The sequence below is a fragment of the Macaca mulatta genome, chromosome 1 (assembly GCF_049350105.2).
Source record: "Macaca mulatta isolate MMU2019108-1 chromosome 1, T2T-MMU8v2.0, whole genome shotgun sequence".
NCBI classification, from domain to species: domain Eukaryota; kingdom Metazoa; phylum Chordata; class Mammalia; order Primates; family Cercopithecidae; genus Macaca; species Macaca mulatta.
The window spans coordinates 123,048,447-123,172,083 of NC_133406.1; the positions used below are offsets into that span (position 1 = coordinate 123,048,447).

Below are 123,637 nucleotides of genomic sequence, written 5' to 3' on the forward strand. Positions count from 1 at the left end.
CTGGTGTGTGTCTGATGCAGGATGCTAGAAACTTGCACAGACCTGTCCACAGGGCACCCACAACACCTGCTAAAGGAGTTTACACAGTTTTCAGTACGTAATTTTACACCTGAAAATAAGTAGGTGCTTAATACATTGTCACTGAAGAGTGAATATCTCCCATCTTCAATTGTCCCTCCTTTAACTCCACATCCCTTCCAGCTACCATCCCATTTATCTGCACCCTTTTATGGCAAAATCCACAAGATCATTGTTTATATACTCACTGTCTTCTCCTCCTGTCCTCTTAGTCTCTCTTGCTCTCACTTGATTGGACTTTTGTCTTTACTCCTCTACTGAAACTACTCTTTTGAGATCACCAGTGACTTCCATTTTACCAAATCCAGTTCTTAGACCTCTTCTGACTTGACCTTTCAAGCACCATTTGATGAGTGAGTCGCCTCTTCTTCCCTTTTCCTCATTGGCCCCTTCTTCTCAGTTGAATTTACTGCTTCCTACTCAGCTCTCCAATCTTTTCATGTTGGGATCTCCCAGCTTCTGCCCCCAGACAGCTCGTTTCTATCACCCTCTCCATCTTAGTGTCCTGTCTAAGTGCTGGTGACTCTCAAGTGTACGTCCAGGCCCTGAATGCAAGACTCATGTATTCAACATCTCCTCTTGGATTTTGAATAGACGTTTCTCTCTTTTAAATTTCAGGCACATAGAATCATAATCTGTGGTTGAGGACACACTTGTTTTTGTCAGTGCTTGGCCCTCTTTCTAAATTTTGTTTATTTATTGTTTTAAATAATTCAATAAATACCTGTGAACCCACATCCCAATACAGAAAATAGAACATTGACACAAGGCCCACAAGGCCCTACATGATCTAACTCTCTGAGTCCTCATCTGCTACCATTCTCCTTGCTGTTGTTCCTTTGGCATAGTCTTTGAAGTTGCTATTTCAACTGTCTAGAACACTCTTTTTTTTTTTTCTTTTTCTTTTTTTTTTTTTTTTTGAGACGGAGTCTCGCTCTGTCACCCAGGCTGGAGTGCAGTGGCCGGATCTCAGCTCACTGCAAGCTCTGCCTCCCGGGTTTACGCCATTCTCCTGCCTCAGCCTCCCGAGTAGCTGGGACTACAGGCGCCTGCCACCTCGCCCGGCTAATTTTTTGTATTTTTTAGTAGAGACGGGGTTTCACCGTGTTAGCCAGGATGGTCTCGATCTCCTGACCTCGTGATCCGCCCGTCTCGGCCTCCCAAAGTGCTGGGATTACAGGCTTGAGCCACCGCGCCCGGCTTTTTCTTTTTCTTTTTTGAGGCAGAGTCTCACTTTGTCACCCAGGCTGGAGTGCAGTGGCCTGATCTCGGCTCACTGCAAGCTCCGCCTCCCGAGTTCATGCCATTCTCCTGCCTCAGCCTCCCGAGTAGCTGGGACTACAGGCACCCGCCACCACACCCGGCTAATTTTTTGTATTTTTAGTAGAGATGAGGTTTCACCGTGTTAGCCAGGATAGTCTCGATCTCCTGACCTCGTGATCCACCCACCTCGGCCTCCCAAAGTGCTGGGATTACAGGCTTCAGCCACTGCGCCTGGCTAGGATACTCTTTGCCAAGATATCTTCATGTCTTTCTCCCTCATTTTATTTGTGTTGTTATTTATCAGTGAAGCCTCCTTAGCATCCTCATTAAAAATAACATTCTTGCTTGGCTCCTGGTATAGTTTGGCTGTGTCCACACCCAAATGTCATCTTGAATTGCAGTTCCCATAATTCCCAAACTGCCCGTGTGTCGTGGGAGGGACCTGGTGGGAGGTAATTGAATGATGGGGGTGGTTACCCTCATGCTATTCTCATGTTAGTGAGTGAATTCTTATGAGATCTGATGTTTTGTTTGAGATGGAGTTTCACTCTTGTTGCCCAGGCTGGAGTGCAATGGCATGATCTTGGCTCACTTCAACCTCTGCCTCCCAGGTTCAAGTGATTCTCCTGTCTCAGCCTCCTGAGTAGCTGGGATTACAGGCGTCTGCCACCATGCCCAGCTAATATTTTGTATTTTTAGTAGAGATGGGGTTTCACCATGTTGGCCAGGCTGCTCTCGAACTCCTGCCCTCACGCGATCCACCCACCTCAGCTTCCCAAAGTGCTGGGATTATAGGCATGAGCCACTGCGCCCGGCTGAGATCTGACAGTTTTGTAAGGGGCTTTTTCCCCTTTTGCTCGGCACTTCTTCTTGCCACCACCATGTGAAGAAGGACATGTTTGTATTCCATTCTGCCATGATTGTAAGTTTCCTGAGGCCTCCCAAGCCATGCTGAACTGAGTTAATTAAGTCTCTTTCATTTATAAATTACCCACTCTCAGATATATCCTTATTAGCAGCATCAGAACTTACTAATACAGCTCCTAAGTCACTTTCCAATTTGCTTATTCTGATCATCACCTCCTTTAACTTATTATGTGTGTGTTTGTTTATTGTCTGTCTTCTCCCAGTAGATTGTATGCTCTGTGAGGGCAGAGACTTGTTCCTGTTCACTACGCCACAAGCTAGACTAGTACCTGGTACTTGGTAGCCACTTGTTGCAGGTTGGTTCTCTGGGAAGCAGACTCTGCAATAGTTTGATGTGCATGACTTCTGTTAGAGAGTGCTCTTAGGATCAACAGCTATAAAAGGAGAAGAAGGAAACAGGATGGGGCAGAGGAAGAAGTTGAGCTGTGATGCAGTCTGACGACAGCTCCAGCCAATCTCATAGGAGGCTCTGAAGTTGTTCCAAATTGGTGTATGGGGCCTGAACCTTTATAAACCCACATAGACCAGTTATTCATGCAGGTTGTCCTAGGAAGGGGGCATGACGTTGGAGGAGGGGCTCTTTTTAGCTAGGCAATTGTATTGTGTGATAAGGGCTGAGGGCTTGCTGTCAGCAGCACCCCCAGGAGCTGTGTAGCACATCATAGTGCCCATAAGAGCCCCATAAGGTGGTTGGTTGAACAAATGGACTCAGTGAGATCTAAAAACAGAGCAGATGCAGTGAGGGTTCATGACATGCAAGACAGAAAGACAAGGAGAACCAGGTCAGTGAATTCTCCTGCCCAAAGTCCTCCATTTTCTTGTTTATCCATTTTCCTATTATAGGCAAAGCCGTGTCTGGGTACTATAAGGGATCTAACATCACAGACAATGTCCCTGACCTCAAGGAAGAGAATGAAACATAGGCACAAATATCCATGGTACAAAGCAATGTGATATAATTTACATGTATAGCACAAATGGGTGCTTATAGAGGGGAAAGAGGAGGGAGACTGCTTTCAGCAAGGGGAAGGAGGAAGAAGGCCCAGGGAAGGCAACATGGAGGAGGCTTTTGAAGCCTTGAAAGAGAGCTAAGATTTTGTTGCACAAAGGAGGACAGAAGGCAGCCAGCAGGCAAAGAGGTAGTAGATCAAGGGCTCAGTTGTAGAAAATCCCAAGCCTTGGGGTCAACAGTCCTCTCTCCTCCTATGCTCTGATGCTTAAAGGTTGGAGGCTTGACCACATATGAATCCCTCAAATGCATACAACCTGTGTGTTCAGGTCAAATCCTGAGAGAGGAAAGTGCTGCCTCTTTGCCTGCCAACACAATCAGCCTCAGGGGGTAAATTTGTACTTCTATGTGACTTGTTCTATTTTTAAAACTGTAATGAGCCAGTAAATCCAATCACCCAAACTATGAAACACACCATTGTATTTGGGAAATGGAATGCAATCTGCATGGAAAAGACCACACCTTTCTGAAGAGAAACCAATGGGGTGTTAGCTGGGTCCCTAGTTTTAAAAGTTTAGACTCAAGTACGTGGTATAAAGCTCATCACTAGGGTAATCTTACAGGTGAAGAAACTGAGGCACAGAAAGGTGAAGGGACTTCCTCAAAGTCACGCAGCAGATCAGTGTTTGAGGTAAAATCCAACCGTAAACACAGTCCCTGCGTTCCTTGAACAGCCCTCTAAGGTTTTTGATCAGGACTCCTTGTATGACATCTGCTTTCCTCCTTCTTTAATTAACAACAACAAGAGCCACTGGCCAGCCAATCCAGTTGCAGGTCAAGTGGCCCTTCTCGTCTAATCGTAAACACTGCAAAGGGGCCTGAGAGCAATGGAGTCAGCTTGGAGTGTGTTTTCTTGTAGCTCATGGATGGCAAACCCAGAAGTAAACTATGGGCTTTATTGTTGGAGAAAGAGAATGATATACAAGGCCCTGGCAGGTCATCGGCCTTGGCTCTGATGGATAGAAGGAAATAATCCGGGGCTGCAATTTCAGGGAGTGACAAATAGTCACTTGAAACCATGGTTTCAGCTTGAGGTTCCAACTTGGCTTTGTGTTTTCCTGCCAGTTAACTAATTTCTGTTTGCCTAACATAATCAAACTGAGTAACAACTTCCTGATGTGCTTCTAAAACAGTCTCTTCCCCCACTCCCCATACTAGAAAGGCACCCAGCATTTTTTTTAAGGAACTAGACTCCTTTGACTATGGCATAGTGATCTCAGACTTCAGCTTGGAATGTGTTGAATATCTTGTGATCAGACCAGGGACCAAGGTGAACACCGGGTGCCAATAGCAGTTACTGCAGGGTTTGACCTTCCTGGAATCAGAACTCAGATGGGAAATGACGCTGTTAGAAATTAGGCCTGCCGGGCGCGGTGGCTCAAGCCTGTAATCCCAGCACTTTGGGAGGCCGAGACGGGCGGATCACGAGATCAGGAGATCGAGACCATCCTGGCTAACACGGTGAAACCCCGTCTCTACTAAAAATACAAAAAAATTAGCCCGGCGAGGTGGCGGGCGCCTGTAGTCCCAGCTACTCGGGAGGCTGAGGCAGGAGAATGGCATAAACCTGGGAGACGGAGCTTGCAGTGAGCTGAGATCCGGCCACTGTACTCCAACCTGGGTGACAGAGCGAGACTCTGTCTCAAAAAAAAAAAAAAAAAAAAAAAAAGAAAGAAAGAAATTAGGCATGAAAGATACAAAGAGCCCACATACAAAATTATTCAAAGTGTGTTGTTAGACCTCAAGAAATACAGAAGCAGGCAAATGTTTATTATTTATTCCAAATGTGATGGCTTTTAACTAGTGAAGAGGCACACCCAGTTTTCTTAGTAGCAAGCCACATGACCACAGATACCTGGGTGTGGACCACATGAATCCCTTATTCATGATTATGGGAATTCAAATGGTCCATGCTTGCCCTACAAGTTCTGGGAAGGACCAAGTACATACAGATGCTTAGATGATACCAATTATTCTATTTGTCAGGATCCCCCACATGCCCAGTTTCAACATGAAACTTGGGTAGGATGAAACGTTATAGAATTACACTCAGGCTCAAATATCATCATTAATGTATAAAAGCCAGCTAGTGTTAGACCAGGCAGAACAGTGTGTTAGGCCATTCTTGCATTGCTAGAAAGAAATACCTGAGACTGGGTAATCAATAAGAAAAGAGGTTTAATTGGCTTACGGTTCTCCAGAGTGTACAGGAAGCATGGCTCTGACATCTGCTTGCCTTCTAGGGAGGCCTCAGGGAGCTTTTACTCACAGTGAACGACAAAGAGGGGGCAGACACATTCCATGGAAAAGCAAGAGCAAGCAAGAGAGAACGAGGGGAGGTGCCACAGACTTTTAAGTGACCAGATCTCCCTGGAACTCTCTATCACAAGGACAGCACCAAGCCATGAGGGATCCTCCCCCATGATCCAAACGCCTCCACCAGACCCCACCTCCAGCACTGGGGATTATAATTCAACATGAGATTTGGGTGGGGACAAATACCCAAACCATAGCAAGCAGTTACACAGCTGTTGTGCTTGTGTGATGAAGCTTATTAGATACTAGTGGCCCACCAGCTCAAGGGTTAGACAATTAGTAAACATGTTTTTGCGTTTCTAAAAATCTTAGACCAGCCACTCTTTATGGATCACAGTTTGGAGACTACAGTTCAACATGTCACTTGTTAGTGCCTCAAGTTTCCATTCTCTCTGTCATTCACTTCTCTGTGCCAGACTTTTGTCCAATTGTCTTGTTCAAAGATGGATTAACCATGCCATTAACTTGACCCTTTCACATCTACTAGGTACCTGATTCTATCATTCTTCACATGGCTGCAAAACTGCTCAACTTAATCATTTCTTACTATTCAGATTCTACCATGATGGCCTGGTGGTGGTGATGGTATGTGTGTCTGTGTGTGACATATGTCATCTTGTTTCATTCTAAAAGCCGCCATGCTTATTCCCATTTTACAGATGACAAGATGAGAGGATGCAGTGATGACATGGTAACAGGGACCAGATCTTCTAGGCCAGGACAGTTTAGCTTGAGTGGGAAACCACTGGAGGGTTGTTAGGAAGTACATGATGTGATCTGCTTTATGAATTTGGTCACTGTGGCTGCCACTGTGTGAATAACAGACTTGGTGATAAGAGTATCGAGGAGCCTGCAAGGTACTTCAGGAGAGAGTTCATAGTTTCTGTTGCCCAGTGCTAATCCTTTATCTTCACTCCTCCAGTAGGCTTTAAGCAAGTGAGGGAAGCTTTGGTGCTGCCTAGGATAGCAAGATGCTGGTTCTTCTCCCATATCCCCTCCACCCATTGCTGCTCAAGTGCCCCTTGGGTGGAGTGGTTGGAAGCAGACTCAACAGGACTGACTGCTGTCAAACCCTCTTCCCTTTCAGACCCAGTGACACTGATGGCTCCACCTCAGGAAAGCCATGAGCCAAGAATATCCCATGAGGCTGAGAGGCTTGATAGCCTGCTTTGGTTTTGTTTTGATTCTGGTAAGAAGGGAGTTATGGGGTGTGGGGGGATATGGGAAACGAGGTATGATGATGAAAGACAAACCGAAGTAAAAGCTGGCTGTGATGACCAGTGAAAGAGAGGAAAGGAGAAGAAAGGAAGTCACAGAAAGTGCCCACATGTACCAAAGATTCTTATGATGCCACCAATCCAGGGACTATGGAAGCAGTAAAAAGAGGGTTTGGGGCTTCATCCCACTTTTGTATCCCTCATAAATGTTTGGGGTGGCATGCCTAATGACCATTCCAACCCCTTTCCTCCCTTTATATCTCCCTTTATTTTTTTTTCTCTCTCTCCCTCCCTTCCTTCCAACCCGAGAGGCTTTTGATCTGCCATGTAGCTGATTTCACGATAGTCATTTTCTTTTTACGTGTATAAATCACTTTCCTACTAAATTGAAGTTTCCTAAGAACAGCAATTGAATCTTATAGTTGTACCTCCTGAGGTGCTTGATACATGCTACATAGATGATTGATGGATCCTGGCATGATTGATGCCAAGGTCTGTCATCTATGAGACAGGGATAAGCATTCCGATTTTGTGGCTTGTTGGAAAGATCAAATTAGACAGCATATATGAGCATCTCTGACACACAGTAAATCTTCTTCAATAAGTCTATAAATCTGAATTCTTTGGGGTCTTTCCACAGTCATTGGGCCACACCCATCATCGGTTATTTGGATTGGGTGTATGTGGCCTCAGTCATCTGTGTCTAAGACCGCCCTTTGGGAGATGGATACAGCTCTCATTATGGGAGGCCACAGTAGAGTGGGGTAACATGATTTTCTGATAGGGCCACAAGTTCTGGAAGTGATTATATTGGGCCAGCATTTCTGAATTCATAATTGTCAGTTTCTTACCTGGATGTCTGCCTCCCCAAGCTAAGTTTTCCCTCTCTGATGTGTGTCCCATGGTCACTGAAGACAACTATGCTTTTAATAAGCAATCACTTGTGGAGCAGCTACCAAGGACAAGGCATTATGTTAAGGGCGGTGAGGGAGACCCACAGAACCACCATGTGTTGAGTATTGTTTTCTGTGTACCAAACTCTGGGTTAGGCCTTCTATATGCCTTATTTCATTTACAAAGATGAATAAAGTTTCTCACCATAAGGAGGTAAATATTATTTAAGGAAATAAGCATATACATACAAAAGGATAATGAAGAAGGAAGAAGTCACTGCTAAGGGTGTGGTCATGAAAGTCTGCAAATGAAAAGTTGAGTTTGATATGGGCTTGCAAGGATGGTCAACATTTGAGAAGGGAGAGAAAAGAAAAGAAGGCCACGCTGGACGCGGTGGCTCACGCCTGTAATCCCAGCACTTTGGGAGGCCGAGGCGGGCGGATCACCTGAGGTGAGGAGTTCAAGACCAGCCTGGCCAACATGGTGAAAGCCTGTCTCTACTAAAAATACAAAAATTAGCCGGGCGTGGTGGTGGGCACCTGTAATCCCAGCTACTTGGGAGGCTGAGGCAGGAGAATCACTTGAACCTGGGAGATGGAAGTTGCAGAAATTGAGATTGTGCCACTGCACTCCAGCCTGGGTGACACAGCAAGACTCCCTCTCAAAAAAATAAAAAAGAAAAGAAAAGAAAAGGAGGCCATCCACTGGAAGCATTGCATGAGTAAGTCTACAAAGGGGGATGAATTTAGGTTATTGCCAATCTTTTGCTATTATAAACAATACTGCATTGCATAACCTTGTGCATATGTCACTTTGTATATGAGTATACTGTAGGATAAGTTCCTAGAAATACAGTTACTAGATGAAACAATGTGTGCATTTGTAATTTTCATAGCTGTTGCCAAATTGTCCTCTATCAGGTTTTACTCCCACCCACAGTGTATGAGAGTGCCTGTTTCCTCATGTCTTTACCAGCTCAGCATGTTACCAAACCCTTGTATTTTTGCCAATCTGACAGGTAAAAATTCTATCCTGAAGGAGTTTTAATCTGAATTTGTCTTACTATGAATGAGTTTGAGCGTGTGTCCATATATTTAAACAACTATTTGTATTTTCTTCACCGTGAACTGTATGTTCATAATCTTTGCCCATTTTTCTTTTCTTTCTTTCTTTTTTTTTTTTGAGACGGAGTCTCGCTCTGTCGCCCAGGCTAGAGTGCAGTGGCCGGATCTCAGCTCACTGCAAGCTCCGCCTTTCGGGTTCACGCCATTCTCCTGCCTCAGCCTCCCGAGTAGCTGGGACTACAGGCGCCCGCCACCTCGCCCGGCTAGTTTTTTGTATTTTTTAGTAGAGACAGGGTTTCACCAGGTTAGACAGGATGGTCTCGATCTCCTGACCTTGTGATCCGTCCATCTCGGCCTCCCAAAGTGCTGGGATTACAGGCTTGAGCCACCGCGCCCAGCCTCTTTTTTTTTTTAAGGTTTTACATTTAAGTTTTATTTATTTATTTATTTATTTATTTATTTATTTATTTATTATACTTTAAGTTCTAGGGTACATGTGCACAACTTGCAGGTTTGTTACATATGTATACATGTGCCATGTTGGTGTGCTGCACCCATTAACTCGTCATTTACATTAAGTATATCTCCTAAGGCTATCCCTCCCCGCTCCCCCCACCCCACGACTTTGCCCATTTTTCTACTGAGTTGTTGGGCTTTTAAATTTTATAAGAAGGAAATTTACATAGCGAAAAATGTGTATTAGAAACATAAGCCCTTTGTTTGTGGTATGAGTTGCAAATAATTTTTTCATTTTGATTTTGCTCCTTACATTAGTTACTTTTTTCTGTGTATAAACCATCCCAAAATTGTTTGGCTCAAAGCAACAGTCACTTGTTTGCTCAAGATTCTACGGTTTGAATTCTGTTGAGACAGTTCATCTTTATTTGTATGTTGGTCACAGGTTCCAGGAAACAGCAAGAGAGCAAGCACCAACGCCCACGTGCTTTAAGACCCTGCTTGCATCACATTTGTTATTGTCCCTGTGGCTAAAGCAAGTAACGTGGTAAAGCTAGAGTTAGGATGGGAAGGGAATACCTAAGAGTGTGAATAAAAGGAAGGAATTTTGTGGCTATTTTTGCAAACAATCTACCACACTTATAAGATTTGTTTGCTTGGTTTTTATTTCTTTTCTTGGTGATAGTGGTGTTAGTTTATTTTTCTATCAAGTATGAAATTTTTAGGTAAGGCAGTTTGTAATGCAATCTTTTCCTTCAAGGGTTCTGAGTTTTGAATAATAGTTAGAAAGCCCTTCCCCACTCTCAGGTTATAAAGGTAATTCTTATTTTCTTCTAGTACTTTTATGGTTTCATTCATCACATATAAAGTTTGATCCATTTAGAATTCACCTTTGTGCTCACTCCACCAATATATTCTTAGCTAAAGCCCAGTTCTCCTCTATTTGGGAAGGTTGTTTTTTCATTCGGGATTGGCAAAGTTATGACCAGTAACAAGCAACTTTTAAGTCTCAGTGGCTTTTAACAGTATGGTTTATTTCTGGCTCATCCTACGTGCCCATCACAGTTTGGTATAAGCTCGGTTCCATATGAACCTTCCTCCAGGCCCCAGACCAGTGGACCACTTCCATCTAGGACATTACCAATCTTGCCCAAAGGGAGAGAAAGCACAACCAAGCACACACTGCGTCTTGCAGCCTCCCCTTGGAAATAGCCCATGTCCCTCCCATTCATATTTCATTGGCCAAAGCAAGTTACATGACCAATCCTGCTGTCAACAGGGTAGCGAAGTACAATCTTCCCCTAAGAAGGGACAGCAAATATTTGGGAACATTTCATCCTCCATCATTGTCCTTTCTGTTGATGTGCAGCTTTGAAAAAGCACACACCTGGAGTCAGAAGCAGGCTGGGGAGCCCATCTCACCGGGTAGGCCAGCACATCATCCCTGGCCTGTGATAATGTGTCTCAGAGTCAAATTAACCTCACACCCAACCTTTCTCTCCAAGTTCTTGCATCTTGCTCAGAGCAGACAGCGTGTGTGTAGTCAGGAGCAGCAGAGTGGAGAAAGGAAGGAAAGTGGGCCTCCTCCAGGGAACATTAGGATCGAATTGTGTCCCACTATCTTAATCCATTTGGGCTGCTCTAACAGAATACCGTGAACTGGGTAGTTTAAACAACAAACATGTATTTCTTACAATTCTGAGGCTGAAAGTTCAAGATCAGGGTGCCAACATGGTCAGGTTGTGGTGAGGGCTCTCTTCCGGGATGCAGACTGCTGAGCTTTCGTTTTTCCTCACATGGAAGAGAGAAGGTGAGAGAGCTCTCGGGGGTCTCCCAGCTTTTGTTGTTGTTGTTGTTGTTGTTGCTATAGAGTTTTGCTCTGCTGCCCAGGCTGGAGTGCAATGGCGCAATCTCAGCTCACTGCAACCTCCGCCCCCTAGGTTCAAATGATTCTCCTGCCTCAGCCTCCAGTGTAGCTGGGCTGATAGGCACCCACCACCACACCCGGCTAATTTTTGTATTTTTTTAGTAGAGACCGGGTTTCCCCATGTTGGCCAGGGTGGTCTCAAACTCCTGACCTCAGGTAATCCGCCCACCTCAGCCTCTCAAAGTGTTGGGATTACAGGCGTGAGCCGCTGTGTCCGGCCAGGGGTCCCTTTCATAAAGGCACTCAATCTTATTCATGAGGGCTCCTCCATCATGATCTAATCACCTCCCAGAGGTCCCGTCTCCCAGTGCCATCACATCAGGGGTTAGGATTTCAACATATGCATTTTGGAAGGACATATTCAGTCCATTGCACCTCCCAAAAAGATATACTAGAGTCCTAACCATCCCCCTTTAGTACCTCAGAATGGGACTTCATTTGGAGTTAGAATTTTTTTTTTTTTTTTTTTTTGAGAAAAAGTCTTGCTCTGTCACCCAGGCTGGAGTGCAATGGCATGATGTTGGCTCACTACAACCTCTGCCTCCTGGGTTCAAGTGATTCTCCTGCCTCAGCCTCCCCAGTAGCTAGGATTACAGGTATGCACCACTACGAATGGCTAATTTTTGTATTTTTAGTAGAGATGGGGTTTCACCATGTTGGCCACCCTGGTCTTGAACTCCTGACCTCATGATCCGCCCACCTCGGCCTTCCAAAGTGCTGGAATTACAGGTGTGAGCCACCGCGCCCGGCCTGGAGTTAGGATCTTTAGAGGTATTCAAGTTACAATGAGGTCATTAGGGTGGGTCTAAATCCAGTATGAACAGTGTCCTTATAAAAAGAAAAAGTTTGGACACAGAGGCAGATGCATAGAGTAAAGATGATATGAAGAGACATAAAGAGAAGATGGCCATCTACAAGCCAAGGAGAGAGGCGTGGAACGGATCCTTCCTCACAGGCTCATGCCTATAATCCAAGCACTTTGGGAAGCCAAGGTGGGCAGATTACTTGAGGCCGGGAGTTCGAGACCAACCTGGCCAAAACCTGTGAAACATGTTGAAAACCTATCTCTACTAAAAATATGAAAATTAGCTGGGTGTGGTCGTGCACACCTGTAGTCCCAGCTGCTAAGGAGACTGAGATGGGAGGATCACCTGATCCCAGAAGGTGGAGGTTGCAGTGAGCTGAGATCACGCCACTGCACTGCAGCTTGGGCAACAGAGTCAGACCCTGTGTCAAATAAATAAATCAATTGGGGTATGCTGACCAGAGATTCCACTCAGGCCCCAGGACATTCTGACTTAGTGATAACAGTAGGGGTCACACAAATTTGTGAACTGGTAAACCAATAGGCAGGGCTGCCAGGAATTGATGTCTGAAGGCTTCTGGCTGAAGGATGAGGAAGGAGGAATGGAGAAGAAGCATAGCATCTGCCTCAGATACTGGTCCTCAGCCTGGCCAGTGATGAAGCAATCAGCCCTTCCCTTATATGGAGGTGCTAGTAACTAGCAGAAGAAAGTCAAGGTCTCAGATAAAGTGATAGCTCCTTAATATTTTACCAGATGTCAGCATCCCCTTCAATTAACCTTTTTGAAGTTTGCTATATTAAGACTACAAGGTCTGCTCTTCCCAGCTCTGCAGAATATTATAAGATCTCTTCTCCTTTAGCAGGATTCCAAATTCCTGCTATTGACAAGGTGTTTCTCAGAATTGAAACTGCCTTTACAAAAATTATAAGTGAGAAAATTATGGCAGTTGGGGAGATCTGATCTAGCCAACTCACTTCTGACCTTTAGCCTTCAAGCTACACTTATTACTGGGCTTGGGCCAAGCTAATTTTGGGAGACATTTAGTTTATAGTTTAAGTGAGAATAGCTCTTCCCCCAAACTTAACTGCCTTTGTAAAACCAATAACAGACCACCAGGCTAGGAGGATAAGGGAGCCTGAATTCTGCTAAGGTGTAGACAAACAATTGCCAGCCATTACTCCAGAGGTCACAATGACACAGGATTTTTCTTGATCACTCTGCCAGTCGGAGAGCTCCTGTCAGCAATGCCCCTGCCCAGGCCTTGTTCAGGCCCAACCCTTCAATTGTCAGCATGACCTCATTCTTCTTGGACATGGGACAAGAACTTAGGACCCATCAAATGAGGGGACACAGAAAGCTGTAACACTGTGGCCCCCTGCCCTCCACCGGTGAAGGGCAGCTGCCCCATGCGACGGAAAGCAGTGGTGGTGCCAAGTTAGCCCCAGAGCTGCTGGCCAGAGTGGGGCGAGGAACTCACAGAGCTGTTAACATGCCACTGTCCACTAGGCAGCAGAAACTGGGACTATAAGAACTAATTAGCATGCTGTAACACCCCCTCTGGGGCTTTGGGGTCATGGACACCCCTGCCTAGGTGCCACTGCATTCCCCTTGTCTGGATGCCAGAGACCACCAGGGGAGTGGCTTGCAACATGCCTAGTCCAGTCACAAGCACAGCACAGAGCCCGCTTCTGTGCCAACACTTGGAACAACTGGCTAGACCCACACTTACTCACAGGCAGGTGCTCTTCCTATCAGAGCCAGAATGTGCTGTGATTCCAAGGAAATGTAAGCCTTATACACACGAAAATGTGCAGATACACAAAGAGAAAATAGAACTCCAGGTGACTGGATGATTTAAATAATTTTTTAAAAAAATTCATAAGACATTTTGATTCCAGATACATTAAGCAGTCTCTGTCTCTTTCCCCAAGATCAACAAGGAGAGAATAGATTTTGTGCTTATCTCCTACATCTGCCTTACCTTTGTCTTAATCATCAATTGTTCCTCTATCTCAAATGCGACTTGTTCTCTGCTGCCTCTAATAGTGTCAATCCAGCTCACAAGACATCTCCTCCAGAAAATGTTTGATTGATCACACCCCAGGTTGATCCCTGCTCACTCATCCATCAAATGTTACTGAGTGCTTTTTATGCCTGGCACGGTGCTAGGACCTGATAACAAAAAAAGATGAATGAGGCCTAGTTTTTACCCTCCAGGAGCTCACAGACTAGCAACGAGATAGATGCATAAATGGAAAATAGTACCATTACTGTGTGCTGTGAAAGAAAAATGTGCATTTATCCAACAAACATTTAATGATTGCTTACTCTGTGCATGCATGCCTTATGCTGGTGTGAAATACAAAAATGAGTAAGACACCTTTCTATTTCTAAGGTGTGTCTAGTGAAGGAGACAGACAATTCAATGGTCCCAATTTAGGAACATAGTAAGTGGCACCAGGTTCACATGGGAGCCCAGAGCATGGCACCTGCCAGATGGTAGTTGTTTGGAATGTTTCCCATAACTTTTATATAAAACAAGAAAAAGGCAGGGATGGATTCCAAGTAGAAAGAGCAACGTATGTAAAGGCAGGATGGCTTGGGAGAACATGCTGGCAGGCATTTTAGAGCAACCTGAAGCAGCGCAGTAGAGCTGGTCCACAGAATGAGAAGAGGGGACGTGAGGGAAAAATCTGGACAGGTAGGCAGACGCCAGACCACAGGTTCTGGAGAGGCATTGGTCATTTCAAGCAGGCAAGTGCCTCATCAGATTTGCATTTGAGAAAGATCACTCGGCCGGGCGCGGTGGCTCAAGCCTGTAATCCCAGCACTTTGGGAGGCCGAGGCGGGCGGATCACAAGGTCAGGAGATCAAGACCACAGTGAAACCCCGTCTCTACTAAAAATACAAAAAATTAGCCGGGCGCGGTGGCGGGCGCCTGTAGTCCCAGCTACTCAGGAGGCTGAGGCAGGAGAATGGCGGGAACCCGGGAGGCGGAGCTTGCAGTGAGCCGAGATCGTGCCACTGCACTCCAGCCTGGGCAACAGCGTGAGACTCCGTCTCAAAAAAAAAAAAAAAGAGAAAGATCACTCTAGTGGAAGTGGGTGGATCAGCACAGGGAGAGGCAGACTAGGAGAAGGACACTATTTAATAATGTAATTCAAATTGGAAATGATGAGGGAGGAAATCTGGGCAATAGTATTGGGGCTAGAGAGAAGGGATGGATTTAGGAGGCATAGAGGAGTTTTACGGGCTGAATTATGTCTCTCCCCAGATTTCATAAACTCCTAACCCCCTGTATTTGGTGATAAGGCCTCCAAAGAAGCAATTAAGTTAAAATGAGATCATTAGGGTGGGCCCTAATCCAATATGACTGGTGTTCTTATAAGAAGAGGAGATTAGGGCTAGCACTATAATCCCAGCTCTTAGGGAGGCCGAGGCGGGTGGATCGCCTGAGGTCAGGAATTCGAGACCAGCCTGTCCAATGTGGTGAAACCCTATCTCTACTAAAAATACAAAAAATTAGCTGGGCATGGTGGCGGGTGCCTGTAATCCCAGCTACCTGGGAGGCTGAGGCAGGATAATTGCTTGAACCTGGGAGGTGGAGGTTGCAGTAAGCCGAGATCACGCCATTGCACTCCAGCCTGGGCGACAAGAGTGAAACTCTGTCTCAAAAAAAAAAAAAAAGAAGAAGAAGAAGAGATCAGGACAGACACACACAGAGGGAAGGCCATGTGAAGACACAGGGAGAAGACACTATCTACAAGCCAAGGAGAGAGGCCTCAGGAGAAACCAACTCCACTGACATCTTGATCTCAGCTGTGCAGCCTCCAGAATTATGAGAAAATACATTTCTATTGTTTCAACCACCAGTCTATGGTACTTTTTTATGGCAGCCTCAGTAGACTAACACAAGGAGGAGGAATCAGGGATGTAGGGAGATGGGCAGGCGGAATAAAGGGTGGCTTTGAGGTTTCTGACTGTGCAGCCTAGTGTGGGATGCTGTTGTGTTCCAAAAAGTGTGACCTAGGGGGAGTAGCCGGGTTAGAGATGGGGGATGGTGCCTTCTAAACAGCCGAGTAGAGATGTCCACTAAGCAGCTGGGTGTGTGGGGTTGGGGTTTGGTCAAGGGAAGGGAGGTGAGGATGCAGATATTGTGATCTCCAGAGAGAGGAGCAGTTGAAGCAGAGCAGTGGACGAGGTCACCCAGGACACATACATGCTATGAGAAGAAAAGGCAGAGGACAGGACCACAGGGACCCCTATCACTTATGGGAGAGGTGAAGGAAAAGGGCCTGGGCACAAGGCAGTAAGGGGCATTAGTGAGAGTCTCAGAAAACAGTGTCAGGGGAACCAAGAGAGGCTTTCAAATGCTGGAGAGTTCCATGTTTCCAAGATTCTTTCTTTACACATGCACGCACGTGCACACGTGCACACACACACGTTTGGGCTGTAGATTTGCAATGATTTCCCTCATTATTTTGTGTGTGATACTCTTCAGGTTTTGGAGTCAGAACCAGAGTACTGTCCATTTGCTTCTCCAGAGGCAGCAGAATGCTTTTCAGCTCCACATCCCTGCCAGGTAATGCCTGCCCTCTAACAGGCGGGCCGCTTCAGCGGCATTTTCCCTCTTACTTGGAGGTGTCTCTGCTGGGTTCTTGATTTTCCCTCCAGGGTCATCCTTAGCTGTTCCTGTAGTGATGATGCATGGCTAGAAGAGAGAAACTCCATGACTCTGCCCCAGGATGTTTGAGGTGGGGCTGCTTTTTTTGTTTTTTATTTTATTTTATTTTTTGAGATAGTGTCTTGCTGTGTTGCCCAGCATGGAGTGCAGTAGCATGATCATGGCTCTCTGTAGCTTCAACCTCCCACTCAAGTGATCCTCCCACCCAGTCTCCTGAGCAGCTGGGACTATATGCCCAGCTAATTTTTTGTTTGTCTGCCTCCTACAAGAAGGATTCTGTTTTTTTTTTTTTTTTTTAATTTTGCAGAGACGAAGTCTCACTATACTGCTCAGGCTAGTTTCGAACTGCTAGGCTCAAGAATTCCTCCTACCGGCCAGGCGCAGTGGCTCATGCCTGTAATCCCATTACTTTGGGAGGTCGAGGTGGGTGGATAACTTGAGGTCGGGAGTTTGAGGCCAGCTTCGCCAATATGGAGAAACCCCGTCTCTACTAAAAATACAAAAATTAGCTGGGTGTGGTGGCGCATCTGTAACCCCATCTACTTGGGATGCTGAGGCAGGAGAATCACTTGAACCTGGGAGGCAGAGGTCACAGTGAGCCAAGATTGCGCCATTGCACTCCAACCTAGATGACAAAGCGAGACTCAGTCTTAAAAAAAAAAAAATTCCTCCTACCTTGGCCCTCCAAAATATTGGGATTATAAGCTTGAGCCGCAGTGCCCAGCTGAGGCTGCTCTTCTTAAGGCTCATTGAGGGGCAGGGCAGAATCCCTGTGCCTTTGATTGGAATTACAGAAACCACTGCTCCCACTGCCCTCAGCTTCCCCAGACCCGGGAAGGACCCACTCAGCACCGGTGCTGCATAGATTCCAGGGCATCGCCCTTTACTTACTCTGGGGAAGGGAAGGCACATAGACCCCCTCTCATTTATTCCTCACTCCAGCCCAGTGAGACACGCCTTGAAGTAAAGTGATGTTCTCAAAGCCACATGATGAATTAGGAATCCAGGAATTGAACCTAGCTGTGTGACTCTGAAGGTCTTTCCACTGTGACCTTGCCCTCTCCTGTTGCCTTCTTTTCATCACTCAGTTCTCCCTTCCTGCACCATCTTTACTCAATGGTTGCTCCACCTGCCCATACGCCAACCCTAGGAGGATGCTGCTGAAGGCCTGGAGCACCTTCACTGCAAACATAGTCAGTCAGCAGCAGCAGTAAACTGGGCAACCAGTCATGAAACTTTCCCGTCCAAGGTTCTCCTGGGGGCTGGAGGAAACAATAAGGAGAGAGAAAGAGAGAGAGAGAGAGACAGAAAGCAAGGCTTAGGCTTTAACGAGAATCTTGCCTAGTTGGCAATCTGCTGGATGAAATGTCAGAGATTTTTGCTAACCCACTCACCTTTGACAGCAATGCTTCTGGGTCTTGGGATCTCCAGAGAGAGGGCCAGTTGAAGCAGAGCATGTTCAGTGTCTTTTTGGAGTGTCAAAAAAATTGCAAGGTGGGAAGTGCTGGCCCTCTCCCGCTCCCACTGAAATGAAACTGGAAGAGAATTGCACACCCAGCTGGGCATCTCAGGAGACAGTCTTGAGTTACAAACTCAGTGGTCTTGTCACTTCAGCTCATGGCCTTCCTGAGGTCCCCCAGCATGAGTCTCCTCCATGAGAGACCTGACCAGTGGTGACCCAGCCTGTGAGCATCATCTATCAGCAGAGATGGGGACTCCTGGCCCCCAGGCTCCTAGCATAGCCTGACACTTTGAGTTATTCCAGTCCTTTCTTATTTTGAGATTAAATCTCCCTCCCTACAGCTCCCTTCCACAGTCAGGAGGAAAGTCCTGCTGAATACAAGCCCTGAAGCAAGGGCCTGGGAAGCTTTTCCCCGTCACCCTCTCCCAAAGTCAAGGCTTGGAAAGGCAGCTCTGAGCCCCTGGCTTGGCTGGCTGGAGCAGGCAGCCACTGTGCCTGCAGGGAATTCTGCACAGCCAGTTTCCTCATACCTGAGCTGTCTACAGGTGCATGCACCACTCCCGTCCTGAACACACTATTTAAGGCCAGCACACAGGAGCTGGTTGTGAGTCACCAAGGAGGGCAGCAGCAGCTCCACTCAGCCAGTACCCAGATACGCTGGGAACCTTCCCCAGCCATGGCTTCCCTGGGGCAGATCCTCTTCTGGAGGTAGTATATACACTTCTGTCTATCCTTATGGGTGAAGGGAACAGCAGTGAGGTTTTTTGGGGGTGCTGAGCACTGCTGGGCTGTCCCATAGGACCCCACCTATAATTTTATCTGGTCCAGCGGGAGCCTGGCCAGACAAAAGCCTAACTGGACTTTACTTAACATCCCACCTCAGCTGCTCAGGGTTAGGGAGGTTTTTGGTTGGTGGCCTGCCATGGAGGGCTGGCCCTTGCTGGGCAGCTTGGACTGAGGGGAGTGTGTGCCAGGCTGGGCATTCCCCTGAGATGTCAAGGCTGTGAGCACCGTTTTGGGGACACCGAGCAGGCTGGTGTGGGCTGCATTGCGGGATGGCAGGGAATCCATGACTGCGACGGTGGAGGGGATGCAGGAGGACCCTTTATGCAGCGCCCAGGGGGAAGGAGGAGAATGTACTTTCATTTCTCTGTGGGTGTGATTTCTTGCTACTCCTGAGCAATTCTCACCAACACCCTTCCCCAGCCCCCCACCCAGCTCAAAGGTGGGGTCCCTAGTTTTCCTAGGAGCTCCTTGGAGAGGAGAACTTGCTGCTGCTGCTGCTGCTGCTGCTGAACTCTCCAGAGAGGAAGAAGGAAGCAAGTCCTCTCCCCTACATTTTGCTTCTCCCCTGAGCTACATTCTAGTTGCCTCTTTTTCCCTCAGAACAGCATTTACCGTCCTGGAGAGAAAGAGATGGAAAGTGCAGGGTTTTCTTGAAATGATTGATCCAATGTCAGTCACAACTCAGGACAGTGTTTAGGGAGACTGATACTTGGTGGTTCTAGAGGTTGTTTGAAGGATTCGTCCTCCAATTTCTGTTTCTTTTTCCCACAAAAGGAAGAAAAGAAGAGAGGGAAGGAGAGAGGAAAGGAATCCTCAGGTCAACTGTGAAAAGTTTGTGAAGAGACTAAGAGAGTAATGTTACTTCCCAGAGGCAGCCTAGAAAATTCTTTTCCTTGAAACAAAATATCAGCTCCCACCGACTTGATTCACATTTATCTGAAATCACTTGCCTGGTAGCAGGGGTGGGGAGCTCTTCAGGGCTGGCGGGGGTGGCTGCGGCAGCACTTTTCCCCTCCCTTGTGCCTGGCTAGAGCACTGTGCTCCAGGAGAAGCAGTGGGTGGCGGGGGCTTTCCTCTAGACCCTTCTGCCCTGAGAGGATGTCCCTAAGAAGCACCTATGTCAGAAGAGCCAGCATTTTGTGAGCGCCTCTTTCCCTGCCCTGCACCAGGTGGCTTAGAGCAGTGTGTCCACCACTGCCTTGTGAGGGCTCGTTATCACCTCAGAGAAGTTAAGGCCGGGTGACTGTGAAACTGTGCATGCGGGGATCTTGCTCTGAAATCCCAAGCTCTTTCCCCCTGCCACCCTTGCCCCTGCTCCTGCCAGTCCCAGCTCCCCATGCCCCCCATTCCTCCAGCCTTGATCCCAAGGACATGAAACGCTCCTCCTATGACAAGTGGCTCCGTTGTTCGGAGGTCAGATGGGATGTGTGGGCTCTCTCATAATGCTTTGCATCCAGTCTAACTGGTTTTGCTGGAGGATTAGCAGGAGGTGGGTGTTCAAAATTCGGATCCCCCACCCTTCAGAAACCCATTGGAATCAACAGAGACTCCTCTTGTTGGCCCCTGCGTGCCTTGTTAGCTATTCACGCTCTGCAGTTTCAGAAGCAGTGACTGTCCATGAGGGTGGCAGATCCTTTGTGCAAGGGGCCTCCAGGAGGAGGGCCAATGAGCTTCAGTGGGGAGCAGGATCATGAAAGCTCGTCTTAGGGATGCAGGTGGAGCCTGCCTGGGGGAACTCTTGACCCTAACAACCCTCTCCCTTTGTCATAATGGCCTTCATTCATAAAAATACCTCTTCTGGAGGTGATCATAACAGTGGTGATGTGGGAACGCTCATGAAAGGGCCTGCCATCCTCTGCAGACCTGGTGAGTTATTCTCCTAAGTATTCATAATTACCAGAGAGCCTAATTCCTTCAGATCTCACTCCCAGCATGCACGCTGCTCAGGGATCGAATGCTGATGTGCAGTTTTTACCATGCCTGGCCTCCGTGCACATTTAGGAGCTGTGTGACTAGAACCCTCTTCCCCTCTCCCCATCACGGCTGTCGACAGCAGCAGCGTTCACTTATGGAACATTTGCAGAGTGCCTGCTCGGAGGACAGGGGTAGAAAACCCTTGCTCTGAGGGGATTAAGTTCCAGTGAACAATATTAATTGAGCACTTACTATGTCCTGAATATTGCACTAGACAATGGGGCAAAGGTGACTAAGATGCAAGATGCTGTTAAGGTCATAACCTAATGGAGGAGAAAGACTCCCACATAACAACTCTAATGTGCCACCCTTAAGTCCTGAGACAATAAGCACAGGCTGCAACGGGAGCACTTCCGTCACCCAAGGCTTTTGGGGAGGGTTTCTGAGCCAGAGGATCGGTGGGCTGTGTCTTGGACAATGAGTTCGTATGACCCAGGTGAAGAAGGGTGGAAAAGGCTGTCTAAGTAGAGGAAACAGAATTAAATCAAATGCAGTAACACTCACGAATGAGTATGGTATGTTGGAAAGCTGCACACTACTCTGTATTATCATCACAACATGAAGATGAGGCAGGGAATGCTGGGAGATGAGGCTGAGTGATCACACCAGGCCACAGTGGGCCTTCTTCACTAGACTCAGAACTGGGATTTGTGGTGACGAGGAGCCATTACAGGCACAGGCCATATTGGTGTCCAACTTTCAATATCCCTAAGCCTATAAAATCTGAGCCTTCAGAGCCTTCAGAAGGGGGTCAAGGTGGTTTTCATCAGATGGGCAGTAAGCCTGGAGGCCAGAAGGAAGAGTTGGGAAACAGTTGTGGTCAGAGTATACAGAATGACAGGGACTGGCATAGATGAGAGTGACAGTAAAGAACTCCAGGAGGAAAATGGATTCAGGAAACACTGGACTTAAAACTGGTGATATTTGATCAATGATTGGAGGGGCAGGTAGGATGCTGCAGAATAAGAGTAGATGAGGCAAAGGGCAGATCCTGGAATGACTTCCATGTTTCTGGATTGGGTGCAGTGAGTTGGGGACAAGGAAGAGAGAGGAGATCTAGTTAATGTGTTGAGCTTGAGATTCCCCTGGGACCTTCAGACAGGGATGCTCCCTGGGCAGCAGAAGGCATGAGGCTAAAACTAGGAGAAGTCAGGGCTGGGGATAGACATCTGAGTGTCAATAGCTCAAGGGCAAGGAATAGTCATAGTGGGTGGCTTCTAAGGAGAGCACATGGAGGGAGAGAAGCAAGGGGCTGGGATGGAGAGCTGAAGAACACCAACATTCAAGGGTGGGCAGAGGAAGAGGGGGGGTCAAGGAATGAGCTGAGAATAAATGGCAAGAAAGGTAGCAAGAGGTCAGGATAGAGATTAATGAATGTCAACAGAGCGGAGTCTCATGGAACACGCAAGGCTGGTGATCCATAAACATTTGCCCTGTTTCATCTGAAATCACTGGTGACAATGGGATTGATAAAAACATCACAGGAAGGAAGCTACTGAGTAGAGAAGGAGCAGGGATCTTTCTACCAGAGGAAGGTGGATGAAGTAGAGAACGAGGGAGCCTGGAACAAGGAGGCTCAGGGAGTTTGCTTTGGAATTTTGGTTTCCCATTTCTCCTAAGTTTGCCAGCTGGTGCCTGGCTCAGACATCTCAGACCCTGATGGTCGGGGAAAACAGTGCCGAGCAACACCATGGAAGCTTGTCTGGTAAGAAAATCTTGCTTGAGCCTGGGCTGAGGAGATCTCAGCACAGGCCATATTGGTGTCCAACTTTCAGCTTCCCTGAGCCTATAAAATCTGAGCCTTCAGAACCTTCTGAGTCCATCCTGTGAACAGGACAGGAATCTGCAAAATAAGATAAATTGTACATTGGAAGAAAGACTTAAATAGGTGGCACCTGTGTTCCTGCCCCCATCGGGGGTAGATGATTTTCTGAGTGTTACGCTTTTCCCCCGTCTCCACCTGTTGCAATGCTACTCATTTCTTTCCATGTTCAGCTCAAATGCCACCTCCACTTCGAAGTCTTACAGGATTTTTCTAGTTGCCATCAGTTGCCCATCTTATGTTCACAGTCAGCCATGTTTATGAATATCTGTTCCTGGTGCCTGTTTCCCTCACCAGCGTTCACTCCTTGAGGGTTGGGACTCTGTCTTGCTCATTGTGGTAGGGAGGCAATGCAGCACTATGGCTATGCATCTGGATTCAAATCCTTGTTCCACCATGAACATTCACCCTCCAAGAGCTTCAATTGCCCTATCTATGAAATGGGGCAGATAATAGTACCTAACTCCTAGGGCTGTATGAATGACATGTGATAATTATGTACCTGGCACATCCTAAGAACTCCATAAATGTTAGCTATTGCTATACTCATTACTTGCAACTCCCTCTACAATCCATGGTACTCGGTTGGCTCTCCATAAAAATTTGTTAAGCTCAATTTCACGACTCCACTGGCACTTCTGACCCTGAAATAGATGTCGCAGTGAGGGTATACTTTGGATTAATTGCCCCAGGGATCTCTTAAATTCAGTTAGCTCTAAAAGAACTCTGGAGTTCTCTAGATTCTTATTCTACAAAATAATAATAATAATAATAGAGTCCACCACACCTTTTGTTGTCATGAGAATACTCGTAGAGTTCTGTAGATTCTTATTCTACAAAAAGAAAAGAAAAGAAAAGAAAAAAAGATAATAATAAAGTCCACCACACCTTTTGTTGCCATGAGTCTGAGACACACTCCTTCTCTAAACCTGAGGATGCTAGGATTTAGACTTATTAAATGTCTGACTCTTTTAATTCCAGTATAGAGCATTAAAAGCTGGTGGCGAAGAGCTTCAGGGTGGGTGAGGTGCATCTGGGAGGTCCTAGTGTGTACAAGCTCAGCGTCTAGATCTCTGCCGAGGCACTGCTGACACCAAGAACAACAACCTCAGGGGCCAGTTGGAGCGATGTGACTATGACCAAGCACGTGGTAATGCTTAATTAGCTCAACTGTCTCATAGTCCTAATTATCTCCATTTCATAGATGCAAATGTTGAGGCAAGTTACCTTGCTCAATGTCTCCTAGGCAGCCAGTGGCAGGAACCAACCTGTTACTACCTAGTCCTCTATACTGACTTTTATTGAAAAATTACCTTTCTAATCAGCTGTGCTTATTCTCTTGCTACTTAAGCAGAACCCTTCATCAGTGGCAAAAAACGCGCCTCCTCAGTGACTGTCATGGCAGAAGAATTCTTAGCTGGCCAAGGGCAGAGCTCTTCCCAGAATTGGCTGGAAACTGTGGATTGTTGGTCTGTGTTGCTTCAGGCAGCTGCTCTAGATGAATGAGTGCAGGAGTAAGGAGTGACTGAAACTCAGTGAGAATTATATGCCGGCCAGGCACCGTGGCTCATACCCGTAATCTCAGCAATTTGGGAGGCCGAAGCAGGTGGATCACTTGAGCCCAGGAGTTCAGGAGTTTGAGGCAAGCCTGGGCAACATGGTGAAACCCCATCTCTACAAAAAATACAAAAATCAACAAGATGTGGTGGTATATACCTGTAGTCCCAGCTACTCGGGACTGAGGTGGGAGAACTGCTTGAGCCTGTGAGGTTAAGGCTGCAGTGAGCCTTGGTGTTACCGTACTCCAGCCTGGGTAATGGAGCAAGACCTCTCTCTCTCTCTCTCTATATATATATATACACACACACACACACACACACACATATATATAAAATATACAAAAAATATATTATATATTTATATATATATATATTTAAACTCCTTAACTTAAAAATTCAGAAAGTCAGAACACCTTATTTTGTCAATGGGATAATCAGAATAAAGTATGCAGCTTGTCCAAGGGCCATGCATTTAAAGAATGGTAGAACAGGGTTTCTTTTTTTTTTTTTTTTTTTGAGATGGAGTCTCACTCTGTTGCCCAGGCTGAGTGCAGAGGCACAATCTCGGCTCACTGCAACCTCTGCCTCCCAGGTTCAAGTGATTCTCCTGCCTCAGCCTCCCAAGTAGCTGGAACTACAGGCGCCCGCCACCACGCCTGGCTAATTTTTTGTATTTTTAGTAGAGACGGGGTTTCACCGTAGTAGCCAGGATGGTCTCGATCCTCTGACCTCGTGATCCGCCCACCTCGGCCTCCCAAAGTGCTGGGATTACAGGCGTGAGCCACTGTGCCCGGCCAAAACAGGGTTTTTCAATGATCTTACATTGCCCAGGGACCCTAGCTAAGAACTGTGTTGAGTGGCCGGGCGCCATTTAATCCTGGCTAACACGGTGAAACCCCGTCTCTACTAAAAAAAAAAAAAAAATACAAAAAATTAGCTGGGCGTGGTGGCGGGCGCCTGTAGTCCCAGCTATACGGGAGGCTGAGGCAGGAGAATGGCGTGAACCCGGGAGGCGGAGCTTGCAGTGAGCCGAGATCGCGCCACTGCACTCCAGCCTGGGCGACAGAGTGAGACTCCCTCTCAAAAAAAAAAAAAGAAAAAAGAAAAAAGAACTGTGTTGGACCCTAGCAGACCACATTTTACCCAAGCACCAAGAATCCACAAATCTGAGAGACCCAGACTTCATACATACTTACTTTTGCCATATGAAAGTGTGGAAATAACGTGGATACTGGAGTTAGTCTGATCTGTGGATGTATTCCAGCTCTCCGCTTCCTAGCTGGGTGACCTCAAGGAAGTTACTTAACCTCTCTGTGTCTTCATTACCTTATCAGTAAATTGGGCATTAATAATAGTAGCACCTAGGTCACAGGGCTGTTATAAAGACTAAGTGAGTTAATGCAAGTAAAGAGCTCAGAGCAGCGTCTTGTAAATAGCACTTTATGTGTTAATTACTCTCAAATTATTCCCTCCAATGTTTTTGCAGAAAACAGAGACTTGGAGGGAGGGAGAGGAATAACAAGTCCAACAATAGCAGCTGGACTTAAGGACATTTTCTGTCTGGAATCTTTTGAGATTTCAATGGATTCAGATATCCTCTTTCTAATCCTTGTGCTGTGAGGTGTGGGAAATCCTCTGCCACCTGAGGTGGTGAACTAGATGAACCCTAAGGCCTTCCCCATCCAAACTCAATGTTCAAAGTATGGTCTTCCAACCAGCAGCATCCACACCACCTGGGAATTATTAGAAATGCAAATTTTCATTCCCCCCATCCTGCAAAGAATCAGAAATTCTGGGGGCAGGGCCTGGTAATCTGTGGTGTAACAAGACCTCCAGGTGATTGTCTGTATTAGCAGCCTCCCTGTGCTCCCTGATTCCTCCAGAAAAGCACAAGGATTTAATGCAGACAGATATAAATTTCACCTGGGATCATTTATCATTGCACATTCTTCTTTAAGAGGTCTGCTACAGAGCCGCAGATGGGTCTCGATGAAAACAAAGGAAAAGCCATGAAGTTTCTACAGGTAAGAAACCCAGGCTACATTTCTCTCTGTATGCGCTTTTCACAATCCCAAACCATCCGCCTGCAATGCTTCTGATTTCCTATCACATCACTTCAGATGTGTTCCCGCTGCTGCCAGCACAGGGATCATGGGAGAGAGGGCAGGCAGGTTTCCTCCTTCTTTTTCTGCAATTTAAAATGAAAAATGTCATAGATAAAAACCATGAAAGATTTGAGAGACAGAGAGTGCATCCATAAAATGTAGGAATTGTCTCTTGTAGCTCCCCGCCTTGCCTCCTCATTGTGTTTTCTTGGCACCTCCACCCCCAGAATGGCCATTTCATACCTCTCTTCCCTCTTCAATCCACTTACAATCCACATCCCTTCTCCCCAGCCCAGCCTCAGATGATTATCTTGCTCTACCCCTCACTGAGAAAAGAGAAACCAGCAGACAGGTACTCCTTCATCTTTTCACATCTGAAACTACCTGCTACACTCACTGGGTGCCCTTTTTCTCTGCCTCCCCTCCTGGTACCACAGGATTTGCTCAGCTCCTATCAAAGGTCAGCCCCTCTGTGCTCTGGATCCATCTCATCTCCCAGCTCACAAACACCTCCTCCAGCCGACATCATCAGTCTCTCCTCTGCACCTCTATTATCCCCATCAGCGTGCAACCCGTGTATCAGGATTTTCTGTCTTTAAAGAAAAACCTGTCTCGGTCCCACAACCTCTCCAGCTACCCACCCCATCTCTCTTTTTTTCCTTTTCAGCACTTGTTGCTAGTGTTGCCTGGAGTGAGTGTGCATCCTGGTTTTGTGGCATTGCAAAAGGAGAGTGAGGTAGAGGTTTCAAGCACAGTTTGGAGGCCGGTTGTCTGGGTCCATCCAACTCTGCAGTGAGCCGAGTCACACTTTCTAACTGTGTGACCTTGAGCAATTTAATTATCTTCTCTGTGCCTGGATTCCTCATCTGTAAAATGGGGATATATTAGAATCTACATCGTAAGATTGTAATAGGAATTAGATGAGCTAAGACATAAAGCGCTTAGCAACATATTCTTATTTCCTTTTCAACTTACTCTAGATGGATTTTGTCCCCACTATACCTAGATACTGTTCCTGTCAATGCCTCTCATCACCTCCACATGGCCGAGTCTAATGTTTACACCTCTGTTCTTATCTTGTCTTCACTTCAGCATTCAACACAGATGTCCCCACCACCTCCCTGAAGCTCTTTCTTTTGGTTTCCATGACACTACACTCCCCTGATCTGCTGCTCTCCCCCTCACTCCTGACATCGGCTGGTCTCTCAGCCTCCGTTTCTCTATATGTAGTTGCTGGTGGCAGCTTTTCTCCTCTGCTGCCCCCACGACTCAAAGCCACCAAGCTCTGCAGTCAGGTACAAGGACATACCCTTTCATCCGTTTCCTATATTTGGTGATTGACCCTACCTTTTGCCAAAAGACCTAAGTGTTCAGGAACAGAATATAACAGTATGGGAACAATTATCCTTTAAAGTGGTTGGCAGAAGCTTCATAAAGTCTTATGAGGCATGATAGGGTAAGTCATGTCATAGCAAGTACTGTGTGGGAGGGAATTTCTTTTCGCATCCAGAGGAGCCCCAGGCATAAGCCCTTAAAGCTTGAGATAAGTTTTCCAGACAGGTCCTGGTGGAAAGCCCTGAGGCAGGAGAGATTTGGACGAGGGAGGCAAGAAGCTGAGATTTGATTTCACTTCTGCTCATGCAAGGGAACTGCCTTCTAGCCTCTTCCTTCTTTCTTCCATTTGTTGAAGAGAGAACAAATATTTTTTTTTTTTTTTTTTTTTTTTGAGACGGAGTCTCGCTCTGTCGCCCAGGCTGGAGTGCAGTGGCCGCATCTCAGCTCACTGCAAGCTCCGCCTCCCGGGTCTACGCCATTCTCCTGCCTCAGCCTCCCGAGTAGCTGGGACTACAGGCGCCCGCCACCGCGCCCGGCTAATTTTTTGTATTTTTAGTAGAGACGGGGTTTCACTGTGGTCTCGATCTCCTGACCTTGTGATCCACCCGCCTCGGCCTCCCAGAGTGCTGGGATTACAGGCTTGAGCCACCGCGCCCGGCCGAGAGAACAAATATTAATGATTTTCTGCAGCCAAGAGAGAAGCAGCCAGATTTGATGGGAAAGTCATGGTGTCATTTTATTGGCCTTAGGCCAGGTGATCTTTGTCTAATGACCTTAATATGGGGTCATGGCAATTTAGCAAAACAAGCCAAGTTTTTAAGGCCCACCCCCGCCCCCCACAGTGGTCACCTTCACCTTGGGACCAGCTCTGTGGGTGCTTCCCCATAGAGGGGCTATATATCTCTTGGGTACTTACTCATGTCAGGTCCTTCAGAAGGACAGTATGCAAGGAATATTAGGGGCAGGCTTGCAAATTGCTGCTGGCTCAGAACCTAGGAACAAGACTGCATTTGTGAGTGGGATGTGTGCAGGGAAAGGGGGAGATCAGGATTCCAGAATTTCCCCTACACGGAGGGATTCCCCCACAGAGCCCTGGGGAGAAAGCCATAATCCTGAGTTACTGTGCCTTTCTGGTCAGCAGCTCTGTGGTGCTGCTGCACTGGGAGTCCCTCCCGCAGGCCAGGCTTTGTCTAAAGGTCTGGGCAGAGGAATTCTCTTGGGCAATGACAGTCTCACTCTCCACCAAGAGGCTGCTGAGGGGTTTTTGGGACAGTGATGTAAGCAAGCCCAGGAAGACATTTTCCCATGGACACAGCTTTGTAAGTTGGAGCTAGTTCCCTAAGTTACCCTCAAGAGTGCATTCTATACTATAGTTTTGCATTTATGATAGGATTATTTTCTACTATTTTCCTTTCCCATTATAAATGTACAGAATTGTCTGGGCAGGGTGGTTTATACCTATAATCCAAACACTTTGGGAGGCCAAGGCAGGAAGATCACTTCAGCCCAGAAATTCGAGACCAGACTAGGCAACATGGAGAAACCTTGTCTCTACCTCCTGCACCCCACCAAACAAAAAACAAACCAAAAACATTAGCCTGGCATAGTAGCGGGGATTACGCCTATAGTCCCAGCTATTCAGGAGGCTGACATGGGAGGATTGCTTGACCCCGGGAGACGGAGGTTGCAGTGAGCTGAGATCACACCACTGCACTCCAGCCTGGGTGACAAAGTGAGATCTTGCCTCAAAATAAATAAATGTGCAGAACATCTAAAACATTAGAATCCAACAGACGTCTGGGGCCTTGCTGGAAAAGTTAACCATCATCTGTAAATAGTGTTGTTGTAGGATCCTGTACAGAACTTCAAATAACCAACTTAAATGCAAACTTTGGAAAAGAGCCATTGGGTGATGGGAATACCTGAAGACTTCAGGTATTCCTGAAGAAGATCTATGTAGGCAGGCTTCATCTGGGTAAGGAGACAGAGAAGCTGTTCAAAGAGTAATGCTTTACCTGTCTCTTAGGTCTTGGAGTCCACCTAGCTCAGTGAGGAGGCCAGAGGAACATAATACTGAAGTCCTGGCTGGAGGTCATCTTCTCCTTGACACTACTCTCCGAACTTGGAAAGAATGGGGAGGGGGTACACTGGGATTTTTCTCAGAATTCTGTTTCCCAGGCTGGGTGGCAGCAGTGAGATCAGGGTTCATTGTAGCCTCGACCTCCCAGGCTCCAGCAACCTCCCAACTCAGCCTCCCAGGTAGCTGGGATTATAGGTACTCACCACCATGCCCGGCTACTTTATTTATTATACACAGTGTCTCCCTATCTTGTCCAGGTTGGTCTCAAAAACTCCTGGGCTCAAGCAATCCTCCCACTTCAGCCTCCCAAAGAACTGGAATTACAGGCATGAGCCACCATGACTGGCCCATAGTTCTATCCTTATAAATGACTCTTTCTGTTTGTTTGTTTTTGCCATTTTAAAGTCCAACTGTGAATAGTTTTTACATAGTTATTAATACAATGTGTGTGCTTTTGTGCTCTGCTTTCTCCATGAAAACTTTTTGTGTTAAAACAAAATTTTAAAGCAATTTTACAGTTAAAAGAATCCTTGTGGGCCGGGCACAGTGGCTCAAGCCTGTAATCCCAGGACTTTGGGAGGCCAAGGTGGGCGGATCACAAGAGATGGAGACCATCCTGGCCAACATGGTGAAACCCCATCTCTACTAAAAATACAAAAATTAGCCAGGCGTGGTGGCACATGCCTGTAGTCCCAGCTACTGGGGAGGCTGAGGCAGGAGAATCACTTGAACCCGGAAGACAGTGGTTGCAGTGAGCCGAGATCACACCACTGCACTTCAGCCTGGGCGACAGGGCGAGACACCTTCTCAAAAAAAAAAAAAAAAAAAGAACCTGCGGCTGGGCGCAGTGGCTCATACCTGTAATTCCAGCACTTTGGGAGGCCAAGGTGGGTGGATCGCTTGAGGTCAGGAGTTCAAGACCAGCCTGGATAACATGGCGAAACCCCGTCTCTACTAAAAATATAAAAATTAGCTGGGCATGGTGGTGGGCGCCTGTAACCCCAGCTACTCAGGAGGCTGAGGCAGGAGAATTACTTGAGCCTGGGAGGCAGAGTTGGCAGTGAGCAGAGAACATGCCATCGCACTCCAGCCTGGGAGACAGAGTGAGACTCAGTCTCAAAAAAAAAAAGAAAAAGAAAAAGAAAAATGGTAATTTCAAAGGATTTGACCTAATATATATTCTTCTAGGGCATTCATTGTGCATATTAGCATATTAAAGGCTTTAAAAAATCCTATAGACTTAAAGAAATCTGTTTAATTGTGATTCACCCAATATTATGAAAATGTAATGCCTTTAAAAATAATACTTGTTAATATACATTAGGACACCTTCAAGAAACTAGGCACTGGGGTAATTACAAAAGAATAGAAGCCACGACGAGACAAAAGTATGTGAATGTGGGAGCCCAGGAGCAGCGTTTGGGGCCTTCTCACACCTTCCAAACTGGATGCAGATGCTGGCTGAGCAGATGCCCAGGAACCAAAGGACAGGCTGGTGTTTTTACTTCCCAGGAATGCCCTCCCATATCTGATATCCAAAGTCATCATATTTTTCAGGCCTTCCCCTTCTACAACAATGCTTTCTTGATTAACCTTGCCCCACATTGGCTTTTTTTGTAACTGACCTACGCTCTTTCCTCTCTCATAAAAGTATAGAGAGGATTCAGGAGGTGATAGGAATGGGCCACCCCATAGTTCTCAAATGACAGATATTAAATAAGCATGGGTATTGTTTTGACTGCCATCTCATTGTTATAATTTTAATTACTTTACCTTTCAGGGTGTTATTCTCATCTTAGTTTATAGATGTTCATTTCATTTGCTGATGACTACCAGGTGGGTGATGCCAGTGTGGATGTAGGAGGCGATGCAGCCCTAGGTTACCTATGCCTCTACAGAGACCACGGATGCTGAAGGCACAAGTAACCAGAATTTGAATTAATTTTTCTGCAGCCACTGGAGCCAAATGTCTAAGACAGGGAATGGAAATGTCGGATGGGGGTAGAATCAGAGTACAGTGAAACAATGGCTGGCCAGGACTAAATCCTTAGTACTTCTACTTTTTTTTTTCTTTTTTTACTCCACTGTCCCACTATCTGGAATCTTTCCCATGAGAGATCCTTTAACAGGCTTGTCTGTCATTCACATATAACACACAAGCCTTTATAAGGGCTGTCTGTCATTCACATGTTGTTAGTATGACCAATTCTCTAGAGAGTGAGGAGGCATTTTGACATCACTGTGCCAATCTGATCTGGTTACCTAGCAGTTGTTAGACGTGAATAGAAATAATCGTGATACTTCAGGGAAGTGGAAGATGAGAGTTGAAAGGTAGGGTGGGGGCGTCCCTAGGATAGCAACATTAATGTAATTAAAGTGGTTAACTGTAGCTGGGTAAGGTTGAAGTGACATTAAATGGGGCCCTGACAGTTTTGTGCTCCTGCAGTAGAAAGCAGTGCCCAGAGTGAGTATACCTACAGGAGAAATTCTTGGACTCTCAAGGGCATTGCTACAAACACCCAGTTACCAGGAGGCATAAGAACAAACCTTTTGCTTTCTCATGATGTAAATGGAAGTACAGCCCTTGATTTAGACTCACCGAAAAAGCAAACACTGGCAAACCTTGAACAAGCCATGCCATCTTCCAGATCCTTACCTCTCATTTTGTTACTGGTGGAGGGTGTCCAGGTTCTCAGCGTCTTGAACAAAGAATTGGACAAAACACACAAACAAAGCAAGGAAAGAATGAAGCAACAAAAGCAGAGAGTTATTGAAGATGAAAGTATGCTCCACACGGTGGGAGCAGGCCAAGCATAGGGGCACACGAGCCCTGTTACAAAATTTTCAGGGGCTTAAATACCCTCTAGAGGTTTCCATTGGTTACTTGGTGTACGCCCTATGTAAATGAAGAGGATGAAGTAAAGTTTCAAAGTCATTTACTCAGTGTACTCCCTAAGTAAATGGAGAGGATATTTCCTGCTATAGCTGAAGCGTTTCCATTTGACTTAGTTCTAGGAAGTCAGCATGAATGGGCCATATGCTCCCTGTCTCCAGACCCTATTCTCCTGCCTCAAATTTGTCTTCTATAAAAGTCAAAAAAATCCTAATAATATATCCTGGGTTCTCTGAGAGCAATGAGAAGGGGGAGGGGTGTGACCATTGCTACTTCTCTTTAAGTACATGATAAATCTGTTTTCTTGTATTTCTACATTGATATTTTCTAGTAGACAAATTACTAGGTCAATGAAATGCTTGACTTTTATGGGCTTAGCAAATAAGTACTTATAGTTTCACTAATACTGACCCCAACATATTGTACTTATCTTAATAAACATGTTGCGTGAAAGTAAATGATGATTTTCCGAGGCAGAAAGTATGTGAACTGCAAGAGAATCTTTTTAATATGGGTAGAGGCTCCTGCTAGCATCACAATTTTCTATCTTTAAGGCAAATAAAGTTGTAAAGAAGTGAGTTGCAAGATGGTGGCTTTCATTAGCATTCCCCAAAGGTGTCAAACTGTGAAGGAAGTATTCTGTTTATTCGAAAATTCTAGGGGCTCCAGGTGCTGCTTGCTTGGGCTCTCTGGAACTGAGGCTGCTCTCTAACCATTGCCTGGGGTAGCTTGTGAGCCATGTATCAACTTATGAAGAACATGCTTGCTCACTTAAATGAAGAAAAACAAGCTATCTATAATTTATAGCACATATTCACTTGGGTACTAGCTCTTTCTGTGAGAGTTCTTCTGAAAATGCAAACCACTAACCCAGGAAAGTATTTAAGTTACCAGCTTTATGAGAGCATTAAAGGGAGAGATGCCTGTTTGCCCAACATCTAAAAGAGTTAGATTGTACTCTTAAAAAAAAAAGGCAGGGTTTTCTTTTTTAGAATATGTTTTCCTTGTTTGTTTTATAAGAATAATATTGGATTAGTGTGGAAAATTTGGAAAATACAAAAAAGCACAAAGGAAAAAAATCTCTATCAGTCCTAACCTAGAGATAACCACTACTTATATGTCCTTCCAGTCTGTTTTTTCCTCTCTCTCTCTCTCTATATATATATGTATTTAATACATAGTAAAATACTGTACATATTATTTTGGAAACTACTTTCTACTTATTGGTCTTATAAGTATTTCTCAAATAAATCTTCTATAATATGATTTTTTAACAAATGCATAGTATTGTCACTAATGATGAACCTTAATTCACTCATTAAGTTCCCTGTTGTTGGACATTTAATTGCCTTCAATTATTTGCCACAAATATTACATTTTTTTTATTTTATTATTATCATCAAGACACAGTCTCACTTTGTTGCCTCACCTAGAGCGCAGTGGTACCATCATGGCTCACTGCAGTCTCAACTTCCCAGGATCAAGTGATCCTCCCACGTCAGACTTCCGAGTAGCTGGGACTACAGGTGCATGTCAACATGCCTGACTAAATTTTTTAAATTTTTATTGAGGCAAGGCCTTCCTATGTTGCCCAAGCTGGTCTCAAACCCCTGGGCTCAGGCAATCCTCCCTACTCATCCTCCCAAAGGGTTAGGATTACAGGTGTGAGCCACTGCACCCAATCCTATTACATTAATTTTAATCAACACTATAGAAAACCTTGGAAATGCATCCTGTTGGTTCTATAGAATGAATTTCTAGAAATAGAATTACTGGATCAAAGTGGGCTGTGCATATCATAAGCCTTCTGATATATGTGGCCAAATTTTTCCCCTCTCCCCACACTAAAATTGGTACCAACTTATGCTCCTACCAACCATTTAGATGCCTTTAAGTATTAATTTTCACTAAAGCCTTTTTCCAGAACCAGCACTAACCCTGCCAACATATTGAAAAAGAAAATGACAAAATTTTAATTTAACATTTCCATCTTCTTCAATATTTGAGATTTTCTTTCTTGTTTCTTAGCCTCCTTTCTCTTTTTTCCCCACAGCTTAATTGAGGTATAATTGACAAAAATTCTATGTATTTAAGGAATACAATGTGATGATTTGATGTATATATACATTGTGAAATGATTACCACAATCAAGTCAGTTAACACATATACCACCTCAGTTATTTGTGTGTGTGTGTGCAGTGAAAACACTTAAGATCTGCTGTTAGCAAATTTCAAGTATACAATAAAATATTATTTTATTATTATTATTATTATTATTATTATTATTATTATTTTGAGATGGAGTCTTGCTCTCTCTCCTAGGCTGGAGTGCAGTGGTGTGATCTCTGCTCACTGCAACCTCCTCCTCCCAGGTTCAAACAATTCTCCTGTCTCAGCCTCCCAAGTAGCTGGTACTACAGGCGCCCGCCACCATGCCTGGCTAATTTTTGTATTTTTACTAGAGATAGGGTTTCACTATATTAGTCAGGCTGGTCTCGAACTCCTGACCTCAGGTGATCCACCCACCTCAGACTCCCAAAGTGCTGGGATTACAGGCATGAGCCACTGTGCCTGGCCTACAAAACAATATTTTTAACTACAGGCCCCATGTTGTATATTAGATCCTCAGGACTTATTACTCTTATACATGAAATTTTGTACCCTTTGACTAACACCTTTCCATTTTCCCTAACCCCCATCCCCTGGCAACCACCATTCATCTCTCTGCTTCAATGAGTATAACTTTTTAAGATTCTATATATAAATGAGATGATATAGTATTTGTCTTTTTGTGTCTGATTTATTTCACTTAGCATAATGACCTCCAGGTTCATCTATGTTACCACAAACGGCAGGATTTCCTGCCTCTCATATGCTGAATAATATTTCATTGTAAATATGAGACACAATTTCTTTGTCAACTCATGTATTGATGGACACAGGTTGTTTCCATATGATGGCTCTTATGAATAATGCTGCAATGAATGTGGGGGTGCAGATATGCCTTCTAGACATTGATTACATTTCCTTTGGATAGACACCCAGCAGTGAGATTGACGGATCAAATGGTAGTTCCATTTTTAATTTTTTGAAGAAACGTTGTACTGTTTTCCATAATAACTATACCAATTTACATTCCCAGCAGTAGTATACAAATGTTCCTTTTTCTCTGCATCATCACCAACCTTTTTTTTTTTTTTTTTTTTTTTTTTGAGACGGAGTCTTGCTCTGTCACCCAGGCTGGAGTGCAGTGGCGTGATCTCAGCTCACTGCAAGCTCCACCTCCTGGGTTCACTCCATTCTCCTGCCTCAGCCTCCCGAGTAGCTAGGACTACAGGTGCCCACCACTGTGCCCGACTAATTTTTGTTTTTGTAGTAGAGACAGGGTTTCACCATGTTGGCCAGGACAGTCTCAATCTCCTGACCTTGCCTCACCAACATTTTTATCACTTGTCTTTTTGGTAAGGGCTATCCTAACAGGTGTGAGGTAATATCTCACTGTGGTTTTGATTTATAGTTCCCTAATGATTAGTGATGTTGACCACCTTTTCATTTGCCTGTTGGCCATTTATGTATCTTCTTTGAAAAAGATGTATATTCAAGTCTTTGCCCATTTTTAAAACTTGGGTTATTTAGTTTCTTGCTATTGAGTAATATGAATTCCTTATATATTTTGACATTAACTCTTACCAGATATGTGGTTTGCAAATATTTTCTTCTATTCTTTATGTTGCCTGTTCATTTTGTTGATTGTTTTCTTTGCAGAAGATTTCTAGTTTGAAGTATTCCATTTATTTATTTTTGCTTTTTTGCTTGTGTTTTTGGTGTCATATCCAAAAAGTCATTGCCAAATCCAGCATCAAAGGGAGCTTTTTTCCTGGTAGTTTGAATTTTGAGTCTTATATTTAGTCTTCAATGCATTTTGAGTTAATGTTTGTGTATGGTATAAGATAAAGATCCAATTTTATTCTTTTGCATGTGGATCTCTGGTTTTCCCAATACCATTTATTGCTGCTGCTATTGGCTGGAATGTTCTGTCTATGTCTATTAGGTCCATTTGGTCTGTAGAATTATTCAGGCCTACCGTTTCTTTATGGATTTTCTGTCTAAATGATCTATCCATCATTGAAAGTGGGATATTAAAGTCCCCTACTATTTTGGTTTTGCTGCCTTTTCTCCCTTCAGTTCTGTTAATATTTGCTTTATATATTTAGATGCTCCAAGGTTGGATGCATAGATATATTTAAAATTGTTATATCCTCTTGATGATTAACCCCTTTGTCATTATCTTTGTCTTTCCCAACAAATTTTGACTGAAAGTCTACTTTGTCTGATATAAGCATAGCCATTGTTCTTCTCTTTTGGTTACCATTTGCATGGAATCTCTTTCCATTTCTTCACTTTCGTTCTGTATCCTAAGGGTAAAATGAATTTCTTGTAGACAGCATATTGTAGGATCTTTTAAAAAAATCCATTCAATCATTCTGTCTTTTGATTGAAAAATGTAATCCATTTACATTTAAAGTAATTATTGATAGGCAAGTACAATCATCCCTAAGTATCTGTGGGGAATTGGTTCCAGGAACCACCCCCAACCCCAAAATGCCTGATACTAAAATCCACAGATGCTCAAGTTCCTTATATAAAATGGTGTAGTATTTGCATATAATTTATGCACATCCCCCATATACTTTAAATCATCTCTAGATTACTTAAAATACCTAATACAATGTAAATGCTGTGTAAATAGTTGTTATGGTGTATTGTTATTCTTATTTCCATTGTTATTGCTGTGTTATTGTTATTGTTTTCTTCCTAACATATCAATATTTGATGCACAGTTGGTTGAATCCACAGATGTAGAATCCATGAATACTAATGACTAACTGTACTTATTATTATTTCATTTTGTTGATTGTTTTCTGAGTGGTTTGTAGTTTCTTTCTTTCTGTTTTTCTGTCTTCCTTTGTGATTTGATTACTTTTTTGTAGTGTTATTCTTTGATTCATTTCTCTTTATCTTTTGTCTACTAGAATTTTTTTTGGGTTATCCTGAGGTTTACATAAAACACCTTATACGTCTATTTTAAGCTAACAACTTAACTTCAATTGCACATGAAACTCTACAATCTTACCCTCAACACATACCTCTTATGATATTAATGTCACACTTTATATTTTTAAAAGTATATACCCTTTAAAAAATGATAGCTATAGTTGCTGGATGTGGTGGCTCACGCCTGTAATTCCAGCACTTTGGGAGGCCAAGGTGGGTGGATCACGAGGTCAGGAGTTCAGGACCAGCCTGGCCAAAATGGTGAAACCTCGTTTCTACTAAAAATACAAAAATTAGCCGCGCCTGCTGGAAGACACCTGTAATCCCAGCTACTTGGGAGGCTGAGGCAGAGAATTGCTTGAACCTGGGGAACGGAGGTTGCAGTGAGCCAAAATCGTGCCACTGCACTCCAGCCTGGGCAACAGAGCAAGACTCCATTGCAAAAATAAATAAATAAATAAATAAATAAATAAATAAATAAATAATAGCTATAGTTATATTTAATACTGTTGTCTTTTAACTTTTACACTACAATATAATGTGATTCCTGTACCACAGTTATAGAATTTGAGTATTCTCAATTTGACTGTATATTTACTTTTTCCAGTGAATTTTATACTTTTATATGCTTTCATATTGTTACTTGGCATCCTTTAATTTCAACTTGGGAAACCTTCTTTAGCATTTCTCATAAGGCAGGTCCGTAGTAATGAAATCCTTTGGCTTTTGTTTATCTGCGAATATCTTCATCTGTTCTTCATTTCTGAAGGACAGTTTTGTTAGGTTTAGTATTTTGGGTTGACAGTTGTTTTCTTCCAGCATTTTGAATATATCATCCCATTTCTTCCTGGCCTGTAAGGCTTCTGCTGAAAAATCCACCAGTAGCTTCATAAAGTTTCCCTTATATGTGACAAGCCTCTTTTTTCTTGCTGCTTTCAAAATTCTGTCTTTATCTTTGAGTTTGGATTTTATTTTGTTATAATGTGTCTTGGAGTAATATTCTTTGGGGACCCTGCTTAAAATCTTTTGAGCTCTGTAAATTTGGATGTCAATATATATATATCCTAAGATTTGGGACATTTTCAACTACTATATTCCCCCCCCCCCCTCCACCCCGAACAGCATCTTGCTTAGTTGCCCAGGCTGGAGTACAGGAGTGTAGTGACATGATCATAGTTCACTACAGCCTCAAACTCCTAGGCTCAAGACATCCTTCCACCTTAGCCTCTCAAGTAGCTAGGACTACAGGTGTTTGTCCCCATGCCCAGCTTATTTTTTATTTTATTTTATTTATTTATTTATTTATTGAGATGGAGTTTTGCTCTTGTGGCCCAACCAAGGTAAAGTGCAATGGTGTGATCTCGGCTCACCGCACCCTCTGCCACCTGGGTTCAAGCAGTTCTCCTGCCTCAGCCTCCCGAGTAGCTGGGATTACAGGCATGGTCCACCACACCCGGCTAATTTTGTAATTTTAGTAGAGACAGGGTTTCTCCATGCTGGTCAGGTGGGTCTCAAACTCCTGACCTCAGGTGATCTGCCCACCTTGGCCTCCCAGCATCCAGCCTGTTTTTTATTTTTTATAGAAATGTAGTCTGGCTGGCTATGTTGCCCAGGCTGGTCTCAAACTCCTGGCTGCAGGCAATCCTCCCACCTTGGCCTCCCAAAGTGCTGAGATTACAGACATGAGCCACCACGCCTGGCCTATTACATCTTTAAATAGTATATTTTCCTCTTTCTCTCTTGCTTCTCCTTCTAAGACTCCCATAATGGATATATTTGATCACTTGATAGTGGCCCAAAGGTCTTATGTGCTTTCTTTACTATTTTTCATTGTTTTTCTTTTTGTTCCTCTAAATGGCTGATTGCAAATGACCTGTCTTTACGTTCGTTGATTTTTTTTTTTCTTGCGTGATCAAGTCTGCTGCTGAAGCTCTCTCTCTATCGAATGTTCTGTCACTACATTCTTCAGCTCCAAGATTTCTGTTCAGTTCTTCTTTATGGTTTTTGTTTCTTTATTAAACTCTTCTTTTTTATGTATTGTTTTCTGATTTTTGTTTAATTGTCTGTGTTCTTTTGCATCTCATTGAGCTTAAGATTATTATTTTAAATTTTTGTCAGGCAATTAATAGATGTTCATATTTTGGGTTGGTTGCTGAAATTTTACAAGTTTCTTTGGTGGTGTCACGTTTGCCTGATTCTTCTTAATCTGCATAGACTTGCATTAGTGTTTATGTATTGTAAGGACCAAACATCTGTTTTAGACTGTATAGATTGGTTTTGGCAGGTTAAGGACATTTGCCTGTTGGTTCCCTGGGCTGATGGTATTGCCTCCAGGATTGTAGTTAAGCAGGGTTGGAGTCGGGTTACATAGCTGCTCCTGGGTCTGCAGCAGAGTCCACTGCTGGTGGACCCATTACCAATGGCTTGGGCAGGTATGGGTCCTGTCTGGAGGAGTCCTAGATTTTGGTCAGTAGGGCTGATACTGAGACAAAGGTCTGCCTCAGGGTCTACGGGTCTGTGGACAGTGGTCTTGTTATCAGGTGTGTGTATGGCTATGGCTCCTGCCAAGTCTCTGGGAGAATCCCTGCTGAGTTAGTGAGCAGGCAGCATTGGCTCTGGTCTGTGGCTAAGAGGGGCTGAAACCAAGTCACAGAGTTCCTTCAGGATCCACAGTTGAGACCAAGGTTTTCAGGCCTACCTCTGCAGACATGGATGGGCATGGCTCCTGCCAGGTTCTTGGGTGGTTAGGACTACCGAGGCCATAGCCTGAGAAGTGCTGAAGGTAGGTCATAGGGCTGCTTCAGAATCCTCAGCTGGACTGAGATTGGCAGGTCTGTCTCCATGGGCACGGACAGTTACGTCTCCCATCAAGTCCCGAGTGAACAGGACTGCTTCACGGGCACAGTGGAGAGGGACTAGCACTGGGTCACAGGCTGATTTGCAGCCCACAGATGGGAACAAGATCAATGGGCCTGTTACCTGCGGCACTTATGTGTGGTGTGTGACTCCTCCTGGGCTCCTTGGCTGATGTTGCTGGTGGCAGGACCAAGACCAAATGGGGTTGTAGATGAATCCACAGAGGATGAAGCTGTTTCTGGATCTTGTGGTGAGTGAGTCTGCCACCAAGGCATGAGCCTACCTCCTTGGTCTTGGGCTTCACTGGGGTTTTGCAACCTCCTACTTGGATTCCAAAGCTCCCACAAAGGTACCTGGATCCACCAGTGGTTGCCAAATTAACATTGCTATGGGGGAATATGAGTGGGGATCTCCTATCCCACCATTTTACTGATGTCCCTCTTCTTAGCTGCCTTCCTTTTAATTTACCACCCAACTCTACTCCCAGTAAGGTAACTGATACACTCATTTACCCAGCTCTCAATAACTAATGAGTGAAACATCATACTAAATATTTTAATCAGGAACAAAAACAAAGAAATAACTTCCTTGTTCTAAAGTTTCACTTTATTATCAGGCTAAAGATGAGAGTTATTTTGAGGTGAAGAAAGTCCACCTCTGCAGGGCTTCAGAGCAAGTAAAGCAGGTCATCTGTTCCTGTTGTTCCCGATGCTGACTTTTGCCAAGTCTCCCTTTCATGGAACGACAAGGAAAAACAATTAAGTACTCACAGAATTTTCTTTTTATACCCAACTTCTCGTGAAAATCTTGGTACTTTTTGCTAAATCTCCACATTCCCCAACTCACAATTATGAGTTCAATGGAGTAAATCATGCAGAGAAGACTGAAAAGGAAATGACAGAAAGGACAGAGGATAGTGGACCTGCAGGTGCAAAACAAGAAAATAGGCAGCAGGGTGGGCACAGAGGGAGAAGAGACGAGGAAGTGAACTTCAGAGAGAGTTTTGAGGAAATTCTAGGAAGGGAAAAGTTTGGGGGAACTAGTAAGAAGGGTGGAAGTTGGTAAAGAGGATCCTTTCAAGAGGAAGTTTTGCCTTGTGTTATCCATGTAATGCATTTGATATTTTTCTAAATATTCATTGGTTTCACCTAAACTTTTCTGCTTGGCTGATACTTTGTTTACTGTGACACTGCCAAAACCTAGACCACAGACATCAGGACTTTATATGGATTATAATAACATTGTATCTCTGGAGTTAGAAAACTGTTTTTTACTTATATATAATAATTAGCAGATTCCTTTTTCTTTTCTTTTTTTCTTTTTTTTTTTTTTTTTTTTTTTTTTGAGATGGAGTGTCGCTCTGTCACCCAGGCTGGAACGCAGTGGCACGATCTCGGCTCACTGCAAGCTCTGCCTCCCGGGTTCATGCCATTCTCCTGTCTCAGCTTTCCGAGTAGCTGGAACTACAGGCGCCCACCACCATGCCCCACTAATTTTTTTTTTTTTTTTTTTTTAGTAGAGGTTGGGTTTCACCATGTTAGTCAGGATAGTCTTGATCTCCTGACCCTCGTGATCCTCCCGCCTCGGCCTCCCAAAGTGCTGAGATTACAGGTGTGAGCCACTGTGCCTGGCCAATTAGCTGATTTCTAAATATGTATTTATATTTAGTTAATTGTAATTGTTCACATAAAACTACCTAAAATTGTTCACATAAAACCTACCCAAAAGTATAATTTAAGGAGTCGTTACCCTGAAATGAAAATATGAACTGCTTTCAATGGCCTGAAGGATCTTGGGGAAAAAAAATGGGCTGCCATTCAGTTGGGCTGTGTCATGGACATATTTTGGTATAGTAATAGAACATGTCCCAAAATCAGGTGAGCTCAGTTTAGCATTTATCAAATGCCTAGGATGAATCAGGCATGATGTCTGACACTTAGGGAAATAAATGTGATTGATGAATTGATTCAACATGACCAGTAGTTATAATCAAAGGAATAATTTCTTTTTATCTTCGACCTTTTAAAGTGTATGTATAGAAATACATGATGAAACTTCTAAAGCCTCTAATGAAAACCTGGTTTTATCTTCAACTGCCTGATGTTGCCCCAGTCCCTTATTCCCCAAAAGTCTACTTCACACATGACTCAGTTCCCTCTCCCAGTTATTCCTACTGGTGAGGACTCCACATGGTTCTAGGACATCTGTCCTGCTGGAAGGATGTACATTCCTTGCCTCATAGAAGAGTGTCTCGCAGCTCTCTGTGTTCCCTCTCTCTGTCTCTGTCTGTCTGTCTCTCTCCTCTCTCTCTGATCTGTTCTAGATCATATTGAATTTCTTAAGTATGATTTAAATTCTAATCCTTGGTGTCCCCCACCTTACCCCATCAAGAACACATTACAAGCTCTTCAAGTTAAGCTTTGTATTCGTGTGTTAGAGGCGGGGAGGAGGATGTTCACATAGCACAGGAAAAAAAAAAATCCCCAAAGAAATATCTTCCCAAATCTTTTCCTACCCTGGTCCTTTTCATATCCTTCATCTGAGTGAAGCAGCTAAGCATTATGGAAATAATTGTCTCAGTGAGTGAGGTGGGTAAGAATTGTGGAAATGATTGTCAAATACCCCCTTTTTATTTAGTTTTTTTTCTTTTCTTTTTTTCATTTTATCATTTAGTTTTTGTTTTTGGTTTTTTTCTTTGAAGATTCCCTTTTTAAGCTCTGCATAGTGATGTGGCTCCTCACTTTGGTAGGCAGCATCTATTGTATCTTGGAACCTCAGCTGAAACTTTAAATGTAACATCCTGTTATACAAAAATGAAAAGACATGGTCCCTGTTCTTGAGAAACTTAGAGGAGACTAAAGGAGACACAAATGTGTGACCAGATAATTTCAATACAATGTAACACATTTGTGTTAGAGGACTGTATCTGCTATAATGAGGACACAGAAACAGTTTCTGATGTATATGGTCACCAGTTTCCCTAAAAAATTTTCTGGAGGTAAGCTATACACTAAAGAAGGAGTCGTCTGTGTAGCTCACAAGTGCGCTGACAGGATCCTGTATGTCATTGGGGACTTCGTGCTATTGCTTTGTCCCCTAGTTCCTCAAGTGCCAGAAGGAACAATAATGAAATTAGAGGTTCTTGGTAATACTGTTAAATGGGTAGGGAAAAGCTTCTTTTTTTTTTTTTTTTTTTTGAGACAAGGTCTTGCTCTGTCATCCAGGCTAGAGTGCAGTGGCTCACTGCAACCTCTGCCTCCTGGGCTCAAGCAGTCCTCACACCTCAGCCTCCCAAGTAGCTGAGACTACAGGTGCACACCACCACACCTAACTGATTTTTGTATTTTTTGTAGAGGTACAGTTTCACCGTGTTGCCCAGGCTGGTCTTGAACTCCTGGGCTCAAGCGATCCATCCGCCTTGGCCTCCTAAAGTGTTGGGATTACAGGCATGAGCCACTGCTCCCAGCCAAAAAGCTCTTTTTTTAAAGGTTTGAAAAAGGGCCCAGAAATCTTAGCAGCCATATATAAAAATGGTAAGCCCCTCTGAATCTGCCCTAAGGAATTCAAGAACAGGGTCAGTTCTGGAGCCTGAATAACACTGTTTAATTTGTTTTATGGGGACGAGGTATGTTGCCCAGGCTGGTCTCGAACTCCTGGCCTCAAGCAATCCTCCTGCCCCAGCCTCCCAAGGTGCTGGGATTCCAGATGTGAGCAACCACTGACCTGGATAATTCAGATGTGTCTTCCTACAGTGCCCATGGCTTCACGGACATCAATGAATGTACAGAGAATATCTAGACTTGAAGTGGAGAGGGAAAATAAGGGGCCCCATCCAATATACCTACCCTCTCATTCCCTGCATTGTATCTCTTATCCAATTATTTCCTTTCCTTTGCAATAACTAGTTCATTTCACTTTCCAAGCCCCAGTCCCAACATAAAACATGACATTATAAAATCACAAAATACTCAAAAGGCCTAAGAATGAACTTGCTCCTCTAATACTGCTGAGGCAGGGAAGCAGGAAGCTGTAACCAGTTAAGGGCCTTGCCTGGTTTATGCTTCTGAGCCCCAGCATCTTGAAGACGTTTCATTTGGCTGTCCTAGCAGGTATAATCCACTTTACGCACTGAGAGAAAATGCCTCCTTGGGAGTCCAACCACACCGATAGCTGCATGCCTCAGTTTTAACATGATTGTTCTTATTTCAGCTATATTACCTATTGTCTCTCCAACCATTGGCATATTCCAGAAATTCAAATAGCTATGAAGCCAAACTATACCTTTCAGATCTCTCATGCCTGGCAGTAACACTCATGACTATGGTTGAACGACATTTCCAGTTTCTGGAAAAGATAGCTTCTATAGCTAGGGACCACATTTCAGAACAGTGAAGCAGAATTTCATGCAAGGAATGTGTGAACCCAAAAGTATCTGAGACAGGTCTTAATCAATTAAGAAAGTTTATTTTGCCAAAGTTAAGGATGTGCCCATGACACAGCCTCCAGAGGTCCTGATGATATGTGCCCAAGGTGGTTAGGGCACAGCTTGCTTTGATACATTTTAGGAAGACATAAGACATCAATCAATACATGTAAGCTTTACATTGGTTCAACCTAGAAGGGTGGGACAACCTGAAGTGGGGGTTGGGGGGCTTCAAAGTCACAGGTAGGTTTAAAAATTTTCTGACTCGCAAATGGTTGAAAGAATTATTATCAATAGAAAGGAATTTCTAGGTTATGATAAGAGGTTGTGGAGACCAAGATTTTATCATGCAGATGAAGCCTCCAAGTAGCAGGCTTCAGAGAGAATAATACATTGTAAATGTTTCTTATCGGATAAAACCTGTGTTGATTGTAATGCTGGTGGGCTTTTCTTGAATTCCAAAAGAGAGAAGGGTATAATGGGATATGTCTGTGCTTCCCATCACAGCCTGAACTAGTTTTGCAGGTTAACTTTGGAATGCCCTTGGCCAAGAGGAGGGGTCCATTCAGCTAGTTGAGGGGTCTCAGAATTTTATTTTTGGTTTACAAATGCCACTTTTGCACTGATCAGGACATCCCCAGCCTAGCTATATTTTGATTCTGATGGCAGCCCATGGAAACTTTTTTCTAGTGGAATGTGGTTTGTTTCCATTAAGTAGTAGAAAAATTGTCTGGATGGAAAAGGACCAAGACCCTAGTCATTCCTGCCTCTTTTCCCATAAGGCCCTGGTTTCTGCTGCCATAACTTGGTCTTTCCTGGGTTTCTCAGGAAGAAACCTGAGACTTGCGTGACCACTGGGAACTGTTGTATTTGACTAAAATATGAAAAAAATGTTTCTGCCCTAGGTTTGGGTAAGATATGCCTAAAAGATGGGAGAAACTAAGAAACATTATAAATATAAAACTAACAGAGCTAGTTATTTATCCTGACTTCTCAAGTCTAAGTCAAGATCTGATTTCGCTGTGGCAGCATTAGAGGTACCAGCATTGGTTCCTTTTCTTGTCTCTGGGTTAGCAAGAAGCAAAGCTAATTAGTTTCTAGATCAAGGGAAAACTGGCTAGGCATTGCTTCTAGGCCTAGTAGGATTCTCAGTCCTTAACAGAATCTACCTCTAAGTGTCTCTGGATGAAACCTTCTCCTAACTCTATCCTTCACCCCTTTGGCCTTGAAACACAACACACTTGGTATCCACAGTCACCCTGGCTCTTGCTGTGGTCCTTAACCTCTGAGTAGCAGGAAAGAGCCAACATCTTTAGTGCCTTTGCTCCATGCCAGGCACTATCCTCCCAACGCTACATACACACATCATGAAGAAGGGCACCAAGTGAAGAAAGGAGCTCCGTCCCTGGACTGTAAATATTCTTCCCTCAAGCTCAGAAAAATGCTGTAAGTATTAAAAAGATGGTAGTACTGCCCACTGACATCCCTACCAGCCAGCATAGAATTCAAAGTATAAAGAATACGGAACTATAAAAATACATACAAGGTAAAAAAAAAATGTTTAAAATCACTTCTTTCTAGTTTTCCTGATTATAAATTTCTAGATAAGTTCATTGAATCTTAACTTTTCCATCTGGTCCCTTTTTGTGGGTGTGTTGCTCAGGGATGGGAGAGATAGGCTGCTGCTCCTGCTTGGCTAATGCTGGAAGGACAAGCTCAGTCAGCCTTGCAGATAGCCCAGTGTTGCCCAGACTTCAGGTGACACCAGACTGGCCTAATAAATACCTTCCATATCTTAAGGTTCTTGATAACTTGGACTGCCGGACAGCAAAGCTGGGGCACGGGGAGTATGAGAAGGCAACAACCTCACTTGGTCTTGGTGCTAGGTAAAGAAAAAATATATATATATATTCCCTGAAATTGTGTATATATAAGCCAGTCATCATGCAGATTTGAGGCCTGAATTCATAACACCTCCATTTCCCAAAACCCCTGAAACCAAGATTTCATTTTAAAGGGCTCCTTCTTGGCAGTGAGTCCCCAGCTTGAATGGCCCCTTAGCTCTGTCTCTGGTATTTGGCATGGAAGACAGAAGCTTTTGGTCCCTGGAATGCATAGCCAGTGTGCCCAGAACTCTCTTACTGATCTGGATGCATGTGTTGGTTTCATTTTTAGCCTCTGCAAATCTCCCTCATTTTTCTTGCTGGCAAAAATGAAGTACTCAAAAATGTGTGTGTGGTTTTGTCTTGTTTTTTATTGTTGTTGTTGTTTTGTTTTCTTTTCTTTTTATTCAGCATTTTAAGTATTTTTAGCAAGGATTTTTTAAAAGGCTATTTAGTATGCACTATTCTGGAAATTTAACTCTTCATTCCCTACAAAGTCATTTCTCTTTTAGAGAAACACTTCTATTTTGTAACTTATTTGTGGAGAGAAATGGCCAAGAGGACTCAAGATTAACAATTATTCAAGCACAGCTATTATGAATCTCTAGGTTCCCTTCTTAACCACAGCCAACCAGGTCTTCCGTGTACAACCCTCCAAGGCATTTTGTTACAATTTATAGCATCAGCAAGATTTCCCATACCACAATTTTTCAAAAGACTGTTTAAAGAGAAAGATAAATGACAATTTCTCCCATAAATGGTTTCTCAAAAGTTAAGAATGTGTTAGTTTCTCTTAATAGCACAGCATAGATATTTATTTGTTCATTAATTCAACATATTTTAAAGACTATGTGCTAGACGCTCTGAGGGAAACAGTCTGTAAGGTGGGGCATTTATTCAACAAGCATTTGGTAAGTTCCTCGCATGTTCCAAGAACTTGAAAAATAATAGGAACAAAGGCATGGAGGCAAAAAGCAACCTGGCGTAGTCAGGGACCCAGAGTGGTTTAGAATGGATGGAGTGTGGAGCTGATGGGAGATGGGAGAAAGTAGTCACAGGTTTATGTAAATTCTTCTTGAGCTTATATTTTTATTCAAACTTTCAGGTTTAGTATGCTTTCTTCGCTTTCCATGCTTAAATCAATACTTTATATTTTAATCTTATTCTTTTTCTCTAAGAAATGGTATCAGAATGTATAGAAGGCTTAGAAAATAAAACAGACTTCTTGTGATTCATAAGCGCCCCATAACCCATCTCCAGGTCAGTGTCCGGCCCGGGGCTTCAGTGGGTCAGAATGGCAACCGGAGGTGGGGTAGGTACAGGACGTAGCACATAGCATCAGGTTGGGAGTCTCTACCGGGGAAATGCTGAAATCTATAGGAGAAAGCTAAGATTGGTGCCCAGGAAGTCAGGCTGGACCAGAGAGAAAAGACCAAGTAACAGAATCTGAAATCACAAGGCAGGCCCTGGGTTGAAGGCAGCTCCAAGGAGTAAGAAAACTACAGATTCCAGGCTGGAAGGCCTGGGAAGCTTCCTCTGTGTCTGCTACAGATGGTCAGGACCACAGAAGGGTTCTACTTAAGGATGCCTCCACCCTAGGACAGGGAGCATCTCCCCTGCCTTGGGTTTCAGAATGCCCCTTGATGTAGGCAGGCAAGGGTTGTTATAGTACAGAGCGGCCCCAGGGGCTGCAGCCGGGGAATTGCTCAGGCAAGCCAGGCCCTCAAGGGGTGGATCTGGCAGCCTGATTTTCATACCTGAATTCTCACAAGCTCTACATGGCTACACCTGCAGAACTGGGCCCCAGTATAAACTAAGAGAATGTGGGTCCCAGCAGGCGAGGATTTGCACTGGAACTCATGGTAGATCTTTTGGAAGACTGAATAATACATCCCCTACTTACTTCTAGGATACAGTGGTCTGCTTTTCACTGGGAAAACTATAATTCTGGCATTATAAAATAAAGACAGTGGATGACAGAAGCCTTGGAGTGTACAACTATGACCTAGTACATAGGAGAACTCACAGACTGCCTGAGACAGGTGTATAGGCTTTCGTAGAGAAAAGCTCTGAGGGTAATAGATGTACTTGTTTCCAGCTTTATTAATGAATAAACAGTGAACTGATCCCAGGGCGAGGCTTTCTGAGAAGCAGCCAGCCCAAGTGCTTCTCTGAATCTCTTCAGTGACAGGCACAGATTTCCTGAAGGCAAGTAAAGGAATGAAATTCAAAACAGTCGCGGTGGCTTTAGGGTGTTGCAAAGGTAATCTAGATTACAGCTCACTCTCCCTGTCAGGCCATCCATCTGCCTGAGGCCCAGATCATGGTGACTGATGACCAGGGTGACTGATGACCAGGGTGACAGATGAGCATGCTGACTGATGACCACGCTGACTGATGACCTCGCTGACTGATGGGGAGGACAGGCTAAATAGAAATGCAAGTCCCTCACAGGGAGCCTGCCCTGTCCTTCCCGTCAGCCCTTTCGGGGCCTAGTTCCCCCTCCCAGCTCCCGTCTCAAACCCTAGTGCCACTCAAGCCCTTCCTCCTCTTCTTCTCACACAGGTTCAGCCTCCTGAGGTTCACCTGCCTTCCCACTCCCTTATATCCATTTAAAAAAGAGAAGGGAGGGCACATTCCAGGCTGGCCCTCAGGAAGGAGCCTGAGGCAGGTCAGAGCTGAGCTGGGCTCTGGATGGGCCTGCTTCTGATTACCTGGGAAGAGGTGGAAGCGTGTTCTAAGCAGAGAGCAACAGGGCAGTGAACAGTCTGATGAGAACACAGGGCTTCCTAAAGGGAGAAGGGTTAGAAAAATAGCTCGGGGCATTTAAAGGTGGTCTTAAATTCTAGGATCAGTTTCAATTTTCTTTTTTCTTTTCCATGACCACCAGGCAAGAACAGTTTGAACTTTGATAAGCAATCAGGAGTTATTTAAATTTGGGAATAGTGAAAAGTAAAAATAAGAATTTACTTTTTTTTTTTTTTTTTTTTGTAAAGGCAGGGTCTCACTATGTTGCCCAGGCTGGTTTCCAACTCTTGGCCTCAAGCAGCTCTCCCGCCTCGGCCTCTCAAAGTGTTCGGACTACAGGCGTGAGCCACCATGCCTAGACAAGAATTAACGTTTATGGTTTTAAAATAACGGCTAATATTTACGTTTTGTAAGGAATAGTTTGTTTCTTTGGACCCTCACAATAGCCCTGTGGAAAAAGTCGTGTTGAATCTGGAGGCAGGTACAGGATGAATTGCAGTGTTGTCCAGCTGTTCATGTCTCCTGCTCCCGTGGAGCCCCCGTTAGGAAATGCTGGGTTCTCCATGGAGTGGATAAAGGGAGGAGTAGCAGCGGCTTCTTTTTGTTTCATCCATTCCAGAAATGATCAGGCTGTCCCTGAGCGGTGCTCCTGCCCTTGTCTATGGCTGGGCTGGAAGAGGAGAGGTGAACAGAAGTGGAGAGAGGTGGGGCGAGCAAGGGGATGCCAAGATTATGGTGGGGGGAGTTGGTGAATGGGAGAGCAGCCAGGACAATAGCCAACCATGAAAAGAAGTGTTCATTATCAGCCAGACCTCCCCCAGGTGCTGTGAGCACCCCTGCAATCTCTCTTAACCTCCACTTCAGAAGACACACAATTAGGCTGTTTTTGTTTACACCACAGAGACTGCTTATGGGATACTCAGGCTTTTCTAACAGTACAGGCCCTTTGTGGGAGGGTCATGAAAGGTTTGGAGTGGGTTTGTTATTCAACACAATAGGATCAGTTATGCTGCTGAAGGAATCTTGTGGAAATGTTTTTTTTCTCTGCAGTGAGAATAAGGAGGAACAGGAAATACAGGTATGATTACGAAAAGGACTGGTAATCAACCTTGCATTGCCTTTTGTCTCGCTCCGCTTGTGCCAGTGACAAATAGTGTGCTCAAGGATGATGATGAAATGCTAATGTGTGCTTACGGCAATCAGGGTGATGTTATATATAGGACAGGCTGAAGAATAAAATAGAATGGCTTTGCTGAAAACTCAAATGTGGTTTAAGGAAAGGTGTCTACTGTTAACATTGTGAGATTTTCCACCTGATACTCACGCCCCTTCCAGTTTTCCTTCCAGAGTCCGAGATGAAAGACACTTCCTGTGGGGGAGAGAAATGTTTTTCAATCTATGTAAGGTTTGTGTACTGTCCTTCCATCAGTTACAACTGTACAAACACAAGCCTAGCCCCTGATTCAAATCCCAAGATTTACAAATCTTTTAATTAATATAAAATACGGTATAATGATGATGAAGACTAATGATGATGGCATCTGAGACCTGAGTCTAATCCTGCTCTCTCTAATTTCCCAGGACTGAGTCCTCAGGGGAATTACTTAGCATTAGGCCTCAGCTTCCTCATCTATACAACAAAGATAATAGTATCTATCTCCATAGGTCGTCCTACGGATTATATTAGATAGATGAGGCAATGTACTCAAATAAATATTAGCAATCATTCTTATATTATTAACAAAGGTTTTAGGAGGCATGTGCAGGCAAAGCCAAGGCCGCAGCAAATCCCAGGGAATATCAAATTACAGAATCATATAACAAATTATTTGAAAAGGACTTTCAAAATTCTTTGAAGCTTTAGCTGGTACTAGAAACTTTTCCCGCCCACTGTGTGTTTACCCAGCCCCTGCTTGCACATGAAATTGCAGGCCAGTCTCCGCGAACTCTGTTGGAAAGTTTCTCCGTATTTTGAGTCTAAATCTAATCTCCTAGAATTTTCACTCAGTGCCTCTGTTTCTTCCTCCAGAGTGATGGAGAACAGGCCAAACACTACCTTTCTTTTTTTTTTTTTTTTTTTTTTTTGCTTTTTAAAATTATTATTATACTTTAAGTTCTAGGGTACATGTGCACAACGTGCAGGTTTATTACATATGTATACGTGTGCCATGTTGGTGTGCTGCACCCATTAACTCATCATTTACATTAGGTATATCTCCTAATGCTATCCCTCACCCCTCCCCCTACCACACAACAGGCCCCGGTGTGTGATATTCCCCTTCCTGCAAACACCACCTTTCAAATACTGAAATGACATCACTATATTTAGTCTTCTTTAAATTGAACCACCCTAGTTCCTTCAACTATTTTTCAAAAAACATGATTTCTAGTCATATCACCGCCCTGATTTCACTTCTTCTAAATCAATGGTTCTCAGCTGGGGTGACATGTCTGGAAACATTTTTGGTCGTCACAACAAGGGTAGTGGTGGTACTGGTATCTGGAAGGCACAGGCCAGGAATGCTGCTAAACATGCTACAGTGCAGAGGATGACCCCCAATAACAAAGAATTATCTAGCACAAATAGTTCGTAGTGCGGAGTTTGAGAAAATGCGGAGTTTGAGAAACCCTGTTCTAAGTATGCATGTTAATCAGTGTTCTCCTTAAAGTGTGAGCCAAAAATGTGCATGGAGGAGTGTCAGCTAACATTGCTATTGTACTGCCATTACATTGCTATTAAATTAGCCTGAGATTCCCCTGGTTTTGTAGCTAGCAGTGACTTAAAGTCTCTTTTCATGTGTTTCTGCTAACCCAGGGATGGAATACATGGGGCCCACATGCTCACTTAGAAAACATTTACAAGGCTAGGTGTGGTGGCTCACGCCTGTAATCCTAATACTTTAGAGGCCAAGGTGGGAGGATTGCTTGAGGCCAGGAGTTTGAGACCAGCTTGGGCCACATAGTGAGACCCTGTCTCTACATGAAATAAAGAAAATTAGCTGAGCATTGTGGCACATGTCTGCAGTCCCAGCTATTCAGGAGGCTAAAGCGAGAGGATTGCTTGAGCCCAGGAGTTCAAGGCTACATTGAGATATGATTGTGTAACTGCACTGCAGCCAGGGGAACAGCTGGCCCTGTCTCTAAAAAAAAAAAAAGAAAAGAAAACACTGTAGGCTGGGTGCCGTGGCTCATACCTGTAATCCCAACACTTTGGGAGGCCAAGGCGGGCGGATCACTTGAGGTCAGGATTTCGAGACCAGACTGGCCAACATGATGAAATCCCATCTCTACTAAAAACACAAAAAATTAGCCAGGTGTGGTGGCACATGCCTGTAATCCCAGCTACTCAGGAGGCTAAGGCAGGAGAATTGCTTCAACCCAGGAGGTGGCGGTTGCAGTGAGCCGAGATCATGACACTGTACTCCAGCCTGGGTCACAGAGAGAGACTCCATCTCGAAAAGAAAAGAAGGAAGGAAGGAAGGAAGGAAGGAAGGAAGGAAGGAAGGAAGGAAGGAAGGAAGGAAGGAAGGAAGGAAGGAGGGAGGGAAGGAAGGAAGGAGGGAAGGAGGGAAGGAGGGAAGGAGGGAAGGAGGGAAGGGAGGGAAGGGAGGGAAGGGAAGGAAATAAAAGAAGGGAAGAGAGAGAGAGAGAAAGAAAGACAACACGCAGTCAGGTGTGCCTGTAATCCCCACACTTTGGGAGACCAAGATGGGAGAATCACGTGAGGCTAGGAGTTTGGGTAACATAGTGAGACCTTGTCTCTACAAATTTTTTTTTTTTTTTAATTAGCTGGGGAGTGTGCACCTGTGGTGGTGTACACCTCTAGTCCCAGCTACTTGCAGGGAGGTGTGGTGGAAGGATTGCTTGAGTGTGGGAGGTCAAGGCTGCAGTGACCCATCATCGCACCACTGCACTCCAGCATGGGCAACATGCTGTCGCCCACCCCACCCACCCCGCCAAAAAAAAAAAAGAAAGAAAGAAAGAAAAGAAAACACTCATTAGTGGTGGCACTCTTCCCTGTGAACACAGAGGCAATCTTGCAGTCTTTTCAACACAGTATTCTAAGCCACAACTGCCAGTCATTCAAATGATTGTTGGCATACAAGATGAAATCTTTCTGCCAGCCATGTTACCCTAGTTTTACAGTGTTGGGACCCAGGTCATGATTTATTCTGGGGCCTGTGCTTTGGAGGAATCCACTAAACTGTGCTATGATTATTGGGGGTATCTAGAAAGAAAAGAGGATGCCTCAACCTGATACTCAACAGCAGCCAAGTCTCTTGTACGCAATTCCCCAAAATTCCTTTCCCAAATACAAAGCCTGGCCATTCACTGCCATATTGATGGAGCAGAGGCTGCCCTGAAAGGAAGTCCTCTCTCTTCCACACACACCCCTCAAGTCTCATGTAATGACTCCTCCTCATTGCCAAGTTCTCCTCAAGCCTATACTCACCATTCCTGATGCTTCTGCTCTTGGTTTCCTGGACCAAAGCAGGCCTTGACTTTACCAGTATAAAGAGATACAGGGAGAGGAGTAGAGGCCAGGAAACATACTCTACACCTTTTTTTTTTCTTTTTTTTTGAGACGGAGTCTCGCTCTGTCGCCCAGGCTGGAGTGCAGTGGCGCGATCTCGGCTCACTGCAAGCTCCGCCTCCCGGGTTCACGCCATTCTCCTGCCTCAGCCTCCTGAGTAGCTGGGACTACAGGCGCCACCACCGCGCCCGGCTAATTTTTTGTATTTTTAGTAGAGACGGGGTTTCACCATGGTCTCGATCTCCTGACGTTGTGATCCGCCCGCCTCGGCCTCCCAAAGTGCTGGGATTACAGGCGTGAGCCACTGCGCCCGGCCGAAACATACTCTACACCTTGAATTCTTCAGCAAAACAAAAATTGGAGTAGACAACAATCTAAGCTGCTCAGAAACCTGAAACCTATGCTAATCAATATCTGGAAAATATTTAGTTTTACCTTGAAGCCCAGTGCTTTATTCCACATAGCATTGAAAATAATTCCTTTTCCCCTTTATAGGAAATACTTTTTCCCCATAAATAAATTTCCTTTTCTGCTTTTACTCTCCTTTTTGCTTTTTGATTTTTTGATTTTTTTGAAATGGAGTCTTGCTCTGTTGCCCAGGCGGGAGTGCAATGGCACGATCTCAGATCACTGCAGCCGCCGCCTTCTGGGTTCAAACGATTCTCCTGCCTCAGCCTCCCAAGTAGCTGGGACTATGCATGCACACCACTGGGCTCAGCTAATTTTTGCATTTTTAGTAGAGACGGGCTTTCACCATGTTGGCCAGGCTGGTCTCAAATTCCTGACCTCAAGTGCTCTGCCCGCCTCGGCCTCCCAAAGTGCTGGGATTACAGGCGTGAGCCACCGCGCCCCGCCTTAATCTCCTCTTTGGATAGGCTGAAGTAAATGTCTTTAATTTCAGCATTCTTTATAAACCGAGTCACTTCGTTGGTTTGTGAACAATGTAATATGTTTGCTGCAACTTGATTTACTCAAATATCCTGCTTGGTATATTCAAATAAATCACAGATTTGCAAAACTAATCTAGTTTTCAGTTTTAAACATTTAGCAATCACATGAGTGGAGCTGAACTATGATCTATAAGGAATGTGGTATCTCCCAGTTCTGTTAGTATTTGAGAAGGAAACAGAAACTCGAGAACATAGAAGCCATTCATGTTTGAATAAAACAAAAAGCATTTTATGTTTTCCAGACTGAGGGCTCTATACACTGTGTAGCAGATGCAGAAAGCTCTTGTTTTTAGAAAAGGAACTTGAGGAGGTGACAGGAGCCTTCCAAACATGAGGCCTCCTGCCACTTTTTCTAGAAGTATAGCATGTAGTTAAGACCTCAAGTCTGTAAGTCATACTCCCTCAAATCGAAACCTGACATTCCCACCTTCCAGCTATGACAGCTTCATCTGTTACTTAAGCTAAGCCTCAGTTTCCCCACATGTAAAAAGGTAATAAGGGTAGTACTTATCTCATGGGGTTGCTGTAGGGTTGAACGAGATACCGTATAATGAAGAATTACCACATATGCCTGTTAAGCATCAGCTACTGTTATGCCATTCCATGGACCTCTGATAAATGAAGGGTTGTCCTTAAGAGATAGGTGTCTCCGGCCAGCTGCGGTGGCTCACACCTGTAATCCCAGCACTTTGGGAGGCTGAGGCAGGCGGATCACGTGAGGTCAGGAGTTCAAGACCAGCCTGGCCAACATGGTGAAACCCCATCTCTACTAAAAATAAAAAATTAGCTGGGCGTGGTGGCACGCGCCTGTAATCCCAGCTACTTGGGAAGCTGAGGCAGGAGAATAGCTTGAACCTGGGAGGCGGAGGTTGCAGTGAACTGAGATCATGCTACTGCACTCCAGCCTAGGCAACAGAGTGAAACTCCGTCTCGAAAAAAAAAAAGAGAGAGAGAGAGGGAGAGATAGTTGTCTCTATTCTGGTTTATTTTTTGGTGTGTGGTACAGTAAGACAGCCTGTGTGCTGCAGTATATGTTTCTATAGCATCAATGAGCTCATGTATGGTTTAAAAACGGGAATGATGGCAGGACAACATGGAAGTTGTGTTGGTTCACATGCCTTTTTTTTTTTTCCCAAAGCAAGGAGAGTTGAAATAGCAGAATAGAATGAGAACTTCAGTGGGAAAGGCTTAGCATGGCTTTCAGTTCTATTTTTATTTTATTAAAAAGAATTTTTTTGAATGAACATCTGCACACGGGCTCCCTCACCAGGGAAGTACATCCTACCCTTGCGAGTTCTAGGCTGCACATCTGCCGCACCCACCTTCACAGCAACCACGCCGGCTCACAGCACCCAGCAGCCGGAGTATTTATTTCATTATATCTGTGCATTTTTTATATTCATTTTTATATTTATATATTCCTCTAAAGTAGTTTCCGGCCCTACTGAGCTGCCTGCCTTGTCTGTCCAAGTTATCTCCCGAGGTACTAGTTATTGTTTCTGTTAGTAGAGTAATGACAAAGCCACATAGGTTTCAAGCGGTCTGCCTTTAACCCTATTTTTCCCCATAAAGCCTGTTACTTTTATTGTGTAATTTCGCAGAATGTGAGGCTTTTCAGGAATGTGCATATCGTGTTTTAACAAAGGCCCAGTTTCTTCCACGTGCTGCAGAAGGCAGCGGCAGCTGAAGCAGGCATGTGAGGGAACCGAACCAGGCCCTCCTCAGGAAGGGGGACAGAATTCCAGGCTGTAAAGCTGCTCCTTCACCTGGAAGGCTCTGGGTTCTGCAGCCTCTGAAAGCACCTTCCCAGCCCACAGCCCAGAGCACTAAAGTGCAATGCTTAGATCCTGACCCCCTGCACCCCCAGTGCAGCAGAAATAATACCTTTTTGTGTGTGTTTCTGCCTTGGACAGAGAGTATGTAGCAGCATGGATCAGCTCAATACATTTCTGAATAAAGCCTTTCTCTTCACTTTCTTTGAAATTTGTTCATGGAAATGCACTTTGATTATCTCTGTTTCCCCTGGGTTTAAATTTTTTCTACCTCCCTAAGTCTTGGCTCACTGCAACCTCCACCTCCCGGGCTCAAGCAATTCTCCTGTCCCAGCCTCCCAAGTAGCTGGGATTATACGTGTGTACCACCATGCCCAGCTAAATTTTGTATTTTTAGTAAAGACAGGGTTTCACCATGTTGGTCAGGCTGGTCTTGAACTCCTGACCTCAGGTAATCTGCCTGCCTCGGCTTCCCAAAGTGCTGGGACTACAGGTGTGAGTCACCGCGCCTGGTCTGTTTGTTTCTTTACTAAAGCCCTGATCACATTCTGCCTCAGATTATTACAAAGGTTTGTGTGTATGTCACCTCAGTTTAACTATAAGCTTCTTGAGGGCAGGGACTTTGTTTACATCATCTCTCCGTTTCCTTCATATTGACTAGCACTATGTCTTTCACATAGTAAGTACTTAATAAATGTTTACTAAATGAGCAAGCCCTCCAAAAGCATTGATTGTTGTTTGGGCCCTTTTGTAATGAGTGGGTACCAAAAGTACACTGTGAATCCCAATGCAGTGGTTAGAAGACATAGTTTTGCATTAAACATTTCCTGTAGCATAGTTATTGGAAATCATTGAGGGGAAAGCAAAGATCAGAAAGCAATGTAAGAACCCCTACAGTGAAATATTTTTTTCATCTTTCTAAATAATTAATAAGCAACAGACAGGAATTAATTTGGCTGCTCTGATAGTTCCTGCTTCTCTTTCCAAGGCTCTGGAAGTTGAACTGTTTCCCAAGGGAATACTAGTTCAGAACAAACCTCAAGGTGATTCCTGCTCCGATAGGGAATTTGGTGACAGATGGCAGGCTTCTGTTTTCACAGTGAGGGAAACGTGGGCCTGGTGTGATGGAGGGGCTAGGAGCTTTGGCTGAAATACACAACTTCCATTGTCCCCCTCTTCTTGGTGAGTGCCCACGTATCTGTTCAGTGTCGCTGCTCAGGTCCCCTCCCCTAAAAGTCGCAGCTTTTAATAATAAACGTACAGCAATAGCTTATATATAAAATGTATTTATAGTAAAAGTGTGTATGAATAGCCCCTTCTGAATAATGCCACATTCATCATCTAATTTGATCCTGAAATGACCTTTTTGTATTAGTTTGCTAGTGCTGTTGTAACAAAGTACCAAAAACCAGGTGGCTGAGAAATGGAAATGTGTTCTCTCACAGCTCTGGAGGCTACAGGCCGGGATGGACATATCTGCAGGATTTGTTACTTGTGAGAGTGGTGAGAGAGAATCCGTTGCATGTCTCTCCTAGCTTCTGGAGGTTTGCTGGCAACCTTTGGTGTTCCTTGAGTTGTAGATCTCTGCTTTCATCTTTACATGGTGTTGCATGCGTGTGTGTGTGGGTATGTGTGTTCATGTGCGTTCAAATTTCCCCTCTTTATAAAGACACCAGCCATACTGGATTAGGAATTCACCACTACCCTACTCTAGTATGACCTTAACTAATTACATCTGCAGTTGTGTCCAGAATTTATTCCTTCTGGTGGGTTCTTGGTCTTGCTGACTTCAAGAATGAAGCCACTGACCTCGCAGTGAGTGTTACAGCTCTTAAAGGTGGTGTGTCCGTAGTTGTTTGTTCCTCCCAGTGGGTTCGGGGTCTCTCTGACTTCAGAAATGAAGCCATGGACCTTCATGGTGAGTGTTACGGCTCTTAAAGTTGGTGCAGACCCAAAGAGGGAGCAGCAGCAAGATTTATTGTGAAGAGCGAAAGAACAAACCTTCCACAGTGTGCACAGGAACCCGGGCAGTTTGCCCCTACTGGCTGGGGTGACCAGCTTTTAGTCTCCTATTTGGCCCCACCCACATCCTGCTGATTGGTCCATTTTACAGAGTGCTGATTGGTGTGTTTACAATCCTTTAACTAGACACAGAGCACTGATTGGTGGATTTTTATAGAGTACTTCTTGGTGCATTTACAATCCTTTAGCTAGACAGAAAAGTTTTCCAAGTCCCCACTTGACCAGAAAGTCCAGCTGGCTTCACCTCTCACAGTGACCCTATTAATAAGTAAAGGCACACTCAGAGGTACTTGGGGTTAGGACTTCAACATGAATGTTGGCAGGGGGGCGGACACACGCAACCTTTATAATAGGTAAAGCAGGAATTACTTTATTTCCCATTTTACAAAAAAAGAAAATGAGCCTCAGAGAGATGAAGTAATTTACCCAAAGTGAATGAAAACCCTAGGTCACACACAAGTCAGCTGCCTGTCTCAGTAGTCAAAGACAGCCGGAGGATGGTGCCTCTTGCTATAATTTTATCTAGCTGTTCTCACTCTCTTGGACCAGTAAGAACTGAGGCTGCACTGAGGTGTGGAAAAAGAGGAGCAGTGGCCAAATGTGGTCTCCCCTTGGAATCATTTTAGCAGATGCCCTATTATTTAAAGCATCGCTTGCTGCCCTGAGGCTGCACCTCATGAGGGCTTGGCCTGCAGGGTACTCTTGTTTCTGTCTGGTGGGTCCATTCCTGAGCCATAGGAGGCTGGGTACAATGAGCCTATTCAGGGCAGAAAGTGCAATGCCCCGTGCTTCATTTTCCTCTCTATAGCATCGTTCTTTGCCTCCCTGTGCCTTTCTTTTGTCCTGCCTATTGAGTAACATCAGCGTGGGTGTTGGGAGCGTGTGAACTGGCAGCCCTGTGAGAGGGCTGCTGAGGACGTCTGACTGATGATGTATGCGCCAGGACAGGCAGCAACGGGCGAGCTTCCCAGGAACCACTTTGACCTGTGCCTTCTGCTCTGCCTGAGTCACTCTCACGAGCTAAAGCAGGTGACCCCTCAAGGAGTGCATGTTCCCCTTGGCAAAGGAAAGGGACACGCCCCATCCGTGAGCTCCTACCCTTGGTACACTTGGAGGGAGTTGAGTACAGATTTAAGAGACAAATTCTAAATTCTAATCTCTGCTCTGCCACTTGCCAACTGTGTGACTTTAGGGAAGATGCTTTATCTCCCTGTGTCACTTCCCCATCTATAAAATGGAGACAATAAAATTTGCTCTCCTCCTGAGATTACTAAATGGATAATTGATATAAGTTATAAATGCTGCTTGGAACAACATGTCTGCCATATAATTCTAGCACTTAGTACATGTAAGCAATACTTCCTTATTTATTTATTTAGTTTCCCAGGTGTCATTTGTTAATCTGTTCATTAAAAATTGGTGAGGATCCACCAGTTAGAATGGTGATTATTAAAAAGTCAGGAAACAACAGATGCTGGCAAGGCTGTGGAGAAATAGGAATGCTTTTACACTGTTGGTGGGAGTGTAAATTAGTTCAACCATTGTGAAAAATGGTGTGGCAATTCCTCAAGGATCTAGAACCAGAAGTACCATTTGACCCAGCAATCCCATTACTGGGTATACACACCCAAAGGATTATAAATCATTCTACCATAGAGATACATGCACACGTGTGTTTATTGCAGCACTATTTACAATAGCAAAGACTTGGAACCAACCCAAATGCCCATCAATGATAGACTGGATAAAGAAAATGTGGCACATATACACCATGGAATACTATGCAGCCATAAAAACGAATGAGTTCATGTCCTTTGCAGGAACATGGATGAAACTGGAAACCATCATTCTCAGCAAAGTAACACAGGAACGGAAAACCAAACACCACATGTTCTCACTCATAAATGGGAGTTGAACAGTGAGAACACATGGATACAGGGAGGGGAACATCACACACTGAGGCCTGTCGGGGGCTAGGGGGCAGGGGGAGGGAGAGCATTAGGACAAATACCTAATGCATGCGGGGCTTAAAACCTAGATGACGGGTTGATAGGTGCAGCGAACCACCATGACACATGTGTACGTATGTAACAAACCTGCACGTTCTACACATGTATCCCAGAACTTAAAATAAAAAATAATTGGTGAAGATCATATCAAAACACAGTGGTTGTGTTTAGATGATGGGATTACAAGTGATTTATTTGTCTCATTTTTGCTTCTTTTTTTTTTTTTTTTTTTTTTTTTTTGAGATGGAGTCTCGCTCTGTCGCCCAGGCTGGAGTGCAGTGGCCGGATCTCAGCTCACTGCAAGCTCCGCCTCCAGGGTTTACGCCATTCTCCTGCCTCAGCCTCCCGAGTAGCTGGGACCACAGGCGCCCGCCACCTCGCCCGGCTAGTTTTTTTGTATTTTTAGTAGAGACAGGGTTTCACCATGTTAGCCAGGATGGTCTCGATCTCCTGACCTCGTGATCCGCCCGTCTCGGCCTCCCAAAGTGCTGGGATTACAGGCTTGAGCCACCGCGCCCGGCCTCATTTTTGCTTCTTTATGTTTTCTAAACTTTCTGTAGTAAATATGTTTTTGTTTTTGTTTTTTTAATAAGAGAAAACAGACTCCCACTGAGGACGTATGGAGTGCAGTAGATGAGGCATGAGTGGGTACAAAGTGAAGAAGACGTGGCCATTGTCCTTAATGGAGTTGAAAGTCTATGGAAGGAGACAAGACAGGAAGACAAATGACACAAGAGGGAGGGCAGTGATGCTCAGGGCAGGCTGGGAAAGGGACCAGTCCTTCTCACGTGGCACCCGGCATTGGAGAGGTGTTTTCAGCATTCTTGCCCCAATAGCCTTCATATATGGTCTTCCCTGATCTGGAAATAGGACAGTAAATGGCACAGTCAGAGGCAAGGGTCACTCTTTTCATTGATCACAGAGCCCCAGGGGGATGGGGATGGAATTGCTGAAATTCCTTTCTAAGGTACCCATTTCTAGGAAGAAGCTTCCGTGGAAGGAAAAGTTGAGATACTTTATGTAACTCATCTTATCCACAACAGATTCGTACCCTGGTTGCAAAGCAGCACATCAAGAGGAACGGAGAAGTAATTTTCTGTTTCTCTCTCTCTTCCCGTAGCATAATTAGCATCATCTTTATTCTGGCTGGAGCAATTGCACTCATCATTGGCTTTGGTATTTCAGGTATGTGATTTCTTGCATTACTGCAATCTATTCACCCCTCACCATTAAACTCCTAATCACTCAGTGTGGTAGCATGGAAACAGCCCAGAGCTTGGACCCAGAAAACCTCAGAGTATAGCATTCATTCTTCTACTTCTTGTGCTCTCTCCACATTAGTCATTTAAGTCCTCGACGTCAGTGTCCTCATTTTTCATTATGTATTTATTTATTTTGAGACAGGATCTGGCTCTCTTGCCCAGGCTGGAGTGCAGTGGCATGATCTCAGCTCACTGCAACCTCCACCTCCTGGGTTCAAGCCATCCTCTCACCTCAGCCTCCCAAGTAGCTAGGACTACAGGCATATGCACCATCACGCCAGGCTAATATTTTTATTTTTAGTAGAGATGGGGTTTCGCCATATTGCTCAGGCTGGCCTCAAACTCCTGAGCTCAAGCAATCCACCTGCCTCGGCCTCCCAAAGTGCTGGGATTGCAGGCCTGAGCCACCGTGCCCAGCCTAGTTTCCTCATTTTTGAGTGGGGAGATACTGTCAACATCTCCAGTTAGTTGAGATAATCAAACGACATGTTTATCAGTAGTCTATCTATCAGTCAGTGCTGAAGATGTCATTCTGGGATCACAGGTAAAGTGCTGCCTCTGAGCCATTCTGTCAGTGGTTGGCCTGGGTGGATGATTTCTTTGCAACGAAGCTTCAACTGAAGTGTTAAAGAATGTCAAATCTTTGTACACAGGGGTCTTAGGTAAAGAGAAAACTGGTCATGACTACTCTACCTTGTAGGAAACAGATACCACTGTAGCACAGATGGCTAGTTTCTGAACGTAGCTAACCAATGTCAGTTGCGGAAGAGTCTTCACTTTGCTCTTCTGCCTAGGCCACTCCTCTGAAGCATCTTTTATGGATGCTGCTTTAATTTTGACACTGAGTGAGTTAAGGCCGGCAGCTGTCTTCTCTGAGGCGAATTTTCTGCTCTTTTTTTCATAAACCACCTGACTGAGTCCAACACATTCATTTTAACTCAGTCTGTGACCAAAGCTCCATAACTTTAGTTTCTATATTCCAGAGACCTTTCTGCCGCACTCCTCCAGTGTAGACATGCTGCCACTCAATTTTGTCACAAAGTCAAAGCTAAGAAAACTTGCTAGAGTTGTGTTTGCTAGAAAAGACATTCATCCCTTCCCCACTTTCTTCATCATCAATCATGTATATTTTAGGCCAGGTGTGGTGGTTCATGCCTATAATGCCAGCACTATGGGAGGCTGAGGTGGGAGTACTGCTTAAGGCCAGGAGTTCAAGACCAGCCTGAGCAACAAAAAGAGACCCTGTCTCTACATTAAAAATAAAAAAATAAATAACATGTATATTTTATCTTTCATTCATTTTTTTCCATTGGGATATTTGTCTTTCTCTTTTTGATTTGTCAGTAATTCCTTGTATATCCTGGATGCAAACTAGTTACAGGCATCACCAAATCTCTTAAACTCTACACTTTGCTTTTTCACTCTCTTAATGATGTTTTTCAATGAGCAGAAGTTCTTAATTTTAATTTTTGTTGATCCTTTTCTTTATATTTGGAGCTTTTCGTAACCTGTTTAAGAAATCTTTGCCTATTGCGAGGTCATGAAGATGTTCTTCTAGATTATCTTGTAGAAGCCTCATTTTTTTGTCTTTTGCATTTATATCTGCAAACCGTCTCAAGTTAATTTTGTACGTAGTACAAGAGAGGGGTCAAGTTTCATTTTTTTCCTTATGGTATCCAGTAAACCCAGCACTGTTTATTGGACACACTGTCCTTCCCCCACTTCCCTCCAGTGCCATCATGGTCGTAAATCACGTATCCAAATGTGTGGCATCTGTTTCTGAATTCACTAGCCTGTTTCATTTTAGTATTGATTTCCTATGTTAATTTATTTCTTTTCCTGTTCATAATCTCGGTTGTTTTTTCTCTCTCTCTCTTTCTTTCTCTCTATTCTGCTCTCTCTCTTGTTTTCTTTCTTCTGTTCTCTCTTTCTTTCTCTCTCATATACTAAAATAGATTTATAAGGTATTGTTATCTTTATAGCAGTTTTGAAAGAACCAGCTTTTAGCTTATTTATGTTTTCTCTGATTTGTATTCCTATTTTATTAATTTTGGCTTTTATCTTTATTAATATTCCTCTTCCTGCTTTATTTGGCCATCTTTCAATTATTTTTCTAATGTCTTAAAGCAGCTCACAAGAAGTGTGAGTGCTTAAAAAAGCAGCTCACAAGGAGTATGTACAAAAGGCCAATAAATAGCTTTTAGTAGATACTGCCATTCCGTTTTTCAAAGTGATGAGCCAATCTACTCTTCAACAACAATGCATGAGAGATCGAGCTCTCCACGCCCTCACCAATACTGGGTGTTGTGGAATTTTGTGGTTTTAATTTCTGTTGCCTGGTGACAGAGACTGAGTACATTTTCATATGCAAAACATAATGTGGAACTACAGAAGAGCACAAAAGCGTAAGTTCTGTATGATTCCATGCATATGAAGTTGAAAAACAGGCAAATGATCTCTGCTGGTAAAAGGTAGAATAATAATAATGGTTCTTACCTTTGGGGACAAGTAAGCGGGTAGCAGTGAGGAGGGGCATGAGGGCACTGCTGGGAGGGCAGTAAGGTTCTATTCCTTGATGTGATGATGGTTACCTGGAATAAAGTTATAATCATTCTTCAAGCTGTACAGTTATGATGTGTGGATTGTTATGTTTGTATACTTCAATACAGACATACAAAAACTTTTGTAAATATATGTATATAAATATAATATGTATAGAATGTCATGAATGTATATATACACTTTATGTTTATATACATATATATTCTTTTTTTTTTTTTTTGAGACAGTCTTGCTCTGTTGCTCAGGCTGGAGTACAGTTGCACAATCTTGGCTTACTGCAGCCTCTGCCTCCTGGGTTCAAGCAATACTCCTGCCTCAGCCTCCCAAGTAACTGGGATTACAGGCATGCACCACCACACCTGGCTAATTTTTTGTATTTTTAGTAGAGACAAGATTTTGCCATGTTAGCCAGGCTGGTCTCGAACTCTTGACCTCAAGTGATCTGCCCGCCTCAACCACCCAAAGTGCTAGGACTACAGGTGTGAGCCACTGCTCTCAGATTTACATACATATTCTTTATAAGGAAATAAAATATTGACTGATAAACCAAATATTTTAGAATAAGTTTTAAAGATATTAATGCTAAAGTACATTTTGGTACCTTCCTCACTAAGGTTTAACTCTTAATTATAATTTACCCTATTCCTGATCTTATACATCGCCTTCAATTAAAACCCTAGTATTTGTTTGTCACTCTAAATCTTAATGACAAAACTTTCTTGGACCTGAGGCTCAGTGACTTGGCATCAGAACTCAGAGAGTTGTTTATCTTTTGGTTGTTAGTGGTGTTGACTACCCTAGCAAGAATTTTCACAATGTCATAACTTCCCTGTGTTAGTCAACAGGTTTGCTACTCATATCTTTTCCTGTAGCATAGCGACAGCCACCTTGAGAACTGAACTCAGTTCCTTGAATGCACAGGGTGCTCCTTAAGTGCTTTTTGAATGGACAGTTGGATGGATACATGGAGGTGTGAATAGATAGAAGCAATAGTCTACTCAATCCAGTAATGTACAATCCATTAATGTACTCAATCCAGTAATGTACTCAATACAGTAATTTAAAAATTTGAAACTCTACTACTGCCAACAAAAAGGTGTTCTGCCTCCTTCCCATTTCACTGGGTGACAGCTGGTTATTTCGATAAAATGGGCAGTTTATTAGTTTAATACTGTTTAGTTGGATTTTTTAATTGCCTCTATTAAAAGGACTATAACCTTTATCAGAGATCATCATATGAGCACACTTTACATGAATTCAATAAAATGTTAGCTGGTTTAATATATAAGACGTTGAAATTAAGCAAAAAGCATTAAGCAGACAATGATGTGTATTAGGCCATTCTTGCACTGCTATAAAGAAATTCCTGAGACTGGGTAATTTATGAAGAAAAGAAGTTTAATTGACTCACGATTCTGCAGGCTTTACAGGAGGCATGGTGCTGGCATCTGCCTGGCTTCTGGTGAAGCCACAGGGAGCTTTCCATCATGATGGACAGCGAGGGGAAACAGGCATGTCATATGTCGAAAGCAGGAGCAAGAGGGAGAAAGAGAGTGGTCACTTTTAAATGACCAGATCTCAGGTGAACTCAGAGCCCAAGAGCTCACTTATCACCAAGGGGATAGCCCAAGCCATTTATGAGGGATCTGCCCCCATGACCCATACACCTCCCACCAGGCCTCACCTCCAACACTGGGGATTACATTTCAACGTGAGATTTGGGTGAAGACAAATATCTAAACTTTATCATGATGATAACATCTTTTGAATCCTTTCTTCATGCACTCTACTGTACTAAATAACTTTGCATACATGATTTGTCTTACCACACACAACAAATAGGAGGTAGATGTTATTACTATGTTCAGATGAGAAATTTCTGGAAGGACACACACAGTCAGCAAGTGAGCATGGCTGTATTTCCAGCCTTGGGAATTTGCTTCCCTGACCTACACTCCTACCCATCACCCCATACCAAGGACAACGTCCACACAGAGTTGTGGTGGAGAAGGGTGTTTTATGGTTTGCCTTGCAGGCATGATTCCTGAGACTATAGCTTTTGAAAATGTAAAACTTTTCCCCAATACAGAAAGAAATTTTATTTTTTTGTAACTCTCCTGATGCTGTATAGGCCACCTTTGCATAGCCATCCTGCTCCTTACAAATTCTAAATAAAGACCCCATAAAACATAAAATGCATTTGGGGTGGACCATTTGAAAGAGAGGTGGAGGGGTTCCAATCAGCCCCTGGTTAAAGGACAGCTCTTGTGGATAAGCCTTCAGGAAGGAAGGAGACGTGATGGAAAGGCCCCTAACCATACCCAGCCCAGTCCCTGTGCTATCAGGCACTCTCTGAGCGACTTTGAACAGCTCTATATAATGGAGGAATCTCAGAATCAGAGCCATTCCAATCTCAGGGCTCACAGTAACTGTATATCCTTTGGGATACAACTTAAACGTTTCCTCACTGGTAAAATAGGCAGGGTCATTGTGAGAATTAAAGGAGAGTTCTTATCGAGTACCTGACACCTGTGTGTGATAAACAACTGCCATTGTTATTTGTATTGATGCCATCAATGCTTTTAGTAAAAATTTGCTATTATTAACGCATTCCTATAGCACCTCCTAGGAACTGCACAATTTCCTGGTCACACCAGGAAGGGCCTCCTTTGAAGCCACAGGATGCTGCCTCCTAATAATTGTTAGGAGCAAAACCTGGAACTGTAACATGTGTCCCGCATCGCCCCCACAACCCCCACCCCTCTGCCAGAACTGGGAAGCAGCTGAAAGACCAAAGAATGACTTAGACAAGTCCAGTCTGGTGAGTAATTGAGTTTATTAGGACTTACATACAGGGCACTCCTGGGCGGCACAAGACAGCCCTAGAGATCTGTGCCATCTCCCATGTCTAAGCTGCATTTAAGCTGGTTTTCTGGCTCTTTGCCTGCGGTGTGTTTGCAATGAGACTGTTTTTCTTGGTGTGTTCTCAGATACTGTCTGGGATGTTTAGGTTCTCAGGGACATCTGCTCCTCAGCTGGGCACCAAGGCCTTGGCTCACCGCCCAGCTGTTGGGGTTCAAGCAGCAGACACAAACCCTTAAGTAACCTGGTGAAGGACCCATCACACTATAGTAATGCTCCAGCTTCAGACATTGGATAAACCAACTAGGTGTGTGCTGATGACACCAAAACGGAAACATCGCACAGTTTATTTAGAAAATATTTGATCTATCCAAAAAAAAAAAAAAAAAAAAACTCTGAGTCATCTGAGAAAATAAACAGCTATGGGCCTTTCTTACACTTATTTTGTGGTTTTTAGTTGTTTGGATTTTTAAGTGAAGTAGGGATACCTTCTTATTGGGTTGGCACTCTACATGTCTCAATCTGGCCCTGGGTATCAGCAAAATATGGTAGAAAGGACATAGGCTCAGGACCAGACCACGTTGTGTCTGACCCTGACTCCACTAACAGTAAGATCCAAGGCATTCAGCAAGCCATTTAACCTCACGGAGTCTCTATCCTTATCCATAAATGGGCATAATGGTCATTCTTACTCTCTCATGGCTTAAAATGAGTCACTGTAAGCAAACATTTAGTGAAATGTTGCTTTCCTTACCTCCTGGGGCTCTGATCTGCAATCTTTCCAAATGATTCTAGTTAATAATGGTTATCAATATCAATACTGATTTAAGGTTTAGCATGTGGCAACTCAGGTACTGTATTAAGCACTTTACCTGCATCGTATCATTAAGTCCTTTCAAGAACTCTCTAAGGGAGTATCGCCATTTTACAGATTTTAAAAAATTATGAAATAAAGCATTGGAAAACTTGACCCAGGTTACATATCCAATAAGTGGCAGAGCTGGGACTTGAACCCAGACAGCCTGTACCTGTGCCATGTTCTCAAACACCATGTTCTGCTGCTTTCCTACATTGTTCCGTATCTGGCCTGGCCCAGTGTCCTTTTAAATTTCTTCTCACAGAACGAACTGTTCTCTCAACCCCACCGTCTTCTTTGGCAAGAGTGGCACTCACAGGTGTGATCCCAAGGTTAATCTTTGCATTTCCACCTTGTAAGCCGTGTGCTGTGGTGCCCATCTGGACAGCTGAGTTTTAGCAGATGCTGATGACCATCTGCTGAAGACATCTAGCATGCTCTCTATGCTATTGGAACATACAGAACTTGTCTTTCTGAGTCATTTCAAAGGACAGCTCATTTTCCAGGTTTTATCCAGTGCTGTAGGCTGCCCCAGCATCATAGTTTCTGCAAAGAATCCTTGCCTTGTGTTACCCGTACCCCCACTTCAGGATATTCCTGCTCCTACAACGGAGCACTGATTGAATAGTACTCCCTCCCGCCGTGTGAACACAGGGCTGCTCAGGTTTCCTCTTGCCCCCGCTTTAACAGCCCCACTTTCCTCATGCAGACAGGAGCTGTGCTAGTAATTAGCCCTCACAAGCTGGATAATTAATTTTCAGTAAGTGGCTCAGTCTTCCAATTTTAAAGGGGTTTGATGAAATGTTAGAGGCTAATGAAATGCTTAAAATCTGTGCCCATTTAATGAATTCTCTATCAATAGGTACCTGCCTCTAACCCATCTCCATGGGGCCCTTTTGTCCTTTGACTCAACAAATCACACAAGAATCTTTGGTGGAGTGAGTCTCTGTCTCCAAAAAACAAAAATAAGAAAGAATCTCTGGTGGTCAATAGGCCTGGAGAGTCATACGAGGCCAGATGGTATAATCCTCCTTGAGCCTATGTTTGTTTGCAAGTCTGAATAGTTTCTTTTCTTGTGAGAAGTAATATTTACATGTGGTTGCTTGCAAATTAAATTTTATCACTTTTAACAATCATTTATTCACTTAACAAACAAGTATTTTATTGACTGCTTTCTGGGTGCAAAGCAATGGCTAGGTCCCTGTGGTTTTTTTAAGTTCTCACGGGCTCTTATTTCTCTTCTTTATTTGACATTGGGGTGGAGGGGATTTAATCAACATTACACTCATTCCATCTGCCACATCATTAATGCAACCTTAAATGACTAGAACCTGCAGCAGGTCCCTGGGGCACTCTACAGCTGCTGCTTTTAATCATTAACTTCTCTGGGAGATAGGTGGCTGGTTTTCCTACCTGTGAGCTCAAGGCCAACATATTAAAATTAATTCAGTAATACAATTACTGAACTAAGATATGTCATTGCCATTTCATTCTCTCCATAAACCATGCTAATCATGTATTTTTTTTCTGAGAAGTAATTTTTCAATTCAACTTTAACGGCACTTTATCAACAACCCTCAAATTTACCCTTGCTCTAACATGGTTGTATTTGATTCATGATTTTATTGTGAACCTCTCTGTATTTTTATTGCCTTCCTTTTCACTGGCTCACATTTCCCCAAAACTTAGATGTGGTAATCCCTCCAAACATCCCTTACCCCTACAATAATTTTAGCCTATCTCAAACAATGCTTTGATTTCTACTGATTTCCATTTATTTAGTCATTTATTCATAAACTCAACAAACATTATTTTTCTCTGCAGAAACATAGCTGTAGGCACTACAGGACTTACAGATAGGATTAAGACAGTCTCTGCTCTTGAAACACTCACAAACTAGTTCCAGAGATAGACTAGAGACCAGGTAGAGGGAGATAGCTGCTATAATAAAGGCAAAAAAAAAAAAGTTACAAGAAAGTAAAGAGAGAATCTACTAATTTTTCCTTTCGTTAATTAAAAGAAGGTTTCATGGGAGGGCTGCCATCTGAACAGACTTGAATATAAGTAGAATTTGGATAACTGGTGGTAAAGAAGTGTGAGCTGTGAATTAAAAGGTGCAAGATGAACAGGGGTGTGAAGGCGCATAGTGTAATTGTATAACCCATGCTAGCCTGGGATGCCTTGGATATCAGTCTTTAAGTAACAATACTTGAAAAGCAAACTGAATCTTTAAATCAATGTTCAAGAAAATACCAACGCAGGGAATGGAGGTGTGTTGTGTTCTTATTACACCACAAAAACTTCATTTTGTCCCCTTTTATAATTCCTCTCCCAGATCTCCCACAGGAATGGCCATGCATGGCAGCTGCTTCCAAAGTCTCTCTTCTCACAATCTCAAGCCTCTAAAACATCCTTCCAAACCAGGCTATGTACTTATTTTTGTCTCCTCTTCCTCCTTTTCTAGCTATAATTTTTCTTCCATCAGTAGCCTTCTGTTCTTTCTGCTGCAAATCCATCTAGATTAGCTTCTCCAGTTCTCTCTTCCTCATTCATTACCCTCATTTACTTTGTAGAGGTCTAGGAGTCAATGAGATAATTCCAACCCCTAATAGGCTGGAAGAGGAGAAGAGCCAAGGATATCCTTATGCCGATAATGTTTACCTCTTACATTAAAAAAAACACACATGTCTGCTTTGTTTGTGTGTTTTTTATTGAAGGCAGAAAATCAACAAATAATTTGATACAGATAGACAGAATGGACTATGAGAGGATGTAGTTGGAGATAGGGCTGCAAAGATAGCAATAAGAGCTAATATGTATGGAGCATTTACTATGTACCAGGCAGTATTTGGCTTTGAAGGTCAGGCTGGAAAATGTGAAATCCATTCCACAGCTCTTAGGAACCATTAAAGATGAGTGATTAGGAAACAGACATGTTCAAATTATATTGTAAGAAGGTCTACCTGTAGGATTAATGCATGTAAAGTGGATTGGATGGAGGCAAAGATGAAAGGTAGAAATATCAATAAAGAAGCTGAAAAGTCCAGTTAAGAAGTGCTCGGGACCTGTTATGTTGGGCTTTTTTGGCTGTAAGAAAGAGAGATTTGTGCAGGCCACTTTAATATCAGGTGTTGTCTAAAGGATATGCAGAGATTAGGACAGGAACTAGACCTGAACACCCCCAGGATCCAAGACAGCTCTGGGGATAGAAGACTCCATTTTTCTCTCCCATGGTCTCTCTCCCATACTTCTTTGTGTCTCCTCCACTCTCTTCTTGGGCTCCAAGGCCATCTGCCCTTAGTTTCATATCCAAGCCACAGAAAGAGCCTCTCAAGAAGATTCAGTTAATTAAATCACCCCAGTAGGTGTCCTCAGTCAGCAGCCCCCCAGTGTACAATGAACAGCTGATTGATCCTTCCCTGACTGGGTGGGCTGTAGTCTGGCCAAGCGAGGAAGAAGTAGTTGGATACAGCTGGCACATAATTAATATTTCTACTGGTGGTATGTTTGGAGAGGAGAGGGTGGCTTTCATGTTAAACCAAAAGTCAACCGAATTAAACACAATTCTTCATTATGCTATAGCTAGCACTGTAAACTTGATCAAATCACTTATTTTCTCAATGCCTTAGTTTCTTCATCATTCAAATTGAGATAAAAGTCACAGCACTTTAGAATTCAGCATTCTTCAGAATGACTAGCCACATTTAGTTAACATGAGATTTCACTTCTGTGCCACTTCTGGTTAACTGAGAATAACAATACCTTATATGTGTAATTACAGTTTGCAAATCAAGTTAATATCCATTTGATTTGATCCTCATAAGAAACCTTTAAAGTAGGTGATATAGTTTGGCTCTGTGTCCCCATCCAAATCTCATCTTAAATTATACTCCCATAATTCCCATGTGTTGTAGGAGGGACCTGGTGGGAGATAATTTGAATCATGGGGGCAGTTCCCCCTATAGTGTTCTCATGGTAGTAAATAAGTCTCACAAGATCTTACGGTTTTATCAGGGGTTTCTGCTTGTGCATCTTTCTCATTTTCTCTTGCCACTGCCATGTAAGAAGTGCCTTTCACCTCCCGTCATGACTCTGAGGACTACCCAGCCATGTGAAACTGTTAAGTTCAATTAAACCTCTTTTTCTTTTTTTTTTTTTTTTTTTTTTTTTTTGAGACGGAGTCTGGCTCTGTCGCCCAGGCTGGAGTGCAGTGGCGCGATCTCGGCTCACTGCAAGCTCTGCCTCCCGGGTTCACGCCATTCTCCTGCCTCAGCCTCCCGAGTAGCTGGGACTACAGGCGCCCACAACCGCGCCCGGCTAATTTTTTGTATTTTTAGTAGAGACGGGGTTTCACCGTGGTCTCGATCTCCTGACCTTGTGATCCGCCCGCCTCGGCCTCCCAAAGTGCTGGGATTACAGGCGTGAGCCACCGCGCCCGGCCTTAAACCTCTTTTTCTTCCAAGTCTCAGGTATTTCTTTATCAGCAGCATGAAAATGGACTAATATAGTAAATTGGTACCACTAGAGTGGGGCACTGCTGAAAAGATACCTGAAAATGTGGAAGCAACTTTGGAACTGGGTAACAGGCAGAGGTTGGAACAGTTTGGAGGGCTCAGAAGAAGACAGGAAAATGTGGGAAAGTTTGGAACCTCCTAGAGACTTGTTGAATGGCTTTGACCAAAAACTTGAAAGTGATATGGACAATAAGGTCCAGACTGAAGTGGCCTCAGATGGAGATGAGGAACCTGTTGAGAACTGGAGGAAAGGTGACTCTTGTTATGTTTTAACAAAGAGACTGGCGACATTTTGCCCCTGCCCTCGAGATGTGTGGAACTTTGAACTTGAGAGAGATGATTTGGGGTATCTGGTAGAAGAAATTTCTAAGCAGCAAAGCATTCAAGAGGTAACTTGGGTGCTGTTAAAGGTATTCAGTTGTAGGCCGGGCGCGGTGGCTCAAGCCTGTAATCCCAGCACTTTGGGAGGCCGAGACGGGCGGATCACGAGGTCAGGAGATCAAGACCATCCTGGCTAACCCGGTGAAACCCCATCTCTACTAAAAATACAAAAAATTAGCCGGGCGTGGTGGTGGGCGCCTGTAGTCCCAGCTACTCGGAGGCTGAGGTGGGAGAATGGCGTGAACCCGGGAGGCGGAGCTTGCAGTGAGCCGAGATCCTGCCACTGCACTCCAGCCTGGGAGACACAGTGAGACTCCGTCTCAAAAAAAAAAAAAAAAAAAAAAAAGGTATTCAGTTGTATAAGGGAAGCAGAGCATAAAAGTTCAGAAAATTGCAGCTTGGCAATGTGAAAGAAAAGAAAAACCCATTTTCTGAGGAGAATTTCAAGCTGGCTGCAGAAATTTGCATAAGTAATGAGGCACTGAATATTAATCCCCAAGACAATGGGGAAAATGTTAGAGGTCTTCATGGCTGCCCCTCCCATCACAGGCCTGAAGGCCTAGGAGAAAATAGTTTTGTGGGCCGGGCCCAGGGTCCCCATGCTGTGTGCAGCCTAGGGACTTTGTTCCCTGTGTCCCAGCTGCTCCAGCTGTGCCCAAAAGGGGCTTGGGCATGGCTTCAGAGGGTGCAAACCCCAAGTCTTAGCAGCTTCTATGTGGTGTTGAGCCTGTGAGTGCACAAAAGTCAAGAATTGGGGTTTGTGAACCTCCACCTAGATTTCAGAAGATGTATGGAAATGCCTGGATACCCAGGCAGAAGATTGCTGCAGGAGTGGGGCTCTCATGGAGAACTTCTGCTAGGGCAGTGCAGAAGGAAAATATGGGGTTGAAGCCCCAACACAAAGTCCCCACTGGAGTGCCACTTAGTAGAGCTGTGAGAAGAGAGCCACTGTCCTCCAGACCCCAGAATGGTAGATCCACTGACAGCTTGCACTATTCTTCTAGAAAAGCCACAGACACTCAACGCCAGCCTATGAAAGCAGCTGGGAGGGAGACTGCACCCTGCAAAGTCACAGGGGCGGAGCTTCCCAAGATCATGGGAACCCACCTCTTGCATCAGCATGACCTGGATGTGAGACCTGGAGTCAAAGGAGATCACTTTGGAGCTTTAAAATTTTGGACTTGCATAGGCCCTGTGACTACTTTGTTTTAGCCAATTTCTCCCATTTGGAATGACTGTATCTACCCAATGCCTGTACCCCCATTGTATCTAGGAAGTAACTAGCTTGATTTTGATTTTACAGGCTCATAGGTGAAAGGGACTTGCCTTGTCTCAGATGTGACTTTGGACTGTGGACTTTTGAGTTAATGCTGAAATGAATTAATACTTTGGGGGACTGTTGGGAAGGCATGATTGGTTTTGAAATGGGAGAACATGAGATTTGGAGGGGCCAGGGATGGAATGATGTGGTTTGGCTGTGTCCCCACCCAAATCTCATCTTGAATTATACTCTCATAATTCCCATGTGTTGTGGGAGGGACCCAGTGGGAGATAATTGAATCATGGGGGCAGTTTCCCCATACTGTTCTTGTGATAGTGAGTAAGTCTAATGAGATCTGATGGGTTTATCAGGGGTTTCCGCTTTTGCATCTTTCTGATTTTTCTCTTGCCACCACCATGTAAGAAGTGCCTTTCACCTCCCGCCATGATTCTGAGGCCTCCCAGCCATGTGGAACTGTAAGTCCAATTAAACCTCTTTTTCTTCCCAGTCTCAGGTATGTCTTTATCAGCAGCGTGAAAATGGACTAATACAGTAGGTAAGACAGATATTGTTACCTCCAATTTTCTAAGATCCAAGAAGGTTACATGACTTATTGAAGGTTACATGGCTATTAAGTGACAAAATCAAGACTTGAATTTTCATCTTCAAACCCCAAGTCCAATGTGTTCTCAGGGTTTGGGTTACTTGGTCTTATATAAGCCATTATATATGACAGATCTGCTATATATATATATCAAAACGATTGTCTTCCTGCTCTTTCTCTTCTTGTCTTCTTTTTCTTAATGCTTCTCATGTTCTTCTGTATTTTTAATTTATCACAGAAGTCTCTGTCTGGCTTTCAGTAATGAAGGGTTTGGTTGTAGAAGTTCCAAGGCTTCCCTTAGCATTGATCTTTGCTTCCTGAACTGCAGGGAGACACTCCATCACAGTCACTACTGTTGCCTCAGCTGGGAACATTGGGGAGGATGGAATCCTGAGCTGCACTTTTGAACCTGACATCAAACTTTCTGATATCGTGATACAATGGCTGAAGGAAGGTGTTATAGGCTTGGTCCATGAGTTCAAAGAAGGCAAAGATGAGCTGTCGGAGCAGGATGAAATGTTCAGAGGCCGGACAGCAGTGTTTGCTGATCAAGTGATAGTTGGCAATGCCTCTCTGCGGCTGAAAAATGTACAACTTACAGACGCTGGCACCTACAAATGTTACATCATCACTTCTAAAGGCAAGGGGAATGCTAACCTTGAGTATAAAACTGGAGGTGAGTTACTTTGGAGAGACATTTTTTTAAAGCACCAAAAGTATTTGAGGCTAAAGATTATGAGTTGCTGATGAAATATCATGTTGTGACCAATATCAGACAATGACGCTCCCAATTCTGCTAATAGCTATTTTTGCCATTTTATGGCCAAGACCCACACCAACCCCAAAAGTAGCCAACTATAAGAGAGGCCTTAAAAATCTTTTGTTCTGGGTTCTCACTACTTCTGAATTTCCCGGTGTGTTCTCTATTCAACAAAATAAATGTAGTCTCTTTTGTGGCAGCCCCTGGTATAGGTAATAAGAGCAGCCTAGCCTGGGACATTTCCATGCTAAGTAGACCCAAGTCCAGTCCTGAAATCAGTACCTTCAGAGACTCATGACAGTGGGCACATTTTAGAAGTTCAAAGGGAACTAACCAAAACGAAAACAACACTGCCCTGTAAACGTATCAATTCCCCTTCCCCTGCAACAGTGAAATCCACCCTTTGTTGCCAACCCAATTTAACATATGTTTTCTGAATTTATATACAAGGGACTCAGGTACTGTGAGGAGTACAAAGACGATGAAACAGATTTCCCTTACCCTTGCAGAGCTCATAGTATAGATCTCACAGAGTTAAGCATCCAGACAGAGATAATAAAAGTCTGTAAATGATAATAATTAGTAAAGTGTATCAAATGCTTTAAGAGAAATATAAATAGAGTGATTGAGAGGAAGAGAGAGATCCCGTTCAAATGCATAGGAGGGGAGGCACGGGAAAGCCCCCTGGAGAAGCTGGCATTGGAGGGCAGCCTTGAAGGATAGACCGAAACTGGGCCTTTCCAGCCTAAACTAGTATGCACAGGCCTTTCTTGCACACCTCATAACATGTATGTGCAATGATTCGAAGCTCAGATCTAGAATCAGAGCTGTGTACGTACAGTGACCTGGGCAAAGCAATCTCTCTGAGCTTCAGTTTCTTCATCTTAAAATGGGGTCATGTCAAAGGAATACTGGAGCCAACTGAAAGAGCTTCTAATGGCAAAGCTGTAGCAATTTAAGCAACAAAATAAATAACATAGTATTGAATTATAACTCAAAGGTATAGAATAAATACATATGACTTCATACTTTTTAAATAAATGAGGGATATGAAACAAATTCCCCTTACAGATGAATTCCAAATTATTTATTTAGATCTCTTCCCCTCCAGAAAATGGAGCTTGAAACCTTCCCTACCCCACTCAGGGTATATTGGACTTAGTGAAATACAGCTTGCAAAGAAATCCGGCAAACACTGCTTTAGTCAGGTGATCCAGGTTAACATCATTAATAAGTCATGTTAACAGCATGTTCCTTCTGATAGGATGTGATGAGAAGGGCACTTTGCCTCCTGTGCTCTTCCTCTCTCAAACCTGTAACCTCAGTCTAATCAGGAGAAAAACATCAGATGAATTCCAACAGAGGGTCGTCCTACAAAATACCTAACCAGTACTCCTCAAAAACTGTCAAGGTCATGGAAAATACCTAACCAGTACTCCTCAAAACAGTCAAGGTCATGGAATATACAGAAATTGGGAAAACATGACAGACTAGAAGGAACTCAGGCAACATGATGACCAAAGCATGGTGGTGTTCTGGATGGAATCCTGGAACAGAAAAAGAACATTAGTGGAAAAACTTGAAATGCAAATCAAATCTGGTATTTAATTGATAGTAATGTACCGATGACAGTTTCTCTGTTTTTTCTTTTTTTTTTTTTTTCAAGATGGAGTTTCGCTCTTGTGGCCCAGGCTGGAGTGCAATGGCGCGATCTAGGCTCACCACAACCTCCGCCTCCTGGGTTCAAGTGATTCTCCTGCCTCAGCTTCCCAAGTAGCTGGGATTACAGGCATGCGCCTCCACACCTAGCTAATTTTGTATTTTTAGTAGAGACTGGCTTTCTCCATGTTGGTCAACTGGTCTCGAACTCCCAGCCTCAGGTGATCTGCCCACCTCAGCCTCCCAAAGTGCTGGGATTACAGGCATGAGCCACTGCGCCTGGCCGGCTTCTCAGTTTTGACTAATGCACATTGGTTATTTAAGATGTTAACATTAGAGGAAACTGGGTGAGGCTTATGCCGGAACTCTATACCTTCTATGCAACTCTTCTGTACACCCAAAATTATTTCAAAATTAAAAGTTGATTTTTTTTTTTTTTTTTTTTTTTTTTTTTTGAGACGGAGTCTCGCTCTGCCGCCCAGGCTGGAGTGCAGTGGCCGGATCTCAGCTCACTGCAAGCTCTGCCTCCCGGGTTCACGCCATTCTCCTGCCTCAGCCTCCCAAAAGTTGATTTGTTTTTTAATGGGGATGATAGTATTCACAGGAGTGTTGTGAGGATCAAATGAAATAAGGTCTGGAATACAGTACTGGCACAGAGTATACCCTCAATGAATGGTGGTTCATTGTCATGTAAACTTAGTTTCCCACATCATTTCCCAAGAGCATGTTCCCTGCCTGCTCCGAGCATATGAGTCTTGTCTCCCCTGCTCGATAACAGACTCCTTAAGGGTTAGGCAAGGGCTTTCCTTTTACTACTTACTCAGCACCAGCTCAGTCCCAGGTAAAGGAAGATGCCAAATAAATTAATAAATTATATTTTTCCCCCATAAAAAGCCCAGGCTTTAACATTTTTCCACAACTGTCTCTCTGCCTGGATATGGGGGGAAGCTAAGTCTTAATTTCAAAATGCAGTTAGCTCTCTAGTGAGGAGAATTACCTTAGAGGAAAACAAATTTCTATTTCTATCCCTGGATATCAGAGCTGGACGATATCTGCCCAAGCAAACTCCAAATCTCTGTGATGACAAAGCTTGTGGATGGAATTTCTCTGGGTGATAGATGAATGCTGTTTGTTTCTTCTTTCTCCTTCTCCCTCCCCACCCTAACTTTATCCTCCAGGGAGAAAAATACATAAAATCCGGAAGCTTCATAGATCCCTAGGAAAATGCCTAATTTCCCTAAGGGATAAGCTTTTTTATGACCACTGAAGTTCCTCTTACTTGGAGAAAATTATCTATTGTAACAATAATATACCTAGAATTTAGGTCCTTGGGGTTTGTGATTGGCCAAAGGGTTGTGATGTATAGCAATACTATGAGCAAATAATTATTCGTGCCTATAATACAATCGGCCACACACAGATGGACCTCTGAGGAAGTACTGAGTAGCTTCAATGGTTAAAAAAAAAAAAAAAAAAAGGGCCGGGCGCGGTGGCTCAAGCCTGTAATCCCAGCACTTTGGGAGGCCGAGGCGGGCGGATCACAAGGTCAGGAGATCGAGACCACAGTGAAACCCCGTCTCTACTAAAAATACAAAAAATTAGCCGGGCGCGGTTGTGGGCGCCTGTAGTCCCAGCTACTCGGGAGGCTGAGGCAGGAGAATGGCGTGAACCCGGGAGGCGGAGCTTGCAGTGAGCCGAGATCGCGCCACTGCACTCCAGCCTGGGCAACAGCGTGAGACTCCGTCTCAAAAAAAAAAAAAAAAAAAAGACTGCATTTTTAAGACCTAGTACTTATGTGTCTGACTTTGGCATCTGCTCTTTCCGACTTTTGACCCTGCAGCCTTCAGCATGCCAGAGGTGAATGTGGACTATAACGCCAGCTCAGAGACCTTGCGGTGTGAGGCTCCCCGATGGTTCCCCCAGCCCACAGTGGTCTGGGCATCCCAAGTTGACCAGGGAGCCAACTTCTCGGAAGTCTCCAATACCAGCTTTGAGCTGAACTCTGAGAATGTGACCATGAAGGTTGTGTCTGTGCTATACAATGTTACGATCAACAACACATACTCCTGTATGATTGAAAATGACATTGCCAAAGCAACAGGGGATATCAAAGTGACAGGTGGGTTCCTCCCTACTTTTGTATGGATTTACTGAGGAAAGAGTAAAATCTAAATTAAAATTTAATTACATTAATAGATACATATACCAAGGCACAAAAATCTCTATAGAGTCCTCTTCACTAAGAGTTTGATCACTCAATTCCAGTTAAGATTGTATTACATAAGAGAAAGCCCAACACAAAACAATATGTATGACATATAGGTCGAAGATGGCAATTAGGTTTCATCTTGTATGCTTTCTCATTGACCGGTTGTCTGGGGAACAGTGTTTAGGATTCTGAGGCTCTGTGTAACTCAGTAGGACTACCTTGGCATAGCAGTGGGGAAGTGATAATTAATTACTTGACATCTTTGATATGTTCAGCTGGACTTCAAGCCCTCCAAATCTTAGACTAGAAACCAAGGTTTGGTTCCACCCTGACTTTGAGAAGCCTGTGAATCTGAAGACTAAAGTCTGGAGTCTGACTTAGTTTTGTTCATCCCTCATGGGACTGACTCATGATCCCACTAATTTGGCTCAGGATTAATCTGAAACCCTTAGATGGAACTGGTCTCCCAGCACCCTAGCTGAGAACTGGCTGAGAAGACCCAGCACCCTAGTCTCCCTGCAGTGCTTTAGAGCATACAAAACCTTAGGTTGAGCTAGTATCAAGAAAATGCATAGACTGAATTATGACTTTTAAGACCATCCTTCCTGGGGCTAAACTGGGTTCAAACTGTAGTGAAAGGAGTATGTCAGGAGGCCGCCATTTAAATCAAACCTAGCACTGGGCACAAAATACCTTACACATTATAAGTACCCTATAAATGTTTGCTGAATCTAACTGAATAAATCATATTCTTATGATTTTTTAATTTGAAATTATACATATGAACCCAAAATTATCTACAACTCTGATATATCAATTTAAAAAATAAATTGTACACACACACACACACAAAAGTAGCCTATGGAATGTGAGAAAATATTTGTAAATCATTTATCTAAATAAGGGGTTTCAATCCAGAATATATTAAGAACTCCTACAACTCAACAACAACAAAAATCAAATAACTTCATTTTAAAATGGGCAAAGTACTTGAAGACAGATTCATCCCAAGATGATATAAAAATAACTAAAAGGCAAATAAAAAGATGCTAATCACTAATTATCGGAGAAATGCAAGTCAAAACCACAATGAGATATCACCTAATGCCCATTAGGGTGGCTACTCTAAAAACAAAACAAAATAAAGCAAAAACAGAAAATAACATGTTGGTGAGGATGTGGAAAAATTGGAACCCTAATGCACTGTTAGTGGGACTGTAAAATGGTGCAACTGCTATAGGAAATAGTATAAAGTGTCATCAAAACAATTAAAAAAAATAACTACTGAGAAGTGAAGCCAGTCAGACTTCCTGGGTCAAGTGGGGAGTTGGAGAACTTTTCTGCCTAGCTGGAGGATTGTAAATGCACCAATCAGCGCTCTGTGTCAAGCTAAAGGATTGTAAATGCACCAATCAACACTCTGTAAAAACGGACCAATCAGCACTCTGTAAAATGGACTAATCAGCCTTCTGTAAAATGGACCAATCAGCAGGATGTGGTTAGGGCTAAATAAGGGAATAAAAGCTGGCCACCGGAGCCAGCAGCGGCAACGCACTGGGGTCCCCTTCCAAGGTTGTGGATGGTTTGTTCTTTCGCTGTTCACCATCAATCTTGCTGCTGCTCACTCTTTGGGTCCGCACTACCTTTAAAAGCTGTAACACTCACTGAAGTGGTCTGTGGCTTTATTCCTGAAGTCAGCGAGACCAGGAACCCACCAGGAGGAACAAGCAGCTCCAGACGTGCCATATCTGAACATCTGAAGAAACAAACTCCAGACACAACGTGTTTGAGAACTGTAACACTCAGGCCAGGCGTGGTGGCTCACGACTGTAATCCCAGCACTTTGGGAGGCTGAGGCGGGCGGATCACGAGGTCAGGAGATTGAGACCATCCTGGCTAACACAGTGAAACCCCGTCTCTACTAAAAAAAAAAATACAAAAAATTAGCCGCGCGTGGTGGTGGTCGTCTGTAGTCCCAGCTACTCGGGAGGTTGAGGCAGGAGAATGGCGTGAACCTCGGAGGTGGAGCTTGCAGTGAGCCGAGATCGTGCCACTGCACTCCAGTCTGGGCAATAGAGCAAGACTCCGTCTCAAAGAGGAAAAAAATAAAAAAATAAATAAATAACAATCATCGCGAGGGTCCGCAGCTTCATTCTTGAAGTCAGCAAGACCAAGAACCCACCAGAAGCAACCAATTCTGGACGCACTACCATATGATCTAACAGTCCTGCTTCTGGGTATGCCTCCAAAAGAATACAGAGTCTGAATCAGATATTTGCACATCAGTGGTCACAGTAGCACTATTCACAAAAGTCAAGAGGTAGAATCAACCCAAAATGTCCATTAGTAGATGACTAGATAAAATATGGTATACACATACAATAGAATAACATTCAGGCTCAAAAAGGAAGGAAATCCTATTATGTGCTACGACATGAATGAACTTTCAGGACATTACAGGACATTATGCTATGTGAAATAAGCCAGTCACAAAAAGACAAATACTGTATGTTTTAAACAAGGCACCTAAAGCAGTCAAATTCACAGAAACAGAAAGTAGAACGGTGGTTAGCAGGGGGCAGGGCGGAGGAGTTGAAGGAGAAAGAGGTTTTTGTTTAATGAGTATAGAGTTTCAGATTTGCAAAATGAAAAAGTTCTAATGATTTGTTTTATAACAATGTGGATATACACTACTGAACTGTACACTTAAAAATGGTTAAGATGGTACATTTGCTGTGTTTTTACTGCAATTTCTTAAAAGTATCTAATTAAAAAATTATATATGAGAGTGAGCGCTCTTGCGCCATCTTGAGGAACAAATTGGCAACTATCCTGGTTAGGATTATTAGTTGCCTGTAACAGAAAACGGGTATAAATAAACCTAGGCTGAAAGGGAAATGTATGAAGTGTACTGGAATGTGATGGAACCAAAGACAGGAAGTTCAGTTGACTTCAGGAACAGCTGGAACCAGGAACTTAAATCCCATTGGGATTCTTTGTCTCTCATTTCTACTTAATTCTTTCTTTACTCTCTCTTGTTTTAGTCCATATGGCAAGAGGTGGTTGCCAAGTGTTCCTATATTCAAAAATCTCTTAAGAGAGTGATGAGACTGAACCTCAATTCATCAGTCTCATTCTACATTCCCAAGAAGGACTTCGACTCAACTTGGGTCAGTTGCCCATACCTAGGCAAATGAGTCAGTATCTGATGAAAGGCCTTCGCAGAAGAGAAGGAGGGACTGAAGGAAGGAGGGACTGAAGTATTGGTCATTTAAAACAATGGGTGCTGACAACAGTATCTCAGTCCAGTTCTCAGTAAAAAGCTCCAAACTGTGTAAATAATGTCTTCTAGTAGCAAGAGCCATAACTGAACAAGACATAGACGTTGAGCACACCTTTTATTCAATTAATAGATCTTTCTTCTTTACATGCTTGTTGGATACATCAAAACAAGTGTTTGAAGTGTCAGTCTAGGATGAAATGCAACATTTAGTAGCTTAAAATTAAGAAAATAGCAGAATTTCTTATTGTTATACACGAAGTAGGTGCTCCATACATGTTTTTAAACAATTAAGTGGGGCCATGGGATTTACATCCTGTGTTCTCTGCCTATACTACTAATTTAGGTCATTCATTTAACAAATATCTATTGTGTGCCAAGTATGTTCAGAGTACTTTTTTAAGCCCCCTGAGATACTGAAATGAATAGTGTAAGTATCAAAAGAGAAATTAATCACAGTGTAGATTTAGTACCTATGGGAAAGGATTGTTAATTATGACTGAAGTGGATCCATAGATAAGGCAGAGTTCAGGCTGGAAGACAAAAAATGGTTTGGATAAAATGGGAAGACATGAAGTCAGGAGCTTACAGTAATGGTCTGGGGGAGAAACTGTGAGAGTGTTAACTGGGGCAGGGGCAATGGGAAAGAAAAGGGGGAAGAATCAAAAGTTGCTTAAACAAAATAATGTGCAGTCCTCGGTGATGCAAATGTGAAAGTCAAGAGAAATCACAAGTCAAAATGGGTTTGATATTTCTACCCAGAATACTTAGAAGGTTGGTGATGCTACCAGGAAAAAAAAAAACCAAAACACAGGAGCAACATGTATGAGGAGTAGATGAGAGTTTTAGAGATGTTCAGTTTAAAATGCCCATAGTGTACCCAGGTAGCGATGCCCAGTGCTTAGCACAATACTCCAGCATGTGATAGGTTTTGGGGAAAACACTACACCCTTACTCCATATATTTCCTTTTATGAGAAGGGATCCCCACCAGTGTAATCTTTTTAGCCTCTCTCTTCCTCCCTCTTTCACTCTTCCCCGGAGAACAAGGAATTAATTTATCTGATTGATGAGTATATTAGGAGCAGCTGGACATAAGTAGCTCAGCTCCTTCTTTTTCTCTTTGTTTTTGCTAACACTTAGGAAGCCCGTGTCCATTCTGCTGTGCTCCTCCAGGCCGTCAGTTGTTCAGGGGTAGAATCTGCTCTTGCAGTAGACTTGTGCCAGTCTGGTTCTGTCTGACTGGGGAGTCTAGGCTGTAGCCCACTTGCCTGCCTACAAAGCCTCATTCTCTATTAACAGATTTTCAGCACTAAGGGTGATATTTTGATCTTCCAGTTGCCTTACTTTTTTGTCCTTCTCTTTAATTGCTTCAGAGCTAAGCTGGGGAAGAGGCTGTTATTTATTGGACTCCTTTGAACCCCAATAGTAGGTACTCAGAAATATTTACTGAATAATTATGTTTTTAAACGACATTATCTAGCAGCAACTGGAAATCTAGATGTGGAACTCAGGACAGAGTTCAAACTAAGGAGGTAGACTTGGAAATGACCAGCATGAAAGTGATGCTTAGTAGGCTTGAGTGATGTTGGTTCTATTGTTGTTTTTACAGCCAGTACTTATGGAGTGCTTATTATGGGCCAGACACTGTTCTAAGTGCTTGGCATGCATTAACTCATTAATCCTCATAAGAACCCTATGAAGTAGGTTATTAGTATTTTAGCCCTATTTATAGATGAAGAAACTGGAGCACATATATTGAGTAACTTGCCTAAAGTCACACAGCTGGTAAGTGACAGAGCTGAATTGAAATAAAAGAGATGGGATTGGGGCCAGGCGCGGTGGCTCAAGCCTGTAATCCCAGCACTTTGGGAGACTGAGACGGGCAGATCACGAGGTCAGGAGATCGAGACCATCCTGGCTAACCCAGTGAAACCCCGTCTCTACTAAAAAATACAAAAAACTAGCCGGGTGCGGTGGTGGGGGCCTGTAGTTCCAGCTGCTCGGGAGGCTGAGGCAGGAGAATGGCGTAAACCCGGGAGGTGGAGTTTGCAGTGAGCTGAGATCCGGCCACTGCACTCCAGCCTTGGCGACAGAGCGAGACTCCGTCTCAAAAAAAAAAAAAAAAAAAAAGAGAGAGAGATAGGATTGTCTAGGGAGGAAATCGAGCAAAAGAAGTATTATTTCATTTCTTTACATCTACCTTTCTCTACTTCAGAATGGGAATAATACTTCCCAGACACTTTATAATGGTATGATGAAAGCTAATGTAATAACATGGATCCTGTAAAGATCACTGCCTGGAGGGAAAATGCATCTCAAGCCAAGAACTGGCCATGGCTATTTGTTTAGCCTATTCTTTATTTGGTAACCAATAACAATCTCTGTATTGGTATAGTTTTTCATTCGGCTGAGTGTTCACTGGAGTGGACCACAGAATGGAATTTTCTTTGAAGAAAGAGAAAGCTCTACTTTTAAGCCAGTTATGGAAAGGTGGGCAAAGGGTAAAAAACTGCCTGTATTAGAAACAACTTGTTCTGTTTTTCAGGTACTTTTCTTTGCTAACCAGTCATGTGAAGAAGATATCCAGCTTCTCCTGCTGACCCTTAACTTTTTCTCTCACTTCACAGAATCTGAGATCAAAAGACGGAGTCACCTACAGCTGCTAAACTCAAAGGCTTCTCTGTGTGTCTCTTCTTTCCTTGCCATCAGCTGGGCACTTCTGCCTCTCGCCCCTTACCTGATGCTAAAATAATGTGCCTCGGCCACAAAAAAAGCATGCAAAGTCATTGTTACAACAGGTGAGATTAATCACAAATAGTGTGGGAGACTGGTTCTGTGGGTGCTTGTGCTCCTAATGAGAGTCAGATAGCCTTCAGCATCAGCCACACAGAGAAACATTTAATGACACCAGGGCTGTGACATTATTTCCACTACTACTGGGAAAGGTAATCATTTGTTAGGTAAGCAAACAGCCTAGACTTCATTGACAGACCCATAGGAAAAATAACATACAATTCAAGTATTTGTGTAAATTCAAATACCTTATAAGTTCCTCAGTCATCAATGAAGGCAAAATAACTTATTGAAGAGAAAGAGATATTTAGCCCTGACTAATGACCCTGAATTTCACTGTTATTTATAAAGCATGATGACATGCATATCATCATTCACATGAAAACCCCTCCCTGCCCCTCCAGCCGGCCCCCGTGGACAGTTGGCAGATGACTCACCAACTAGCCCTCCTGCTGAGATTTCCTTCTCACTTCAGTCCTCTGGCTCCAATGGTTGTTAGGATATTTCCTTTTGAATATTCTTCTGCATATGAAATGTGTAGAAAGCTGAGATCATGCAATTCCAGTTGATACTCCCATATTACTCAGTGGAATCCCCACCAAGCCTCCAGGTTTAGAGCCTCAGAGCTATTTTTGTCTCCCCTCTGTCCCTCATGTCAATTTCTTAACCCCTACCTATCACATTTTCCCATGTTGCCTCTCAGATGGACCCTAATCCAGCCTTCATCATCTCACACCCAGCCTGGTTTTGAAACACTGTGCCTGCTCCTTCCTTTCCCTATTTTAGCTGATAGGAAACACGGTGCCAGAATCGAAGTATTCTGAAACATGATTTCATCATAGCCTTCCTTTGCTCCAGAGCCTAAAGTGACTCTCTGGACATTACTATATCAAAGTTAAAGTCACAGACACATACCTACCCACCATTACTACCTACCACTACTGCTGCCTACCACTACCTGCTACCTACCGTTACTTTCTGGTCTTGCTCCCTCCCTCACTGTCTTTTCCTGAAAATCTTCTCTACTCTATGGCAACTTATACCCACTACTTCCTTTATCCATTTTAGGAAAGTGCTTCCTAGCTTATATCCCACCTTCCCGAGGGTCTTTGTATTTTACATCCTCTTGGCATGCATGTATGATTTATAGCTTACACTCTCCAAGGCGCATGTATTCCTTGCCTACATTGCTAAGTCCTCAGGGGCAGGTAAAGATCTGTTGATCTGCTTCTTTTCATTCCTTCTCTTGTTCTCCAAGATTTCACTATAGTGCAGCGAACAAAGGAGATTCTTTGTAAGGAAACCCGCCAGTTTTCATCATTTCCAATCCTCCGCAGTTGTCAGCAGAGATTTCCCTAAGGAAACTGTAACTTGGGAATCTCACTAGTACAGGGAAAAGCACTTTTTTCTCTCGCTGATTCCCCACAACACTGCAAATGAGTGTTTAATAACCTGCAACTAAATAAAATGTCCTATATAACATAGCTGACTCATCTTTACCTTGTATTCCCTTACAGTAATAATTGACAGCTTAAAAAAAAAAAGCCATGACATACATCTAATGGATAATATTCACAGGCAGCACATGTAGGCTTACATACAATTACCCAGTTAGCTGCAGTCCACCTTTTCCTCCCTGGCACCATAGAGGAATAACCATAAATCAAGTAGATTTTTTAAAGTAAATGAATAAGGCTGGGCACAGAGGCTCACACCTATAACCCCAGCACTTTGAGAGGCCAAGATGGGAGGACTGATTGAGCCCAGGAGTTTAAGACCAACCTGGGCAATATGGTGAGACCCCATCTCTACAAAAAAATTAAAAAATTGGCCAGGCATGGAGGTGCACCTGTGGTCCCAGCTACTCAGGAGGCTGAGGTGGAAGGATTGCATGAGCCCAGGAGGCTGAGGCTACAGTGAGCTTTGTTTGCACCACTGCACTACAGGTGGGGCAATAGAGTGAGACCCTATCTCAAAAAAAATTAATAAAAGTAAATGAATAGAACATTATTTGAGACACACAATATAATGAGTCATGGCATTTTAGGCCACACACACTCCCTGGTTAGGAATTGCAGCCGAAACCACCCTTCCACCTCTATTCAGGAGACTGCCCAGACTCCTCTCAGTTCTCATTTACTATGAGGACCCGTCTCTTCCTTGAGACTGCCACTGGGATGATACCCCATTAAGGAGAGATGCAAGCTATCTCTTTTTCCCCAGCAACCCATGGGACCATGTGGCCTCAATAGAACAACATCAAAATACTGAAAAATAAGCCCCTTTCTAAACAAGAGATACACCACGCAGTGGCAGGGAAGCTCTCAGTTCTCAATAATTGTTTTGTAAATGGCTATAATGGTATCTTATTGCTGTTATTTCCACAATCCCAGGGATCTACACAAGTATTTCACCACCAGATATGACCTAGTTTTATATTTCTGGGAGGAAATGAATTCATATCTGGAAGTCTGGAGTGAACAAACAAGAACAAGAAACAAAAGGAAGCCAAAAGCAAAAGACTCCAACATGAACAAGATAAATCTATCTTCAGAGGCATATTAGAAGTTGGGAAAATAATTCATCTGAACTAGGCAAGTGTGTTAAGAGTGATAAGTAAAGTACACATGGAACAAGTGATCCCAGATCTCAGGGACCTCCCCCTACCTATCACCTGGGGAGTGAGAGGATAGGATAGGATATTGAATGTCCTTTGTCTCTGAATTTTTAGTTATATGTGCTGTAATGCTGCTCTGAGGAAACTCCTGGAAAGCCTATCCCAATATATCCACATCTTATATTCCACAAATTAAGCTGTAGTAGGTACTCTAAGACGCTGCTAATTGACTGCCACTTCGCAACTCAGGGGCAGCTGCATTTTAGTAATGGGTCAAACGATTTACTTTTTATGATGCTTCCAAAGGTGTCTCAGCTTCTCTTCCCAACTGACAAATGCCAAAGATAAGAAAAATGATCATAATTTTAGCATAAACAAAGCAGTCGGCAACACTGATTTTATAAATAAACTGAGCACCTTCTTTTTAAACAAATGTGGATTTATTTCTCAAATGATGTTCATCCGTGAATGGTCCAGGGAAGGACCTTTCACCCTGAATAGATGGCATTATATCATCACAAGCTCTGAGGCTTCTCCTTTCCATCCTGCATGGACAGCTATGACCTCAGTTTTCAATAGTAGTGGGACTCAGCTGGGGTGATTTCACCCCCCATCCCCAAGGGAATGTCTGAAGACAATTTTTGTTACCACAGTGAGGGAGTGGAGGAGGATACAGTGCTACTAGCATCTAGCGGATAGAGGCCAGGGATGCTGCTCAACCTCCTACCATGTACAGGATGTCTCCCCATTACAATTACCCAATCTGAAGGGTCAACTGTGTCAGGGCTAAGAAACCCTGGTTTCGAGTAGAAAAGGGCATAGAAAGAGGGGAGCCAACAAAGCTGTCTGCTTCCTCACATTAGTCATTGGCAAGTAAGCATTCTGTCTGTTTGGCTGCTGCCTCAGCACAGAGAGCCAGAACTCTATCAGGCACCAGAATAACATCTCTCAGCGAACGGAGTTGACAAGGCCTGTGGGAAATGCCTGATGGGATTATCTTCAGCTTGTTGAGCTTCTAAGTTTCTTTCCTTTCATTCTACCCTGCAAGCCAAGTTCTGTAAGAGAGCTGCCTGAGTTCTAGCTCAGGTTTTCTTACTCTGAATTTAGATCTCCAGACCCTACCTGGCCACGATTCAAATTAAGGCAACAAACATATACTTTTCACGAAGCACACAGAGACTTTTGAAAGCAAGGACAATGACTGTTGGAATTGAGGCCCTGAGGAATGAAGCTTTGATGGACAAGAATATGTTTCCAGCCCCCTTCCCACACTTTTCATGTGTTAACCACTGCCTTCCTGGACCTTGGAGCCACGGTGACTGTATTACATGTTGTTATGGAAAACTGGTTTTAGAGTGCTGATCGTTCAAGAGAATGATTAAATATACATTTCCTACAGCGTTGTCTGCCTGATTTGTCAAAAAAAAAGTGAGTGAAGGCAAGATGGACTGAAAAGCCATAGAGTAGGTTCTAAAGATTAGTACCTAGCACTTAACAGGCCTTCAATAAACGTTTGTTGAGTGAATGGGTAAATGAATGGGAGGAATGATAAGACTGTGAGTATGGGCTGGGTGGCTGGGTCTAGTTTCTTGGTGAAAATGCACTGGGCTTATACCAGCCAGGCACATTTCCATCTTGGAAAATACTAGTGGCAATGGGCTTCAGGCAGATAAATGTAGAAGGAATACATATAGGTGGACAAACTAATTGCTCTAGTGTCGAGAAATCTGACTTTCACTACTGAGCAATTATTAAATTCTCAAATATTAGAGCTGTAAAAAACTCAAAGTCATCTTTTCTAGTCCTTTAATTTTTCAGATCAAGACCCAGAGGCTCAAGGTAAAAGAAATGTAACTGGCTATGCTCAGATTTTATAACGTTCTAAAAGTCACACTGGTAATTGGTAGAGAGATGTAATCTACAGAAAATTTAATTGCCAAATGGTAAATTTCCGGAGGATTTTTAGACCAACTTTGCCCTGTTGCATTCCCAGTTTGGTCCCAATATAGGCTTTCTGCAAGAAGAGATCAATGCCGAACCAAACTGAGAAAGCAAACTGTGAAAGCATAAACAATCCTGGCCCAGATTATTTGGCTTTGTCCATGAGTACACAGTAGATACATTAGACAACAGATGTGTCATATCAGCCCGACTGCAATGACCAGATTTTGAGGTACACCATAGACATCTGGAGATGTTCACACTGAGGTGCCAAAGGCAAAAACGTTTCAGAAGTGTTAACACATTTGAGGAAACAGACAAGCCAAACTTCAAGGTGAAGTATGGGCTATCAGCTATCTCCAGGTTGTAAATACACAATGACCTCAATCTGTGCATTGTTAATTGAGGGAGAGAAGTGTGCAGGGGTCATTATTACATAATAAGGATTCTGCCCTGTGGCATAGGTCATGTGCTTTGGTTCTGTTGATGAAACCTGTAATTCCCAGTCTGCTTCCAGCTGGTGAAATCTCCACACATCCATCAGGCTGCTCTAATTCCGACTATATTACTATGTGTTTGAACTGTTTGCTCCTTCGAACCTTGGCTTATTTCATCTTTCATGGAATCATTCCCAGGAGTTTCGATATGGGAGTCATCAGTGAAAATAAACAGTCACAGAAACAGATGCCTTGTCCATGAGCACACAGTAGATACCTTAGACAACAGATGTTATCACATCAGCCCAACTGCAAGAACCAGATTTTGAGGTACACACCACAGACATCTGGGGATACTCAAACCTAAGTGCCAAAAGCTAAAACATTCCAGAAGTATGGATACATTTGCTGTTTCCCATCTTTCTTTAAATTTTACCCATCATCAAGTTCCCTCCAAAATTCTTCTTTCCTCATGAAGCTATCTATCACTTCATGGTCCAACGCACCGTGATGTTACTCTTTTCTTTAGTCTACACATGCATTTTAGCACAAAATCACACAATTTTTTTTTCATTGCTGTGCACTTGGACTCCCTGAAGATGATAACAAAATAAGGATTGGACCCAGGCAGCCCTTGGAAGTTTGCTCTGTGAAAGAGGATCAAGTAGATATTCCCTGGAAGGCTTGTTTACTGATGGTGTCTGCTGGGCCAATGCAATTAATCTGCAGCCTGGAAACAGCGGGTCTGTAGTTAATCACTCCAGAAGCCCCTGTCTACTGGAAGATTGCCTCCCTTGATGATGACATTGCCTGACTCTTCTCAAAGTCATAACTTTGACCTTCAGCTTTATCTTATCTCTTCAGTTCAAATCTAATTGCCTGGCCTAAGAAGTATTCTTAGTAGTTTCAATGGAAAGATCTCTTACCCCAAACTCTAAAAGTTACTTTAAGAACTTTATGGACACTTTGGTCTTATATCCTTTCCTTAGAACAAACCAAAAGCTATGTTCAGTTCACGTAGGCTATGAGCTGCTCATGGTAGACTGGGACCACTTCCTTTCTCTCTAGTTTTCTATATTTGCAGTTACCAAACTTTATTTGTAACCATTCATGTATCATTATAGGGAGAACTATTTAGGTTTTGACAGATTAAATCCGAGAATCTTATAGTACTTAATATGCCTTTGATGAGATGGATCAGGTAGCCATGTATAACTTAAGTGGTGAGTGCAGGTCTTATACCTCGGGTAGGTGAGACTGGATGAGAGACACGGTGATAGCATAAAGATGGCAGTTTCTAGTGAGAGACAGCTGGTACTCCCGAAACAGCCGAGTCTCAGCCTGCTAAATGAGGCTCTATGAGAAAAATGACCATTGTCTTAATTCCTCTCACCTTCCCTTTTATCTGTTTTTCCTTATGGTTCAATCATCCCTCCTCTAGGTCTTGTGTACTCTCCATCTTTCTACTATTATTTCCATCAAAACTCCCTCCAGCACCACCCCCAACAAAAATACTCCCTGGCATCCAGCTATATATGAGAAGGTAGTTTATCAACTACAATTTTCATTAGCTTAATGCACTGCCTTCCCATGTAAGCAAAGCCTTACTTTATTGAAATAAAGCTACTAAGAGTGAAGAATAAGGTATCACAAAAATATCAAACTCATGAGAGATACTTGGGGTATCATATACTATAGACTGACAATTCTCAGGAGGCTCAGGGGTGCTTTTTAGCAATACAGATATTAACGCCTCCATGCCACATTGCTGAGTTAAGAATCACTGTGAGGCCAGGTGTGGTGGCTTATGCCTGTAATCCCAGTGCATTGGGATGCCAAGCCAGGAGGATCACTTGAGGCCAGGAGTTCAAGACCGGACTGGGCAACATAGCAAGACCCTGTCCTTGCAAAAAAAAATTTTTTTAATTAACCAAGTGTGGTGGCATGCACCTGTAGTCCCAGCTACTCAGGAGGCTAAGGCGGTAAGATATTTTAAACCCAGGAGTTCAAGGCTGCAGTGAGCTAGGATCACACTACTGTACTTCAGCCTAGGTGACAGAGTGAGACCCTATCTTTTTTAAAAAAATAACCATGTAACATGAAACACGTTTGAAGAGAACACATCACTATATAAACATGTAACTATTGTGGAAATCTGAGGTCTACTGATGCAACTAACCACTTTTATAGAAGGGAAGGAAATGGAGTGCCTCCTATGGGTCAAACTAGGTATTTCTGTCATCCAATCCTTATCCCATAAGGTGGTATCATTTTGACCCTAGCACCATCACCATCACCATTTTATAGAGGAGAAAATAAGTTCTGAGAGGTTAAGTAAGTCACCCAGGATCACATAGCCAAATGGTTAACCAGAATTCAAACCTAAATCTATCATCACAACCCACACTATTTCTGAAAGAGTACAAGAATGTGCAAAATTGCTACATAAGGTTTAAAACATTGCATGAATATTGACGATCATATTCTTATTTGTATCAAAATATGAGGATTTGTTGGGAGGTTCAGCTTCATAAGATCTTCAGCCGTCTGTGAGGAGGATGATTCCTCTCCCTGGAGGAGACAGCAATGGCTGCTCAAGTATTACGCTCAGGCCTTCCCTGATGCACAAAGTGGCTGGCAGTGACAGTGCAAGCCTCTTCCTAGCTCACTGTGAGGACACTGCCTTGTGCCCATGCAGCTCCTTGGAGCTCTCTTCAAGGCTTCACCTGTAGTCTGTAATCTGATGAGGCAGAAGTCTTTACCAGATGATGCAAAATGTTTCCTGAGACCAGATTATGTGTTCCTTCTTGTTGGCCTTAAGTATACCTGGAAAGAACAGATTTAATTATTAAATCCTCCTGAGTACACTAATGTTGAGAATAGATGACATATAGTTCTAGCCTCTTTGCCATGACCCACCACACTGCTTTTATATAGTCAAATCTACCAATATTTTCTATTTTGGTTTCTTTCTTTATAGTTAAGTACTTCCTTTAGTACTTATGCCTTCTGCAGCCCTCGATTATACAAAAAAGTAATCTTTACGTTTTAATGCTTCCATGTTTTATTAACATTTAAATATGTAATCCAATCTGAAATTAATGTTTTGTATATTCAATGAGATGAATTAACTATTATTTTTTCAAGTGATTTTATAATACCATTTGTTAATTAATTTATCCTTACCCCCACTGACTTTTAAAAATATTTTATTATGTATGTTTTTCTTACATATACTTGTATCTGTTTCTGAACTTTTGATAACCTTTGAGACCTACAGTTTTAGCCAGCATATACAGAAAGGAAAATGTTATGTGCACATACATTCACCCAGCCATTCCATGGAGATGGGTAAGAAAGAACAAAATAGAGGAAAAAATTTGAAATTGTTAGTGAATAATCAGAAAGGGCTTATCAGTTTAATAAATAAACAAACCCTTGTAAGAAGTCTTCCTGGTGTAAATTAGGGTATTACCATTCTCCTTTAATGAACAAGGAGCAAACAGCTAGATACAATCTCGATAAAGATACACAAGTGTCAGGGAATTCTTGTGTCCATTCAACTTCTCTCCCCACCTCATCCATTTATGAGGCGGAGCATTCTACTTACCTACTTTCAGGGTCAAGCCTGAGCATACTCTCAACAGAGTTCCTGCTGTGGGCAAAATTTATATTGGGAGTGCCTGTCTAAATAGTACCGACAATTAAATGAGATAATTCATAAAAGGCAGTTATTACATTGCCTGCCTGTGTTAGTCTGCTAGGGCTACCATAACAAAATACCACAAATTGTGTGGCTTAAACAGTAGACATTTATTTCTCATAGTTCTGAAGCCTGGAAGTCTAGGATCAGGTGTCAGCAGATTTGGCTTCTGCTGAGGCCTCTCTCTTTGTCTGGTAGACAGCTGCCTTCTTGCTGTGTACTCACAGCGTTTTCTCTGTGTGTGTGCACTCCTGATGTCGCTCCCTTTTCTTTTTCTTTTTTTCCACTGAGGCATTTTATTTGCAAGTATGTATCACATTCTTAGAAAAAGAATCCCAGGATTTTCCCTCCTGTGTGTTTTTGTCTTACTTCTTTGTGGTCCGTGATGCCAGCTTAGATTGTCAGTACAATGACACCAAACTGGAGGGATGGGAGCAGATTTGTCTCCCATTTTTCTAGATCTTTGAGTTGCACATTAAATCTGGGCCTTATCACTCCACGCTTGTTTAACTTGCCTGTGAGATTCACAACAGTTTTCCCAGCTCTGTGATCATCAGTGATTTCAAATTTGCCAATGTAACCATGCTTCATCATCACAGTTAGAAACCCAATGATGACTTTGGAGCATAGCCTAGTAAGAATCTGGTGTTTGCCTCCTCTTCCAGTGTTTATGTTCTTGAGAGCATCAGCCAGGGCATTCATGCATTCCATTATGGCAGCATGGAGAGATGGCGGAAGGAGGATGGGAGGGGGGGGCACATGGAGTTCTCCCTCTTCTTATGAGGACACCCATCATACTGGATTTGGGCCCACCCAAATGACCTCATTTGACCCTAATTGCCTTTTTAAAGGCTGATTCTTCAAATAGAGTCACATTCTGAGGTATCCTGGAGGTCAGGAATTTAACATATAAATATGGGGTGGGATGGGCACAATTCTGTCCATAACATGGGCATATATGAAGGAACTAATAAAAATTAGCTATTATTAAGTGCATGTGGTGGTCAGAGCAAATGAATATCAAGGAACCACAAAAGGAAAGATATGAACTTTGCTTTTTTCTCTCCATTTAACCAAGAATAGAGGTTTAATGCTTGAACAGCTGGGACACAACAGAAAGTCTTATCCAAATAGCTACTGATAGCAAACCAGGTCAGAGGACACTTAAAAACTAGAGCACAATGGCTCAGCAGGTAGATGCTGTTAAGGGAAGAGAATTGGCTAATGGCCTCCCCAAACCACAGGTTACTATTTTAAATGTTACAAAAGACCATAGATCATGAAAAGATAAAAAATAAACCAGTGTGGGTCCAATCTTCAAAGGAAGAGAATTGAGTGATAAAGGAGCAGTTTGTCTCCATATAACTAAACTAAATTGCTGAGTGCTAAGGATGTTTTTAGGCTAGAGGTAGATTACAATCTTTTCTGTCCTGGGGCTCTCAGGATAGAAACCGGTATGTGTTTGTGTGTGTGTGTGTGTGTGTTTTCTTTCCTTCACTCTTAACTTTTTGTAGTCCTTGAAGACTGAAAACACCTGTGTGCTGGCCAGTCAGGCAAAAGGGATACAGACACATTTACTTCTAGAGCTACGTAGTATAAACATAAAAGAGGGCTTTTCTGGGGAAACACAATCAAATTTCAAGGAGCAGGGTAATCCTCTGGGCCCTTATAGCACTTAGGCTGGGCATAGCTATACTAGACTCATCAGGTTCAAGTGTTCCAGTAGAGAGTGACCCTTCCCCACAGTAATGGTCTATATTATATTTGCAGGAAAAGTAGGCAACCATGATGCTATGCAAGCCTCCAGTTGAAGAAATAGCCCTGTTGGAAATGGGAACCCCCAAATCTCAGGAGCTGTTATTAGGTTGTGCTTCCAAGGACTTCCAGGGCCTTTCAGATGTATATCTGCTCAGATAAAGAAAAGGAATAATCAGACCTCCCTAACAGCCATTAGGACGGTCAGGCAATCCTCCCTACATACAAATGTCATTGAACTATTGATCAACTGAAACTGCAGCACAAAGGGTGAGCACTTGGGTGTGGCCACATGTGCAGGGTGCCAGCTCCCTGCCACATATGGGAAGAAGAGGCCTGCAGGACTCTGCTCAGATTTGCATTAGCGCTCAAGTGAACAATTGCCCCAGACTCTCGACTAGTCTTCCTGACCTCAGACTTTCAATTTGTGATCCAAGAACCACCCCTCCCACCCCCTTTTTTTCTTTGAGATGGAGTTTCGCTCTTGTTGCCTAGGCTGGAGTGCAATGGCGTGATCTCAGCTCACCGCGACCTCTGCCTCCCGGGTTCAAGTGACTCTCCTGCCTCAGTCTCCCGAGTAGCTGGGATTACAGGCGTCCACTGCCACACCTGGCTAATTTTTTGTATTTTTAGTAGAGATGAGGGTTTCACCATGTTGGCCAGGCTGGTCTCAAACTCCCAACCTCAGGTGAGCTGCCCACCTCAGCCTCCCAAAGTGCTGGGATTACAGGCGTGAGCCACCACCCCTGGCCCAAGAACCACCCCTTTAATACAAATACAAGTAATCAGGAAGGGGAGAGCAAGCATTCATTATGCCTGCAGGTTCAAAACAGAAGAGTGATCAAGTTGAGAAATAGACAAACAATTCTTTCCCAGGTCAATGTGTCATGGTGCGGTGGTTTGATCCAATAATTCTGGCAAAGTCCTCTGCATGTTCTTGAGAGAAGGTGGGAAGACTGTCTTGATTGGAGCTAGGAAGACAGAGAGAAAATGGCTACTCAACTAGTGGGTTAAATAAACAAAGAATCCTTTAGGACTGAAAATAGGTGATTCTCAGCTTTCTTTAATTAATGTGCAAAACTTGGGTATGTACATATGCTAAAAATTATTGATGATTTTTAATTTATAGAGAAAATAATTACTCCTAAATCCATCTCCTTAATAATGATCAGAATGTGTATGCTTTAGTCCTCATCCATGTGCACACGTATTTTGAAAAGCTGTGATCATAGCCTTTGTCTTGAATAAATGTATATTATTACATACCCAAATATTTGCTAATTTAGAAAACAATGGATTTACCAATCCCATCCATTTCACTTGAGATATTTTCCATCTGGAGTACAACTTTCATTAGACAATAGTTCTTGCTGTTGAAGGCTGAAGTTGCAGCCTGGGTTATACCTACACACTTTTATACAATAGGAAAGGTGCAGAATATGGTAAGGAGTGGTAGATTTTAAATGATGGATTCTAGATACGGGGGAAATGTCTGGACTCTAGAAAACAACCAAACAAAAAGAACGTCTTACTTTCATAGCACATCCTGGCTTATGTTAAAATCACCCTTAAAATGGGGCTAATAATGCCTACTTTAAAGGACTTTTTGAGGAATAAATGATGGGAAATTGCACTGTAAACTGCAAAAAAAAAAAAAAAATGATAGAAATGTAAGGTAGAGGCCGGGTGCGGTGGCTCAAGCCTGTAATCCCAGCACTTTGGGAGGCCGAGACGGGCGGATCACGAGGTCAGGAGATCGAGACCATCCTGGCTAACACGGTGAAACCCCGTCTCTACTAAAAAATACAAAAAAAACTAGCCGGGCGAGGTGGCGGGCGCCTGTAGTCCCAGCTACTCGGGAGGCTGAGGCAGGAGAATGGCGTGAACCCGGGAGGCGGAGCTTGCAGTGAGCTGAGATCCGGCCACTGCACTCCAGCCTGGGCGACAGAGCGAGACTCCGTGTCAAAAAAAAAAAAAAAAAAAAAAAAAAAAAGAAATGTAAGGTAGAACTGTTGGTATTACTCATGAATCTGTATCTCTCGCTAAACTCCAAATTCCTGAAAAACAATTCCCTTACTTTTCATCTTTGTATCCTCCCCACTCTCCCCGACTTCCCGCCTCCCACCGCAGCTCCTGCAGAGTAAGATAGAGGCAGAAACAGCTCGGTTGTCGCTGAGAGAAACAACCAACCAATTTTTTCTAGGACTGTCAGGGATATTTCACCCAGAGTTTCTAATAATGGGGATCTGGGAGCTATTTTCAATATTTTATAAAAGTCTAACCTGAAATATGCTGTTGTCATCAGTAAAGCTTTACAAACCAAATAAAACATCAAAGTTTCTTTTTTTCCCCCCCTTTTTCTTGTTTTTTTCTTCCTTTTGAATGGGATTATATAAGCAACTATGCATTTGATTGAAAAATTAATTATTACTTTAATAAATATTGTGAGAGGCCCTGTTATAGTTGCAGAGGACAAAGAATGAATAAAATAAATCATAATCCTTGCTTTTAAGGAACTCATAGTGCAGTGAAAACAGACAAGTTTAATGTACATGTATAATATTGTATGACAAGGACAATAATAAGAACAATTACAATAAAGGAAATATATATGAGAGTCTTAGTGTACACTTTAGTGGGGTTAGGTGATCATGAAAGGCTTCCTGGAGGAAGTGAAACTTTAAAAGACCCTTGGGAGTTATCTAGGCAAAGGCTGTATGTGAAGGACGAAGTGGGAAGCCAGACAGTATGTCCCCTGCAGAGGGAGAAATATATGCAAACATCCAGAGGTGAGAGAAAACATGTTACCAAGAAACTGTGGTTCCATAGGACCCAGTATAGAACTGGAGTACAGGAATGGGTAGAGACAGGGTGTGGGGAAGTATGGCATTTTCCCTAATTTTTTTTTTTTTTTTTTTGAGATGGAGTCTTCCTCTGTTGCCCAGGCTGGAGTGCAGTGGTGCGATCTCGGCTCACTGCAACCTCCACCTCCCGGGTTCAAGCGATTCTCCCACCTCAGCCTCCCAAGTAGCTGGGATTACAGGCGCCTGCCACCACGCTCACCTGATTTTTGCATTTTTAGTAGAGACGGGGTTTCACCATGTTGACCAAGCTGGTCTCAAATTCCTGACCTTGTGATCTGCCTGCCTCAGCCTCCCAAAGTGCTGGGATTACAGGCATGAGCCACGGTGCTCAGCCTTTCCCCAACTTTTATTTGGAAAAATTTCACACCTAGAAAACATTTGAAAAAATAAATGCAATGAATATCTATGTTCACTTCACCTAGATAATACACACACACACACACACACACACAGAGAGAGAGAGAGAGAAATGAATTTGGCAAAAAGGTTAACATCTGGTGATTAGTTGGTGGTAGAGATTTCCTTTTTGCTTTTTTTGTTTTGTTTTGTTTTTCGTTTTTTTTTTGAGACGGAGTTTCACTCTTGTTGCCCAGTCTGGAGTGCAATAGCACGATCTCAGCTCACTGCAACCTCCGCCCCCTGGGTTCAAGCAATTCTCCTGCCTCACCCTCCCGAGTATCTGGGATTACAGGTGCATGCCACCACACCCGGCTAATTTTTGTGTTATTAGTAGAGACAGGGTTTCACCATGTTGGCCAGGCTGGTCTCAACCTCCTGACCTCAGGTGATCTACCCACCTCAGCCTCCCAAAGTGCTGGGATTACAGGCGTGAGCCACCGCGCCTGGCCAGTGGTAGAGATTTCTAACATTCCTCAGATACTTCCTTCCTCCTAATCTGTAAATGTAAATCTTTCTATATCTTTCATCTATTTTATACTTTTCTCCCTCCTTAGGAAGCTTTGGAGATTGATAGTTCATTAAAAAGTTGCATTGTTACGTGCACACACTCTAAGAATATCGAGTGTAGATAAACCAGTGTTTGTCAGCCTTTCATTACCTACCCCATAAGGAACAATTTTAGACCTTTTTTTTCCTAATCACCCCTCAGGAAACTATCTATCTATCTATCTATCTATCTATCTATCTATCTATCTATCATCAATCAATCATCTATCTATCTCTGGTTTTGTACTACACGTGTATCTGTGCTTTGTATGCTGAAAGAGAAAGAGCCAGGGATAGTGGCGTGCACCTGTAGTCCCAGCTACTTGGGAGGCTGAGGCAGGAGAATTGCTTGAGCCCAGGAGTTCAGGGTTGCAATGAGCTATGATTGTGCCACTGCATTCCAGCCTGAGTGACAGAGTAACCCCCCATCTAAAACAAAACATTTTTTAAAAGAGTAGGATTTTTTAACAATCCAAGAACCAAGTTCTGTCCATTTAGGAGCAATATTGCTTCCATTTAGAATGTATGAGATAAGGCCGGGCGCGGTGGCTCAAGCCTGTAATCCCAGCACTTTGGGAGGCCGAGACGGGCGGATCACGAGGTCAGAAGATCGAGACCATCCTGGCTAACACGGTGAAACCCCATCTCTACTAAAAAATACAAAAAACTAGCCGGGCGAGGTGGCGGGCGCCTGTAGTCCCAGCTACTCGGGAGGCTGAGGCAGGAGAATGGCGTGAACCCGGGAGGCGGAGCTTGCAGTGAGCTGAGATCCGGCCACTGCACTCCAGCCTGGGCGACAGAGCAAGACTCCGTCTCAAAAAAAAAAAAAAAAAAAAAAAAAAAGAATGTATGAGAAAAACAGATCTAACATAAAGAAGGAATAAATCAGATTATAATAGAATGAACTCCTATTACAATTAGTTTTTAGAAAGAATATTAATATAGTCATCACTTATATAAATGTAAAGTAAGATAAATTGTAAATTTTCTAACAAAAAACTGCATGATTTTGCTGTGAACCTAAAACTGCTGTAAAAAAGTATATACCTTAAAAACTGTAAAAATAAAAAAAATTATTATTTCAACATACAATTAATATAAAACATTATTAACAAGATATTTTATATTCTTTTTTTCCATAATGAATCTTCCAAAACAGTGTGCATTTTCCACTTACAGCATCATCTTAATTTGGACCAACTACATTTCAAGTGCTCATGTCAGACAACACAGGTCTAGAGCAATGGCAGTACCAAAGGTGGTTTGGAGGGACTTTACCCACCTCAACTCTTCCTACCTCCCAATCTCTATCAGCATTGCTCCAGACCACACTAGACGCATATATGAAACAGTGCTTTACCCTGCAAAGGCAGCTTCCAAACAAGTCTCTGAACCTTCTTTCCACCCAGATTGCTGCCTCTCAGCTCCTCAAACACAGAGATTCACCTGGCCCTCCCCAGTCCAGTGCTCCAGACAGCACTGTTCCAAAGATTTTCTTGATGGGATTCTGTCTAAAAGAGGGACATGGAACACTGAATAATAGAAGGGCTTTATTACATCAGAATTTCCTGAAGACATCATATACTCCTCATTAATAATAGGAGAAGGAGCTTTCAGGTCCTGAACACTATGCAAAAAAGTGAAAAATGTATTAAAATGCAGTGCAGATTTAAATGCCATCTAGAAAATAGGTACTTAAGAAAAAATAGTTGCTGTCAATATAGAAATAAATACCTAGGCTTTGCCCCAGTTGGTGGAATTATTTCTATTTCCTTGCATCTAGGAACATTATTTATTTATATTTCCTAGCAACATTCCTGGAACTCATGTTCAGGCTTCTCTGCATGCCATGATACATTATAACCTACTCATCCTCTAAATATTATCATCAGGGTGTGGGCACACTTCAGCTCAGAAAAGTTAGTTGTCATCTGAATTAGAAAAGGCACTACGTTAAATCATAGTTTGCCCTTATATATTCATCATTTTCAGGTTTTATCTCTCAGAGAAGTGAGAAAAAAAGGCATTTATTTGCTTACCATTTTCAACAGCTCTTCCAAAAGAAGAGAAAGGATGATAAAAAGTGGATGGACTATAAAATAAAAAGAGACTCAGTCTCACAGAATCCTGCAAAGAAAACTGCATGGCATGAGGTGGAATGCACACATTGAATTTATAGTCACAAAATTATTATGTATTGCCTGACTCTCACCTGAGTCCTTTGGAACAAAGGAGGAAATATTGAATATTTAAAAATCAGGGCTGGGCATGATGGCTCATGCCTGTAATCCCAGCACTTTGGGAGGCTGAGGCAGGTGGATCACCTGAGGTCAGAAATTTGAGACCAGCCTGACCAACATGGCAAAACCCTGTCTCTACTAAAAATGCAAAAATTAGCCAGGTGTGGTGGTGTGTGCCTGTAGTCCCAGCTACTCAGGGGGCTGAGACAGGAGAATTGCTTGAACTCGGCAGAGGTTGCAGTCAGCCAAGATTGTGCCACTGCACTCCAGCCTGGGCAACAGACCGAGACTCCATCTCTAAATAAATAAATAAATAAATTTAAATAACATTGGTAAAATGTTATATGGTATATACAATCTTATGTGGCATTTTTTAAATTAAGAGGTCTTCATGGAAAATTCAAAATATTTTCCATCTTTACATCAAAACCTTTATAAATTAAGCATCTAATATTTTAATATAATTTAATAATATGACATGATATCTGGTATTTCCTTTAAAAACCCCCAGCAGAGAAAACATAATAAAAGTTGGGGAAGTATATTAAACAAGAGTGACATAATGCTGTAACTGGTGAAGTTGAGTGAGGGGTACTTAGGGATTAATTATACTTTTCCCTATGCTTGTATATATCATATATCTGAAGTTTCCCAAATAAAAAAGTTTAAAAATTATTGATGATAAATTTTAAAATATGTGGATTTTTTAATTTAAAAAAATTATTAACTGGCTGTCTCTGACTCGAGGCCTAGCATGGGAGATTTACTATTGACTTATATTCTTGTAAATTGTTTGCATGTTTTTATCAGACACATTATTTACTCAAGAAAAAGTATGTGTATATAGATATATGTATGTATACACACACACACACACACACACACACACACACACACACACACACCCGTATTTTGGTGCTGCGCTTACTTCCTGAGGATACGGGTTATGCATTTAACTTACCAGTTGCTTGCCCTTAGGTAAGTCGGGTAAGTTACTTCTGAGCATTCTTATGGAAGAATAACATTTAAATGAGGTAATGCATTTGAAAATATCCAGCACAGTGTCTGGCATAATACTGGCATTCATTTAGTGCTGGTTTAAATGATATTAAATATGTGGAGAAACTAGATTTAATATAGGAGGCAGGCCTACCCCTAATATTTGAGTGGCCATTAGCAAGAGGACAAACAGGGGCACCCAGCTCACGGCCTGTTCTCATCTTTCTCCATCCTACCAGAGGCCCTTGCATATGTGTGTGGACACTCCAATAGGCTTGATCAAGTTCCACCCCCGCAAAAGCCGTCCTTTGACCACTCCTGAGGCCTAAGTGTGTGTACACTTACGCTCGCAGTCCACAACTGCATGGGCCCGGGAGTGGGCTTCTGGCTATTTGTCAGAGAATTTCGGGCTTGTAGGTGGCTGGAACCTAGTCTGAAGGAGGTGAGGGTGGGGTGATGAGGGGAGAGATGTACTCTTGGGATTCCTTGGCCCATGGGAAGAGGTGTGGCTGGAGAAGGGCCAGGGTGGGCTCTTTGAAAGCAAAGGGTCCAGGGCAAGTGCCACAGGCATCTGAATCTAAAAGCAGTACTGATTCAAGACAAGGTGTTATATTGAACCACTCAATGGAGTGGGAGTCAGAAGACATGGATTCTTGCCCTAATTCTGCCAGTAATGTCATATGTGACCTTCAATCAGTGTCTTTACCTTGCCATATGTGACCTTCAATCAGTGTCTTTACCTTGCTGCACCTCAATTTCCTCATATATTCATTTAATAAATATTTACTGAGCTCCAACTATGAGTCAGACTTGCAACTAGACACTGAGGATATACAGAAAACTCAATAGATTGCCCTCATTGACTTAGCATTCTGACAGAGAGCAAGATAACTGGGGCAAACTTATTCCAAATAAAGGGCCCCTTCTAACCAAAACTTTCCATTCAAAATCAATCTTTAAAGTTGACATGTTTAATAAGTACAAGTAATGAAAGAATCCTAAAAGGAAAAAAGTGTTAAATTATAATGCAATATTATCAAGAGCCTTTTATGATCAATTCTCTAACACAGCAGCATCAGCACTGTACTAATTTTAATCACAAGCATTATTGCCAAATGCAGCACAAAATTCAGTCTCTAAAATGTGCCATTTTCTTACTATTGTTACTCATTTGACTTATGAATATTTTATATGGAAGATAAATTTATGTAAAAATAATATAATCACAACACAGTTATCCACATTTTAAAAATAAAATACATTAACAGAATGCAGCAGGTAATTTTTAAAACATGTATTTCAAACAACATTAATATTAAGCTCTATTATGTAATAAACATAAAAATGGGAGTTCAGAGAAATAGATGAATAAAGTGTAAATAGTCTAAGAACCACTTATATTTATACCAGACCAACTAAGACTGGGTGCAGCTTCCTGTCCTGACTATATCAACTATAGTTTGGGGTCATGACAAACAATTGATGAGACAACTAGGAGTCAACTGAGAAGAGCTAAGGAGTCTGTCTTAGATATAACAGTAAAGAATTTTTTTCTAAAAGGATAGCTGTTAATAATGGAACTGATATCTTGTGTACTTCTAGTTTGACCTACAAGCAGTTACACAAGGAGAGTTCCAAAACTCACATTATTCTAGCTGTTTCCTTCTTACCTTCTCAAAGTTGAAGAGTTGGCCGTTTTCACAAAATGTCAGTGATAAGGGACTATTTAAACCTGTTAGATCTCACAACTACAGTCCTCTCAGGTACAGTGAACTTTTAGATAAAAATAAAAATGCCCAGCCTGCAGTGTGCACTGGAGTCTGTGCAACCTAGTCCTCCCTTCTCTGTCCATCTTGGTTCAAAATAAATAAAATAGAACAGAAGGAAACTGAGTTTTATTCATAGTATAGCATTTTTATTGAGCTGTTTCCACTAGATGGCACTACAGATTCTGTGTTTTAGGAATGAGGCCCTTTTAAAAAAGAAAATCGGAAGACAAAAATGATCTGTCTGAAATGAACAATAAATTTCTCCAGTCATCTGTCCTAATGATCAGTTTCTTAGAAATGAAACATGAATCTTGGCCATTTATTCACTATTAAACATTTATTAAATCATATTAAGTTTCAGACACTGGCCCAGTATTAAGGATGCCGAAACAGGACAAGGTCCCTTGTCCTTAAGAGTTCCCAGTGTGGAAAAGGAGGGGAACAGTGAGAACAGAGGGCTGAATCAGACAAGTGAGTAGAAAATTGAAATGCAGAATGTTAAAGACTTGATAGAGGTCATCATGGAGTACCATGGGTAGCACCCAGAGGGACACCTAATGAAGACTTGATGAATGGAGGATTCCTAAAGAAGTTGATGTCTAAACTGAGCTTTGAAGAATGGGTTGGAATTCATTAGACAAAGAAGAATGGGCAGGGTGTCCGAAGCAGAATAAGTAGTAGCTTGTATAATCATAAAAGAAGGCTGAAACCCGGTGTGCATGCTTGGGTTTGGATGGGGCAGTGCAAGAAATGAGGTTGACTGGGCTGACAGAGGCAGGGTCATGGGAAACCATATATACATATGAGATTATATATATCACTTTAAGACATATGGAGTTTTATCCTGAAGGCACCTCCTACTCCTCTCCCCCTAGTTCATTCTGATTTTGTCACAGTGGCCTCCTCACTGTTGCTCAAACATGAGTAGGCACGTTCCTCTCTCAGCACGCACCAACTCTTCCCTTATCTGAACTATCTTTTCTCCATGGGTCCCTCCTTCACCTTCAAGTATTTGCTCAAATATCACCTTCTCAATGATACTTACCCTGACCACTCCAATTATGTTGTAACACCCTCATCCTGCACTGCACGCTCCTCACTCTGCCTAATTTTTCTCCATGGCATTCTCACATTCTAACATACTATATAGTTCTGCAGTTATTACATTTATTGGTTTTTTTTTGTTTTTTTGTTTGTTTGTTTGTTTGTTTTTGAGACAGAGTCTCGCTCTGTCACCCAAGCTGGAGTACAGCGGTATGATCTCCGCTCACCGCAGCCTCCGTCTCCCGGGCTCAAGTGATTCTCCTGCTTCAGCATCCCGAGTAGCTGGGATTACAAACATGCACCACGACGCCCAGCTAATTTTTGTATTTTTAGTAGAGATGGGGTTTCGCCACGTTGGCCAGTGATCTCAAGTGATTCGCCCACCTCAGTCTCCCAAAGTGCTGGGATTACAGGCATGAGTCACCGTGCCCGACATATTTATTGTTTATTGGGTGCTTTCCTCTACTAGAAGGTAAGTTCCATGAGAGCAGGACTTTTTGCTTGTTTTAACAAAACATCTCTGGTGCCTGGCACATAGTCGAAAGTCCTTGCTGTCAAGGAACTTATTATTTTAGTAGGGAGTAGGCTGTGAAGACATTTGGGAAAATCATATTCCAGGTACTCAAAGGACATTAAATGAGTAAACAAAGGCACGGAAGAGCTACCAAAGAGTATGATCAAAATGGAATTGCAGAAAGATCACTAACAGGATTATAGAGAATGAATTGAAAACAGGGAGTGAATTCAGAGATATGATGGAGGTAATAATACAGTAAAAAGAGCCCCCATGTAACAAGTGGGTTCATGCTTTATAAATTACCTCCAAATCCCACATCAATCAAGGGAGGATGAAAAAGTTAAAAAAGAAGAAGAAGAAAAAGAAGAGGAGGAGGAAGAGGAGGAGGAGGAAGAGGAAGAAGAAGCCACCATTGAGGTGGCTCATGCCTGTAATCCCAGCACTTTGGGAGGCCAAGGCAGGTGGATCACCAGAGGTCAGGAGTTCAAGACCACCCTGACCAACATAGTGAAACCCCATCTCTACTAAAATTACAAAATTAACTAGGCATGGTGGCACATGCCCGTAATCCCAGCTACTTGGGAAGCTGAGGCAGGAGAATCACTAGAACCTGGGAGGCAGAGGTTACAGTGAGCTGAAATTGTGCCATTGCACTCCAGCCTGGGCAACAAGAGCAAAATTCCATTTCAGAAAAAAAAAAAAAAAAAAAAAAAAAGAGGGAGGGCTAAGGACCTTGGGAACTAGCAACATTTCAGAGCCAAGTGGAAGAAGCAGTGTCCTGCAGAGAAAAAGAGAAGTGGTCAGAGCGGCAGAAGGTAGAAGAAAAATCAAGAATAGCATATGGCAACTGAGGAAGAAGAAAGTTTCAAGAAGAAAGTTGTCAGTGTCAGACCAGGCGCAGTGGCTAATACCTACAATCTGAGCACTTTGGAAGGCCAAGGCTGGAGGATCACTTGAGCCCAGGAGTTCAAGACTAGCCTGGGCAACATGGTGAGACCTCATCTCTACAAAAATAAAAATATTAGCTGGGCATAGTGGCACACACCTATAATCCCAGCTTGGGAAGCTAAGGTGGGAGGATCGCTTGAGTCCAGGAGATTGAGGCTGCAGTGGACTGTGATCACACCACTGCACTGCAGCCTGGGCAACAGAGTGAGAACCTGTCTCAAACAAACAAACAAACAAACAAACAGAAACAAAAAACTGTCACTGTCAAAAGCTATAGTGAATTCAGTTAGTTAAAAACTGAAAAGCATCCAATGGGTTTAGCAAATATGAAGTTATTGGTAACTTTGGCAAAGGCAAGTTCAGAGGAATGGTGAGAGCAAATGCCAGATAGAGCTGTGTTTAGGAGTAAAATGCAAGAAGAAGAAGAGAAGCAAATGTGGACTATTCTTTTCAAGCAGCTTGGCTATAAAGAAGTAGAGATTGGGAGCTAGAGAGGGGCACAGGGTAGAAGGAGAGACTGAAGCATGGACATGAGAGGAAAAAAAGATCCACCAGAAAGAAAATAAAGACAGAAGAGAGAGAGGAGGCAGGCAGGGCTGAACTTCAGAGCACAGGTCTTAGGAGAAAGGAGTCTCCTTCCTTTGAAGGAAAGAAGGAAGGATGGCAACAGAGACAGATGGAATGGTGAAAGATAAGTCTGACAGAGCTCTCTGGTCCCTTTCCATATATCCACTCAATGTCTAGTGGTATTGATCAAGCAAAGTGCCCAAACCAGGCTTGCCTGATTTCCTGATGAGTCATTCTCCCTTCCTGTCTTTCTTGCCTTCAGTATCATCCCTATCTTGGGCAACAGGGGTAGGCTGAAACTCTTTAGACACTTTTTCTTTTTCTTTTTTTGAGATGGAGTCTTGCTCTGTCGCCCAGGCTGGAGTGCAGTGGCACGATCTCGGCTCACTGCAAGCTCTGCCTCCCGGGTTCATACCATTCTCCTGCCTCAGCCTCACGAGTAGCTGGGACTACAGGGGCCCGCCACCACGCCCGGCTAATTTTTTTGTATTTTTAGTAGAGACGGGGTTTCGCCGTGTTAGCCAGGATGGTCTCAATCTCCTGAGCTCGTGATCCGCCCACCTCAGCCTCCCAAAGTGCTGGGATTACAGGCATGAGCCACCGTGCCCAGCCATCTTTAGACACTTTCATGAACCCTGGTCACTTTCATCAGTCCTGTTCCTCTAATCCCATGACTTTTGCACTTCCCTTTAACTATTTGCTGCCTGGGGTCCCCAGACAGATGAAGCAATGTGTGAGCATGGAAGAAGACACCGAATTAATTCTGAGAAAGGAGCATCTTTAACAAATCCTCTCTCATCCTATGATGTCACCCCGTATCACTTATGGTCTTCACTATCCACGAAACTCTTGGTTGAAGGTGGTCCTGTTTGTCCTCCCATTACTTGAGATCACCATTCTCTCCTTCATCAATAACAGGTCTTTATTAAATGACTACTGTCTAGGTTGCCAAGATTTTCCATCTTAACAGAGAGAGTATACGTGTATGTATGTGATATATATAGTGTGTAAATATATACACATGCATATATATATATATACACATAATAAATAAAAACAATACCACAAGGTAGCACAAACTGCAAAGTGAATAATATAGGCAAAACAGCTATTAAGCTTGAATCTGGGGCCTTGAAATAAGAGAAAGCTTCAAGGGTGTAGTGTGAAGTAGGCCTTTCATAGAAGGAAGGGTAGGTTTAAATAATAAAAGAAGGAGAATGTTGCGGACAACTTGGCAAAGACCAAGAAACGTGCTTGACAATGTTTAGGGAATAACTAAAAAGCAGTTTTAGGAATCTATTGAGGAATCCAGGTATTATCCTACAAAAATGGGGAGCTACTGAAGGTTTTAGAATGAAGACTGACTTGTATCATGTTTGTATATGTTTTTACAATCAATTTGGAAGAACTGTGTAGATCAATAAAAAAATAAAGGGCAGGGATAATTCAGACACTACTGTGATACTTAAAGTGAGGGTGATAAAGAGCTATAGCATCTTAAAAAGTGTATGCAGTGAGGTGTTGGCAGTGGGGATGGAAAGAAATTGGTGTCTGCCTAGATATGGAACAAGAGCAAGGAGGCCAGCAGCACTATAAGGTTTCATGCAGGAGGGAAAGGAGAATGATGATACTCTGGAGAGAATCAAATAGGAAAATTCAGAGAGTGCAGTTCAGCGAGCAAAGAAGTTCAGTGAAGTTTATGCTATGTGAGACTTGGTGATAGGAACACATTTGAGTGCAGATTTAGAAATCTACGACAAGAGCTCAGGGGAGACATCAGTACTGGAAGCGCTGGTCTGGGAATCATTCACATAAGAGGAAATGTAGATGCAAAGGTAGGAGATAAAGTGGAGGAAGGGGAACTAGTGAGGATGGAGGGTGTGAGAAGCAGCCCAAGAGATAGAAGACTAGGAGAGTAGAGTATTTCAGAAGTCAAGGAGGAGACAAGTTTTAAGGATGAGGAAGTACAAAAAATGGTAAATACTAAAGAGATTGCCTATTGAGAAAAGGCCAGCAATATGGTCACTCATGATCTACAAGAAAGTCTCCATAGGAAAGAGGGGAGGAATAAACGGGTGGTGATGGTTATAAAAAGATGACGAAAGCAGACAGTGAGACCACTCTTTTGAGAAATATAGCGGTGAGAACCACCACCGTTAATACGTTGAAGAGGAGCTAGATCAAAAGATGATTTTCTTCCCCTTTCAGGACTTCATCAGAACTCTTGGCAGAAAAATGGACTGAATAAAACATAGGAAGAATAAGGTTTTGAGGAAGCAGGAGAGGTTGGGATAAAAAGCAAAGATCTTGAGGAACTAATCTTGGCACTAAAGAATGGCAGTCAGGAGAGGTACGAGAGGAGGTGTGAGGAATCAAGGATTTTTTAAGTAGAAAGGCGAGGCAGTTCTTCAGACAGCCTTGTTTTTCTCATCAATGGAAGGGAATTAGCTGCAGCATGTGTGAGGGATTTGATGCTTAAGAAACTGAGAAAGGAAAGGTGGAGGTGGCCAGGCGTGGCGGCTCACGCCTGTAATCCCAGCACTTTGGGAGGCTGAGGCGGGTGGATCACCTGAGGTCAGGAGTTCAAGAGGAGCCTGCCCAACATGGTGAAATCCAGTCTCAACTAAAAATTCAACTAATTACCCGGGTGTGCACACCTGTAATTCCAGCTACCCAGGAAGGTGAGGGAGGAGAATCGCTTGAACCCTGGAGGTGGAGGTTGCAGTGTGCCAAGAGCCTCCCATTGCATTCCAGCCTAGGCAACAAGAACGAAACTCAATCTCAAAAAACACAAAACAAAACAAAAAACAAAAGGAAAGGTGAGGTAACCCGGATATAATCTTAGATATGGCATCAAAAGGTTGTGTTTAAGTTCCAGATATGTTAACTTGGGCTGGCCATCCAAGAGCTGGCAAGACCTCTTTAAGGCCATTTCCTTACAATATTGTTAAAGGTTAAATGAGATACGGCTAAATGAGATACTGCACGTGTAAATTATAAAGCACTTCTCAAACAAGAGAAGCTTGAAACTACCACCACAAGAAATGTGATACAGCATGAACAAGAGATGAAGTAAAGCACAGTCAAGCAGCAGGGAGGGTAAAGGTGAAGTTCAAAGCAAGAATATACAGCAAACCCAAGTCCACACAGTTTTTGTGACTTCCTCCAGCCTACTGGAGACGCGAATGCAGATTTTGAGAGCAGATGCAAGAAGCACAAGAGGCTGAAAAAAATCTAGGTAAGGACTATTTAAAAATCTTTGGGGATATGCTTAACATTTGGAACTTACTTGCACATTTTATATAAAGGTGGCATTTGACTCATTAGCGTGTTTTATTTTGGAAATGGCTAAACATTTCAGTTTTATATTTTACAGCTTTTTTTTAATATTTTTTCATATTTCATATTTTTCTTTTTCAGATTCCATATTTTTAAAAGCTTAGGCTCCAGACGCTACACCTATAGCATGAAACGGATAATGAAGGCATCAGTGAAACAGCCGCCCACTGGGTCCAAATTAAGTAGGGAAGGTCATGAACAAAGAAAGCAGTGAGGGCCCAGTAGACAGGCTGACGCGACTGGAGATAAGAACAGGTGGAGGGGAAGGGAGCAGCTGTTTCCATTTTTGGAATTTTGGAGAATCAGGAGACGCCCGGTAAGGCCAGAGAAAGGGGCCGTGTAATTATAAAGTTAAAGGGGTCGGACGTGTTCATCTTCCAAATTAGTTTTGAGCCCACAAAGGGCTTGTCCCTCACTGCCACCGTCCATTGTCCCATTGTGACCAGGTAGGAGCCCTCCGTGATTGACTGATAAAAACAGCGGGTCCATCTCGCTCAGCTCGTTTCTGTTACACAGAAATGTGGAATCCTGGGTGACATTCAACTCCTTAGGTCATCTGCATTCTCCCCGGACGGAGAAACAAAGCCTTCCCGAGCCCAACAAGGAGGATGGCGCTGCCCAGGCCGGTCGAAGTAAGCCCTCCATTCCAGACCTCGGCTCCACGGTCTCCCAAACCGGTTCCTGGAACGCGAGCCTGAGATGCCCTCACCCCCGGAAAATACCCAAAGCCAGGGAGCCGCGGAAGTGCTTGTACCCAGCACGCTAGGCGTGATGGACCTGTGAGTTACAATAAGCGCCGGAGGACAGAAGGGAGCCTCGCAGCCTTACACCGGCGTGGAGCAGGAACGTCTGGCGCCCCCGAGCGGCCAAGACCTCAGGAGCCAGAAAAACGTCTCCCACTCTCAGCACGGGGCCAACTGACAGTGCCATCCACCAATGGGAGAGCCCAGTCTGCGTTCGTGGGACCAGTCCGAGGCCACAAAGAGGGCCGTCCCGGCAGCAAATCAGCGTGGCTTTTAAAGAGGCCCTGATGCCTCTCTGGTCACCACAGAGATAGAGGGACAGTCCCTGTGAAACGGTGACGCCGACTACACTATGCCGCTTGTTCCCAGCCTTCGCCTTTTCCTCCCGCCGCACTCCAAGCCCTTCGGCCGCCCCGCCCACGACCTTGTCAGGTCCCGCCCCCCGCGTGAGTGGACTGGCGAAGATGTGGAATTACCAAAACTTATTGGATGCTTAGTGGCGTCACTCTGGAGGGCGGCGGGGCCCGGAGCGGCGAGGGCCGCCCCTCTCGGACGGTGATTGGACTCGCCGGAGTAGACCGGGTTGGGATTGGTGTGAGGAGGGGCGAGAGCCCGCGGGCGTCCTGGGTCGAGGCGAGGGGGAGGCGGTGGTCACCGAGAAGCCGGCAGGGGCTTGCAAGTCCCTCGTCCGGCGCGCGCCCTTCGCAGAGGGAAGGAGCAGGAGGGCCCCTACCTCATCGTGCGCGGGCGGGGTCGGCGCTTGTCGCGTGTGGGGCGCAGTGGGGCGGGCGGCGGGAGGGGGGGTGGCCGTGGAGGGAGCGAGAGATGCAGGAGTGACTTTGTTGGCAGCAGGACTAGCTGTAGAGCTAGACCTGGAAGCGCATCCGGGGAGACTTACGGGGCAGAGGAGGGCGTGGGCGTGTCTGGTATGGGATGCAGTGGAAAGGAGGGGGCCCTCCTGATTAGGTCTGTGGGTGGTTCTTTTGAGGAAGCCTGGTCTTCCCGTCTGCCCTTTTATTTGTCAGCGAGGGAGTCCCCATGGTCTCTGTTCAAGTTCTGGAAGCTTTCTCTTTGGGTGGGCTTAATCATCTCCTACTACATCGTAGAACTGCCCAGGGCCCTTTCTGATACTGGCCACAAACGTGGGGAGTATGTCAGAAAACAGAAAGCCGCTGCTGGGCATTGTAAGCAAACTCCCTAATGGGACTGCACTTGGAAACTCAGGCAAGACTCACTGCCCCTTGTGCTTGGGGCTTTTCAAAGCCCCCAGGCTCTTGCCTTGTTTGCATACAGTTTGCACCACGTGTCTGGAGCAGCTGGAGCCCTTCTCAGTAGTGGACATCCGAGGGGGAGACTCTGACACAAGCTCTGAGGGGTCAATATTCCAGGAACTCAAGCCACGAAGTCTGCAGTCGCAGATCGGCATCCTCTGTCCGGTATGTGATGCTCAGGTGGACCTGCCCATGGGTGGAGTGAAGGCTTTAACCATAGACCACCTGGCCGTGAATGATGTGATGCTGGAGAGCCTGCGTGGGGAAGGCCAGGGCCTGGTGTGTGACCTGTGCAACGACAGGGAAGTAGAGAAGAGGTGTCAGACCTGCAAAGCCAACCTCTGCCACTTCTGCTGCCAGGCTCATAGGTAAAGATGGGGCATTGCACCCGGTGTAGCTTAAGAGCAGATTACAAAGGTGTCAAGACAGAAATCCCTTGGTGAGCAGATGAAAAGGAAGGCCTCAAATACTGTGGAAGGTCAAAGAGCAATATAACGATGCAGTAGCAAATACTCTAGTACAACAGTTAACCCGGTCAGCCTAATATAGTACCTGTAGCAATAGCAATGGAGGTTTTCATAATCCCTTTCAATTTACAAAGTGCAGCTACAGTTTCCTTCAATCATCAATCATTCATGTAGTGAATAATTGTACTGGGTGCTGGAGAAATAGGAGAATGAATATAATAGCATAGATCCTGCTCTTTATCTCCTTTGATCTTGCAACTCTTGCAGAAAAGCAGGCCCTGTTTTCACCCCCATTTATTAACTGGGGAAACAAGGTCAGCAATATTTGATTTGCCAAGGTCCTACAGTTGGTGAGTGTGTAACAGAACTGAGTATTAAATCCAGATCATTCTGACTACATTCCACTAACCCATGCTACACTCCTAGAATAGGTGGTGATTGGCTGGACCTCAGCTTTTGCTTTGTACCTTAGAGTTACTCTGGAGGTTGGTGAGGTGGGCGGGTATTAATTGGGGTGTTAATTGGGGTGCAGACTACGTCTTTTATGGCATTTGGTGAATAGTTTGTCAGATGGATCATTTTGTCCCTTCTTACTCTACCTTACCCCATCCTAGGACACCAGAATATAAAATGACCACAGTTTTAGGATTAGCCTAAAATAGATTTTGGGTTCTAACTTCCATTTGTTTTCTGGCTACACTAACAGAACAAGTTTGTAGACTTCACTCTATTTTTAACTTGTAATTATGTGATAGTCCCTGCAACTGTCTTGCAGCCAGCCAAACCAGCTGACCCTATTTTCTCTGCAGCCACTCTTCTGGTGCCAGAATAGGCATATAAGCTTGAAATTGATATAATGCTAATGGAGGAACTCTGAACAGTCACCATGTTTTCCTAGGGATTTCCCTACATCTCTAGAGGGCTACTACAGGAAAGAAATTAGAGAGCTTTGATTCTACTAACCATCGTTTTCACACTTTTTTTTTTTTTTTTTTTTTTTTGAGATGGAGTCTCACTCTAGTCGCCCGGGCTGGAGTGCAATGATGCAATCTCCGCTCACTGCAGCCTCCATCTCCTAGGTTCAAGCGATTCTCCTGCCTCAGCCTCCGCAGTAGCTGGGATTAGAGGCACACGCCACCACATCTGGCTAATTTTTTGCATTTTTAGTAGAGACGGGGTTTCACCATGTTGACCAGGCTGGTCTCAAACTCCTGACCTCAGTTGATCTGCCCACCTCAGCCTTCCAAAGTGCTGGGATTACAGGCGTGAGCCACCGCGCCCGGCCGGTTTCATGCTTTCTAATAATGTTGACGATGTCTCTTGAAAAAAATTCTAGCCTGTTGATTTGGGTAATATAGGTACTGGTCAACAGAAATGCTTCACCAAAATCTTAGATGCAAGCTAGATGAGACTTGGTATCAGGATCAGCTATCTGCTGTTTAATTGCTTGGACTTTATTACTGTGTTATCTGGCATGGTTTCTGTTTCTTGGTGCTAGTTTTCTGCCATGCCCTCACTGCTAGCTTACCTTAGGAAGCCGACTGTGGCTCTTGTCTAAACTCTTTGGGGAAAGTCCTAGCATGCAGTCATAGCCTTGCAACCTTCTACATAGACATGTGGCAAGCCAGAGCTCTAGTCTGTTCACATGTTATTCTATACAGCAGCTCCTGCAAGTAGGGATTGTCTCCACTGTACAGACAAGAAACTGGAATCAGAAAGGATCATGCAATTAGAGATTAGAGCAAGGAACTGAAATCAAGTTTGTTTAACTTCAGAGCCTGTGCTCCTGAAATACCTCTGCCCAACTATTCCCAACTAGAATTACTCCCTTATTTCCTGTTATTGACTCTCTTTGCCCCTAGGCGGCAGAAGAAAACGACTTACCACACTATGGTGGACCTAAAAGACCTGAAAGGCTACAGCCGGATTGGGAAGCCCATCCTGTGTCCTATTCATCCTGCAGAGGAACTGAGGCTGTTCTGTGAGTTCTGTGACCGGCCTGTGTGCCGGGATTGCGTGGTGGGGGAGCATCGGGAACACCCCTGTGACTTCACCAGCAATGTCATCCACAAGCATGGGGACTCTGTGCGGGAGCTCCTCAAAGGTACTCAGCCCCACATGGAGGCCCTGGAGGAAGCCCTGGCTCAGATCAACATAATGAACAGTGCCCTGCAGAAGCGAGTGGAGGCAGTGGCAGCTGATGTCCAGACATTCTCGGAGGGCTACATTAAGGCCATTGAGGAGCATCGGGACAAGCTGCTGAAGCAGCTGGAAGACATACGAATCCAGAAAGAAAATTCCCTGCAGCTGCAGAAGGCCCAGCTGGAACAGTTACTGGCAGACATGCGGACTGGAGTGGAGTTCACCGAGCACTTGCTGACCAGCGGCTCAGACTTGGAGATCCTCATCACCAAGGGGGTGGTAGTAGAACGGCTCAGGAAGCTGAACAAAGTTCAATATAGTGCCCGTCCTGGAGTAAATGATAAGATACGCTTCTGTCCTCAGGAGAAAGCAGGCCAGTGCCATGGCTATGAAATTTATGGTACCATTAATACCAAAGAGGTTGATCCAGCCAAATGTGTCCTACAAGGAGAAGGTAGGAAGGCATTTCCCATTGACATTGAGAAGGCAGTCTACAGGGAGATGGTGTGTAAAGATTGGTGGCTTGTTTTGCTAGGAAGCACGCCCTACTGACCAGGTTACCAAAGGTGGGGAGATAAACTGATCTGAAAGACAGTGACCCTCACCTTTGCCCTTTCTGGTTTGTTCTGGTTAGGGTACAGTTAATACAGGAGTGAGGCTTGACCCTTTTCCTGTTCAGAGAAGTAGTAACAGCTGAGAAGCACATAGATTATGTTTTGTTTCTATCAGATGGCAGAACAGAGACAGTGCCCATTGGAGGTAACAGCAGTGACTAGGGCCCGGTGAAATTCTGCCTGCTCAGAGAGGAGCATGGCAGACCCTGGCTTCCTAGATCAAGTTCTGAAGGGGGTTTCAGAGGAGTAACGAAGACGAGATTACGGTTTCCTTTCCTTTAGGCCCTTTTTGGTTCACATACACCTTACTGGCATTTAAAAGGATATGGTAGGTGTTTCATTTAATTGGGGAAAAATGGTTTCTTTTGACGAACGTTCCCTTTCTAATGGAAGCATGTTATTAAAACACATTTCACAGGTCAGTCCTGATAGGAAGATTGCATCTTAAGGGTCATCAGACTCTTGACACAGGCATTCTTAACTGTTTGGAAGCCATAGATTTCTTTGAGAATGTTCTCTCCTACAGAAACACCCAGTAACTTGTGCATACAATTCCAGATTTTTAGACTCTTCATGAGCCTTTCCATAGACCTCATAGTAGTTCATGAACCCCAGGTTAAGAAACCCTGTTTCATCTGAATGCTGGAGTAGGGGCTGTAGCTACTGGATAGCCCTCCAATACCTTGGCATGAGCTACCAAGTTGCAGAGGATCTCACAACATGGAGGGTCGTGAGGCTGGTCACCTGTACTCCCTGCCTAGCCCAGCGGGATCCGGAGTTTAGGGAGGGTGGTTTTGGGGTTACTAGCCTCTCTCACAAGGTCTAGAGGTTTTCTTCTCTAAATACCTAGGTCGGTCCTGAGTATTTTTTTTTTTTTTTTTTTTTTTTTTTTGAGACGGAGTCTTGCTCTGTCGCCCAGGCTGGAGTGCAGTGGCGCGATCTCGGCTCACTGCAAGCTCCGGGTTCACGCCATTCTCCTGCCTCAGCCTCCCGAGTAGCTGGGACTACAGGCGCCCACAACCGCGCCTGGCTAATTTTTTGTATTTTTAGTAGAGACGGGGTTTCACCGTGGTCTCGATCTCCTGACCTTGTGATCCGCCCGCCTCGGCCTCCCAAAGTGCTGAGATTACAGGCGTGAGCCACCGCGCCTGGCGGTCCTGAGTATTTTTAAAGCCTCCTAGGACTGAAGGTAAGGTCCAGGATCCTGTGTGATCCAAAGCAGCTGATAGCTGAGAGAACCAGGCTAACCAGGAAGGACTCCCAAGAGGTGTACTCTAGGAGGCAGAAGGGGAAGAGAAAAGAAAGGGAGCCAGGGTGGTTACAGTAAGCAGGAAAGTACAACCCTTTGTTCTGAAGAGAAAAAGCAAGTTGGAGATGTAGTCACTGCAGTTTACGTTTGAGGTGAGGACCGAGTGTTTATCTTTTTCAGACCTCCACAGAGCCCGGGAGAAACAGACAGCCTCTTTCACCCTGCTTTGTAAGGATGCCGCAGGAGAAATCATGGGCAGGGGAGGAGACAACATTCAAGTTGCCGTTCTCCCTAAGGATAAGAAAGACAGGTTTGTATGCCACAAGTAGGTGTCATGGATAGCAGGCAGTGAGAAAACTGGAAACATGAGGTCCTTTAAGATATTAGAACTGGGCACGGTGGCTCACGCCTGTAATCCCAGCACTTTGGGAAGTGGAGGCAGGAGAATCGCTTAAGCCCAAGAGTTTAAAACCAGCCTGGGCAACATAGGGAGAACCCGTCTCCACAAAAAAAAAAAAAAAAATTATTGGCATATCCCTATAATCCTAGCTATTCAGGAGGCTGAGATGGGAGGATCCCTTGAGCCCAGGAGGTTGAGGTTGCAGTGAGCTGTGATTGCGCCACTGCACTCCAACCTGGTAACACAGCAAGACCCCAGGTCAAAAAAAATATATTGGAGTGCAACTAAGTAATTACATCTTACCTCCCTGTAATACTATGAAACGTTATATGACCAAATGTGTTTTCTTGTGTGGATTTTGTATTCAATTCTCTCTCAAAGCTGTGGTGTGCCCCTCAGATTCTTTTCATCTCCAGCTTTAGAATAAGTTGAAAAATCTTCTGTGTTAGACTGAATGGTACCCTTTTCAAAAATCAGTCTCCCTTTGGTACTAAATTATGCCTGGAACATGTTTATATTTCTCTGGAATTGGAGAATGGAGGAGGCACAACAGAGCAAGAGGGTTCAACAGAAGCCTGTTGAAAAGGACGCAATAATATATTCAAGGAATTTGTCTGAATATCAGACTAAATTGGAATTTATGCAGTTTACCTTCTGTTGTAAAATTAACTTTTGAGGCAAATGGAAGAAGCATCCTGTTTGGGTATATTTAACATTAATACTGAATGGAATGGTGTAGTTTACATTCTGAAATAGTAGCAACTAAAGCCGGCTTGTGGGAGTGAGTGGTGTTTTGACTCTTATCTCCATTTAGCCCAGTCAGACCAATGGTGCAGGATAACAAGGATGGGACATACTACATTTCCTACACCCCCAAGGAGCCTGGTGTCTATACTGTGTGGGTCTGCGTCAAAGAACAGCATGTGCAGGTAAGACTGGTGCACGTGCTTCCCTGAGCTCCCTGGCTTCTACTGTCTTAGGATCTGGAGATGTTTCGCATAGAATCAGCTATACAGAGAGATTGAATAGAATCCCCATGTCTTCTTCTTCACTTTAGAAACAGCCCAGATTTTGCTACTCTTATTCTTCCTGGAGAATATGCTGTTGACCATAAGGATGTTGTTGACCTCTATCCCTGTGTCACTTCCTGGCAGTTATGCGTATAGTTTATCATTCTCCCAGTCAGTTTCTTAGGATTCTTAATATGGAGAAGATGTCTTGATCACAGGGGGTGATCTGCCAGCAGACAACCATGCATATTCAAAAAATACAATCTAGCTCAGAATTCTCCAGTTTTGTCCAGACTGTATCTGGCCATGAACACAGTTGAGAGAGTTACGCCCCCTCCTCACAACTGACTAGTCATCTATCTGCCTAACCATCTGCTTACGTAATTTTCTACTCTGTTTTACATATAGGTTTTTCTGTTACTATGGTTACTATAAACAAACAAATATACCAAACAAGTTATGTTACCATAGTTTCTACAAACAAGTATAACACAAACAAGTAGAGCACTTTCCGCTTTAGAGATTATGAGTTTTTAAAAATTGGGTGATACTAACCGGTCCAGCAGAATCTTTCTGCTGACCTTGGAGTACTCAGAGGTTTCCCTCCACAGAAATCAGCACTGACAGGGACAGTAAAATACCATACAGCATCATGATATGTTAGGCTTATGATTTGTGCACTTAGGAACACTCATATTTAAAAGCCATTTATTTACTTAATTGTGGTATGTCAGGAACAGATTAGGTGTTTTTACATACGTTATTTCAATTTTCCTCAAAACCACTCAGGCACAGGGATCAGTGTCCAATTAGACCAAGAGACCAAACTTGCATTAAAATACACAGCAAATATAGCAAAATGGGAATTTGAACCCATTTCTTTGAATGCCAGGTTGTTTTTTAACTGGATTGTAAACTCTTTAAGATGGGAAATTTAACATCTGAAAGACTTCTAAGGTGCTAGGCTCTCTGCTTTGCGTTTTCTCTAACAGTGTGGCTCTCACATAAGGATAGGCACATTGCAACTTATTAAATATTTAAATTTGGCATGATGGTGTGTACCTGTAGTCCCAGCTACTTGGGAGGATTGCCTGAGCCCAGGAGCTCAAAGCTGCAGTGAGCTATGGTTGTGCCAGTGCACTCCAGCCTAGTGACAGAGTGAGATCCCATCTTTAAAAAAATATATATTTTTTGTTTAATATGGGATATAAATTAGAGAATGAAAGTTATCCTTAAAGGAAAGGGAGCAGATGGGAGAGTTACTAATTTGAGGATTATTAGCTGTACACATTTTAACCTTTCTCCCTTCCATATGTCTTCACTGTCACAGAATAAGTGGGTGAGTAAACAGATAAGTCATGTCCAGGATGGAAGGAAAGAGGCTAGCTTGGTATGTGAGAAGAGGTACAAGGCTGAGAAATTGGAGAAGGGACCACAGGATGTCCTATCTTTGTGGTTGCGATATTCTACTTATTACACCTGAGGTTCCTTAAGAATTGAAATTGAGAATCCCAGAGAAAAGTCAGTCTGAGATTACTAATGTATTGAATGACCTAGATCCTTATACTTCATACAAGGATAGAGTGAGGCAGAATCCATTAAAAAAAGCTTAAGCTTCTTGTGGCATGGGCCATCTTGCCAGAACAATCCCCAGCTAATACAGATGTCACTGAAAATGCAGCTGACGCTGTGTGACTCCTGTCAGTGCCCAGCAGGTTCGGCTACACGGAATAAATCAGTACTTGAGTCTAGTACTCAGCATCTGCGGTGAAAAGCATGGTAGGAGGGCTGCACAGACCACGTAATGCTTCCACTGCCTCTGTATCTGCCCCCTCTCAGCTGAGCAGGGTTCTTGCCCTCTAATCTGTTTCTTTCCTGGTGTCCTTGTCCCTCCAAGGGCAGGCCCTGTGCCTCAGACTCTGTTTAGCACATAGCGATGCTCAACACATCCTGTTAACTCGTAAGATGCTGTTCTTTGCTTTTGGTCTGAACACTGAAGGGCTCGCCATTCACTGTGACCGTGAGGAGAAAGCACCGCCCACACCCAGGTGTGTTTCACTGCTGCACCTTCTGCTCCAGTGGAGGCCAGAAAACCGCTCGCTGCGCCTGTGGAGGCACCATGCCAGGTAAGGAGAAAGCACTACCTGGGCCTTCCTGCCAGCAGCGGGAATCAAGCAACTGGCCCTTCCCCACCACACAGCCACGAGACATTTGGACTTAGGCTCTGTTTCTAGGAAGCACAGTCTGTGATTGTAGAGACACCACTGTTCTAAAAGTTTCACTTAAAGCTTCCTTGTTCTGAATTGAAATAGCAGGCTTAAAAGCTCTGAGTTCTGTTAGTTTTGGTACAGCTCCTATGAGCCCTGTGCTTCTGTGTCGGATTCTCAGTTTGTCCCTTTCCAGCAGCCTGAGCAGTGTGAAAACTGTGGACCCATCTTATTCCTTTTAGTATCTTAAATAAATTCCAAAGGAGGCATGGCTGGGGGAGTGGATGATTAAACCAGTTGAACAAGGTCTGGGTCTTTCAGGGAGACGGAAAGGATAGGGAGTTTAGGTAAAGGATCTAATTACTTTAAAAAAAATTATTCTGTCCTTACTCTAATAATGGGCCGTAAAATGGGCTTTTGCATCCTTCTGTATAAACACTTGAGGATCTACCTCTGTTTTTTTTCTATGTCCACCAACCTATCCTTTTTTATTTCAGTGATTTTACAGTTAAAATCCAAACCAATTTATTTTACAGTTAATGTGCAAACTAGTTCGCCTCCTTCAGGTGGTAAGTTTTATCACTACAGCATTCTTAGAACTCTGGCTAACATGAGTTGATTTGCTGTGATCAATTTTCAGGGTCCTCCTGACTACACAGCAGTCAGACAGCTTGTTCCTCTTGCCAAGACTTTCTTAGGTATTTTCACTCCCATGAATCTGCATGTTGCCAGGAGGTCGGTCTAATTTCCGCGATAATGGTAACTGCTGGACTCCACTCTAATGGTTGTTTTTTGTCCTTTCTTCTTTGTCCCATGTAGGTGGGTACCTAGGCTGTGGCCATGGACACAAAGGCCACCCAGGTCGTCCCCACTGGTCGTGCTGTGGGAAGTTTAATGAGAAGTCTGAATGCACGTGGACAGGTGGGCAGAGCGCACCGAGGAGTCTACTTAGGACTGTGGCTCTCTGATGGGTTTGTGCTCAGCCTTTTAAAGCTGCAGTCAGCACCACTCGATATTTCCAGAGGACCCAGACCTTCTTTCATTCTAAAGAGACTGATAGAATTAAAAACAAAGTGCCTTATCTTGCACTGGAGTTCAGGTGCTCTTTTGTTACTCACTGGTTGTACTTGTGGATGGTTGAGCACAAAAGACCACCTCTACATTTCTCTTAAAGGTAGGTTGGCAAACGTTCTTTTTCTACCACACGAGACTCCTTTTCATTTTGTACAGTATGGAGGTATCTATTCCATTGGAACTGAAGGGTCTAGGTCGTTTAGTTAGTTCCTTTCTGATATGACCCTTTTTTTTTAGACAGAGTCTCACTCTGTCACCCAGGCTGGAGTGCAGTGGCATGATCTTGGCCCACTGCAACTTCCGCCTCCCGGTTCAAATGGTTCTCCTGCCTCGGCCTCCCGAGTAGCTGGGATTACAGGTCCCCGCCACCACGCCCAGCTGATTTTTGTGTTTTTAGTAGAGATGGGGTTTCACCATGTTGGCCAGGCTGGTCTCAAACTTCTGATGACCTCGTGATCCACCCGCCTCAGCCTCCCAAAGTGCTGGGATTACAGGCGTGAGCCACCACACCTGGCCTATCATGACCTTTTTTATTTTTCTCTGAGCTACACATTATTTAGATATTTCCCCTAGAGATTAGAAACCTCCTTTCATCCTGTCTGCTTTTTGTTAGCATACTTTCAGTGGATTTACTCGTACATGTTTCATGATCATGATAATGTGATCTTGTTTTGGTGGTGTCCCCCCCACCGCTCCCATGCCATGTCAGCCTTCTGCCCCAAAGCCTGAAGATTACTCTTTGGTCAAGGGCATACAAATAGAAAGTTAATAAAGGGGAGTGGTGTTGAAATAGAACCTCATACGTTTATTACAGTTCTACTCATGCCACAAAATCTAGACACCTTCATACTTCTCACAGGT

The 123,637-nt window shown here is 43.6% G+C and overlaps 2 protein-coding genes across 4 annotated transcripts; both read left to right on the forward strand.

The window, feature by feature from the left end:
• The first annotated feature begins 18,662 nt into the window (after positions 1 to 18,662).
• Positions 18,663 to 89,929, forward strand: VTCN1 (V-set domain containing T cell activation inhibitor 1). 2 transcript variants are annotated; one of them, XM_001103715.5, is made up of 6 exons: positions 18,663 to 18,811; positions 62,030 to 62,094; positions 75,540 to 75,887; positions 79,471 to 79,749; positions 85,749 to 85,919; positions 88,308 to 89,929. In XM_001103715.5, the coding sequence occupies exons 1-5, from the start codon at positions 18,780 to 18,782 to the stop codon at positions 85,871 to 85,873; spliced, it is 849 nt and encodes a 282-aa protein (XP_001103715.1). In that variant the 5' UTR covers positions 18,663 to 18,779; the 3' UTR covers positions 85,874 to 85,919; positions 88,308 to 89,929. The 2 variants fall into 2 exon arrangements, with proteins under 2 accessions (XP_001103715.1, XP_077806425.1); XM_077950299.1 differs by lacking the exon at positions 62,030 to 62,094 and having other exon boundaries at positions 18,714 to 18,811.
• A 22,868-nt stretch (positions 89,930 to 112,797) lies between these two features.
• On the forward strand, positions 112,798 to 122,790 carry TRIM45 (tripartite motif containing 45). 2 transcript variants are annotated; one of them, XM_077991986.1, is made up of 7 exons: positions 112,798 to 113,094; positions 113,731 to 113,778; positions 115,943 to 116,676; positions 118,266 to 118,395; positions 119,300 to 119,414; positions 121,495 to 121,621; positions 122,522 to 122,790. In XM_077991986.1, the coding sequence occupies exons 1-7, from the start codon at positions 112,832 to 112,834 to the stop codon at positions 122,668 to 122,670; spliced, it is 1,566 nt and encodes a 521-aa protein (XP_077848112.1). In that variant the 5' UTR covers positions 112,798 to 112,831; the 3' UTR covers positions 122,671 to 122,790.
• The last annotated feature ends 847 nt before the right edge of the window (positions 122,791 to 123,637 follow it).

Coding starts and splice junctions, on each gene's coding strand:
- VTCN1 (XM_001103715.5), top strand. CDS start 18,780: ATGGCTTCCCTGGGGCAGATCCTCTTCTGGAG. Junction 62,095..75,539: donor CATTGGCTTTGGTATTTCAG/GTATGTGATTTC, acceptor CCTGAACTGCAG/GGAGACACTCCATCACAGTC. Junction 75,888..79,470: donor CCTTGAGTATAAAACTGGAG/GTGAGTTACTTT, acceptor TTGACCCTGCAG/CCTTCAGCATGCCAGAGGTG.
- TRIM45 (XM_077991986.1), top strand. CDS start 112,832: ATGCTTAGTGGCGTCACTCTGGAGGGCGGCGGGGCCCGGAGCGGCGAG. Junction 118,396..119,299: donor CCTAAGGATAAGAAAGACAG/GTTTGTATGCCA, acceptor ATCTCCATTTAG/CCCAGTCAGACCAATGGTGC. Junction 119,415..121,494: donor TCAAAGAACAGCATGTGCAG/GTAAGACTGGTG, acceptor TGAACACTGAAG/GGCTCGCCATTCACTGTGAC.